The sequence below is a fragment of the Lichenostomus cassidix genome, chromosome 1, assembly GCF_008360975.1.
Source record: "Lichenostomus cassidix isolate B80296 chromosome 1, HeHo_3.0, whole genome shotgun sequence".
NCBI classification, from domain to species: domain Eukaryota; kingdom Metazoa; phylum Chordata; class Aves; order Passeriformes; family Meliphagidae; genus Lichenostomus; species Lichenostomus cassidix.
In genome coordinates, this window is record NC_139479.1 from 62,286,266 (window position 1) to 62,430,444 (window position 144,179).

The window sequence follows — 144,179 nt, forward strand, 5'->3', positions numbered from 1 at the left end:
TCAGCTCTTAAGATTCACATCTACTTATAGAAGTCCCTGGGAAAAATCCTGTGTACATTAGAATACGAGATCTACAAAAGCAACTGGATGGTCTGCTGCAAGCACAAGTCTGCAGCATGCTGAAAAAAAAGTCAGTGACCTTTAAGGGAAGTGGTAGAGTGGAAGAATATAATCTTTTTCTTTTGTAATTGCAAGATTTTTGGTCTTTCCAACCACTTCTAAGTTTTCAAATGGTTGAAATGTACGTGCAGGTCTTTAATATTAAGCAGTTACAAATAAGCAAGTACAACACAGTGCTACTTGAAGAAACTCAATGAATTTCTGATGCCTTAACCTGATGCCTTAACCAGGCTTACCAGAAACAGAGGCCAGACAGAGTTAGGAGAATAAAAAGCAGACAAATTTATTATGGCCTTAGGTACATTCTTCAGGGCAAATAAAGCCCCCTCGTGAGGCTACACCCAAAAATAGACACCGGGTCACAAACTCTTCAGATTTTATAAATTCTATTTTATTAGCATATTGGGCCTTAATTATCCAATCACACCCCTAGGCAATGATGTCAACCACCCCAAGCCTTCTCCCCCCAACTCACTGTTGTTTACATATGTTGGGGCTCTGAGGTAACAAATGTGTCCTTGGATTTCCATTCAGAGGAATTATTTTGGCTAAAGGTGCTGGGAACAGAGGTTTTAGCATTTTATATGAAGCCTAGAACTACACACCAAACCTACACATACATGAAGAACAGAAGCTAGAAATTCTTAAGGCATCAAGCCAGATAGGATTTTTTTTCTAAGTAGTCAACCTCATTTTGATCATGTATCTTATGAGACCTGTAGTAGGTAAATGTGCACACAGAAATGCGCTTTATGAAAAGCTGTAAGCTATCTAATTCTGCATAGCTTTGCTACTGAGAACTGCTCAGGTCTGAACTAAATTGGAAATTTCAGCCATCAGTAATTTTACCAGTTCAAATCCATAGCATTAGCGGACAAAGGGACTGTGATTTTTACCAGGCTGAAATTCTGAAATATGGTCAAATAATGCAAATGTATGAATTACAAAAACTTGGATTCATATTCGTCTCCATCATGTTTCTACCTGTGCAACTGCAACAGCAGAAGGCCTGTGAAGGCTAAAATCAAACCAATCTCCAGTGCAGAGCAGTTTTTTTTCCTCCTTTTAAAAAATCTATATGATATATTAAGTTGAATGGTAAAATACAACAGAGCTAATAAAATTAGATTAGCAAGTGATACTGAGTCATGATAGTGAAGAAAATAAAATCTTAAAAGGAAACACACTTTCAGATCTGTATCTAAAATTAGTGACATTTACATAACCATTAGTCTACATTTGACTCACCACACAGTTCTTGCATGCAGCTTTTAAAAGGAAAGGAGCCCAAGTAATTCCCATTCTCACTGCAGCAATTTCAATAATCTCAATGAAAGATTCTCCTGCAAGAGAAAAATCTTAGTGGAAGATGAGAAAAAAAATTAGTAAATTCACAGTCAGGTATTCAGTTTAAACTTCTAACCATAAAACTGCTACCTGTCTATAGCCCAGTGGTTTAAGGAATGAAGTATTTAGTAAGTTTTGCTAAAAAATTTAGAAGGCCCTTTCTCTTTATGAGTTCTCTTTGCTAAAAGAATGACCAAAAATTTCCCAATTCCACTAATTTAGAAAAGGCTGTAAAAAATGAACAGTTTTTAGAGTTTTAATGAAGAGATACTGACAATTAAAGCAATATAATTTTTGTAGTTCTTAAATATATAAACAAACACACTTACCAAAGCATTGTTAGACAGGTGTAGCTTGAGAGGACTCCTTTAAAAAGTTCAGTTTTCACGTAAACCAAAGTTATATATAGTCTATTCTATATTTACCATCAGATACTATGAAGTTCTAAATATAGTTTCTGAATAAATGAAAATACAAACAAAAACTAATAAAGTGTTCACAAACAAACAGTATACAAATTTATAGCAACAAAAAGGCATAGGAAATACATGCAATGTCCTGTTCCACGACTCGCGTGCAGAAGTGGCTAGCCTTACTTCAGCAGCACAGTTAATACTGGAGATATTTACAGTCTTAACACCAATATTTACGTGCTGCTAAAGTATGACAGACATCAGCATCACAAGATTGACTAATTCATAAGTGGTATGTCTCTTCAGGGTGATGAAATCCTTGTATTTTTGAGGCAGCACAATATGGCCTGCACCTTTTCAAAACCCACAAACCATTATGTGCTGCTACGTTATGCCAAGGTGTCTACCATGCTTCAAGGAAATAGAAACATACACTGAGAACTGAATGCAGAATTTTCTTATTGCACTTTAGCTTTCATGTAGTAACATCAGCTGTATTAATGAACTACAAAATGTTTATAAAACATCTGTCCATTGCCAAGCTGACTGTTTATCTAGAGTGAAGGTCTAGACTTTATTGTCAACTGTGCATAATACCTTAATGGGATGTGAACCATGAACTGGACAATTGTGTGACTGATTAGAGGAACTAAAGATTATGCAGATGTTTACTTCAAAAGAAAACAAAAAAGTTTGGGTTATTTTCTAATCTAACTTCTGGTCATCTGGAAACTCAGATGTGAAAAAAAAAACCCCAACAACTTTCATATGTAAGAGAATAAGAGCTCATTTCAAAATATGCTTCTGTCAACTACTGTATCAGTCCTCAAGCCATTAGTTAGCTCTGCAGCTTACCCTTACTGCAATTTTTGGGGAGACAGACTTAAAAGTGTCTTCCTAATTAATCTGAGGGGAAAAAATATATTAAAAAAACCCCACAACAGATTGTGAGCAAGAACAGTAACTTATCTGTTATGAGCAGGAGTTCATCTGCCCCCAGCCTAGAATGACCATGCTACTTCACTTGAAGTAGGCAAGAGATCTGGAGTTCACACTCCTGCTAGGCATCATTTGCTTAGACTAAAGTATGCCAGAGATTTAAGTGTGTGTAGTCCTTTTACTGATTCCCTAGATAACATGAATTATGCTGTCTTTAATGTTTTTATACTAAACTGTTAAGACAAAAGCTACTTACACAGTACAGACCCAAGCACTCCACTCCATTGCAATAAGCCTTCTAGTCAGGTCATGATAAACAGCTTCTGGAAATTAACAGGGCTATCTGGAAGCACAAAAAGATTTGGCAGGCCACAAGGGGAAAAGATTGGGGAGTTTTTCTTCTCTCCCTTCCCATTTTTGTTCCTACAGTAACACAGGAGGACAATATCTGCTAGAAGAGTCCATTGCACAAATGTGCCAATTAAAGTGAGATTGCCAGCATAAACTTACAGGCAGCTGCAGCAACACTTTTTATATAGTTTATCCAGGTAGGAATGCTGATTTTAAGAACTGCATCAAAGAGCCATTTCCAGTATATTTTATACATGCACAGCTATATTTACACTTACCCCTACTCCACCTCTTACTACCTGTATTTGTTTTTCAAAATCAGACAGCTAAAATAGGCAAACTAGATTAAATAGGCACAACTTACCCAACTTACCATGGTGAATTAAAGGAGGAGTGCAAAGTCAAAATAAACCTAAACTGTGAAGGTAGATCTGACAGTTGGTCTCCCCCTGAAGAAACTCTGCTAGGCATGAGCCAAGAGAGGAAAAAGTAAAGACGATATCTCCACCATAAATATATATATATATGTATATATAAAATGTGGAAGGCAAAGATGAAGATAGATGTGAGCAAAAATGCTGGCCAGCAGTAGGAGATTTACTCTAACAAGAGGAAGTACTGCTCTGTACTTGTAGATTTACCTTAAAAGATTGAAAGAAAATTATTTAAATTAGACAGCTGCATTGATTAGACATTTAATACCTTTGGAAGTACATTTCTCTTTTTTACATTCAATCCAAATTCTTTTGAAACTCCATGTATGTAACTGATACTATTCTTTCAACTGCCTGGTTGCTTTCAGGTTCTAGCTTAAGTATGGAGGGTTTTTTTCCGTTGCATAACTAAATCCCTCTAAAATTAAACTATACACACCATGAAATGAAGACTTGGCACAACTATTATGACTATTATGCTATTTTCTACAGTAAGTACATTAGTAGGAAAACTTGCAGGTAATTCCACCCACCCATACAAAACATGAACACAAAACCTTAAGTGAATTTTAGGATTCCAGGCTGTTTATTTGTACTTTTCTTTTTTTTTTTTTTTTTAATTATTTTGGAGGTTGTTTTGTTGCTTGGCTATTTTTCAAACTTTGCTACAGAATGCCCCAAAAGAAAACAACCACCCCAAAATGCAACACAATGTGACTACATTTTCCACACTGCTATTAAAATAGATTTCATCTGCAAGCAGAATAAGCAAATTTTCACATAAAATTAAAGGCAGTGTATGTGAGAGAAGGGGTTGCAGAACAGGAAAAGGATGAAAGGAGGAAGACTAAGATAAGAAGTATACTGATAGCTAAGCCAGGAATCTACTGAAATCCAGGAGTGTCTGCACATAGCTGTACCATTATGTTTTGGTCATAAAGTCAATATAGTTGTTACTGAGAGTGCTTCTCCTACCTCCATCCTTGTGTCTTAAGAGGGGGGCCTCTGGATGAGAGACAGTCAGACAAAGGAGACCTCAATAAAAGCTGGGTATCATGCATGCAAGCAGTTCCATTACATTTCCCAAGTCCCTAAAAGCAAGAGCTCTGCTGAGGAAGGATTCTGAAGATGAGAACTGAAATTCCACAGAAGCAGCCTCACATACACAAGTCAGGAATGCTCTTTGAAAAAAAACTACTGGAACTGTTAAAAAAAAGAGTGTGTGTATGTGTGTGTATTTGTGCTTGTTTTAGCAATTGGAGTGTTCCCAAGCAATGAAGGAACCTTTCCTTGATTGCAGTATTTCTTAGGTGATTTATCAAAGACCAAGCCAATATAAAATATCATTTTCGGGTTTTATTGTTTATAGTTAAGAGTTTATGACAACACCAAGCCAAACTCAATCTTTTCTGACCCTATGAAAATCAGCTACAAGTCAATTTCTGGCTACTATACACACTAATAAGCTCCTTAAATGCTACTATAACTACTAATAAGCTCCTTAAACTTCTATGTAAAATATTATATCCAGAAGGTACCACTAGGCCCGCAATCTGACAGGTCAGTGACTTGGAGTAAAACATATCAAGGCCTTTGTATTAAATACTGTATGTTCTCTCTAATACCCAAGAACATGATGTAAAATTAAACATTTACCTCGTGCCTTTTGCTCATACAATACAAGCACCCTCTTGATACTCCTTGGCCAAAACATCTACCTCATTGATAGTGTTATACAATAGCCCACAACCATATTCCACTGCTTTTGTTACTTACTCATTAATGCAAAGCAACACAGATCCATTATGAAAGCAAGGCTATTGCTTCACTGCTCATCATGACCCTTTCCCAACCTTATTTCAGTTTAAAATTAGAAAACTGAATGTGAACCTGAAAGACTTAAGTGTTCCACAGGCTAAAGCATTACATTTGTCCACCAGTGCTACTCTGCTCCATAGCTCTGACATTGGCAATTACATGTCCATACCTCAGTTTTCCTGGGTTAGCTTAGTTTAAACTAGAAATGAGACAGGGTTTGCACTGAGATGGCACAGCATGAAATGGGGCATCTTTGATAAGTGTGTCCTGCTCTGTGCACTCCATTAATAGAGTAAGTTACTTCTATGTTAGACAGGACATTTTGCAGTGAAGCTTTTTGGACAACGGCTGGTGAATTTGCCAAGCTCTCCTCTCACAGTTCAGTGCCACTAACACACCACTAAATATGAATAAACAAACTGACAATTCAACACTTGCTGAAAATACTTTTGGGGTTTTATGGAACTACTCTGGGAAGAAGACAGAATTAGAGATAATCTCACTGTTCACTATCAAGAAATCTGAACACTTCCATTCTCTAATATTGTAAGATCTAAAAGTGTATGTAGCTGTATCTCTCATACACTGTTTACACCCCTCCCTCCATGTTTAAACAATAGTTTCATTTTATTTTTGTCATTGCATACTCAACACTGCAAACATACTAGAATTTATAACTCTTGTTCATTCTTAAATCTTAGATTTAGAAGTATATTATTTTACTCCTGCCTTCTTGTTCCTCTGTTAAGAAACCATCCTTCCTTCTAATTCGTGGTCAGCAGCCTTTAAAGTGATATGCATGTATTTTTTAAAAGAAAAGATTCCACTGAAATATTTCAAAACATTAACTTTAAAGGTAACAATGTACTTTAGGCTACTACTGCCTTATTATTTGACTCAGGCATAACCTATGATACTCAGTTAATTCGCTCAACTTAATTGAGGTTACATTGTGGTCAGAGAAAGAAGGATTAAGAGAATAAACTATATACCTTGATTGTTCTTCTCCTGAAGTAACTGTGAGATTTTTAATTTGTGTTTAAGACTGCAGTTGTAAAAAGAAAAAATAAAATTAAATAATTAAAAAAACCCCTGTCTCTAACCTGGCATTTTCATGCTCTGGTTGCATGTACATGTTTGGTTTTTTTTTTTTTAAATTAAATGATTAATACAGCAATAAATTTGCCTCACTTCACCTCAAAAAGGTGCAGTAATTCAGGACCAAGTTTATACACACTCTCTGTGTAAAAAAGGTCCTCCTATTCCTTCTAGCAAGCGGCTGAATATTTCTAACAGTATTATAAAGCTGTTAAAAAAAAATCACAATGCTTTAAATAATTCTCTGCACATAAAAATGAGTAGTTTTGGTAGCACAAACTTCGACATTAAAAAACTTAAAAAAAAAAAAAAAAAAAAAGAGATTGCCTGTTAACTATTTCCTGATTATGTCAGCAATACTCCCCATATAACCATGGCAAAAGACTGGGAGAACTACATTTTTTGCAATGTAAAGTATTAATAACTAAAGTGAAGCAGATGACTGCTGATTACTGAAGTTTACTGCTACTAAATTTGGAGAATCTATATCATGTGTCCAGCCATCTCTCCAAGGATCATGAACAAACAGATTTAGACTAGCTGGAGAACTACTGCATAAGATAAACATGAAATAACAAAGCCAGCTAAAAATAAAAACCAGGAAGTAAAACCATTGAGAAATTCAGAAGTATAAAAATACCTGGAAATTTGGTAGTGCAGTTAAGGACTCTAAGCATCAAATTCTGTTTTACACCCTTTTTACTTAATCTAAGACTCCAGCTACTGCTTATACTAGCTTGACTCATATATTAATTTGTATGAGGTGCACCCCCCTGCCGATCGCATGCAGGAAGACAAATCAAAGTGAAGACAGTTACTTGGTTCTGCAATATTGATGCTTATATTGGAGTGATGAATAGAAAACAGGATGCAGTGGATTTCTGTGAAAGGCAAGAAACTAAAGGTAGTCAGGTCTGACTTGAACAAGTACAGTATGTCAATTTTTACAGCTTGCTAGCTAAAAAAACCATAATTATGGGAAGCTGACATAACACACAAAAATTATCAATGTATACTCGGGTATATTATCAGTGTATTTTAGAATCAACTGTAGCTTAAAAATAAAACCGAATAAGACTAACCCCTCCCACCTCTTTTCCCGGCTTCTAACAAGAGTTTTGTCAGAAATTGATGCATTAACTAGATTGCTATATGAAACACTTTACAGGGAACTTGTAAAGTGTAACAAGCTCCAAGTTCTAGCAGAGTTTGTAAAAACTGCATTTCAGAAAAGCTTTCCAGATCCCTCTTGACTGCACTGGTATAGCTAGCACACAACTTTTAAAAATCTGTCTTCCCTGCACCTTTGGCAAGCACACAGGAAGAAAACTGTGTGAACACTTTCAATCTGTACCAGCATTCTTTCTGCTTGAAAGGACACACACAAAATTAAGAAAAACGAAGAACCTATTTTCTATGTTCTACAAAGTAAGTTTTATATTTCATTACAGGAGTAATTAAAATGTTCCTTTCCAACCAATTCTATCACAAAAAAATTAAAACTAGATATAGCAGAGCTATCAAAAAGAAAGCCATATCTGTCTAAAAATATGATCTTCAGTTTCTGTATGAGTAATAAAAAATTTTTTCTAACACCTTTTTGGATCAAAAAAAATTTTAAAAAAAGAAATATTTTCAAGTTCACCAGCAAAGGTAGCATTAGATTATTACACTATTACATTCAGAAAAGATTATCCTATTATTATAGCTGGTGTACAAAACCTGAAGCATACAGAATCATTGCTGATAAAAGAAAATGTGACAATCCCTCTCCAAACAACAGTAACTGTACAATACAAACCAGCTATATAATGTAAAGTTATTAGGATAGGAAAAAGGTTCTCCTCTTAAACACCTTAATTTAAAAAACTTTTAATCTATCAACTATTAGTTTTCTATTAATTCATTAATTTCAGGTTTTCTTAAAAAATATAGTTTTATTAAGTTCTCAGAAGACTTGCTCATTTAACAGGCCTCACACAAAATTCTGTGCTCTACTAAGCTGGCACTGTCTTTTATGAAAGAAGGCCATGCAGGTATTACTGCTTAAATCTTCTAACTTTACAAAGTACAGCAAAGCATTTCTTGTCCTCAACAGAATATTCAAGTAGCTTTTGCAGAAAGCCTGGTGGTTGGTGCACAGGATAAATTTCCAAAGTACTTCTCGGAAAGTGAAAAATCTATTAGTCAGCATTAGCCAGACTGCCTTCCTAGTTGCTGTCTTATCTCAAATTGGTAAATAATTATAAATCATAGACCAGTAACAAGAGCAATTATTTTTTAATAAATTGCCTTATATATAAACAATAACTATTTATACTATGCCAAACCACAAATCTTAAATTGAGATTTTGATACATCTCAGTATTGTATGGGACTATAATGCCTAAAGATAAAAACCAGACCCTTAGCTCAGAACGAAACCCCACTTGTAAAGGGCTAAATTTGCTGCATGTCTGCTTTCAAAGATTTAAGGTCAGAGTGACAATGCTATAAAATAAGGGTCAAAGCACAAAAAGACCAAGGCCACAGAACAAAGAGCTTCTCGTGTCCAGAAAGAAGTTGCTTTTTGTAAGCCTGCCTTCTGGCTCAGGCCGTAAATTTGTCTTTTTCTTAACATCATCCCTACATGACTTCTATAAAATGCCAGACCACAGTATGACTTATGAAAGGTGAAACTGACCTGCTTGAAGAAATAATTAAACTGTTAAGGGAATCCACTAGTTAATAGCAGAGGAACACCTCCTAGGAACTGCTACTTTTCCAGTCGTTAGCTGTATTTCTTATTTCTACAACTTCATTATTTAATCAGTAACTTCAGCAGAAGTTTTAGGTGTCCATAACACCTTTGGAGTGCAGATTCCTAGTCATATCTTTTGTTCATTCAATGGTAGCTGGAGCAGCAATCTTTCCCCCACCACTCCGTGAAATACTAATAGAATACTACTAATATTAATAGATACCATCTAACACACAGATCTGTGTATTCCCTTTCAGAAATATTCTTGTTTGGTTCCCCACTTCCCATCAATGAAACCCACTACTCACAGAACTGAGCTAATACAAAATAAAATGGTGTTTTCTAAGGCTGATAGAGAGCGATAAATAGTGAATTTCATTCTTCCAGATAGAAAATAAACCTCATTTAGAATATGCTTTTCCAAAACGATGACAGTTTTGCCAAATGAAAGGAACTTAATCCACTGGGAAAAAAAAAAAAAAAAGATAAAATATATGGATGCTGGGTGCTTCTTATGGCTTTATATTAAGCAAGATTTTCAATATTTCACTAACAAGCTCAAAGCAAAACCATGCTGAACTAACCAGAAGTTAATATATTAAGAAAAAAATTTATAAACCAATACCTAAAGCACAGTAGTAGTTAAAAAAAAAGAAAACAAAACAAAACCAAAATTGTACCCTCAAACTAAAAAATACCCAGAAACTTAAAAGATGCTAAAACACTGAGAACTAGCATCTGACTTATTTTAAATAAAAAGTTACTTGACAGGATGCTCTTTGAGCAATATTAGTATTGCAAGAAGTGTCTCTCCACCATAATCCAAACCATATATGTAAGAACCAGAATTACCTACATTATCTTTTATAGCAGGTCTAAGGCAAAACATTTTGAAAACTCAGATCCTTCCTTACTTCAAATAATTATTTTCCCCTTCAAAACAGATGGCTTTTGCTTTCAAAGTTACTTTTTTTTTTTCAGTCCTACTAACTTACTTAAAAGCTGGAACTGGAGATTCAGATATGTGGAATTAGGTTAAAAAAATATACAAAAAAAAAAACCCCTTACCTTTTAACTCTGGAGATCTGTAACATCTGAGTTTCAGTGCCGACAAAATAGAAGTTTCATGAAACAAATTACTTTGCTTTTGATCTACATTAAGCTGTAATATCTGATTCCTATATTAATTATTAAATGTGGCATTTAATAAAATTATCTGGGTTTTTTTCCTAAAAATTTAATATAATTGAAAAATACCTTAATATAGGAAAAGCCTAATGTAACATATGAAAGGCCTACTCCAATCATCCTACACTTTTTGAGAAATGATTACTCGTCATCTCTCAAGAAGCACTGGTGCGAGTATACTGATTTTTCTTGTGGTGAATAGCAGCCCACAAGTTAAGGAACTGATGCAAACTGGCAGATTTCCCCTTCTAATTCTGAGTCATATGCGTCATCTTTTTGTCAAAAGCTGGGAAGAAAAAGAGTGTCTCTTCCAGCCTGCCACATGAAACCACCTGCATAAAGACAGAACAGACCAATATTACAATACTGGTCTGCACATTGCTGGTACTTACACATTTGTTCTTGCTTTGTTCAAATAAACAAAATTCTGAAGACAGCTTTAATGTTAATGACAGAACTTATCTCTTTGATTTAGGGCCAAAAATCAAGCTGGTAAAATGAAAAGAAAAAAAAAAGAAAAGAAAAAGAGAAGAGTCATATTGGCATGGAAATGCTTTTTCTTGAAACGATAGTGTCTTACCTGCAAAAGACTAAGGGTTCAGTTCCTTAAAAGATTAAATGTGTGCTTGGTGTAATCACCTAGAATCAGACAGATTTGGTAAAAATACATTCACAAAACCAAGAGTTCATGCGTGTGATTAAGACCTCTTTATCACTGGGTATGACTGCCAACTAATTCCTCAAACCCACTCCCCAGTGAAACCAAAAATCTCCCCTAAACCCCAGAGAACCTATCAAGTTCTGTAAGATTAAATTTCACAGGATCTTCCTGCCTGCCACCCCCCCCACCATGTATTTTGCAAATTAAGAACCAAGAAAACTATTTTCTTCTTGGACAGATTGATCAAGGTCAGTAATTGCCAGACCATATATACGGTGTTATGACACAATATCTCTCTTTCAAAGGCTCCAGCACCACTTAAGGTTGGGCACATCATTGCCAGCAGACTACACATTTTCAAATTGTACTACAGTTGCTGATAAGACCTGCAGAAAACAGGTGTAAATGCTTACTATAACAATGCAGTGTAGTATTCATATTCTTCTGTATCACTGCCAGAGTGATTGCAAGTAAATATTCTTTATTAAAAAAAAAAAAACACTTGAAAGCAGCTAAAGCAAATTTTAGACATTTATAGTAAGTCGTGCAAAAAGATGCAAAGAAAATACAACTTGACAAATTGATCCAGAGTGTAGAAACAAACGTGTCATTTTAATAATAGATTAGCTTTTTTATATACAAGCACACAAAATATATATTATATATATGCACACAGAGTTAGATAGAAAGACAGGTATAAACTCACACACACTTATATAAAGTGCCTTTTGTTTTGAAATTTGTACTGTGCCACAAGCATTTACACGGCTGGGTGCATACATTTCAATATAATGAGAAAATTTGCATTGCTAAAATAAGAATACTAGAGTGCTTTTCAAGAACCACGACACCATCATTTGCAATACAGGTTATTATTTACAAGTATTAAGATGTTCTGTGTATCTATAATGACACTGCAACAGTGAAAACTGTAATTTATTATGTAATGCACTGTTATATAAATTGTTTAAATTGTGTACAATATACACAGATTATCTCTTCTACTTGGTTAAATATTAAATACAGCACTTTATTGCTCATCTACAGCTAATTTTTTTTTTGCATATATTTTACTTGATAAAATTATAGACACAAAGGACCTATCTGATGCCTTATCCTGGTTGTCACATGTTTTTGGTGTGTGTGTAGTTTTTTAATATGAAATTAATTATTCATACTGTCTTCTTAATTTGACTAACTTTGCAGTATTTTGTAAGAAAATATTTTACTCACCATACATTCCATTTTCCTTGGTACTTAACAAAAGACATTTAAGCTTTCCTGTAATGTTACCTTACCCCTCAAATCCTAGTATCTTTCTAAGAGTTTGATGTTGCACATGACAGCAAATAAAAATCAAACAAAACCCACCACTGAGAAAGTTATGCCTTTTCGACAGTGGCAAAAGCAAACGAGGTAAGATACTGTGGAAGATGTTTCTAAACTTGTAATTCAGAAAAGCATAAGAAGTGGCTTAACTTCTTTTTCATTCAGTGGAGCACCCCAAGATATGAAAAGTGAGTCAAATAAACCATTTAGGAGGGTAATCACAAAGAACAGCTTTTGCCTGGGGGAGACCCTGGGAAAGTCTGCATCGGCTCCCTCTTTTTCATCTCAGGGCCACAGGCAACCGTAACTGTTCTGGGGTAAGCTGCTGCTTTGAATTGCCCTCTAGTGTTAGCCTTCATTAATTCCTACCTCAATGACAAATGCTGTTCAGGTTTTTAATAATGGAAAGTGGGTCAGCAACATAAGTTATATTAAGCTAAAAAAATAATAATAAAAAAAAAACTTGAACAGCGTTTCAAATTTGTTTTCAGGTCAGAAGATAGTGAGGTTGACAAATTAAGTATTACACACCAAAAATGTAAGAAGTCTATACACCTAAATGGCAAAAAAAAAAAAAAAAAAAAAAATCAAGGACAACAAATAAGAGATAACTTGTGAACATTCTTGTATTTTACACTTCTGTTCGTTTCTTATGCAGTTTCACAAAAATATCAATTTCTGAATCAAATACTCAATATTCACAGCCAAATTCACTGTCATTATGGTGGGATCAAAACCTCAACAAAAACAGGAGAGTTGCTGATGTCAACAGAAAACAGTTTAGCAGTACCAATACCCTGGAAGGAATTATTCTCTCACTGCTAATTCAAGAATCCCCTCATTACACCCTAAACCTGGATGCAAAACAGGCACCATGAAGACCCACATTTTAAACCTAGTAATACTAGGAAGAGAAGGCAAGCATTTTACTGTGATTTTATTTCAAACCATATTTTATCTGGTCTTGGATTGATTAGAGAGGTCATGAATTTGGGACTTAAGTATGGAGAATATATTAGTAACACTTGCATATCATACAGGCTGTGGATTTCCACATACATAGAATTAAATATGAGAGTATGACCCTTTGTTTTAAAAAATACTCTGGTCATACAGAACTACAGTCCCTCACTCTGACTGAGAGCTGAAAAAATATTTTTAGAATTAGGTGTTAACACAGATGAAGAAAAGTACAGATTCGAATGCTGCTTTTATAATTCCTGTGCTTGGCACTAAAAGCATCATTTTCCCTTCTCCTGAGAACCTGGAAAAAAATCTTATGGTTTTAGGGGGCATAGGGACAGGGTAACCAGTACATAACCGTTCTTTTTGATCAGGAGTTTTTTGCCTTTGCAAAATGCTGACAATAAGTGTTACAGTATCAAAAGAGAACTCTGCTCTGCAAAAAACTTTTCAATACATATTTTCACTTAGAGACTTTCTTATAAGAGCCATTGCAACGTTTCACAATAGATGGAGCATCTTCCTTGTCGAATTTTTGAGCTTGACTAAAATATGGACTATCTTGCAACAAGAGAAAGCAAAGGATTTTCAGAATTACTTAAGTGATAATATTCATAAGACAACAGTATCTACCCATTCTACCGAGAGAAAATTTTGCTCCAAAAAGAATACAGAAATTATAAAGCAAATGTTTTCATTTATCAGATCCATTGGAAGTCCTGTTTAAATCTAGAAGTGACTTTTTCTAACACTGTTTTGAGGTAGGAAATGATCAGTTAAAGCTGGTAGGATCATAATCATGTTCATAATTACAATATTTTTTAAATGTCTAAGTTAACTTTCATATGAATGCTAAAATTCATTTCCTCCCGGGGGGAGAAAGGGGGCAAAAAAAAAAAAAATTTAAATTGCTCTTCATGTCATCTAGGAAGTGGAAGCATAAAATCACAAAAATCTTTGGCCAAAGGCTTAAAAAACCCAAAAAAAAAACCCACACAAAACTCCCACAAAACAAAACAAAAAAAACCCCAAAAAACCCATAGGAAACTCACAGGAAGTAAAAAGTAAGCTCTTAAAATTTAGTGGGTTAAAGACAAGGTGTAAATAGTTCAGAGATATTTGCACATTACTAAGATTTTTAAGTACTTCACAAACTAGAAAACAGATATTGCTGGTATCTTGCTTTAATTAGATTATTTTGATAATATATTTTGATAAAAAGAAATAATTTCTTATAATACTGCTCTAAAAATTCAGAATAACAAAAAACCCCTTGCTTTCTGAAAGAAAAAAAAAAGTCCTGCCCCAAACAAATGTAGAAAAAAATTACCATGAATATCCATGTATTTGAAATAAATTAAAAATTAACAAAGCTAGAAACAGTGGTTTATTCAAACACACTACTCAATTCGCAATTGCATCTTCATACATGCCCTGTTTCTCGTGTGCAAACAGCAGTCTAAAGCAAGGTATATGAACATGCCATCAATACACTATATGAACATTTAACAACTTTGATTACATTTCTCATTTCCCCACCAAGAGCTTCACTGTATGGGCCTACAAAAATTCCCCCTTAGATTTTTGTTGAAATTAAACAAAAATAATAATAAAAAGGGGGCAATACCTTACTTATATATATTTGCATTTGAGTGAGAAGAATAAGAATTTAAATAACCCAGTTGGCACATTTTAACTATTTTTCCTAAAGAATTTGCATGTCATTTGCTTTTCTTTTCCTATTGCCTAGCAAGACCATTTTATCAACAAACGAGGAAAAATGATACATAAGTATGCCAGTGTTAAATACTTCCTATATATATGTTTCATTGAATGTCTGAAGTAATAATAAAAATTAATGTCTATTTAAATCTAATAGTACACAAAACTCCATTTTAAAATAATGTAGGGCTGGATTTAGTTTAAACTAACAAAATCCAGAAAGTTCAGTTGCTTCAAATTTAAAACTTAAAACAGTCATGCCTAAAGATATCATACAAGGGTTTCAAACAATGGTTGATTTTACATATGTTGTAATAACTAGGCATGGCTTGCATTTATAGCTACATACCTCTTTCAGGAAAATTATTTCACTTGCCTTTGAAAAGCAAGAGAAGCCCTTAAAGAAAGCATAAACGAATTGTCAAAGTAATCTGCAACAGTTCCTTTTGGATGAGCAATAAGCATGCATTGTCAGCTTTCAAATTATGATTTAGTCAACAAGACTTGTAGAGCCTCAAGTGTTTCACCTACACGAGGAACAGTAAAAGTGGCCATGGAAAGTTCCACATCTGAAGCACTTCAGCAAAGAAGACTGCACATTTTTATCTTTTCAACCTCATTACAATTAGATATTGCAAAACAGTTTATGAAGTCAAGCACATAGTTTGCAACAGCCATAACCAGCAATTTTTAAGGGGCAAGGACTGCAGGCCTTTAGCTCAGGGTGAACTTGCAACAAAATCAATGGTTGTTTTGCCAAATAAGAACTAGAATAGGAGAGGCTAAGAGTAGGAAAATAAAACAAACACATCCCACCACCTTTCTTGAAAGTTTCACCTACTCTTTGGGTCAAGAAACAGTCATGTTGACTACCAAGTACAAAACAGCTCTAGGAGAAAAAAAAATTCTAAAAATTAATATGGGCCAAAATTCAGCACAAAAATGTTCTAAAGCAAATCAACACCTTAAGTGGACTCTAATCATAACTGACAACTGCAGCACTCTTAAAAGATATTAGAGCTTGTAAATGAGTAAGACTCAATTACTACATTACTGCAAAACTTTTTGCACTTTCTATAAAGACATTTAGACTGGTCCTAAAGTTCAAAATACTTTAATATATACTAAATTTTTTAAAGGAAATAAAGTGTGCATCTAATGAGAGTATGATTGTGCAAATCCTTATTCATGGTAGTGAGTCATTTGAACTACTTGTGTATTTTAGTTTGCAGGATTAGGCCCTAAATGTAAAATCCCTTTGGTTTACAGTTGCAAACCAAAAACCACCTTTTCTGCTGAATAAGAATCTATGAGAAATACTCTGAACCTGTGTCAGACCAAGGAACACTCCATCAACCTTTCACCTTTTAAATATCTCACAAGGGAGCCTTAGATACCTTTGCCTTGCAATATAATCCTCAGTTTCATTATCAAGAATATAACTGCTTTTGTGCAGGGAAAAAAATGAACAAATTCAAACTGTTCAGTGAAATCCTGAAATCTTTATGTTCCTAAGAAAGTTAGGAGAAAAAAGGGAGGATGAAAAAAAAAAGAAAAAAAAAAAAAAACAACAGAAATGCAGTACACCCAAAGCAGTTTCTGGGCAGCCCGAGATATTTATTTATTTGGGAGCATATTAAGCATGTTACCCAAACACGGTTACAGCACTAATAGAAGTACTTTCACTGTGTCTTTAATCACATAAAGAAAGGATTAAAACTGAAAGAATTACCTACTCACTAATCACAAACTACAAAACTTATATAAAGTTAACTTTTACTTCCTATACTTTCTGTATTCAAAGTTGCCTTATTCAACTGATAGTTTTCTGTAGGAGGTCTTAACTATCCTAAAATCATAGCATTGTATAAAAAAAATATATTCAGAACATATCTACCTCAAATACTTCTATAACAGGAGGTGTATTACTGGTAAATTCCAGTAATTCTTCAGTTCTACTAGCCATTAGTTAAAACAATGAGGAAATATGAAATTTACACCTCACTGGGTTTGCTTGGTAGAAATTAGCAGTCACTGGGATAATCTGAAATTTTGGGTTTTTTAAAACTTCTGTGATTTTATGGTACAATTATTTCCTACAAAAAAATGTGCTCTTGAAGACAGACAGATTTGATTAAGGATAAAAACTGAATTCCAGCTGAAAGCTGGAATTGCTAAAGTCACAACATGTTCATAAAATTTGTTGTACTGTAATATACTCCGCTGAAGATAAAGTCTTACAGATTTTACTACTCCATTTAGTATTTAAACAAATTTACTCAATCCAAGACCAGTTACTATTTTAATTTCAATTGTCTGTGTAAATGGTTAGTTAAGACTATTTGTATATGAGTAGATAGGTTATGATTACTCTGAATGGATTTCTCAGTTTCAGCCAAATGAGTACTTTTAGTGCAAAGCAGGACTTGCAATATGAGTGTAGCATAGTCCGTATGAACTCCTTTTAAATATTCAGTGTTTTACAATATAGTACCTATTTACCAACAACTAAAGTAAAAAAATAAAATTTGACTACTCTGGTACAGGTGGAGGGCTCTGAGGGCCTTTTTTTTTTTTCTGTTTTCTGCTTCTTTGCTTATCAGGTAGCTAGTTTACTAATGCCTTTAAAACCAAATTTTACACACTACATGGAAAGGCACTCAGCTATCTCTCTTCTATTCTATAACACACCCTCCCAACAAAAAAAAAAAAAAGTTATTGAAAAATATTTTTTAAATATTATCCATACTTTTTTTTTGGATTAGCAACATTTCAGTTGGAGTAATTCCCAAGACAGGAATATGAGAACAATACTATACAGAGAATTTATATAGCTCAAATGGATCAAGGTTGCTGCAAACTCAGCTTTTTATACATATTTTTGGCCACCTCATTTTATTCTGAGCATAACTTGTGGCAATACCTTTACTAAGTCTTTTATAATTTTACAGGAGGAGTGTAAAGAAGAATTATTTTAACAAATAATAAATTTTTGAACAATCCCAGCAGAACTGGCCTATTTTGAATAATCTGAATAAGTTATACTACTGTGCACATTTTTTAAAATAAAGAACATATGTAATAAGAGAAATGTTAATATAATATATACCATGCTCATGCTCCATCAACCTTCCAGAGAGTCTTTCAATCACAGGAGTAAGCCGTTCTCCAAAATCAGCTCTCTATTGAAAGGTCAAAACCTGCAATAAAAATGTCATGTATTATAACATATTTCCAACACCCACAGTTTCATGGTTGATCCCCAAACATAGATGTAGGTCATCAGCTTGACCCTCACATTGTCTATGTTACAGGAAATCCTAATTTCAAAAATACTTTTTTTTAAAACCAAACTGACTTGATTAGGAACACCTGTGATATGCCTCTTTATTATCAGAAGCCTCCTGAAACAAATCAGATTAGCATGTTTCTGCTTTCATTCTTCCCACAGCATTTTAAGATGAAAGTAAGAGGGAGAAGGAGTAAAAAAAATTTAAAAAAAAGAAAAAAAAAAAAAAAAAAGAAAAGAAAATAAAGGAGTAAGGGGTGCTGTTCTCTCTCCCTTCCTAACCACTACCAACATCTCCCTCCACCCTCAAACGAGCAAGCAGGTAAGTTTTTTTAGTAAGTAAACTACTTAATAGATGTGTGATTACTACTGTCATATTTCATAAAACATGCTATTGACTGTTCAGTATTTAAATTCTAGTGTTTCACTTTAACGAGTTCTAATTTTTTTTGCTCTTCAAGGCAGTACCATTACTGCTTTTATTAAAACCTAGCCTACAAATATTAGCTACTTTAAAATATATAATGGAAAAATTACAATCATATAATACTGAGAGATTAAATAAAATTAAAGAAATTTAAAAAAAAAAGGGCAGCCATGATCAGGTAAAAACAAAGTGCAACTTGTCAGACGCAGTAACAATAGTCAAATAGCTACTGGAGGAAACATTGCATTCACACAGCCAACATCTTAAATCTATTTTGACTTTATTTGAACATTTTCACTGTAGACACCATAACAAGACACATCCTATGCCTAATAAAAGAGTAGCTGATGCCTAGGTCAGTCACCTGCTTACAAATACTTCCATAAATTTGTTCTTTATTCTTTAAGATTATTCAAAAAATACTACAATCCCCCCCCAGATATGGAATTATAATAAGAACCCTGCTTTAACAAGAAAAAAGGAGTTTGTCTGTATTTTCATGTATTCCACACACCACCTATTTCATCTTTTTAAAAAAGTTTCTGTTCTTAAACCAAACCCACAAAACTCGTGGTCCTCCTCTGTGCTTATATTGAGATTTAACATACTTGAAGATTATATTGAAACTGGCCTTACATAAAGCTATTTAAAATGAAAATACAAGCCTAAGCCCTATTCGATGTGTAATTATCTTTTTCTCAGACCAAATCTTCAAGTGAATTTCAGTTCATGCTAAATCAAATAATTAGTTGTTACCAGATTCAATGTTGAAAAGTTTATTAATAACCTATTTACTGCAGATACACTCACTGCAGTGGCTGAAAACAAGCTAAATAGTCACGGGGCGGGGGGGTCCTATTTCTAACAGTGGTTTCCTTTAGACATTAATAACGATCACTGAAAGTCACTCCTATCTTTCAGTTTTGAGCAATATAAAAATATTGCCTTCTGTTTTAGAAGGGAAATCTTTAACAAAAGAAAAGCTAAATGTACATGATTAGCATTTTCTACTATTGTGTGCATGTGGTAATAAATGTATGTGTGTGAGGTCATCCTTTTACACTAGCAACTGTTTATTATCGAGATATGGAAAAGTGTTTAGAATTAGATAATGTTCAAAAATTTAGTATTCTCTGTAAAGAGAGTATTTTTTGTTTTTAATGATACACAAAAAATATTATATGCAAGTATTAGAGTAAAAAATTTACCAACTTTAAGTGCTAGCTGGACTAAAGCTCAAGTTGTGCTACCCTCCTTTAACACTCACACAAACCTTCTGAAGTTCTCACACAGCATAAAAAGCTAAGATCAGAACTATTCCTCAATTGCCGTGATATCAACTGTCTAGTGAATAGGTGTATTCCAAAGTTTCATTATTAAAATGAGTGTTTTAAAAACTTACATTAAAGGGTTAAAAAAAAAATTAGTACAGACATTGCCTTACACCCTTATGGGCAGAAATTTTTATACCTAGCTTACTCTAAAAATTTTTGAAATTGTCCAGTATCCACAATGAATACATTTTTCAATAAAGAGATTCCTTTTGAAATCCACCTTATGTATTAATACATCAGTAACCTAAAAATTCGACATAACTCCTGCCAATAATGCACCAGGAAAAAAAAACTGCAAAGCAACATCTTCACTGACTAAAAGAGGTTACTCGAAATCTGTGGCTATACCTCTCTACTCTTTCTGATGTCCCCATTCTATTTCAGGGGCATATCAACTTTTTTTTCTACCTTTAAAATACATTAGTAGTTCTATTAAAAAAATAGATGGCTGTGAGAAGAGCCGCAGGGGATTGGGTACAAAAAGAATTTGGGCAGCCTGTTCAAAAAAATTTTCCAAGTATTACTGATAATAGAAAACATAATTTTTTTCAGACCAGGTTCCATTGTTGGATATTAAGTGTTTAGAACTTATAATAATAAATAAGTGGGAAAAAAATCCATGGAGAGCACTTATTGGCATACATAAAGTTATTTCTAGTTTTAAAAACTTTCTGATAAAAATATTTTTCTGTTTCAACACAAAAGCCTCCAATTTCATTCCCTGTTTCTTTCACAGGCAGTCAAAACTAGTCCAAGATGCGCTCTACCCTTGACAGTTTGCAATGAATGTGAATTACTCGAATAACTTGCAATGGGCCTTTGGGTGTGGGTGGATGACTGTATCTACAAAGCAGAATACCTGCAGCATATTCGTAGAATACAGTGATAAGCTTCTTGGTTCTCCCTTACATACTCAGTAGTTAATTGCTTCCCCATGCAAACAACAAAACCCAGTAAGGTCCTATAAAAGAAATACTAACTGATAGGTAGTTACTTTTCCTGTAAAGAAAGCTAATGTGCTTTTACTTGTGTAAAAGTGTATCAGGAAAGTGGTGATACACCTGTTAGGATGAGTTTTGACACTCAAGATGTTACTACAGTAAGCTTCCTATGAAGTACTAGCCTGACACATGGAAAAGTCACACAGTCTAACTTTCAAATTACTGATATTTCTGAAAATTAAAAATTCAAGAGTTACTTCAAGCTTCAGTAGATTTATATCTATAAAATGAGAGAGTACCTCGTGGAAACTTTCAGTACAATTTTGGAGGAGAAAAAGAAAAAAAACAAGCCCCAATCAACTGAAGCTTATTTGGATGTTTTTCCTAAGAATCAAGATAAAGGATTAGATTGAAAAGAAACAAAGAAAAAAAAATTAAAAAAAATACACACACTATGCTACATGTTATACCTAAGCAAGGCTTAATTAGCACAGAACTTTAGCTTTTACTTATTGATAAAATATAAATATATACATTTAGATATTTAAGTTCAACTGATATTTCCTCCAAATGCAACTTTTCCAGGGCCAAGTAATCCCAGTTAATGTTTGACATTTTAACTGAGGTAAAAAATGCAAGCAGCACTACAAGGGTCTATTTCAGCTTCATTATTTTTTTCCCCCTAAATATCTCAAAATAAAGAGTACATCAAATATAAGAAAGGAAAACTTACTTAAAATACACTATATATTCATATTAGATTGCTTACTGCTTTCATTTTAGCCACACCCACCTTTATGTAATTGTAAAATATGAGAACAGTGCAGCTGAGAAATAAAGCTTAAAAGAACAGTTGTTTCATGTAGTCGAATATGTACTAAGCATAGATTTTAATTAAAATGAAAAATAGGTACAAATGTCATGCTATTTAACATGACTATCGAATAGTGGGGGAAAATGCACACGCACCTGTACAATACTAAATTATAGGGGGGTTTTGTAAATTAGCTAGGAGTCAGGACAGTTATTTCATTGAAAGTGAAAGTCAGTATTTGTGAGTGAACTTCCACAGCTGAGTAGTATAAATCTCTTCAAATCCTGATATTTCAAAGCATACACAGCTATAGTGAAACAGTTTTGTGCACATTCCCATAGTGACTGTTAAAAACGTTTCTGAAAACACTCTGAAAGTAATGATGCAAATCTAAAGAAACGAGTGCTAAATCTCAATAGGGTCTTACTGGTATCTCAATTTCACAGATTAAGCTGAATTTTCTGTAAGGGCACAAAAGTATGACTTGCAGAGGCAAACTAAGCAGCTATTCCCAGGAAAAAAATAACTGAAGAAGTGTAATTTATGTACTAGATTAAAAGAATCCAAGGAAACTAGGGATTCGAGACAGAAAAATCTCCTTGAACTGTTGGATTTCTGCATTACACAGAAAATACCTTGAATCACAATCCAGTTGCCATGCTGGAAACGCTAAGTTTTGCATTTCACTTTAAGACTACACGCTCTCAGCCATGTACACAGAAATCTTTTGTACAGCACTTCTGCACCCCAACTCTTCTCTAGGTCCCTCCTACGTCCCCGGGTTAACTCGTTGTTTTCGGTGGCCGGGGTGCTGAGCGCAAGGCGGCCGCTCCTGGCTTTGAACGCTTTTGGCGGAGGGATGCGCGGGGGGGCGGCGGGGGGACGGGGGGGGCAGCGTGTGGGGAGGAGGAAGAGGAGCGGGGAAAGGCTGTGACCCGGTCCAACCTCCCAGCCCCGCGTCCCCGCAGGCAGCCAGGGGGGGCAGCAGGCGGTCCAGCCTCCGCGGAACGGGCGCCTTAACGGGGGGCCCGATGCTGCATTCGCTGCGCATCCTGCGCGCCCGCCAGCTCGACGGCAGCCCCGGGCGCCCGCCGCTCACACGGCATCGGGGAAAATATCCATACGCCTTCCTGCCCCCGGAAAAAAAATTAAAAATAATAATGATAAAAAAAATAAAAGGTCGGGCGGCCGAAAGTGAAGAGGGAAGTAGGAAGAGGAATAAAAAGTAACGCTTAGAAATTGTGGCTGGGAAGGAGCCCGCTGGCCTGGCAGCGCCCGAGCTCCCTCCCTGCCCCGCCGCACGGTGCTGTCCCCGCCGGCGCTCCCGCCACAAAAAGATGCCTTGTGAGCCTGTGTGCGCAACTCCGAAACGCGAGCGCCCACGCTAAAGCCGGCCCCGAGGGGGTTAAACGGCGTCGTGGAGAAAAAGGCACCGTGTCACATATTATGTGTGTGTGTATGTGTGTGTGTGTGTGTGTGTGTGTGTGCGCGGCGGGGGAATCGCCCAGCGCTCGGGCTGCGAGAGAGATCTCGGCGCCTATCACAATAAGCACGATCGCGTTCATACAGCTACGAGAGACCGAGAGCTGCTGGCCACCGAGAAATGACATAGAAACAACCACCAAAAAATAGCTAAGCCAATGACAAATAGCGACCCGGGTGACAGAGACAGAGAATTTTGTAGGCGGAGAAGAGGAGGTGAATGGCCAGCTCTGATCACAGTATTAGGCTGGGCTATCTATGGGGAGGGTATTTACTCGGTTTTGGGGTGTGTGGGAGGAGAGGAAAAACACCTACAAATAGCTGGCACGATTCAAATGGTCTCGGATTATGTTTCCCCCCCTCGAGTCCAGGAAGGAAACTCGCGTTTTAACGCTACGAGGGGGGAAAAATAGCCCTGTGCAATAGGGGATGAAGAGCACTTTGTTAATACCCAAAGGGACAGAGATGATAAATGTGACAGCATGTGGCAGCACGACCGTCACCCGGGTTCCTGCAAAAGGCGGCTCCATATCGCGACACGGGAAATCAAGTGGGAGGTGGAGAAAGCGCTTAAACGGAGAAGTTAATCTGCTAACATGGAGAGGAAACAAACGGAGGAAAAAAACCCCGAAGGTTGCCCTCTATTTTTTTTGGGGGGGGTGGGGGGTGCGGGGGGAGAAGGGAAGGGGAAGAGAAAGAGCGAAGGGGCATTAATCCAGCTTACGAAAACACGGGGAGAGAGGAAGGAGGAGGCGGGGGGTGGGGGGGATTGGGGGCGGCGGGCGAGAAAGGGAGATGTGCATGTAAGTGGGGAAGTCATCCTGGCTGCTGCTGCTGCTGCTGCAGAGCCGGGAAGCAGGAGCCTCCGTGTCCCGGGCGCTGCCCCGAAATTTCCACGGCGGAGAGGCGGGGGAGAAGGCGGGAGGGAGGGATCCGCTGGCGGGGGGGTGGGTAGGGAGCGGAGGGGAGATGAGAGGAAGACCGTCCTGTCATGTCCCGGGAGCGCGGGGCACCGGGACCCTCTGCAGCTCCGGCTGTCCCGCGGCTCCCGCCCGCCCCCCGCCCGCCTCCGCGCTGCTCTCCCCGGGCCGGGTGCAAGCGGGGCTCCCGGGATCCCCGCCCGGGCGCGGTGCCGCCCTGGGGGAGCGAGCGGGGTTACCTGCCGGAGGAGACGGCCGCTCCCGCCCGCTGAGGCTCAGGGAAGCGAGTGACAGATGCGCCCAGGACCTGCCGCCGCCTCCCGGAGCCTCCCGCCCGCTGCCCGCTGGGCTCCCGAGGTGACTTTTCCCGGCGGCGGGGTGCAGGTTGCCCCCGTTTTCCGAAGACGCGCTTCCCCCGCCCGCCCGCCCGCCCAGCTCCCTCTGCCCCAGCCGCGCCCGCTCCCTCCGGCTCTTACCGCCTGTGCCGGCGGCGGCAGCGGCGGCACCCGCTCCGAAGCGCGGCGGCGAGGGTGGAAGCGGGGTAGCGGAGGGGAAGGGAGGTGAGTTTCGCGGGGCGGGAGGGCGGGCGGCCCCCGCGCCTCCCCCGCGGCGGCGGCAGCAGCGATGCGATCGGGCATCACTCGAAAATGGCGCCGAAAGAGCGGAGGGCTCTTCATTCAAATTCGTTAGCGCCAGCCCCGCCGCCCCGGGGCATGCCGGGAACGGGGGGGGGCGCGCGGGGGCTGAGGCGGCAGCGCCGCACGGACACGGCGCTCGCTGTCAATGCCGCCCCTCCCCCCCGCTCCCGCCGCCCGCGCGCGCGCTCCACGCCCTCCCCGCTCAGCGCGCGCTCCCGACCCAACCGCCGCTAATGGGGAAAGGGGGGGTGGGGGGGGGAGAGGGAAGCAGGGAGGGAGGGAGAGAGAGAGAGAGAGGGAGAGAGAGAAATGTCACCCGGAGCCCGGGCCCGCGGGGGAGAGGTGGCGCGTTAGAGATGTGTGTGGGAGAGAGGGAGCGAGAGAGAGAAGGGGGGGGGGGGGGAGCGAGACCTCCGCTGGCCCCGCGAACTTGTCAAGGTAAAGGCGCCGGTGGAAGGGAGGGGGGTGGATGGGGGGTACGACAGCGGATTTTGGGAAGGTGGGGAAAGGAAGCCCGGCTGGGGGAGGGGGATGTGCGCCAAGAGGACCTGAGGAAAATATGAACAGCGCCTCCCCCCCGCGCCCCCCCGCGCCTGCAAGGACCCCCGCGGCTCCCGCTGCGCTCAGGTTGCAGCCTGACCCCCCCTGTCCCCCCACAGCCGCGCACTTCGCCGCAGCCGGAGCAGGGCTCGGAGCGCTCGGCGCTTGCCCGCAGCGCGCGGGCCCGATCCTGATCCCGATCCCGCCTGGCAGCCGCCGCTCCCCATCCCCCTCCTGCCGCCGCACCGGCTCCGGGCGGCAGCGCCCCGGGGGCGGCCCCCCTGCCGCCCCCCGCCTGGGCTTGCGAACAGCCCCCGAACGGCGGAGCGGGACCGTGCGGGCTCAGCTCGGGGCACAGCGGGCCCGGAGTGCGCTACACTGGGCATTGGGGGAAAAAAAAAAAAAGCAAAACCACCAAACCAACAGAAAAAAAAAACCCACACCAAAAAGAAAAAAGGCAAAAAGCCCTCTCGGAGGGACTTGATGGAGCGAGGTTCGACTCGGGCAGCGCTCCCGCCTCGGCTGCGCGCAGAGCGCTCGGGGAGAACGCGAACTTTCATTTTCACGCCGCATCCTCCCCTCCGCCCCAAGCTGTGACTGATCGTAAGGTACCTGATGGCCGGGTTAGTGCACCCGCGTTTCAGGGATGGGGAAGCCGAGATGGAGGTTAGCGAGCTGCCGAAAGCCGCGGGGGGAAGGCAGGCTACAGTGCCGCCCGAACCGCTCGCTGCCTGCACTTGACTTGTGCCTGCTGAAGGGTCCTTGCCTGGGCGCTCCGCGGACCCTGCCTCGTCTGGGAGACCCAGCGCATCCCTGCCAGCCGCTCCTCGGGCTTTCTGCCTTCAGCGTTTTGGGGCTTTTTCCTACTCTGATGCGCTTTCTAGAAAGGGAAAGGAAAGCAGAGGCCTCAGACCTGCAAACTGTTGTTCCCATGACTTTGGGGAATATTTTTCAAAAGTACATAATGAGAGTCTGGGAGCTCTGTTCCCACTGACTTTCAAAATCTTCACGTCTGTGAGCAAGTCCTCTTGAACTCGATTGGACTGCTGGCAGACGAACGCTAGCAGGCTCAGGGCCTAATGCTTTTCATGATTCCACTGCTCCCTGCTAGAGCTGCACTGAGAAAATGTTAGCAGAACAAGTTTTGAAAAGGAGAGGTAATTTCTCTCGCGCTCTCTCTCCCTTTTTTTTTTTTTTTTTTTTTTTAAACCAACTGCCACAGTACAAAACACCAAGCTTTTGGGCTCAAAAAGCTTAGACCATCATGGCTACAAAAACTACTGCTGCTCAGAAAGTATGTAATTCTGGAGCTCCTTAAGGAAAAAAGTAGTGCAAGACAACATGTAAGTAATCAAATAGCTAATATTATGCATTTTTGTTATTATGTTTTCCTCGGATTTGAAGTTTGGTACTGCTAAAGAAACTGATTCCTAATTTTTTTAAACCAGTTTCTCAGTAAAATAAGCCAGATGACAAAACTTCAGATCATAAAGGCATTCTATTAAAAAGGAGGAAATATAAAGGATTTGCAGTATATTTACTTTTTTGCTCTGTTTTTATTAAAATTACCTTGAGCAAAATTTTCAAAAAGTGTGCCTTTCAACTGAAAAGAATGATAGTACATATTTTCTAATTTTTTTTTTCCTGAAGTTTGAGCCTTTGAAAAGAAAACTTTGCGGTACAAATAGCAGTGAAAACAGTAAAGAGAAATATAAAATTATATTGCTGATAAAATTATGTTGCTGATACCACTTCTCTGTACTTAGATTATGTATAGTGTTGCCCTAAAATAATTCTAGTTGTTATTTTTCACCCATTTTTCCAACCCTAACATAAAAATAAGATGTAAATGATAGTATGTCAATATTCTGTGATACACTGTTTCTATGATACGTGGTGTTCTCTAGTATGAATAGGGCACTATTGTCCTTTCAGATGTAATTCCTATGATTTCATTACGATTTTTAATGAAAGTGAAATTTTTACATCCCCTAAAATCTGGTACTTGCTCTTAGGTTCCATTCCTAATGCCCATAGGCCCCAGTTTTGCACAGACTGAAATGTATATTATTATGTGTAAGTGCACTTAGTAGTTCTCTTCCTTATTATGCTTTTGTATTTCAGACTTAAGACGCTGATAGTGATATTACACAATCATTGTCAGACTGACTTAGGACTGCACAAAGCTTAAACCTAATGTAGTAGTCTTAGTTTACACCTTCTATGCATATCTGTTAAATAATGCACAATTATAATAATTTGAGGATCAGAATGGGTAAATATTTAACTGTGAATCAGAACAAGTGAGAAAGGCAATTGCTGTAGTGTAAAAATCCATGTAAGACGAGGTGGCTATTGCATTCTTTGGCTGTAGCATCTGGGAGATCATCAGCTTGTTTCCTCAGTGACTAGGGAAGCCAAAAAGTTACAGCAGGAACACAGCTGAGGACAGAAGGAAAAGAAAGGGATTTTTAGCCTCACCAAAGGTGATGTCAATTCTTTAGATCAAATTTCCACTCCAAACAACTTGGACTCATCAGAGTGGTGGACGTCTTATCTGCTTACCCGTGGTAGCAGATATGAGGTTAAGCTGCAGTTTCTATAATGGACTCCTTTCCTCATGCAGTTCTCTTTACAACACTATCTGAACACCTCCTCGTAGTGCCTGTCCTGCATTACAGGTTCTTCTCCTCAGAGAGTGCCATTAAATTGTCAGAGAATCTCCTCATACCGTAATAAGTGACACGACCAGCATTTGTCATATTATCTGTTCTCTTGTTGCCAAGGGAAGGAGCATGTGCAATTGAGTGTTTTCAGTTTATTGTATCTGTCTTTTCTTCCATACACATGATGTCTTTATGTTAGTGAGGTAAGGCTGAAGTAATGTGTTTTGTTCTTCAAGCAAGGTGCAGTTAGGTTTCTGATGGCCTTTAGCTCTTAGGCAATCTCATTTCTTAGACTTTCACCAGCCCTGAAAAATTTCTGTCTCTAGAAATTACAACTTTTTCTCCCACTTCTTGATAGGTGCATTTAAGTCAGACAAGGGAAACTGTTGACAACTAGCCTAGAAGGCACTTCTTTAGGAATCCTGGATTTATGCCCTGGAGGATCTTGAGACCCTGAATTTGTAAATTAAAAGTCTAGAGAAAATGAGTTTAAAGAGGGGCTTATAACAACCCACATTGCTGAGATGACATGCCCCCAGCTTCCTGTACTTGGAGTTTCCTATATGCAGCAGACTTCATGCTTGGACATACGGGATTGCTTACATCCAGTTGAGAGTTAGAAAAACCAAAGCGAGGTACTTGTCTGCTGAAATGACACAGAAGCCCATAGCTAAGGATGCTTAGAAAGCTGGAGGCTGTCTTCTGGCTCAGGCATGCATTACTTTACAAATTACCTTGCTATGTCTTTTAAAGATTTATTTTACAACTATGAGGATTAGAGGAATTTGTTGTAATGAAAACTGGCATTGTGTCATTACTGTGTAACTTTTTAGTTAGATTCTTTGGCTTGCCTGCGTTCTTGCATACTATTCTATTTCATCTGGATCAGTTCCTGGGTAAGTTAGACCAATTGGGGGGCACTAAGGTATACCCACATAATTGTAATAAATGCACACCTATGTATTGTTTTGGTATTCAGTGTTTGTATTTTATATGGACGTACAGCCAGTAGGAATTTGAATTTTTTTTCTACTTATTTTTCTAATTTGAGCCCTGCCTTGCCCCTGATGCTCATCCGGCCTTCTAGATCCCTGTTACAGGTTAATCTAAGCCTCCCTTCAGGCCTCCGCTGTAAATTTCATATCACTTGAAGTTTAAAGTTTTAGTTTAATAACCTAGTAATTGTAGTTGGACATCCTCCTTCATGTGTATTTTACTTTCTGCTGTAGCCATTCAGTCTCTAATTTACCCTGTCAAATACAGGATTTGGAATTCATTGCTTCTGCAATTTTAGTCCGCTAGCAATGATAGAGGTCATAATCTAGGAAGGACTAAAGTGGACAGCATTTACTATTGTACAATGAAAAGAGAGTTTTGAATATGCCAGAATAAACCTGATCTAGGGGTGCTTCTATAGACTGTAAGGACAGCAAGAAGTGTGTGCTGTCTTAGGACATGTATATACTTTTTTAGATTTCCTATGAACTTCCACATGAAAAATAAAATTAGCTTTTTTTTTTCTTTTACCTCCTGATTTTTCAATAGCAAACCTTCAATTTAGATTTGTTTTTGTGCCACTAAAATGCTCAGTGTAGTATAAAGACTCGTGGTGTAGCCATCAAAAGGTTGGATTTTTATATTTTGTTAACATCTCATAGTATTGACTCCAACATATCTATAGGCCTCACTCAAAATAATGAATATATCCCTGAGGATTTAAGAAAGGATTTGGTATTAAACTTAGGTTTTGTGGTAAAGTTTTGCTTAAATGGTCTAACTGCAACTTCTAAATATTTTAGTATTTTTTTGGATTTATGGTTGTGAAAAGTTCTGGCTTGGTGTCTGTGAAAACTGAAGCCCGTTCTTTATTCATTCATTGATTACAGCAGAACAGTTGCCAAGTGATCTTCTCCACAGCACCCATGAACTTCAACCTTGAGCTGAAGAAGACTTATCAAATGGTGAGAAAAAAGTGTGGTTATCATGACTATTAAGTTAGGGATGCTCTATTATTTTTCCCTGCCTAGCACCGATTCTGTTATTTTATGGGTATTGAAGTTAGATTTTTGTAGGGTAATTTCTGGGACCGTAACCTAGTTTCTCCTCCACACACCATATTTCAGCTATTAATGTTTCAAGCTTTGCTTTCTTCCTCACTATCCTCAACTTCAAAAACAATTGTTAGTGATACACTGAATTCATTGGCTAATTTCTTTGTTACACTCTTTAACCTTAGTCCTGTGTATGTGCTTAACTCTGTTCACATGAATAGTTTTATCAGTAGCACTAAGAAGAGTGAAGTTCAGGATATGTGAAACTGTTTGAAATACTGAAGCTTAAATTTTGAAGATATGTATGCCTGCAACTAATGAAATGCTACTGGAATGAATGCAGAAGTGGAGGATCTGGAAGTGTTTTTAGCTAGTATCAGTTTGTTTGCTCTTTTGCTGTACAATTTGTTTCTTTTAAGACTGATGCAAGTTGTTAATTTGCTTCTCTAGTTTCCCAGTTTCTGGGAAATTTTGAACTCTGAGCTTCACAACATTTATAAAATTTTAGTAGTGCTCATAATTCTCCTGAGAAGAACAAAATGTTATTTTGTTTAGCCATTTTGTGAAAAGGTGACTGAATATACAAAAAACTAATTCTCTCTTTAACTCACTGCCTTAACCAGGTCTTTAATCATACTAATAAGAATCATTAGGTAACGATTTTTATATGTATGGATTTATTAAGCATAAATCTTAAAAACAAGGAATTTCCTTTCTTTTACAGCTCTAAATAAAAGATGGAATATTAGTAGCAGGGGCTTGCATGTGTAAGAATATAGTTGTTAAGTGTTGATGTTGGCTTCCTGGTAATTTAGATAGGTGGCAGTTTAAAATATTGGTGCACAGAATGATCCATAGCTCAGGAGACGGATCACAGTGACCAGAAGTTCAGAGAATTCTGAGAGATGCCCCAGACTTTTTTTAGTATTTCAACAAATGACTCAGTTTCTGTTTTCCTTTAGTAACTGTATTGTGGACTAAGGAGTAAAAGGGACACAACCCTATTAGTGGCTTATGATTTTCACAGTTTATCCTCTTGGAATACGGGATATTAACCCTGTCCCAGCTGTTTACCAAACTGGGTTTGGAAGCACAAATGTGTTTTAAAGAGCCAAGAGAGATGCTGAGCCCTTTATGCCAATATCTGAACTATGCTGTGTGTTAAGAATTACTTTAGTACTGTTATCAACCAGGAAACTTATTTAACCTTTGCCAGGGTTCTTTACCATTTCATTTTTTAAAAACCGGGTTTAATACTGAAACCAGAAAGAAGCAGCAGTTTTCAGGCAGTGTGCATTGAGCTGTAGCCCAGAGGTCATTTATTTTTAATACGGATTCAACAATCTGTTTCTTTGTTCTTTCTCAGCCATTTTTTCTTTAGTGTTCTTTTACAGAGCTGATTCTTGAATTAACTTTGAGCACCTAACTATTTGCATTCTCTTTGTCAAAGAATTGATCTTGCACTTAAGTAAAAGTACTAGTGTGAGTATGGCTCTTGAGAGTAGAGTCTGAATCCACGTTAGTCCCCTGCATCTTGTATTTGACTTTGCCTATCTGGTAACCAAAGGGCTGAATCCCGACTAGCACCAAAGTATGAGTCTGAGTGTTATTAGGGTAAGGAGCTGGGGCTCAGTTTTGGATGAGTTTTTGATACTACAGACCTAGAGAAAGATAACAATAGGATGTAAATTGATTTTCAAATTTAGGCGCTTCTTTAGTTGTTTAGCTGAGCAGAGTTTAGATACTCCAAATGCTTAAAGTTAAATGGTTTTTAGGTTTTGTAAGCCATTTTTTGAATTGATGTAATTCTTTTACTTCAACAGAAGAAGAGATAGGTCAACGCCAAACAGTTTTGAAAAGCTTGTTTTCATTGCCCTGCTCAGAATGTAACTTCGTTTCTTTTGTTCCATCCCCTTTCGGTTGCATCACTTTCACTTCCCTGACTCTTCTTATACCAGTCCTGTCCTGCTAACATTCCCTCCAATGTCCAGTTTTCTATTAACTTTTCCACACTGATTATTCTTTGTCTCTCTTCCTTTTTATTGGAATTTTAGAGAGGTCATTATACTTTTTCAATTTCTTTCCTTCTTTCATCTGTTTCCAGAATCGAGCAGCAAAGAAAACCCTCTGATTTCAAGTATGTCTTTTTAGTGAGAAATACACAAGTTAAAAATTTAGTGATATATCAATAGAAATGGTAAACAGAGCATTGTGGATGCTATTTATAGAAAAGGAACTGGGTTTTACATATCATTAAAAACTATTCCCTAATTTAGGATATTGGGGTCAGCATCCAGGCAGTAAGATCAGGCTTTTAAAGTGATGGTTTAAAAATCGCTATGCTTTTAAAAAAAAATAAACCAAAAAAACAATGCAACTTAGAAATCCAAAAAAGTCCAGGTATACTGAATAGACTGATTAGACTTGATGCTGCTGTTTTATTAAATTGTGTATCACTGAACTTTTCTTAAGCCTTAGGAAAGACAGCATGGAGTTGGAAGAGAAGCAGGGGTCTCCGTGAAGGGCAGTCTATTATAGTCATGGTAAGTTTTAAAAAAAAAGTAATATTGTACTTCTGTTAATTTTTCACCTGTATGAAGTGACCTGTATTGAGAGCCCTGTTCACCCTGGCAAAATTAAGCCAGTTTTATTAAAACAGTCTCTACATTTTCTGGATTTGTTTATGCTATCACCACAGAACAATTGTGTTCTGCTGTATCTGACTTTGTGGTGTAACTCCTAAATGAAAACAATGAGTGACATAAAAATCATTATTTTTCACAGTGATTATGCTGCAGTGCTTTCATGCCTACTTTCTGGGCAAAACAAGATATATAGGACTGTGTTTATCTCCTAATAACTTTCAAATCTACTGCTTAATTTCAGCTGCATTTGATATAGAGGTAGAGGTCACAAAGTCAAGTTTCTGCAATTTGAATGAAATTTAGCAGCTGTTAGTAGAGAAGGGACTCAAATTAGTGCCCCCGGGGTAAAAAAAGCTGCAGCACAGACTCAGAAATTTTCTGTTCTCTTCAACCTGTTGCCTTGCAGGTCAGCATGCTCGGTTGGTCTGCCAGTCAACACGTGTAGCTCAGACCTAGCCACAATGTGAGCTGCTTCTTCTTCTCCTAAACATCAGAAGCTGGAACTTAACAGAGAAATCTGTTTAGAAGAGAATGGGAAAACAGCCAGGCTAGCTTTGGCACAAGTGTGTCAGTGGCACCTATAAGCATGCTGATAGGTAGCTAGACTTTATTACTTCTGCTAGTCATGAAAAAAACTTAATTTTGCCAGAGCCTTCTAGTCTCCCAAACCACTTGTGAATCATTCCATGTTATGGTATTTTCTATACCTGGATTAGAAACATGTTTTTCCTGTCCATGTCAGAGAAGGGAACTGTTGAGACAGCTTCAGTATTTAATTTCTTTGGTTGTTTGGATGTTAGCTCTGAGCTATTCCTTAGGCTGTCAAAACCATAAAACTGTGTTTTCAGCTCTCTCCAGAAACTGACTGTAATTTAGACTGCAGCTATGTGTCCCTGACCCATCCTACAACCTACACTCTTGGAACAGTGCAGAAAATATGCATTGTATTCCAATTAACATCCTTTGTGAACAAAGATGTGGAGCTAGATACAGGGACAGAAAACAATATTAGGATCAGGCTGCGTCAAGTTACAGGATCACACTGCATTACAACTTGGGAAATGCTAAATCTGTAGCTGCATGATTTTGTCACCAAAATTGTACTGAAGGGTCTTGTCTGTCCATTCATCTCAGTCAGTGAGAAATGGGCAGATTACACTTGCCAGAAGTGCTGTGTCACTCACTGTAACGGCTCAGGTAGTACAGGCACTAACTTGGTGTATGTCTGATATTTTTAAATTTTCTGTGTAATGTTAGACAGGGATCAAGACACAACACTCTTTAAACAGAATTTAGTGCTGTAACATGTTCTTTAGAAAAAGTTGAATTGCTCAGAATAGCAGATGCCTAAGAGTCATGCATATGAAATGTAAGATTTGAAAGAAGTAACATGAGAAGAAACACTTCCAGTTTAGTGTCATAAGGTAACTGTCTTGAAACGTCAACTTTTTTGTTTGTCCTCCTGCCCAGTTGAAAACCATCAACCTGGCAGCAAGGAACAAAAACCTGTGATACTCCTTTCCATTTTCTGCTAATTTTCATGGGGTTTTTTTTTCATAAAAACAAAGCCAAGAGAACAATTAGTCATTGCCAAAAAACCCCCAGATAAACTACATTCCATTTTATGAAACTTTTGGTTTGTCTGTTAGATTCTCAAATCCTTTCATTTGGTCCCAGCTATTTTGTTTATTTGTTTTTAAATATTGTTATTTCTGCAGTGCTATCTGTACTAAAGGAATGAAGAAATGTGTTTTTTTTAATGTTTCTAGGATCTATTTGTTCTTAAAACCTTTATCACCAGTAGTATTCTTAAAACCTTTATCACCAGTAGTATGGCCTAGTGTCACCAGTAAAATATTACTTAATGGAACCTATGGCCAACCTGCTTTTAAATGGTTATAATATGTTAAAATATTGTAATTTATAACATTTTCCTTTTAAAAATCAACATGTATGTGTTTCTAATAAGAAGAGTAAGGTCAAATAATGAATGCTAAGTTTTGTGTGAACAGCAAAGTGGTGGTGTATTCTTGTTTTACGCTGTGTTGTGTGCTTCCTTTGTTTTAAATGGTGTTCACAAAGTCCTTAAACTTAGCAAGGAATTCTCATAAGGATTTTTTGTTTTAAAAAGCTGCCACTTTTTAGTCTAAAAATGACTAATTCTAAACTGCTTTTTATTATGTATTTTTGAAGACCATGGTCTTGGATAGTACTATATATGGTCAGATACTTTCACAGTCATGAAGACCTCAATAAACTCACAGGCCTATGCTGTGTCCCTAAAATGGGTGTTGTGGGACACATTTTAACAAGGTTGAAGCACTAAAAAGTTACTTGCACAACAGACCAAAGAAACTAGGATAACTAATTTTTAGAAAATTATGATTAAAAAATTTTATTTCAAGTAATATCTGTAAAAGCTTCCATAATGTGCAGTCACTATATGTAAAATTCATAAGCAATTTTAAGCCAACATTCTTTAAAGTAGGAGCTAAAAATTCCTATAAATAGTATGCAACTGAAAGATGTATGGAACTCCTTTATTATGTGCTAAATGCTGTAATAAAACAGGCTATCAGTAGGTTTTGCTGCATGTTACTAATTTTTTTTTTATCTTGGTATTTTTGCAGGTGTGTGGAGGAACAGGTCCTGTTCTCACTGTTGTTACTCCCACATAGGCAGACTCTGTAATTGATTATGTGTGGGTAGGGCCCTATTGAAATTCAGGAGATTCTGCAGTAGTGTGGGGTTCTTTTTGTGAAAGTTCAGTTGCAAGATCAGGACCCTACTGTGACTCCTTACTGTGAATTCTGTCACTGTCTCATTGATTGTGCTGGAACCTGCCTATTGGGATAATGTAAGTCCTGCTTTTCCCCCACATGTGCTTTAGATGTGAACCAATCATAAAGCATTTCTAATTAGAAAATTAGTATAATTTACATGCATTCTTTTAATTATGTTTTTTTGGCAGTACCAAACACTATATTCCTCAAAACTTCTTAATGGCACTGAGGCTTTGTGGATAGTTGGTCACATGAGAAAATGAGAAAATTCAGCTGTAAGTACATCAAAATGATTGACTTTTTCAATAGTTAGTCTTTACTGATGTTGACAAAGCAATAGTGATAAAAATGTGAATCAAGAGGTTTGACTTATGTAAAATTACTTCAGTTCTTTTTAAAAAACATATGCAGTACACCCATCAAGGATTTTATTATTCTTAGGTAATTCACCATGAGACCCTGAAGTTCTTCCCTACTGCAGTTAGGTGGGGCATTCTAGGTTGTTCATTTTCTTTATTTTCAGAATAGTGTGTCTCTGACTTGCTCTGTGTTTTGACCAAAGAACTTTTTGAAATCTATGGAAAAACTGTTTATACCTCTAATACTTGTGTAGATGTTGCAAACTGATTTACTAACATAATTGTCTTGTTGGGCTGAACGTTGAAATGTTAATAAATATACTCTTATCCTTGTATCAGTGTAACTTGGTTAAATTAAACTGAGCTGGCATTAGGAGTGAATTTGATCATACATGCTGATTAGCTACAGTCTTAGGCAGGAACTACATATTACCTATATCATATGTCAGTGGATCCACCCAAAAATGACAATAAATATCTATGCTTGGGTTAAGGAGGAAGTTCTTTTCCTGTAACTATGGGTACAGCCATTGCTTTGACTCCTATTTTTATATACAAATGAGCAAAAACTACATGTAGGTGTTTTCCCTGTATAACAAAAGGGGTATTGTAAACTCTGTGCCCTTTTTTATGATGTTGTATTTCCTTTCTGGTATTTAAATTCAAGGATATTTTCAACTGTGTCTTAGTATCAAAAAAAAAATGGAAGAACTGGAAATGTTACTGAACTTGTGGATAATTATCAAGGGGCTGTAAAGATCTAGAGGAATTGTGTGTAAGGACAATCAGAGATTCTTTCTCATGAAGCAAGGACACAGATAATAATTGATGAGTAAAGGTTAAGGAGCACAGGATTATTTTTATTGCTTGGCAAAAGAGCAACATGAAATGAAAGTAATTTGAAGAAAGAGCAGGGCCAAAAAAGAAATCAGACTCAGATCAGAAGTAGACTAGAGAGTCCAGTTCAAAAAAACAAACAAAACCCTTCAAAACAAAACCAAAACTCATAATATGTGTTGGAAAAATATACCTGAAAGGAGAACTAAATGGATAGCTGCTGGTATTTTTCATTGCACTGAATAGATGATAGATTTAAGTTTAAAACTTTCAGTAAGTGCTTTTCTCCAAGTTTTTGGTTTTCTTCTGTTGGAGAGGAGCATAAGAACATTGAAGCATTGAAGAAGACTCAGTGACTACTTGTGAATTAATGTATGAATTGGGTATTCAAGATGACAGTTACAATTAAAAACAGAGGACAATGGGTTGCTAAATAAAATTAGTGCTAAGCAGAATTTCTTGTTCAAACACAAAACTTAATGATTTTGAAATGCATCACCTTTAACAGCACTCAAACTACAATTTTATTATATTCATTATGGGATGGGTATTTTCAGAGTTCTAGTTTAAAAACCTGAACAGTGGTTCTTCTGAGATTTTGCAATATAAAATGAAATTGAGATTTTTCAATATGAAATGAAACCATGATTTGAGAATATTGAATGTTTCATTTTGCATACAAAAGTCTCCACCAGTGTATTTTCTTTTTAAAATGTTTAGACCTATAGGTTTGTTGTTTTCACCTTTTAATCCTATTTGCCATATATATTTTTACTTGCAGTAAATTGGGTAAAAGAAAGAAAAGCAGAGGGAGATTAGGTGAGTGCAAAAGTAAAACAAAAACAAACCCTAAACACAGCCTTCTAGCTGTGCCTCTAGATCAGAAGTGCCTCAGAATAGATCTAGTTTCAGAGGAGAAAAGGAAGGAAAGTGACATGCCAGTGAGAGGGGTATGAGGAATCCTTTGCATGTTTCATCTGTATCTGATTTTTTCTCTCATCACCATTGAGAGGCAGATCACCTGGGTGTGACTGTTTCCCCTTCCCGTGATGGCAGCTTCCCAGTACTTTGAGGGAGAAAATGGTGGGGCATATCTCTGTTCTGCCTGCTGCAGTGCTGCTACAAATACTTGGAAGAGAAGGAACTCTGAATTGTCTCCTGCTGTAACCAGCTCTCCCAGTACTCACTGCTGCTTACCCCTGTTGTTGAGAACCTGATCTGATTGTGTCTTTGGTTTAACTCCTGCTGTGATGCTATAAATGACTGAAACGAGGACAAAAGCAAGAAAACAGATATCAAGAGAAGGAGATGATGTTTTGGAATGTAGGGAGCGGGCATTTGCTGCACAGCTACACATTGGGCTCGAGAATACCTCGAGAACTAAAATGCCAAACTACAGCAACAGAATGAGTTTCCTTCTGTGCATTGAGAAGGAAGAACCAAGGAATGTGCCAGGACACTCAGCATGTTAGTTGTTGTCTCTGAGATCTTTTCCTCTACTGCTGTTTGCACTCTGCTTGTATTGTGACTGCCCCGAATGTAGCATGTCCTTGTTTGTGTCGAATGTGGCACTCCTCACATTGGAGCATCACAAACATTGTTTTTCTTCAACCCTTGAAAGTCAAAACATGGTAGCATAGGCTGTAACAAGTTAGTTATAAATATGACACAAAAGAATTTTCTCATTTCACAGTATTTGTAGGAAAAACAATGTTTTATGCATTTCATATACCTTTTCTTTTCCAATCCTAAGCAGATTTAATGCATGAAAATTTTCTTCAGCAGTGCCCCCAGTTCTTTATTTCTAGTTACAACTATTGCTCGTTTGTTAGTAGGTTTTGTTGTATTTATGTTGATGCCCTCACAAAACCTCTCTGGATCCTTTATGAATGATACCATCATGCTGTTATTTGTTTTGCCATCAAATCTAGGGTAAACCTGCATTTTGGGAATCTTTTTCTAACCCTTAAAGGATGATCATTCTCTGTCAGATGATTATGTCTTTTCATCCAGGTTTTTCATGGATCAAGTCTTTATTAGAAAATCTTTTACTTTGCCTTCACAAAAGTAAAGTAAAGCACTTTGCTCATTAGCTAGTCAAAGTGCTGCTCTTCTGTAAATACCACTTTCCAAACCTACTCCTTTGGTATTTTCAATTTTCCGCTTCATTTTAAATCAATAAAGTATCTGTCTTTATTTTCAAGGCCCATCAAGACTACTTCTACCTGATACCTCTCCTTCAGTTTGAAGAGGTTGACTCTGGTTTTGATCAACATATGATGCCAACTTCCATCATTTGGTCATTAAATTTTCAGACCACACTGGATATTTTCTTCTCAGCTGCCTCTCACGTATTTGTTGACTTCTTCATAAATTGAAGTGTTCACTATCTTCCCTTCAATTTTTTCTTAAAAGTTTTATGTACTTTGAAGCTTTAAACAATCCAACTAGACAGCAGTTATATTGCAGGTATATTAATGCCAACACCTATCTTAGTAGTACTGTGTAATTTCATTTGGACTCTGCCATAATCCCTCTGTTGTCTCTCTATGTAGAATTTTAGCATATATAATTTTTTTTGCGTGTTTATTCATGGCCCAGCATACTGCAAAGTGGTTCAGAGTCAGGCCTTTCAAGATCTGTGGTAGTACAGATAAATAATAATGAATACACACTGGATGCTGCAGTGTAGCTGTTGGATTCTGTTGTGCCTGGTGCCACGTCATATTTAACACAGAAAGAAGGTGCTCCAACCAGAGGCCTCAGAAAAGGGAAAGAAGTGAGTTGCAGCCAACAGGAAAAATGCTAGCCCCAGAGGCCTTCTCAGCTGTCAAACTCAAGTCTGTAGCTACTAGCATTGTGTCCTAAAAGCATCCCTCTCTTCTCCACAGCAGTAAGAACAGATTCTTCCTTCTCATATAAGGCAGTAAATGCAAATATCATGAAGTTCTGCAGTGTATGCAGAAGAACTTTTTATACTTCCATAGCATCCTTCATATGTTCCCTTCCTGACACAGCATCTCCTGGTACAGAAATCTTGAATAACCACAACTGTGGCATTCATCAGTCCTTTCTTCAAATGCCATTTGATCTCTCTTGGGAAGGAACCTACACTAGCTTTTTATTTGGTAACTTGGCACATTGCTGTCTCGTAGTGCTCTGTTTCCATTGTGCCTTGAGAGTAAGGAGTCTTCAGAAAAGTGGTGAGGATTAGTTCAATTCATACCTGGAATTCCCCAGGTATGACACCCTCATTCTGTAAGTGGGTCTGCGTGTAACTATTTCCTTTCTTTCACAGGGACGCTGAAATGTCAGTGTGTAGATCATACAGAGATGATGGAATGTTGAGTGCTTGGCTGATTACAGAGATGGTAGCTTGGACTATGTAGATGAATGACGCAGTATGTACCAAAGAAAATATAGTCCAATAGTTTGATTTTATCAGAATAAATTACAAAATATAGTTCTATATGGTTCTATAGTTGAATAGGAGAATTTTAGTAAGAGCTCTGGGCTAGTTGATGGGATGGAGGCAGTTGCTGTGAAATACTGTGGGAGACTGGGGAGGCTGTACAGCACAAAAACTTGATCATAGCAACAGTTCTTGGTCATCCATGTATAGACTGGATAAACTTAATGGTAGGCCTAATTAGGCCATCATGAACAGGCTGTGTATTTAGATATCATTGAGCACTGAATTTTGAGCAAACAAGCTAGAGAATCCAGAAGGGGAGAGACAGTCCTTGATTTGGTCTAGATCAGCACACAACAAATTACTATGGAAGAACCATTCAGCAGTGAGATACCATACTCAAGTTTGTCAAACTTGTATGAGAGAAAAAGATTAAAGTAAATTTTTTAAAAGGCCAGTCTTGTTTAAAAGAAGAATTGCATGCTAATGAAGATAGAGTTTAAATAAATATTAAAAAATACATGGGGTCTTTGTTTTCTGATTCTATCCCAATTAAATAAGAATTATCCAACACAATTCAAAAGAAGCTGCTAGAAACAGATAGAGGTTTTTAAAAAGTAAAATCCAAGCAAGCAAAGCAGCAAAGAGCACAGTTCTGGCAAGTGTAGACCTAATGTGAGGCAGAACAACGAGATTTTGAAATACAATGGGCTAAAATTCTAAAAGCCAAATCCCATTTTTTTCAAGTGTGAATTTTACTAGTAAGGAGGTGAGTTGAATAGATAATTGTAGTTAAGGAGAAAGACAAAGCCATTACAGAAAGAAATAATTGAACTCATTGCATTGTCAAGGACTATGACAGGAAGACTGGGGATATCCCCAAATAGGAGGTTTTTTTAATCTGAAATAATTCAGATTTGATATATCAATAAAAAGTTTTTTAACTAATTGATTGAATAAACATTAATAAATTGTCCAATAGCATGCTGATCATTCAGTAGTCCTAGAAAAATTCAGAAATTAAATTGGTGAACAAACCATGAATTATGTTGCGTAATCTGGTACTTAAATTAGCCTTGGTAACAGAGGAACAGAAAGTAACAAATGTGACCATAATTTTAAAAAGGGTTTTAGATATGGTCATGGATTAATGGTTTAAAAAGTCAGGCTACCATGACAGACAAAATGCCAGTGATTGTGACAAAGCACACAATTAATAGAAACATGGGTAGGTATAATAGCAACTATTGTGGGTTTTGTACAAGTAGTTTTGTCTTAGAGCTTTTCTAGTTATTTGAAGGAGTAATTTCCAGACCCACAGGAAAAAGTGACCCAAAGTTTTTTAAAAATCTGGTAACTAAAGACTGTTAACGTAATGAAGTATGGAGTTACTTAAAATTCTTTGTGGATTAGTAAAGAGTTAGCAGATAAGGAACAATATAGTGACTAATGGGCAGTTTTAACACTGCCCCCTCACAGAGTTTTGTACTGGCACCTTTGCTGGTCCACCTGTTCCTAAACAGTCTGAACAAAAGTGCCGTTGTAAAGATTGCAGATGATAAAAGGAAAATATTCACGGTTGGGAGTCAGACCTAATGTTGACCCTGAGGAGCTGCAGAAGGATCTCACAGCAGGACCTGTGGTGATCCAGGAGCCATGGCTGTCACAGTGGCCAGATATCGCTGACCCCACTGTTCAGCCGTATCCATCATCAGAGAGAGACAGTGCCTTTTGGATTACAGCTGCCATCAGCCCGTAAACTGTGAGCTCAGCAGGCTGTGACCAGTCCTGCCACTCAGGAAGGCAGGGACTTGTAGCTGTTCTTTTTAACAGCGGGCGCTGCAAAATGAAGAGAAGATTCTCTTTCTCCCTGTTTCTCAGAATTTCATAACCCCAATGAGCTTAAAGTACATGTTTCGAACTTGGAGTTCCTGCCTGCTACAGGCAGGGTTGGAATATCACTGTTCAAGTGATAGGTAATGTCTTACTTCTGTGAGAAGCCAGGGCTCTCAAGCCACCTTTCTCGTGTTTGCATGGATTTTTAGCAGCTTCTGTTAATTTCTTAAAATCATTCTGAATCTGTAAATAAGGGTTTGTAGTCCTCATTGATTGACGATAAATTTTTAAACTAATCAAGTGTATAAGGCTCCAATTTTCTTAAATCTGCAGGGGTTTTTTTATTGTTCCTTTTTCTGATAGTAGCAATATTACAAATGGGCTTTTTTTCAATTTTACTTCTATTGTTCACAAACCTGTGGGCAATGGAAAATGCCAGTTTTCTGCTATTTCAAAAGCTAAAAACAGTAGGAGCCTCTAAAATTCATCTGGGGGGAAATCAGATAAAGAAACAGAAAGGTTTCACACTGCAACTGGAAGGTCTGGAGGGAGGGATGGAGTAGGAAATATCATTGTATCTCTGAAAGAGCTGGAATGGTTTCCAAACTGTTGTCTGCAAACCCATAGTGGACTCCAAGGCTGTGGTGAATTGAACACCTGTTTGGCTAAACCATAACAGTGCTTTAAGCAGTGCTTCCAATTAAAAGTTTGATCAGATGGGTGTGTGGTGGCTTTTGAAAATTGCTGAGGGCTGATAATGATCTGTTGCTCCAAAGAGAGTGGGAACTGATGTTCTGGAGTGTATGAAAAAGTAGAGAGCACTCCCTGTCTTGTCAGTTTTAGGTAAGTTGCATGCCTCTCCACAAGAAGGAACAGCAAGAAGTGCCCAGAAAGGAGCCAGGAAGAGCAGTCTGGCAGCATTAATCCTTCTGTCCCCATCACGCCTTCCCCAGTAACAGAAACATGAGGTTCTTATCGTTGTACTGTCCTTGAGATTCCCTAAAATTCTTCACTAGTCCTACTTTTCATATATATGCCTGAGTAGTAGATTTAATTATCTGAGAGGTATAATTTTTCAAGTCTTGTTTTCTCATCTGACAAAGATTAAACTTGTCAACTCCCCTAGATTATTATATATATCCTTCTTTGAATTAAAGCCTGATTTCTCATTGCCAGAAAGACAGATTTTAAAATTTTCCATTCTGTCATTATTAACGGGCATAAACTTTCCTTACAATTATTAACATGTCTTATTACCTGTTTATTACTTTTTAAAAAATTCCAGTTGTGTTTGACCAACTTCTTTTAATTTATTTCCCTGGATGGTAATTATGCATTGTAAAAAGCTTCTTTGTCCTCATATCATGTCTCTTATTACTTTTTTTTTATTATTGAAAATTTTCCAGCATCAGGAAATATTTATATTATCAGTGTTTTTAGTTGCCCTTCACATAGTTTACTTCCCACTGTCCTGAGTACCATACAAGCACATCCATAAGTAATTTGTAGACATGTTAGCTTTTCCAACTTTCTGTGCATATTTGTGTTAGGAATTGCAGTGGCGTCAAATTTGAGGTACGCTAAATTATAAGCCATATTGAAGTGGTATAAATATGTTTATCTTAAAGAAATATTTTTAAGAAATAACTCATCTGATCTAAAATCACTATAGTGTATTTTATGAAATTTAAGCAAAATACTGGAAACAAATACTGACAATAGTTTTTTTAAAGGATAAAGCAAGTTGGCAGGTGCCCTAATTAACCTTTTGGTGTTCCATTTTTCTTACCCATGTCTTTTGATACATGTGTGGAAAATGAGGGGGGTTGTGCTTGCTTTTGAATTATCTTGCTAAGTACCTGTTGCTAGCTTACATGATTCTGATGTTGTCTTTGCTCAGGCTTGAGCTACAGGCTGAATATGAGATTGAGGGGAATCTTTGCCTTGTATCAGAAAGCAACTTGTAAGGAAGGAGAGAGTGACTTCTGCTATAGTGTGGAAAAAGGTGATTTCCTGGCTTTACCTGTGAGTGACAGGAGAGAGGGATTTATGAGTGTAGGGCATATGGGTACTGAAGCAGTGATGGGGTGTATTGGTAGTTCTGTGGATAAGTGTAGGTGAATGAAGAGTTTGGTATAGGTATCAGAAGAGGGGTTTCAATAAGAAAGATCACAGTTGGATAAATGCACTGGGGTCAGTTGAAAGTCACTTTACTAGAGAACATGGCTACAGCTCTCTGTCTGACTCTAACTCACTCCACACTTGCCCTAGCCACTCCCTTACCTGTCTTCTGGAACCTCAGTTTCTCCTCCAGTTTCTGCACATGACCCTTTTAAGGGGGAAACCTACTATTCTTCTTACTCCAGGAAAAACTACATGCAAAGGTACAAAAGGACCTATAAACCTTGTGTATCTAAAGCTTGCTTTCTGTCCCACTATACTTTCTTCAGCCTCCTGCCTGTGGAGTTCTGCACTGCAGATGCAGACAGACAAATGAATCACAAAACAGAATCGTTTAGATTGAAAAAAAGCCCCCAAGATCATCAAGTTAACTGTAAACCTAACAGCAAAAGTCCACCACTAAACCATGTCCCTAAGTGTTGTGTCTACGTGTCTTTTAAATGCCCTGAACAGCCTGTTCTATTGCTTAACAACCTTGTCAGTGAAGAAATGTTTCCTAATATCCAATCTAAAGCTCCTCTGAAACAACTTGAAGCCATTTCCTCTTGTCCTGTCTCTGGTTGCCTAGGAGAAGAGCCTGACCCCCACCTGGCTACAGTCTTCTTTCTGGCAGTTGCAGTGATAAGGTCTCCCCTGAACCTCCTTTTCTCCAGGCTGAACAACCTCAGCTCCCTCAGCTGCTTCTCATAGGACTTGTGCTCCAGACCCTTCAGCAGCTCCATGGCCTTTCCCTGGTGCTCCAGCACTTCCATGTCCTTCTTGTAGCAAGGAGCCCCAGATGGAACACAGTATTGGCAGCATGGCCTCACCAGTGAATACAAAAGGATTCAAATGAGATGCTGTGGAAGTGCTGGGTGCAAATAGTAATGCTTCTCCTTGACAACAGTTTGCATCTTCTCCAAGCGGGACATATCCCATCATTTGAAATCTGCTGATCGTAGATGAAGTCATTTATTCCTTTCCCCCCTTCCTGTAGCACTCATAAGAATGTGATGGTGTTTTTTTCCATATGATGAGTTATGACTTTTAGAAAATGTTTGTCTTAGTAAACAGCTGATAAAAGTCTCAGATTTCTAAAGCCTGGCCCTTTAAATTTGTGTTTTTCTGTTATTGATGATCCTCCTAAATCAAATTAATTCAGGGGATTATTACGCCTTCTGGTGATAAATTGAAGCTTATGGACAGTGGGATTGCTTTTCTTAATTATTATTTTGCAGATCCCTAAAAAGTTGTTCATGAAGGCTAAAGAGTCTGCAGAAAGACTGAAAGCAATATTATAGGACATTCCCTTAAATGAAAGGTTTTCTTTAAATGCAGTGGGGTTTTTTGGCACAGATCTTTTCATAAGTCTTAAGCTTTTATTTAACAGTTTTCCTTCTTAGTATTGATTGTGATTGCATACTTATGTCTATGATTAAACTTAGCTAACAAAGTACATGATTTCTGCTCAAGTTTGGAACTCAGTAATTAATAATCCTGTCAACACATGACTATACAAATAGATTATGTACCAAGATCACCATAACAATAGTAAAAAAAAGCATACTTTGGGGGATGGCAGGGTTGGTTCTTTTGGGTTTTTTCCTAAGACGGTATGTTATTTCAATTTGATTGTAATAGAAAACTATTTTTGTGTTACTCTCTTGGTCAGTATCTATACTGGATATAGAGATCATTCTTTTGGTTAGTCAGTATTTGTCCCTAGAAATTGGCTTTACTTTTGTTGTTTGTCATATGTCATTTTATCTTGAAAGTCTGCAGAAGATCATGATTCCTGAGAAGTAACACCTTGAAGTTCTGGCACTATCTTCTACAAAGTAACTTACACTGAGCTGGCTTCCTGTTACTGTGTCAATGAAACATCAAATGTTGATACTATGTGTGAAACAACATTTGATATTATGGCTTTTAAGCTACTTGAAAAAATATTGCAAAGATGGATTTTGTGTTTACAAGACCTGGCATTTAAAAATTTATGTCATGGATGCAGGTAATAAATGTTGTTTTTAAATTGTTACAGGATAGAAAATACTTACAATTGTGTACAATATGCTAGTCTTAGCTCTAGATATTTTTATCTCCTAAGTATCTTACAATAAGGTGGTTATTAAGTATTTAAAGACATGAATAATTTGATTTGTTGAAGCATTGTGTGCATCATTTAGAATGGCTACTAAAGGAGAGAAGTGGACGTGCACTTCTCATAACAGCTAAACATGAAAATAAGCTATCAGAGATAATGATGTAGTTCAAATATGTAAAAATTGTGTTTTACTGTATGAGCATAGCTCTTTACTGAATGGTGATCTCATTCTAAGGTTACAGGGATCTAAATAGATTCATTGATGAACTTTATTCTAGTGTTTTTATATCTTTGATGGAAATAAGAGAACACAAACATGTAAAATTTAAGTTATTGGTCTTCAGCCATACTAAAAGCTAAAAGCTTTCAGAACTTGGTATTTAACTCCAGGATTGGATCCACAGCCCTTTTAAATTCTGGAATTTCAGAAATCATGAAGGTGAGTAGGAAAAAGCAAAGGAAGAAACTAAAACAGAGAGAAGGAAATTATTCTCCTTTACAGAGGGAAGGATGAAAAAAACTTAATGAGCATAGCAGAAATAAAAAGATGAAAGGGAGGAATCAGGTGAGTATTTACAGCAATATTTTGTATATAGTGCTCAGATGTGTCATGCTTTGTGCTTGCATGGAAAAGAGAGTGAGACTTCAGCTTTCTAACTGCTGTTCTGAGCTGTACTTTACTCACTGTGCATTTTTATTTTAGCACAGTCGCTTCTAAAGAAGGCTTTAAATTGGCTTTCAGGGCAATTTAATAAAAAAATTCATTATCCTGCTGAAATGATGACTGCCCCAATGTTTGTCTTCCCAAGTTAGCTCCTAAAAACCCCACTATTAGACGTGAAAAAATCAAAACCATTTAAAAATATATGTTTCTATTAATTCTAGTCACTAGTATTTGGGAAAAGGCACAAGCAGGCACCCAGTAACAGTTAAGAGTGTCAGAATTTGTGTGTAAGACATAATTATAATAGTGCTCAAACTGAAAATAAAAGTTGCTAATTAATTGTTACTCAGCAGGACTAGGCAAAAACAATCAATTCGTAACCAAAGATAGCTGTAGAACAATGGATTACTTACATTGGCATTCATTACAGGTTAGACATCAGTGTGGGTTTCATCCATAAGCTGTAATAAAATAAAATAAATTAAGAAATTAAAAAGAAAGTTTCATTCAGTAAATTTTTCATGGATGTGCTTAGTTTTTTCATGATTCCCATAAGTATGTATAGTATTAAAGCAAGAGTGTTTATTCAGGCAAATCACATATTTTTTAAACTGAGCAATTAACTAATATTCAGTGACTATAACTCGTCTTCATGAATTACTATGCAAAAAACCCATTTAACTACAGAGATAAGGATCTCCCATTTTCTTACATTGACTCTGTGGTACAGATAAAACATTTCAACTCTTCACCCAAGCAACACTCCAGTGAAACTGAGCCCTGAGCTAATGTATGGCAGAGTAACATCCTCTCTAAAACTGCCCCATTGCTGAAGGGGACAGAGTGAAAATGGGTGGAGCAGGGAGAGGTCTTATGGTGCCAGTTCACAATTAATTTTGGAATGGTAGCATCTACTTTTTGGAATGTAGTGTATTAATTTCTGCTGATAGAGATAGGTCAATGTAAAAACTATGCTATAAATTGCTGTGTGATAGGGTTCCCATTCCTGTGCCATGTGTGTGTCACTGGGCAACAGTTTTTAAGGGCACCCAGTAAAGATAGGAATACTGAAAAACTAACAGAGCTGTACTCTTAATATTCATTCTAAAAGTAAAGTGAAATTAAATGCAGATAAGACTTTCAGAAGTTCTAAATAAGAGACTTCTTGGTGTATTTTACAGTTAGCCCTTACTGTTATGTAGTTTTGCATTGATGTTACACAATTTCATATTGCATGTTAGATCATGTAAATTGTTCAGTGCAAAAATCACATTTCAATTATATTTAGATTTTAAAGATGTCTTTTTAATTCCATTGCAATTGACAACTCTGTGTTTTCCTCATGTAATAGGCAGTATTAAGATGACTGTATTCTAAAATAGTCATTAGTGGAAGACCACTACATGCATAGGTGTCCAAATGGGTATTAATTGTGCAGACCCAGGACTAGGTCTCTCAGAGTTCCTGTATTAACAAGGAAGTGCCAGTGGTGAACTGTCCCTTTGGTGTATTCCAGCCCCCAAATCACAGCCCAGGAGGAAATTTCACTTTCCCATCCTCTTGGATTATTTATGCTTTGATACTGCTGTTGTGTAAGCACACAGTCTTGATTTTGCGTCTGGGCTGGCAAGCTGGTGGAGGTGGGATGAAGAGGTTGTTTCCACAGGCCAGTTCCACACTGAAGGTTCCTGCACAGAGACTGGCCTGTATACCAATTTTAAAACCAGCCCTTCACCTATGACTCCTTTATTTAATTATAGTTCACTTAAAATAACCATTATAATATGTGTCCATGACCATGACACTGGATTTCAGCGTTTTTTCACAACAGTATTTACTGCATTTAGTAACAAATTACTGAAATATCAGCAGTGCCATTTTAAGTATCAAATAAGATATTTAATTAATTTGGTCTTAATGTTTGGAATAGAGAATCTCAGTGATATTAAGCTCAAATTTTTGTTTACAACAGATAAACTTGAAGCCCCAGTAGTACATAATTAGTTCTAATGGAAAAGGAAACTTCCTTTTATTTGTAGGTTTTGTGCTCAGTGTAGTGTGTACAAGTACTGTTCAGTAGTCAAAAATACTATGCAGCACAAACCTATTACATGTTCTGTGCAGATGAAAGTCATTAGTAAATTTTCTTTATTCAGATTAAAGGAAGCTGAAAATATGCTGAATCACTTATAAGTTTAATCCAGATGTTGTTATCTATAAATATTCAGCTTGAAGATAAGATGCTATGTTCATAAATACGTAGTGAATGTCACAAAATTAATTACATATTAAATATGTGATTCAGAGTCTAAGACTTAGACCTTAGGATGGGATGAATCGCCCTCTGGAGGTGCCCATTTTAGTTTGCTGACTTCACAGGAATCCTGCTCTGAACTGGCTAGTTCAAACTGAAAGTTAAGTGACTGGCCTGTCACCTTAATTGAGGAATAACGGAGCATTTCATACCATACTAGATCTCTTCTTTAGACCTCTGTAAGAATGGCTGCCTTGTTCCCCACCTTTTCTGTCAGTGTTCTTGTACTGTTTCTAATATGAATAAACACAATTGTTCCTGTTGCCATTTCCTGTATATTGTTTTTTCCTGTCCTTTTCAATCTTGTTATCTTATCTTTCCCTGTTATTTTTTTTTCTTTTTTTCTGACTCTTTATAGCTGCCATCCTTTCTGAAGCTTTTCACTTGCTACCTCTCTGACAATCCTACTTTCCATGTTGAAAGTATTGTCCTAACTTCTGATGTGGAAGATTGCTGACCCTTCCTTTGATGCTGATACCAGTATTTTCTTGACTGATAGTACTGTAATGAAGACATAGAAAAAGAAGAATATGGCACTCATGAATTTGTATATGGTTTGAATAGTCAAAATATATTGTTCTTCTGCCTTCATATAAAATGTGTTGGTTTCCCAATGTAATTGTGACTTAAAGATGTTTGTAGAAATGTAAAATCAAATGTGAAGAGTAAAAAATCCATATTAAAGATATATAAGTTTAATAAAATTCAGAATTGGTCTTTATTTTAACAACTGAGTCCTATATGGCTCACTTGCAAAAAGTGGGGTAGACTTGCAAAATTGTGTACTGGTAAAGTCTGACTTACTAAAAGGTGAAATTTCTTTTTCTGTACAGTAATTATTAAAAGGTCAAATTATTTTCTTTCTCACTCTGGTAGTATTTTCTTGATTTATACCTGTTAAAGATCTCTCCTTCTCTTGAGTTCTCTGTCTTCTCCCAGTTTTTTTTATTCCTTTTTTAAACCCAAATTTCTAGTTCCTTTCTACACTGGTCTCTTCCAACTCTTTTGGTCCAATACTGATCCCTTTTTTCTCAGATGTTTGCATCCATTTGCCTAGAATATTGCTTGAGCATTATCATATGTACTCAGAATATATTTCCTTCTAAATGCTGGATGGATCTGCTATTTTAGGACTTCAGTAAAGCAGAGAAGAAAAGTAACAATTCATGACAGCATTTAAAGATTTTTATGATACATGTGCCTTCAGAGGATCAAAGTACCTTGCTTCCTACATCAATGGAATAGAAACTATAGACAGAGATAAACATTCCTGTAAAAATAAAGACTTATGGTACTTGTTCAATATAGGAATGCTAACTTAAAAAGAGCATCTGAATGAAACCATGCTGTGTTCATAAATGGTATGGCAAAAGTTTCCAGTTTTGTTTGCATATAAAGAAATGTTATTGGAATGCTTTGTATTCATAGCAATATAAGGAGATAGAATTTTTTGAAAAAGACAAATAGAAGATATACATGCATAAAATCAGGAGAATTTTTGAAAATCATGCTCTGTTATCGCAATATTGAATAATAATTAAATGTTTTTTATGGGATAGATACCTACAGATTTTATTACTAAATGTTACTAAATGTTCATTAGATGAACATTTAATGAACTAAATTATACTAAATGGTATACTAAATGTTCATTAGATAATCTAAATTATTTGGATTGCAGTAAAAGAAATGCCATGGTAAAATATAAATAGTGATATTCAGAACTTTTGCTTTAGATGTGTAAAATATGATTCTGTAGCCTCTTCTGATACCTACAGTAATTTGCAAAAATCATAGCACTAATAATAGCAATATACTAGAAAATTATTGGAGGTGTGAGTGAGAATGTCATTTATGGTGCCCAGAAGTTTTTAACTAGTGTAGTTACATGCAGGACTTTGCATAATTTTGAGGCCATTAACAAAGCACCTTTGCCAGATTTGTGTACAGAGCATGAGGAGGACATTACAGACAATGATTAGAAAGCAGAAGAAAGTTGGAATTTCTAAAATGGTTACACCAATGAGGAATTTATTTCGAACATTAGAAGCAGCAAATTTTTTGCTAAAAGGAAGTTGTATCAACTGCAACTAATTTTGTAAAGACAAAGTATATGAAAATTATCCATAGAAAATGAAAGAATATTAAAAACTATGTAAAAACTGATGGTTTACTTTCTGGGCTATATCCTCAAATGATGGAAATTGAAAGCACACAGTTAAGTCACTGCTAGCTGCTGAAGATTTGTGCTTTCTATTAACAATATAATGCAATACAGATCCTGAAATAATCTGTGACTTAATATTCATATTCGTTTTACAGCAGAGTTGTTATGGAATAAGGCCTTGCTCATTATGAGAAATAATACAACTCTAACAGTGGCATATTATTGTTAGAAGGAAGTGTATCAAACTGACTTAGCACAGTTTTAGAAAATTAGTGTTGAGAGTATTGTATTGGTATAGCTTAAGTTATCAAACTATTGCTTTTTCAATAATATTACTAGTCTAAAATTTATACCTGCAGTTTGATGATAAAATTATTTTTACACTCAACTGTGCACTTTTGATTTGCAGTTTTTGCATGATAAAATCTCAGTTTACAAAATAATTTTAAATGTTTTTATTTTTAAATATGTTAGGAACAGTGAGGAAAACATAGCTGGAAGTGCTAACAAAGCAAGAAAGATTTTTCAGCAAATGAGTAAGTGTAACCATAGGGAAACATTTGCCCCAGAGGAGAATGAAGTTGAGTGAATTGCTACACTGAGATGTGAAAACATACTTAATCTATAAAGACCTGTATGAAATAATAATGAAAAAATAGGTCTTTCTGTTCATAAGCACAGTTTAGGTACAGGTAGTCTTGAGAGGTGCAGTACCACTACAAATTCCAAGAAATGTTCTTTGATTGCATTACAAACAAGACTGGCTAAGACATAAATAGAATATTACTATCTGTAGCTATATAAGTAATATAAGGTGAGGGAAACACCATTTATAAAACAACCACCCTGCTTGCAGATTCTGCAGATCACATGGCTGGCAGATGCAGAAATAATTTCACAAATGAAAATGGAAGATGCAAAATCCATTAAGATTGTTTTGAAGTTTTGATTTGTTTGACTTTCTCTAGGTTTATGAGGGTGTTTTTGTTTATCATACACACACACACACACACACACACACACACATATATTAAATTCATGTTATACATACATGTATTGCTATACATATGGAAATGTATGAAAATCTGTAAAAGGAATTTGAGTCACATGCAAGAAGTGCTTCAAAGTAGGTTACAGGAGGATATTTTTGTATAGTATTTAAAACAACTGGAAGAAGTAATGAGAGTTAATTCTCTACTGGATCTGATAGTGATCAGGAAAAAAAAGAGATACTAGATCTAAAATTAAGACCTTATGACCGTACAATACTTCTGGTTTAATAAAAAGTCCAGAAAAAGTGTAAACATCTTGTGAAAATTGTTGACAGAAAGGTAATGAGTTTGAAGAGTAATAGCAAAAAGGTGGTTCAGAGTAACATTGCAATGGAATAAGAGAAAGATTCCACTGTAAAAAAAAATGCTTAGTGAAGTATAAAGTTGGAGAAAAGGAAATGGAACTGGAAAGGGGAACGTTAAGCTTGCCATCATGCAGAGATAGAACAGAAAAAGAGCTCAGACCATGTGATGCTATCTAAGAAAGCCTAATTATCCACTTAATTAGTATAATTTTGCTAATATATTCTGAAAGTATGTGAAACTCTTAAACACAAGAAAGCAGATTTTTTCAAGTTTCTTGAGCAGCTTTTTTTTCTCTTTTTGCCAATAGAATAATACTGAATAAAAGGAAATCTAAGACCACTGTCTTCGAATCGGATCATTTATTTGAAAAGACAGTTGAAGAAACAGCTAACAAAAATGGTAATTGAAAATACAGAAAAGTATCTGAATATATGAAGGGGTCCAGATTCTGTACCCCTGTTCTGCTTGCTGGAGGTAGCACAAGGTAGCCAAGAATTTGCCTGCCCTGGGGAAGTCCCAGTCAGCCTAACGCTGCTCTGTTCTTCTCCCATGCCAACAGCTCACATCCTCTGTGCAGGTTTGGGAATGGCATCATATGAAGGTATCTCTCTACCAGCTTTTGACTGCATTTAATTTCTTAGGTCACATCTGTAGTAGAGAACAAAATGCACCACAACCCAGTCAAGAGCTGCTAGCAAATTACAGCTCACATTTGCCTGGCTAAGCCATCTGCCCTCCTGAGCCAGGGTAGCCTCATTTGAACTGCCTTTTAGAAGAATCCCTAACCCATGCTATTCCTCAAATGCTGCAGTATTTTACCTGAGTGCTTGTTGGCCTGGGCCAAAAGCATACCAAAGGGCAGGCTAACAGTTAAATGGCTTGGATTATCACATGGTAGAGCTCAAGTATGTGCCTGAGCCCTCTTTAGCTCAGTAACACAGATGTAACCTTAGGAACTACATCCAGTTGGCAGTAATTACAACTGTGCTAGCTTGCTCTAAATCAAAAATGCAATGGCATGAAAACCAGTAATCTTGCACACTACTATTTCTTGACCAATGTTAATTAATGTATTACATTTGGATATAATATATGACAATTAAAAGGGAAGGAACCATAGAAAATCTGAAAAACTGGCAAATTAAGAAAGTCAGAGGACAATAAAAGGGAAAACTACTATCTGATGTGGAAGTATTTTAAAATGGAAACTGGAAAGCCAGTTAGATGACTGAATATTCTTTTCAAGATAAGCAAGGTTACAATAAAGAAGTCAGTGTAGGACCATTTGGGTAAATAGACTTAGTTCATTATTAAAATGCAGTTAGGGTCCCTTCTATGTGGACTTCCTTGTAGGAAAAAAACCTGAAATGTAGTGCATTTACTTATAATGTTTTATTCTGAGACTTTTGAGAAGGCCCTGATGTTGAAGTGGGCATGCCTCAATATAAAATAGTCACCTCATCAGGCACATGATGGGATAAGGGCTCTACTGAATATTTATACAGTCAAAAAGAAAAAAAAAGGTATGCAATAATGTCTTGGAATTAGCAGAATATCTGTATTACTTGGACAGGTGTTCAGTATGTGATATAATTACTATTATGTTCCAGGTCACGTTTTGACTGTGAGGTCAGCAGTTATTTTCATGATAATTTCTAATTTTACAGGTTGTAGAAAACGATGTGAGGGAAAAAACTGCACAAAAAGGGAAAATAAAATTACTTTTGTAGACTACTTTGTGATCTGGTATTAACTGCTTAAGTCTGAAGACAGAAAATAAAAAGGCAAAGGAAAATGTGGCACATCAGACAATGCTAGAACATGCCCATTAACATTCAGTTGAGTATTTTCTTTTAAGTCACTTAAAGGTAAAGAGAGGAAATAAACTGCTCAAATAAAAGCAAATACAGATTCTGTATTTGTGGTCAGGTACCCTGGTGAGTGCTGAGGACATAAATGAAAGAAATTGGTCAAAATTTTAGTATGCTATAGATCAAAGGAAAATAGCCAGAGTTGGAGAAATAAGATTAGGAGTAGGGATTTGAAAACAGTTCTTAATAGGAAATTATTCTTAATGGAACACTGGTAAGAAAATAGACCATCATAACAGCTACTCAGAATAAATTTGCCTGTAGATTTAGTATTTGGAGAAGCAGTTCTGCAGAAATGCAGGCAGCTTTTCTGGAGGAACAAACTGGCTATTCTGGGTTTACCATATTGCATTTGACCAGATGTGCAACACAGTAGGGAACTGTGTTAGGAAAAATCCCTTTTGTAGTATGAATGTGTGATTCTGTACATTTGGCTTGCTTTACATCAGTAGGATTATGTTTTTGCCAAGAATGCAAACTACATTAAAAGAGGAAAGAGAATATAAATGAAGAATATAAGAAACTGGAATTAGATGCACATAGAGAATAACATAAAACAAATCTGTCACATATAGTACATACCTAGCTGGATTAAAAGAAGTTTTCTTTCTTATAATGACCTCGTATTTTGGAATTGCAAGTGAATTACATAAAATTACAATACTGTGATGCCCTTGAGTATAGTTATAGAAAATTACATGAAACAGCCAAACAAAATATTTGAAGTTATCCACTTCTCTCTGGAGTACATTATATATGCTAAACCTAATGTCTGAACTGCCAGAACTGGTAGTTCCTGTTTTCCTCAGGTAGTTCCTGAGGAAAAGAGTTGCTTCAAGACTTCTTTCAAAAGAGATTCTGAAAAATCTTACGGCAGGCAGTCTAGGTCTGCTAGGGAAGTCTTCATAGATTGCTTCTCTCTTAATTGTGGTTACATTCTGTGCCCATCTCTCTTGCTTAAATAATAACTTGTTGAGGGATTGTCTGTCTGTGTTTCCTGAGGAAGTGGGGGGACATAGTTTTTAAGAGCTGGTGGAAACTAAATTGAAGTATGGGAAGGAGGGCACGACTGCATTCAGGAATTTGTCTGAAAGGTAGAGGCTTTTCTGGAGATTGAGCTTGGGTGGCTCTGAGCAGGAGTGTAGTGCTGGGGGGAGTCCTTCAGCCAATTTACTCATTTAGCCTATTGAGAGCACACCTGGGTATCATGGATGTTTTGCATATGGATAGATTAACTAGATTACAAAGAACAACTGCTACATTTCAGAAATTCATTATGAAAGTACCCTATGAATAAACTGTATGAATAATAAAAAGCAAAACCAAACTGTAGAAACCACTTCTGAGAAGAACTTTCATATGTGATTATGGTATAGTTGCATAGTCTGCACAAGTGAAGTAGAGCAAAGAAATGGAAAATCTGGGCTAAATGTCATAAACTGCTCTGAAGTTTATCACTTCTTTCCCCCTCCCCCCACCCGCCCTGGCCACTTTCTTTCCAAGAAAATAATTTGAAGATCCCTGGAATAAACTGTCTGTGGTTAAAAAAAAGTAAAGAGATTGGATTCTCTAAAGGCAAGCATTTGGGAATAAATGTGAATAGAGATAGTTGCTGCAAAATTGATCTGTTATTATCTTACATGCTTTGTTTTACTTTTCTTGGTCCACAATATTTCTTCTTCATTCAGGATAAACTCATTGAAAAGAATACAAAACATGATCTATATTTACCACAAACTAGTAATTGGGCAATCATCAAAAAGAGATTCCTAGTGTACTTCAACCAGCAGCATCCTTCTAACTCTGTTTCAGCAGACATTACCTATTTTGAGACAATAGACATACAGGCTTTGAGTCAAATTTCCCTTCTATTATGCTTGATTCTCAAAGAAAAACTAGATTTGTGCCTGTTTGTCCATCCATCCATCTGCTTATTTATTAAGAATATTATAATTCTTGTTTTAGCTGTTACCTGTAAAACTAAGAAAATATACAAAATCCCTGGTTTATGCAGTTCTTTGAAGTAAAGGAAAGAAAAAGTTAATTACTCTGTATTCAAAGAAAAGAGTTGTTGCCAATTTCCAAAAAAAGTTACCGAAGAGATGTAGTGACATATTTTGTTTGAAGGGTCTGTGAGGCCTACTGCTCTGCAGTACCATAAAATTTCAAGTAACATTGATACTACCTAGTTTTACAGATGAAGTGAAATCAAAGAACACGCATGCAAAATAGCCAGAATAAAAATCAGTGAATAAAATTATTTGATATCATCTGTGTTAAAGTCTAAAAAAGGAAAATTATTTAAATTTTCAGGTGAAGGGGAGTCCATTGGAGAACACATGAGTGAAAAGGTTTTTGCAAAGTAAGGTTGATAAGGCATGTTTCAAAAAAGTTGTGTTTGTTTGGTCTAGAGAAGAGAAGATTGGGGAAAATAATAGGACATCTGAAGATTGTTGGAAGAAGATGGTCACTAATGGTCTTTTGTACTCCCTTGTGGAAGGACAAGAAAAAGTTACCTGAATTTACAGTAAAAAAGAACAGACTACATATTTGGAAAATCCTTTTGAGTACAAGGACAGTTAAAGACTTGGACCAAATTCTCTGGCGATGCTGCAGCATCTTCCTCACCAACAATTTAGGACAGATTAGACAAAATGTTTCTCTCATCATAATGCTCTTGCATCTATTTTCTTTCATAATTGTTGGCTCCACACAATAAATAACCCATAATATTAAGTTGTAACTTGAAAAATAAATTTTGAATGTGGAGATGAAATTGTGTAGTCTAAGTACATGATAAATCATCACAAATGCAGGTATCTTTTTTTTCCTGATAGATATATTCTTGAATCTTGTAAGCCTTTGTATGTTTTTTTTTAAAACTTATTTAATTTTAAAGTATATTTGTATATTTATGTATAATTTCTATTTACAGATCATCAATAAGGATAAAGCATATTACCTGTCATGCAAGCAGTGCTATTATTCTTTTTGTGCTGCTCGGTTCTGTGGTCAGAAAGCTGATTACAGCATTGCCAATGCCCTTTTTTCTTGTCTTCTAATTCTCTCTAGCACATGCTCTTCAGGTATGTATAGCTTTGTAGGTATTTCAGGGAAATATTCGGAATTCAAAACACATGTAGTTTCTTTTAAGTCACATATAGATAACTAGGTTTTACTATTTGACAGAATATCTGAACAAGTCTGATTCCTAAACAAAACCAGAACTTTGATAGTGAATTTTACTTTCTGTGGTTAACAGGCTAATTTTACAGTGATAAATAAAGTCTGTTAGTAATAAAAATGAAACCTAGTATCTATACTGTGATGATGGAACCCCAAAGTGAAATTAGTTAGTGATATTAGAAAGTATCTCTTGTATTTCTGCTCCAAACCTCAAGTTATTTTATTTTCCTGTACTAAAAAACAGTATTAAAGAAAATGTATGGTTCAGGTTACCAACATTCATGGCCTTGATTAAAATGAGAATAACCCATGTATATGCTTTTGTTAGAGCATAAGATATGTAACATAAGAGCAAGAACATTGAAGGAATGAAGATCATTTGACTATCCAGAATATTGACTGAATTCAATCTATTCAGAATACTGGCTAGCATGTCTGTTCTCTCTTAGAAATTCAACTTGAAGGATGATGAGAAAACTATTAATAATTATTACTGTTGTAATCTTTTAGATGCTTGAGGACTTATGTGTTCATATCAAACAGTAATAAAAGTCTTCAAATTAAAGTGTTCATCTTCCAATGGATTTTCTTGTACTGGGTCTGCAACAGGAAAGGCTGTGAACATTTGCAAACAGACATATTATTCTACCCTCTTCCCTCAAATCGTGTTAGAAAAGTTTCAGTTATTAGAAGCAGCTGTATTAAAAATGTGAATATTGTACAAAGAATCAAGCTTTCACTCAGTTAAGATCTCAGAGAGGAAGTAAGAAAAGTAGCACCCCTTCCCTTTTGTGGCTCATTGTATCTTGTTATCTTGATAAGGAACCAAGGGGTTCCAGTATGACTTTTTTGTTTAATACTGCACTTGAACTATTTAGATTTACCTGGCTTTGGTTTATAGTTTGTTGGTTGTTTTGTCGTTGTTGTTGTTTCTTTTTAAAGTAGGAGGCATCTGCTTATGCTATTTGAGAATTAACTTAGAAAGAGACCACCAAAGTCTTAATTAAAACCTTTGAAATACAAGCCAATCTGAAGAAAAATTGTTGTCAACTTGAATAGAATTATTCAAGAATATGACTGACATAACACTTCATCTTTATATTAATACAGTTTATATGGAAGAGAAACAGTATAGGTCAGAGAAGTTTTTAGAGGAGCATGCCTAGCAAATAACTTTAGAATGTTTAACTTACACTTTTTTACAACTACAAGAAAATGTAATTCCTAGATAGAAGTGAATACTGCTTTAAAAAGGCCTCTGAATGTTGTGTGACTTGACTTCTCATGTGAGTAATTTATGATCCAAGGTGTTTCATGAAGAGAGAACAATGGTTTTAAATTGCAAGATGTCTTAATCAATTGAACAAGTTGAGAAAAAGAAAAAAAAATACTAAAGCTCCCTTTACTTACATTTGAAACCTATGGTTGTCTGGTTTTACTTGTGAGAACTTGCTTCTCAACATGTATATTAATTTAATAATTTATGTAATGAAACATTCACTTCTACAGTTTGAATTTGCAAATGCAAATGATGTTCTTTAAGCTTTCCACTTAATATTTTATTGAACAGTTAAAACAAAATGCTGACTAAAGGAAGTATTTATTTAACCAGAGGGGATTTATTATGATGACAAATTTATTTTTCCTGCATATCTTCAGAGACCCAGCAAAGCTACTGTAGAAATCAATCCCCAGCAAGATGACTGTATCTATTTTGGATAGTACGGTACTCAGAAACATGCAGAGTTAATAGTATATAGATGGATCTAGCCCCCATTTTGAAAGGTGATAATGAAACTATCATTTAATAATTTTGAAAATATTACTTACAGATTAAATAAGGACATCCAAAACCAGAATAATTAAAGGGTGGTTAGGAAGAAAAAATATATGCAGTTTGATTAAGTGAGGTAAACAGGCACATACAAGGAAATTGGAATGATATAATATTTATTTAGTTTGGCAGAAGAATATATGATTTGAGGTAGTATTGGGAGAACATGGTGTGCAGTTATTCTGAGTTATTCTATTTTAGCAGACTTAATAATGTAATGTAATCCCCTTATTTAACATAACCATAGTTGGACTGAACAAAGCAGTACAAACTGTACATCAGAAAGATATAGGTTGGAGAGTGTTAATATTTAGAAGTGTGAATGCTTTTTGGCCAATTTGGAAAAATAAATAAGAAAATGTCAGAATTAAGAAAAATATTATATTTGGAGAACTAGAAATTGCAGTTCTATGCAGTTTTGGGGTCTCCAGACTAGTAGTGTGAGGTACAGCAACAACATGAAGAGATAGTTGCTTTATTAATGCAGTTTGTGTGTATGTTAGTTTGTATAGCCCAGTTTTCCATCTAAGTTGGCCAAAGCATAGAGAGCTACTTTAATTGCCCAGTTTTTATCAAGAACATGAATAACTTTTCTGGGATGCTCTTGGATGCTTCTTTGAGTGGTTGTGTAGATGTGTTTCATTGCTGGTGTTCATGTGCCCTGTGAGTTCAAAGACAAATTATTTTAACAAAAAGGTCCATTAAATGGTATCAGCAGATACTTGAAGCACCCTCATATCCCCTGACCTCAGGGCATTAAATAGCCCTGTGAATACAAACATGGATGATTTCATTATTTCCATCATATCACAGAGATGGAAATAATGCAGTACATGTACTGTGTGATTTACTTAACTTTAGTTGTAATAGTGTAATTAATTTCATACGATAAATTAAGTCCCCTTATGACCATTAGCAAAATACAGTGTGAGTTAACATACTAGATATACCTCTTTGTATGTGGATAAAGGAGTCAAAGATTACTGCTGTTTAAGGTTTTCCCTAGTGTGTGATTCTTCAGAGAGCAACATATCCCATAGTAGCATTTCCTCTTTCTAAGAGGAAATATACAGCAGGAAAGCAGGGGGAGAAGAGTTCCCTTAAACAGAGATCAGTTTATATTTAAATTCTACGAGTGAAGCTATAGTTATGATTTAAGACAGTGTCTCTTGTTCAGTGTCTGAAAAGCTGGGATTCTGATCTGGGAAATATCCATTAGCAGGGTCCACTTGTATTGGCAGGGAAGTCTGATGGAGGCAAGTGAAGTGATTCTCTGTACAAGTTCCTGCCCATGCATGTAGAAGGGATAAAAAATTCATCAGCAATATGACATGTCTTTGGTTCATGTATTTTAAAGTTCAGGTCCTGAAAGAACTAATTTTATTACTTGCATACTGTCTGCAGGGACCTTGATAGTGGCTGGCTTTGTTTTAAATGCCTTATGTATTTATAGCCCCAATAGTAGTGATTGTCTTTGTACTTCAATACCGTGTCATACATAGTGCTGAGTGACTTGTTGGCCTCATGGCTTTTCTCTCTCTTATTCTCTAACAAGCTGTCCATCTTATTAGAAACAATAAACACCAGAAATAGGGTGCCTTCTATGACTGACTGCAGAAGCAAATGTACCATTACAAATCGGTGACAGAGCCTTCTGTCTCTACAGGAAGGGTAAGAGGGCTAGCAGTTCAATGTCACTATCAGTGCCTCAGCAATTTCTTTTGCTATTTCAAATTCAGATTGGAGTAGTATCCATAATCTCCTAACCAATCACTAATCCTCAGGGATTTTGAACTGCCAGCCTGCAAGATGTCTATTTTTACATAGGGATCCATGTAGCAGAGAAAGGACATTAGATTCCTCATGGGAACTCTGGATTACATTACAGAGTGCTACCCTTGAGTCTTTGTCATGAACCAAGCAGGAATTTTCTGTTGACTTGGTGTCTGCCCTGCCTCCTACCAGAAAAATTAGCCATCACCACAGCCTGCTTCAGAAGATAAAAGCACTGAGGTGTAGTACCACCATAGATCGTTGATTCAGTTCACACAGGTCTAAAACTATATGATCAACAATTTTCAGACTTAGAAAAAAACCATCAATTTAAAACATTTTGTTATGGTTTTACTGTTATACATCATATTATCAAGAGCTTTTTACTTCCCAGAGGAGAGATTGTAGACAGCATCAGGTCAATTAAATCAGCCTTTAGGTCATCTTTCAAGATCAGTAAAAACATCTCAGCATTTATAGTCTGTCCCAAAACATTTTGTACGTTATCTACATTCTGCACTGAAAGCACAGCCTTGCAATGACCTGGTACTTGCTGCATCAGATGTCTGGGGTACAAAATAAATCCTCTCCTCATTAAACTTTGAACAAACAATACTCATTACAGTGTCGCCTTCATACCTTGATGTACCAAGGGTCTGAGTGACAGACAGATCTCTTCAGAGATAGGAATTTGCTCACATTCAAAATCTTTGTGATTTCAGGAGATGCTTTCTCTCCATATAAATATTTCAGAGTCAGTACTCTCTGCCTTGAACAATAAACAAATTTGAGCTTGTTTTTTTAGGGATTTCCCAAACAAGTACCAATAGTCAACATGATAATTAATTATATGTTTTTGTCAACAAGCCAGTGAGGGGCAAGACCATCCTCAGGAAATTTTATGTGACATACAGCTCTAAGTTAAGCCAGTCAGTACCAGGAAGCATTTGTGGTTAGAGCTGATAACGTTAGAGCCTTGAGCCTTTCTAACCTTCAGCATATCTAGCCATCATAGCAGGGAGTCATCAACACCAACCTGTCTTCCAGAGTCACATTTTTCAAATGGGGACATCTAAATGTGTGCTTGTTCATAACAGATACAAATAGGTGCCCTGTTCTAACTAGAGGGATGCTGAGAGCTCCTAACAAAATGCATTGTTTACCTGTTTATAACATGGAGTTTGTGTGCCTTTTTAAAAAATCTTTCTTTGGGTCTTGTGAAACTTTCAGTGCATTCTCTTTACCTGCTTAGCCAGACATACTCTTCCAAAATAATAATCAGATCCTGTAGCCAAACCCGGTATGATTATAGCTGATAGACAGGGCGTTGCCTAGGTGAAATCTGCTGACAGAAACTATTTTGCAACAGTACAGATCATCTTGTGTCAAATAGAGTCACTTTAACTAGAGTTACTCACAAACCTGAATGAAAAGACTTTCTGTTTGAGTATCCTGGCATGGTCAGTCTCCCTTAGCCTCTTCTACTTCAATAGTACAGGACTGTTTAATAACTTTGACACTAAGTGGAGTTTACGTCATTTCTCTAATTACATTTTTCTGCAATAGCTGCTTATCTTCTTCTGTACAGTAACACAATATACTTTAACTTGTAGTAAGATTCAGGAAAGATTTTTGTTTGTGTTTTTACCTAACAATGGAGACCTGTCGTAGCTGTCCGTATAATTTTTTGCTAATAGAAACTGTGCTTTCCTGTCTGCTTGAGAAATATTTCTGTGTCTTGTAAAACACATGGCAGGGAAAATGGGAGTATAGTGCATGGGTTATGAATCTCCTACTGAAATAATAGGAAACTCTCACAAGATTCTGCTGTTTTTATAATGATGTTAACTGTGCTCACTTTAGGTCTACTCTAGAAACAATGCCCCCCTGCTTTAGAGAAGGCTTGAACTACTTTAGCTTCAGTTTTCTGCTTCAAATTTTAGATAAAGTTGGCTTTTATTCCTTGAGCTTTAATTATTAGCAAGTAATTTTCTTGGAATGGGGCTGATTTCTGTGGATTGGCAAATTTTCTTCTCTTTATTTCCACTCCCTACTATTCTTTTAGATTCTGCTTGCAGGAAGACCAGCAGGGTTTTAGGAGCACAATATGCATGACTGCATCTTTTCCTCTAATGCATCTTCCCTAACAGTGGAAAAGAATGGCTCTCTCAGAATGTGCTCATCTAAGCTTCCAGTTCCCCAGGATCTTGGAAGGACTTCTTTGCAATAGCAGCTTCAGCATCTGCCACAGATAGCAGGCAGACTGGTGGTTGATTGGCAGAGCTAAGAAGAAATAGATTTCCAGCCCAGAGGCAATGCAGTCTTCTTTAGAGACTGGAACTACAGCACCCCTCTAACAAACAGCAGAATTTGCTTTTCAAAACAGCAATAAATGTTTTAAAATCACAAACAAAAAGGATGGACAGAGATCAACTTTTCACCTTCTCAATTAGTAAAAAAATAAGGGTGCATCAGAGGACACTAGCAGTAGGCAAGTTCAAAGCAAGTATTACAATGAATTATATTACTTTATATGTTCGTGAGTATTATACTTACAACATTCTTTGACTGAAGACAGTACGGAATAAAGAAGTTCACAACAATCTAAGGAGAGACTGCACAAGGGCCCCTGAAGAGATCTAGTGAAGGTCACTGACTGGACAAACCACATCAGGTTCAGGAAACTCCAAGCTAAAACAAAGTTGGATGGTGGAATCTAGGGGCATTATCAAATGTGCTTGTCCTGATCCTGCTGTTCACTGAGAGAATATTTGGATAAGAATTGGCTTATGTCAGCTGTTGAATATAGGTAAATGGGCTGAGTGTATGCCTGGCCTGAACCAGTCTGACCTCTCTAGTATGCTTAAAACAAAGTTTGTTTATGTATCATGACCTATTCACAGTCTTTGCAAAACTGAAACAAAATACTTTCAGGACCTTCCCCTCTTTATATTCAATCAACTAAAGTCAATCTCAGTCATTCTCATTACTGCACACTCAGCTTTGCTAACTTCACAGTCTGTAGTATTTCAAAGATTTTATAACATATGTTAATGAAATGCCTCTGCCTCTCCTCTTTCTTCTCACTTAGTCTTGTCCTTACTTGAATCAAACTTTATTAATCTTTTTCTCTCTAGAAACTTGTTGCTACCATTGTAATTCTGAGTAGTGACTTTCCTTGTTCCTCATAGGGGCTTTCAGATTCTCTTTATTACAGAGAGGAAATCTTTGAGCCTGCCAAAGAAAAGAGCAAGAAAAGTAGTAGAAAATCCATGGGATAGTGTTGTTTCCATCACAGTAATTTGGGAGGAGGAGGATTTTCATTCTGATCCTTCTTAAGAGAATAGATGAAATCCACAGATCTGTGATACCAAATCTGTAAGTCATATTCCAAAACACAGCAAGCCAGGTTCACAGCCTTAGGAAATTCTCAGAAATAATTTGCTTCTCTTCCTTTAAACTTGGGAAGTTGTTCTGACAGTAGGTTTACCCTTCTAAGTCACTTTGTAAGGACAAGGAAGTTTACTGGGAAGTCTCTATTTTTAGTAGAGATTAAGATGGTAATTTCTTGTGTTCAGGTCCCAGGTTAGCCCAAAGTCCGTCCAGTTTTCAGTAAATAGGCATAGGTGCAGCTATAGCTTGAAGAGGAGTAGGATGGATGGAGAAACAGGGAAGGATTTAGAGCTCTTCATAACATCCTTTCACCCTTTCCCTCCTGCTGCTGATAAATCTGTACCTGAACAGCCACTGCATTAAAGAAAAAGCCTATCCTCTTTGGCTTCTTACTTCTAACGCCTCAGGTATTGAGGAAAGCAAGGCAAACCTCTATGCCAGGGCTCTGTCTCTTTAACTTTGTATGTACACCAGCAGGCACAGTAGGGACCCATTCTGGTTTCAACATGCTATAGTCTAAATGGCTAAAAGAGAAAGGAGGGAATTCACATTTTCTGTTACTTGTGTGGCCTTCTGGAACGATTACTCTGTGTTTAATGAGTTCTCTATGTATGCTTTCTTTAAATTAAATGTTTCTTTTTTAACAAGACCATTTAAAGTTAATTATGAAAGTAGGGCAGCCAGTATTAAGGTTAAATTTACTATTGTATTTTAAAATAACACAATAAAAATACTGTGCCACACATTTTTTATGCCAAAGTTTTAGATAATGCCAAACCACTGAAGGGGTAGAAGTCACTGGCAGAGTATTTGGAATTTTAACATGCGGAATGTGGAAACTGCTTCTGATAGCTTTTCTTTTTCTCTTTTAATGTATTTATCTACTTTGTAGTAATGACTAGTGTTTTCAAAATTGAAAAACCCACTGGGAGATGATAAAGTAGGTAATTTCATTTTTTCTCATTAGGTCCATGAATGAAATCTGTAAGAGGATGCGATGTACTAGTTGTGAAGTCTTCAAGGTCATGCTAATCAGAAATCATCACTTAAGTTCACCAACTAGCAGTGATTCATCCTTGTTGAATAAATCAGTTTTCAATGCTGTATGTTCTATAACATTTTTTTCTTACATGTTATGTACATTTATAGCTGCTTAATTTAACTGAGAAAAAATGAAAGGCTCCATTGCTACATTTTAATGGAATTCCGTTTTCCATCTACATACACACTTTTATAAATTGTAACTGGAAGACAAAGTCATGGTAAAGAGAAGCCTTTAAATTTTACAGAAAATGTAAAAATTAAGAATAAGAAGTTTGTTATATAGATGATTAAATTAAAATTGTACAGGCATGGAATCACAATCTAGATAGCAAAAAGATTCATATTTTATAAAGAGAATATATTTAATTTAATGACCCTTGTCTTTAAAATGAAAGAAAAGAAAAAGGAAATGTAAGAACGGGACAAAATAGGCAATGTAAAACAAGGCTTTTCTCTTTTCTGCTTTAAAATGTAGCTAGAATTGATAATTGAACTCAGAGACACAAACTAATTCACCCAGTCTGCAGATAACATGCACTTGTAGTTCTGGGTCCTAAACAAACACAATATGGGCCTTGCAAGTGCTTTAGAAAGGCCTGGTTAATAATCAGTTGTCCAGGAGTCCCCTCTGACCCGCGCAGCCCTCCTTCCCTCCCAACAAAACCCCGGCAGCTGTTGCCTGGCTGAGCCATCACGGTGCAGAGCTGAGCCCTTGTCACCACTGCCTGCCTTGGCTCTGTGGCTGCGTGCAGTCAGGGCAACCTGCATCTGCAACTCGGCTTCAGAGCAAATTAAAGAAAGCTGGGTAGCTGAGTTACTGAGAACTGTCTCACAATAAGGTAGAAGGAGATGACCTAGGGTTAGATGACCCTGACTATCAAGTGTGTTGCCTTGACAAATAGTAATTGCTTGACAATTGCTCTAGGCTTGGAAAACATATGATATCATGTTCATGCTGTATCCACTGATAGAGATTGTTTTCATTACACATACTGGATATTTCTAGCTCCACTGAAGGTAGTGATGTGTGAAAACATAGATAAATTCAAACTAGAGGTCTAAAACTTGAAAGTCTGAAACTTGAAAGTCTCTCCTTTGTTCGAGTTACTCCTTTTGGCTAGTGGATGTCTGTCTTTAACTCAAGGATCAGTCTATGTCCAGCATCTACAGTGGTGTTTGGAATTTTTTTTTTTTTTAATGCTGTCTTTTTTAGAGCTGGAGGATTTTCAGTGAAAGAATAACTCAGTTTTGTCCTTGGTGAATGCTATCGTCATAATTATTTCCATGTATAGGTTTCAGCATTAAGGCTGTTGGATACGTAAAAGAGTAGTCCACACTCACGGCTCAGTATTTAAGACATATGCAGAAGTTCAGCATTAATTACATATTTTAGACTCTGAAAGAAGAAGTTAATTTTTTTGGTCTGTTCTGTAACAGAACTTCCTTTTGAACTACTGTCTACAGTTACTGTTTCCTCCCCTTTCAGCAGAAGTTTTAGTGATAATATAAACATGAGCCTCTTCCAGTTGAAAATAATCTTATTTTATTTGAAATACAGTATTTCTTTTTCTGAAGAGTTGCTCAGTCTCTCCCTGAATTAATCTTATCTTTTTATGTTTTTCCTTGTTCCTTAACATGTCTTCTTAAGTATTGAGAAACTTCTCAATACAAGAAAGACTGCAGAGAAACACACAAGATTACACGATATTTTTATGGTGTATAGCTTGCTAAAATAAAAGAAAGGAAGGGTAGAAAGCAGGCAATGTACAGCGCTCATAGAGGCTCAAGTGGTTAGGGAGGTGTAAAGGAAAGGCGGCAGGAGTCTGTCAGGGGTCAGTACATGGTCACTCATGACCTCAGGGGCATAGAGACGTAGAATCCTTGTGACATGAGTTGCAAGAGAATGTGTGGGCTTTGATTCACTCATTTACACAGCACCAGAAAGTAAATAGGAGACTGCTTTCTTATTTGATGAAGACTTCAGTCATCCAGATCAGCATCTTCAATTAAACTTCTTATCTTTCCTTCCATTTTCATGTGCCTCTTAAGTGTTTCCAACAGGTTCTCCCTCTAGAATGATGACTCAAATGTGTGAGAAAAGGACAGTTTTGCTATTACTTGTAAATTTGTTGTCATTATTTTCATTCTTGCTTTCAAATTAAATATCTCCCAGTCTTTATGTTGAAACTGTGTGTTATTGACAACTACAATTGTGGCACCTAGATGTAGTATACAGCTTTGTATCTATAGACCTCAAGCTTCTTTTAAGCCTGGAATGAGATTTTGTTCCTTTAAAACTCTCAGAGCTCAGGTAATAGTGGCTGAGGCAAGATTAAACAGGATTTATTCCTTCTCACTGTTAGGCCACTTGACAGATTGAAACAGCTCTTCTAGCCTCTGGGTGCCACTGGCTCAGCCCAGCGTTTATGCAGTGCTTCATGCAGACTCTTTCTCCCAGTGCGAAACTTGCCCTATTCCAACAGGAGGCAGCTTACGGCTTCCTTCCACAGTTCCTACAGGAGGATCCCTGGGTGAGATATGAGGCTTTTAGTGCCCTTGCCCAGTAGGGTCTTCATCCCTAATGTGAAGAGAGTGGAAGACTGGTGAGAATTTCAGTCACCATAATTTTGGGTTTCTTTTTTTATGCGGAGATATGATATGGCATGAGAACTCCTCTTAAGAGAGATTTTCATAGTTGGATTAGCCTTTTGACATTCATTAGACATTGCTGACTAGGCACCTTGTCTTGGGAACTCTGAGTTTTGTATTTTGAAAAAAACACACGTGCAGGTAAACAAAATGTTGCTAAACACTTATTTCAGATCTTAGGTAATTTTAGACCTTTTTAACCCTGATATGTGTAGCACTGGCACATCCTGTAAGCATTATTTTGTCTCTTAGATTCAGTGAGATGTAGAACAGTTTTAATTGTCCCTGTCTTAGAATGGAAAAGCTACTGGTGAAATTCTGAGTCAAGGACAGGATTGTGGCCATTGTTTAAACTCCCATTCCAAACTTTGGCCCAAAACACCATCCATCTTCCACCTTTATATAGATTTAACATCGGCAGTTTGATTTAACTTAAAGTGTCTGTAGGAAGAGTAGCTAGCAATCTTAGATGGTGGGATGAAAGAGAGAGCAATTATATTCTTTAATGTGTTAATCACTCATGTTTATTTAAGCATACTCAGGAAATTATGGTAAGTTGCTTAACTTCTCTTTTAATTTATTTACAGGTCTACTTTACCTGTAGTGCTGAGCTATTGTGATAGTTTGATTTTTATGGTTTGCATCAAGTGAAGCTTTCAAAGCCATGTGTCAAAGGTAAGTTATTTCCATAATACTGTTATTTGTCTACATTCCTAAAAATATTGTATGTTTATGGTAGAATTTTCATCACTTTATTGAAGACTTAGCTCTGTTGAGAGGTCACATCCCGAGTAAAGGATGTTATGAAGCAGTAGGAGCTCCTGCAGCGAGCTCTGAGAGAGATTTTCTCCCAGTGCTTGCCAATATACTGAGGAAGTGTGCATACTGCACCAGCTTTTAAAATAGTGCAACCTGATCCTTTCTTTACAGCTCAAAGGGCGGGGGTAGGGGGCAAATTTGGAAGAATAGTAGCCCAGGTCCTCCTTCTCATTTTGGGTCTGGTTTTCTCTGTTGAGCGAAGAGAGCATCAATTGTGCATGACTATTATGAGAAAGGACCCTTTGCTCTCACCCTTCACATTTCTTGTGACATAGGCTAGGTTTAATCTAGTCTGTATTAGGAGAAACTAAGTACACTTTGCAGTGTCATAATGAGATTCCCCCTCATTTTCATTTTTCCTCAATGGTATGTAAATCATTGCTTGTAAGGGATAAAAATCTGTAGGAGTTACGAAACCAAAGTGATTGCACTAATGTGGAACTCCTTCTAGTTAATCTGCAGTGTTTATTGCTCTCCTTAGTGTCATAAAACTAAGATGAAATACACTTCAAATCAAAAGAGACCATCTAATTTCTCCCTGTATAACTAATAAAAGTAAAATTGACAAACTAAGATTGACAAAGTAAGGTGAATTAATTGACAAAGTAATTGACAAAATACGGTAAATTACTAAACAAATCTTTAAAAACAAGGATGGACAATGTGTAAGTCAGGAAATGGTTTTTTTGAGAGTTGCACTTGTGTGTAGAGTTTTGAAAGTTTTCCAGATACAGGAGTTTATAGATTTAACTTAGAAAGACTACCAAAATTAATATTTAGTCAGTAGCTGAGACAGCCAATCAGTACACTGTCATACAGTGGAATTTTGTGGAATTTATTGTTTTATAAGAAAGGATGTTCATGCAAGTACCGCATTCAGCCAGAAATGAGGATACTAAGAGTCCTTAAAAAGTACCTTTAAAAGTACCTACAAAAGTATTTGTACCTGTAGTCCAAGCTAAGAACACTTTTTTAGTCTGTGCTAGGTATATCTTGTGTACACAATATGTACATATTTTGAAGTGATGCCCTGACTAGCTAATATCATCTATATCTCTGTTGTATTCAGAATGTTAATTGTACATGTAGAAAATACAAATGAAAACCACTATAGTGCTTTAAAATATTAATAAGAATATTACTTCTTATGAAGCCTTGATGCCAGACTTGAAAACTGTTCTATTAGACATCCATCAATATTGCTAGAGGGTAAGACCCAGACTTTAAAAGTAGGTTCAAGAGAAGAAACTGAGGAAAACAATACTGCTTGTTTCCAGATACTAGAAATGAAACCTGCATGTGGATTTATCCAAGAATGCTATCAGTCTTCAGTTAGCAGAATCATGCCATCACTGGCTAGCTGCTGGAAGGAAGAGAGAGTTTTCCTTTCTTAACCACTTTCCATAAAACACCAGTTACTATAAAAGGATAGCTGGAGCTGTTCTGCTTTCTTCCTGTGCCTCAGGCTCCATTTTTTAAAACTTCTTTTTCTCCCCCTGTATCTCATCCATTGTAAATAACTACTGCCCTTTCCTGCTGTTAATAGTATTGTCATATGGCTGCAACAACATAAAATGGACATTTTGGATAACATAAAAGCTGGATAGAGGCTTCTAAAAAGCAGTAACTGGACTTGCAATCTTGTTAGTTATGCATGGCTGCTGCTTGTTAAAGTGCTACTGTGCAAAAGCTGAAACACTGGAACTGCCTGCTTGCAGAACCAGGAAGACTATGCTGTCTGAATCAGTCAAATTTCCAAATGTAAGTTAGTAACACCCTTTACAGATCAAAAGATAGAAATGTGTCTAGAGATTTAAATCTGTAAAGCTGTAGAAATCCATAGCACAGGCCTTTATGGTGATCAGAGAGAACTGCTTGTTATCATTGGGAATTGTAGGGCTGCATTTTTCAAAAAATACCTGGGATCATATGTACAGAATTACACTACAGAAAAATTAAGAAGTATTGCGCACCAAATGGTACAGACAGGCTGGTCACATATTCAGTAATACAGCAGGAATTAAATGATAATCTTTTTCAAGTGTGAAGAAAGGAAAGGAATGGTCATTCAGGTAATCACGTTCTAAATTACTCATTTATGTACTTCAAGTATTAAAAGAAAATCAGAGTTAGATAAATCAATAATAAACAAGCCTTATTTTTATAAACAAAAATATGATCTTGATCTTGCAGACTTAAAAAGGCTTCATACTGTAACATAAAACTAAAAAAACCCTACATAATGTATATATTAAAATGCAGGTTTCAACCCCAGTGAGTTAATACAAATTCACTTTTCTTTGAAGTCTAGTAACCCAACTCTAATCTCCAATGGGTTTTGATAGTTAAACCAGAAAGGGCTCTCAGTGTGAGGAGGTGTGTATGTTCATAAGCATATACACACACATACATATATATATATATATATACAGCTTGTTCCTTAATTGATAAATTAAAGATATACATGTGTAATACAGAGAAAGTATATTGATATCTAATACCTTTATGTGTGGGATATATAATTGACATTTGTTTATTATCTCTGGGAGTGTGACAGATCTGTGGAACAACTAATACCAATCCAAGGCCAGAATTTAAGGACAAAGCAGGTTTGAGGTACACAGAAACTTAGCTCATGGTGATGGGAGTTGGCTCCAGTTTCTGTGCCTCACTCATTAAGCCATGTCCCTACCCAAGCTGCTTTTCCAATCCGCCTAATACATCTATCCACTTTTTGTTTTCAGAGAACAGGCAGTATTGGGGCTTGCTTTATACTGTTGCCACTTTAATTCTCTCTGTGACAAGCTGCAGAGCCACAGAAGCATCCTGGCAGCAGCACTCGAGCTCCAAGTGCAGCAGAAGTAGGGAGCCGTGGAGGAGCCAGTCACAGCTCTCGGTCACTGGCCAACCCATTGCTTGTAGAAGTTAGCATGCTCAAGCTGACATTGATCCCTCAAGGGACTAGCTACCAGCTAAACAAAACTGGAGCACAGGGCTAGCCAAGCATAGATTCTCTGTGACCCTGTGTCAGGACCTGTCATCCTGTTGTAAAAGCTAGCTATGTTACCTCCTTGCCCTCTGAGACTCCCAGGGAATCCCCAAGTAAATGAAGAGAGGCGTTATTTACATCTCTTTCATGTCTCCAGCCCAATTTTTTTTCTTTTCTTTTTTATTTTTTTTTTTTTAATAACACAAAAATAACGAAAAACCCAAGAGATGGTGGAGTACTTTAAAATGGCATATTTGTTCCCTTATGAAGGCTTGCTACAACAAAACAAGAATAATTTGCTCTATTAATTATAGATAATAGAAAATGTGAAAGTATCTCTGTGGTTAAAGAAGGGAACATACTCTCATTGATGGTATCAATACTGTTGTATACAGCTGGGAAAGGCAGACAGATTGGAATATTACTGGTAGTTTAGAATATTTAGAAGCCAGGAGTTCTATAAAGTCTATTAAATACGCTGAGGGTAGAAATGCTCATTTGCTTTTGCAGAGGAAATAGAGCAAAGATACACCAGAGCAGAGAAAGCTAGCAGGACAAAGGAGATACTATTGACTCATTCCAGACTGCCGACTTAGCAGCTCAACTTTGTTTCCTTTTAACTTTTGTAACAGTAGGAGCTCAAAGCTTTTCAGTCTATTTTCTGCACAAATAGAAACACCCAGACTTCAAAAAGTAATACGCTTTGAAGAAACCCAAACCATTAACACATTAAAAACTGTGTGTACTATTAAACAAGGCTTCATGAGTACTTGAATTTTGCAGCAAGTAAGTGCTGGTGTTTTGGTAATAATTTTACACTGCTGCATTCTGGCAGACAATTCTTGACAAATATCAGTTTGTAAAGTACTTTTTTGTTGGTTTTAGTGTGATACAGTTTTATTGACTTTGCAGTGGGTAAGTACTGCTTCAATATTTTCACAGGCTGAGTAAACCCCACAGACACTTTTTCCCAACGCAGTAGCATATTGCAACAAGTTTCTAACCCCATAACATTACACTTGTAACACTGGGGAAAGCATACGATGTGTGAAATTTAGATCTTATCCTCGGTACTTAAATCTATATCCCTTAAAAAAAAAAAAAAGAAGTAATGTTTTTGTTGGCCATTCTGGACAATGGAGTGTTCAGAGCCATCGATATGACGGCTTCTACACTGACGGCGTCCCTGTGCCAAAGTCCCACCAGGACCATATTCCCCGGCAGGAGAGCTATCCCCGCATCCCCGCTCGCTGCCGGAGGGAGCGGTGGAACATCACAGACACCCCACGCTTACAGACACACCTCGCCTCTCTCACGGGCAATCCCTTCTCGAGCGTACCGTGTGCGCTGAAAACGTCATAAAACGTCATAAACTCAAACCGATGGGCATCGCGTAAGCCACGGTTGAAGTTTGGAAGCACGTAGTGCTGGGCTCGGCGGGGCCCTGCCGCCCCCTGCCCCGAGCCGCTCAGGGCGCCGGTCCCGCGGGGCGCGGGGGGAGCGGGGCGGGCGGGGCGCCCGTGCTCTGCCGTGGCGTCGGGGGGCCGCGCCCCCCCCCCGTTGGCGCGGCGGGCTGTCACTCAGGCGACGTCACAATACGCCTGTGTGAGCGCTGTAAACACTCGGGCGGGCGTGTGTGTGTGTGAGTGACGCGGGGGCGCGCCTCCCCACCCCCCAGCTCCCCCCCGGGTGGCACCGAGCCGGCCGGGCAGGGGGGTGCGAGGCGCGCCCCCGGTCGTTTCCCCGCGCGCATGGTAGCGGCACGAAAGGTAGCATCACTGGAGCAGGGGATGATGTAATTCTCCCTCCGGCCAGTGACTGCCTGCGCTTGCACCGATCCGACTTGCAAACCGGAGGGGGGTGGTTGTTTTACGCGTGATCGTATCACCATCTCCTGACGGCGCACCCCCCCATCCCCCGCTTTAAACACCGCTCCGCTCATCCCTCCCCTCCCCGGGGCGCGGAGGAGGGATGGGGCTGGGGGGAGGAGGGGAGCCCCGCGCCGTGTGTGCAGGGTAAACACGCCAGCGAGCGCCGCGCCGAGCGGTAAACAAGTCTGAGGTGCCCTCCGCCGCACGGCAACTTGCTGCGGGCGGGGTGTCCCCCCCCCCACACACACACGCACGCACGCACACTCACTTCCCCCTAACAAAAGCCCGTTTAATATCAGCGTCAGCTTTTGTTCGGCGGGCGGCAGCAGCCGTCCCCTCTCCCGATCACCTTATATCACCGGTCGGCCCCCCCGGCCAAATCCACGGGGCCCCCACGCCCCGTCCCCCCTGCGCGCATCCCCGCTCGCTCCGTGGCGCTGTCCCCTCGCCGCCTCCAAAGCTCCCCCGGTTCCGCGGAGCTCCCGGTCCCCGCTGCCCGCTCTCTGGGGCAGCAGGCAGGTAGGCGAGCAGGCGGCCCCCCCAACCCCCCGAAAAGGCAGTAGCCAAATGGCACTTACTGTCAGAAGAGAGAGCGAGGGGGGAAGCTCTTCCCTCGGCGCAAAAGCAAAATAGCCACTCGCAGGACGTTGCCAGCATAGGAGGCAGCAAGGGAAAATAAAAAGATCTTCCAGTAGCGGGGGAGGGGGGGGGGAAGGGGGAGAGAGGGAGGAAGGGAGGAGAAGGATTCGCCTTTTAACCGGAGAAAAATAAAATCAAAAAAATAACCGCGTGTGTTCCCCCCCGGTTGCCTTTTTTGTGCAGTTTCAGCAAAGCTGCGAGGAAGTTGGTCCTTTTGTTCCACTATTTATAGATTGCGTCAACATTGCGAAAAGGAGAAGGCGGAGCGGTGCCACTTACTCCGCGCCGAGGGGTGGTGGGGGAAGATATCGGGGTGGAGGGGCGGGGCGGCAGGGGGGGCACATACAAGCCCGGCGAGTACAAGCGACTTCAGCTCTCTCCCCCACCCGCCGCCGCTGCAGCCGCCGCGACCACGGGGGGAACCGGGCGGTGCAGCGGCGGCGGCGGGGAGAACCGCGCCGCTTCCCCGCCCGGCTGCCGCCGCACAGCACCGCCCCGCGGGCGGCGAGGCGAGGCGCGCCGAGCCGAGCGCCGGGGCCACGGGGAGGGGGGGACCCGCCGCTCGGTTGGGAGCTGATCGGCCCGCCGGTACCCTCCATCTCCCGGCAGAACCTGTTGCGACCCTCTCGGCTGGGAGCTCTGAGGGCAGGTGCACGCACCACCCGGCTCCGTTTGCTTTGCGAGGTAGCGCCGAAGGGTTAATCTGGGGAGCCGAGGGGAAAGCATTTTAGAACCTGGGGGTCGTGAAACTTAAGTATTTCTCCGCCACCGGAGAAGAAGCGGGGGGGTGGTGGGGGGAGGGAGGGGAGAGAAGGGGAACCGTCGTTTTTCTGGCCGAAGGCCAGTGTTTCTAAACTGAATGTAAACAAAGAAAACGGCAAACACCAGAGGAGGGCCTTCCACCGCCGCCGAGACTGGGGGGACGTATTCCCAAAGGGGTGCCGAGGTTTGCCTGCTCCTCGTTTCACTCCCGGTCCTGAACGCCCACGGTCACCCCGGCCACCGCCCTCGGGTGCCGCGGGACTGGGGGGAACTTTCCGCCGGCGGGGTCGGCGCACGGTAGCAGTCCTGGAAAAAAAAACCCTAAAACAAGTGTGTTCTCTTTTTTTTTCTGTTTTGTTTTGTTTGTTTCCTTTCAACTTCTTTTTTTTTTGGGTGGGGGGGGAGAAGTGAGGTTTCTTTTGTCGTTTTTTTTTGTTTGTTTTTTGTTGGGTTTTAATTTTTTGGGTTTTTTTTTTTTTTTTTTTTTGAGAGCTAGGGCTAGTCCCTCCCGTCCCGGGAGGCACAGCCGCCGTGCCCCGGGCGGGCGGAGGCCGGGACCGAGCTTGCCCGAGCCTGCCGAGCGCTCCCGGCTCCGGCCTTGGGGCTCCGTGGAGCTGCCGGTGCTGCTACTTGTAACATGCTCGGGGAAACATCCACCGCACTCCTGCTCGGTTGGGAAATCTTTCTATGTTCAGACGGGAGAATCCTCCCTTGCCATCACACAGGCCGGTGGAGTGTCACCGCGGGGTTAGAGAGGAGCTGGAGGGAAGGAGGAAGGCTGGAGACGTGCGTGACCGTGACACCGCTGCTGTGATCGCCCTAAAAATACCCCTGAGGGACCTGCGGGCGATTCGTGCGCCCAGCAGAAACAGCCGTCGAACCGGGCCACGTTTGGGGCTTTTTTTTCCCGCTCCTTATTTTCGTGAGTTCTATGGGCGGATGAGTTCTCCTCCTAGTTGTGCTTCGGACAACAGATGCCTTCGCGATGATGATTTTTCTGGGGGAGAGTGCTATTCTCTCGGAACTCCCCCCTCCTGCCCCACCCAAGCCCACGCACGGCCCCTGCTTTTGGAGGAGCTCCCAGCGGAGCGGGGAGCGCAGGTAATGCCTGAGGAAAGCTCCAAGCGAATAAAATAAATTCCGTTAGTGTGTTTCTTTTCTTGAAGCGTCCCCTGATGCCGGGCTTTCCTCTCCTCTACAACTTCACCGCCAAATCTCCGTCCCACATCGCTGCTCTTGCGACAGAACACGACGCTTGCTCATCTTCCGTGGGCTCTCCGTGGGGACTGTGGCTACTCTTTGCCCGTTCTGCTGTGGTTGAAAAAAAAAAAAAGAGAGAGAAAAGTAATGAAAGGGGAGAAAAAAGAAAATAACGAAAATTACGTAGTTCGAAGACGGACGGTGTTGAGTGTTGGATTGTTTTTTGCATACAAAACCCATAGCACAAGTGAGTTCTTTTAACAGTCTTTTAACTGATGGTGTAAAAATTGGCTGGTGGTGGAAAGTAGTAGATAGTGGAAATAAAGCATAGATCCAAACTGTGAACCGTGAATAAGCCTTCCTGGAAAGAACTGAAGTGAGTAGAGACTAGAGAGTAGGTAGGCAATTCTCTCTCTTCTATTCTGTAAAAGGAGTGCGACGCGCTGGCATTTTTTTTTTGATCATTCTGAGAGAAAAGAGTAAAGAAAAAAAAAAAAAAAAAAAAGGTTGTGGTGGAAACGGGATGATAAAAGCCAAGTGTAAAAGGCATAAGAATCGAGGCGCGTATGCCCGCCCCGGGCGCTGCCCCGCCGCAGCCCGGGGGCTCGGAGCCGGCGGCTGGGCTTCAGCAGAAGCCACGGCGTTCAAAAATGTTGCAACAGCACTTTGGAAGTCTCTAAAGAAAAGCTGAATTGTTGGAACTTAGGTAACTTAAGGAAACTCGTTATGACCTACATTGCTGTTCTGAGTCAGCAGCTGCAGCCCCAGCCCCGGCGGGTCCCGCCGCCGCCGCGCACCCCGCACCCCTTGGGCGGAGCCGCCCCCCCGCCGCCGCCCGGGCTCGCTGCTTCCCGGGTTTACAAACAAACTCGCCTGCATCGAGACGGTTTCACTTCTGCTGGAAGGAATGTCTCCGCCGCTTCCCCCCCCGCCCTCCCCCCCAGGTTTGCGGACAGATCAGCTTGCGTACCTCAGTGCTGGTTTACCGGCTGGTTTGTGAGGGGGAAAGAGCTTAAGCAGAAGGCAAGGTCTTTCTCCCAAGTTTTTCAGAGCTGTACTTTATTTTCCGAAGGGATACTGGTTGTTTTCTGCACCGGGAAATAGATGCCTTATAGGGGAAAGTTACTACATGTTGCACACTGCTTTGCTCTTACGATACAGAAGGAAACTCCGAAGTTCCAATCAAAAACTTACCGAACAGCTTTCCGTATTTGTTCTGTAATGTAAAGTAAAAGTAGCAACGATTAAGCTCCAAATGTCCACACTGTCAAGATTCATAGTTGAATCCAATTTGCAGCGAACTCGGACAGTTACACCGAGCGTCTGTTAAACGCGCGGTCAGCGTCAGGGGAAGAACCCAGAATGTTTTAACGTCTTGATTAAAGTAATATGTGCGCGAAGGTGCCGCATCAGCCCCACCAGGCAAGGGACTGGGAAAATCATCCAGTCAGCTTTCTTTGATATTCAAAATGACGAAAGAGTCGAGATGAAATGACCTTAGAAAACTCCGCCTTTGGAAAGCCGCGCTTGCCGCTTCTCCCTCGCCCCCCGCCGTTCCCCCTCAATTCTCACTTTTTGTTTATCGACACATCGTTGCCACCAGCAGGAGAACTGAAACGACAAAACTTAACTCCAAACGCCTTGGTTTTCCGGTCAGGCGTTTACCGGGTTTGCACACCGCTTCGAGCGCTGCTTTCGGTAGTATTGTCATTATTGCAGAAACATTTTTACAAACTTTTAGGGTATTATTGGTCGACTACGGCAACTCACTGCATTTAATAATGGGACAAAAAAAAATCTAATTTCCTTTCCTTTATTTTTTTTAAAAGAAAATCTCACAGCGTTGGTAGAGTTGATTTAATGCTCTTTACTAACAACTTCTAGCAGCTGTGAGTTTCTTGCAAGAGTGGTAGTTCAGTGTCCCCTCTTAAGAAACCAGCGAAATTTGGAGACAGAGACTGAAAGCAGCCCCCCGTGCCCCTAAGCAGGGAGGGGAGCAGGAAAATGCCGCCTGTGATTTTGGGTATCGGGGAAGAATTGTTTCTCGGTGTGGTGGTGGCACCTCCCCAAGCCCCGTTTCCCAGCAGATGAGTTTGCAGCTGGACACGGGGGTACATCCCTGCTGTCTCACCGTGGGGATGAGCGCCTGTCGCTCAGCCACCTCCGGCACTGCGCTCGGCGGGTGCTGCCAACCACTACTAAATAAAGTCAACGCCTTCGCCTGCCTGATTTTTAATTTATCAAAGAACGCCTAAAATTCCCCCGTGGTGTCATGGAAAGAGAGAGACCTCTTCTTGCTCACAAGCCCCAAATGTCAAAGACGGGGGGGAGAAGACGTTCGCGCTTAGGGAGGAAAAAGTGAAAAAGAAAACCCAAACCAAAGAAACCAAAAATCCAAGCCCAACAATAAAAGTCCCAGATACAGCTGGGTAGGAGAGAGGTGCGAGGGAAGAGGGAGTGAGAAGTGTTTTAGCTGTGCCGGGGCTGACACGGTGCGTCTGCACTTCCAGCGAAGCGGGAGCGACTCCGGCATCCCGCTCTCTTCCTCGGCGGTTTTCTTGGGAGTTCTGCGGGAGCACTGCCGTTTCTCCTGGGCTGCACTCCCTGAGCTCTGCGAGGCAGCCCCAGGACCCGGTGACCTCCCCTTGCCCCTCGCTCAAACGCCTCCAGAGGGCTTGGGCAGCCCCGCAGCGGGACGAAGGCGGGCGGCGGAGTCCCCTCCGCTCCCCCAAATCTCTCTCCGTACGGTCAAGCCCACGGAATGGGCTGGAAAGGCGAGATTTTGGGAAACCTGTGGAGAGAATGGACGTGATCTGCGTGTCAAAGCGAAGATGAAGGATCAGTAAGCCGCAGTTAACACCAATCACTTCTACCGAGATTTTTGGGACGCTTTTTTTTTTGGACTGAGATGGTTGGTTTTGTTTGTTTTTTTTTTTTTTTTTTTTTTGGTGCGTCTAGAGCCGCGTAATTTCGTAATTTTTCAGATATCATTGTCGATATCCAGCGTGTGTGACCAGGTTGTTAGAGAGTGAGCGATTTTTGTTCATACAAACTGGATCTCTGCGAGGTTTAATTTAACCCCGTGCGCCTCATCATGTTTCTTTTACCGAAAAAGTACCTTTCTGGAGAGCCTGCCGTCAGCTCGGTACTGCTCTCTATTGCGGGACCGAAAAAGCACGATGCGATGTATGCAAAGTGACTGTAGCCTTTCAGGATGTTGCTGAGGTTAAATCAAAGTCCCGGGACGGTAAGAGCAAAAACCTGGTAGCCGTCCAAGAACAAAATCGTTATTTTCAATTGAGTCGAGGTTTGTTTTTTTTTTTTGTTTGGTTGGTTTTCCCCCTCCTTCTTCTTTTTCTTTCTTAGCGTAGCTGGAAAGTGTCTTTGTTCTCTGTAAATTAGTGGGGGCTCTAAAACGTTCTTGTCACGATTGACTGGTGAGACAATACATGCAGCAAAAAATTACAACGCTCAGCGAAAGAAATGCTGTAACCTGAGTTTGGATGAGCGGTGTCCCAGCGAGCACTTGCCTTTTCCTTTCCCCCCCCTTTTTTTTTTATTTTGTTTTTTTTTTTTGTTTTTTTTTTTTTCTTTTGAAACTTCCGTAATTTCAGAGCTGTGGCCAGGAGCAGGGGGTGTTATTTCATAAATGCCCCCCGATGGCTGCCGAGCTGTCTCTGGTCGGAGTGGGGCTGCGGGGCAGCGGGACCATGGGCATGGAGACATCACTTCTCCCTTCTGCAAACGTTAAGTTTCTCGTTCCATTTCGTTCCCCAGTCCAAAGATTTCCCTGATGATAACAAAATATCTGTGTATCGGCTCGCTTTCGCGCCAGGGTCAGCATTCTGCTCATCCCCTCAATGTCAGCTTGCTCAGCGTCCCATTGTCGAACACCCTTTTCTGCAGAGATGTCCCCAAGCTCATATTTCCATGTGTTCCCCTGCCCCTCTCCTGCACGAGTGGCATTGGGGCGGGGTTTCGTCTCTTGTCAAACTTTGCACAGACGTAGGTATAAATTCAGGTACTTTGAGCTCCACAGACGACTGTGTTATCTTGCTAATTGGCGTCACTAAATTATCCGATTTTAAATCTCGTCGTTAAGTATACCAAATACAAATACTCGTCACCTTGGGTGTCTGGTGGTACTTTTATTTCTCCCGGCGCATAAGGAGTTATTTAACATGTAGAGAGAAGCGAAGAATCACCTTTTTTTAGCAGAAGGTCAAACGGTGCAATTAAGCAAAGAAGTTCAGAGAGTCGAGAAAAGCTGGAATACCGCTATTTAAAAAAAAAAAAAAAAAAAAAAAAAAAAAAGCAAAAAAGCGCAGCAACAGCTGTCTAGGTTTTTTCCCCCACCTCCAAATGTAACCTTTTGGAGTTGAGTTAGCTGCTGCGTCTGGGTTATTCCCTCGTCCGGGGAAGATGCCGAGCTGCTGAGGGGCCCGATTCTGGTCGCGGGGCAGTTCCCAGTGCGGCGGTGGGGACAGGGGCCGGGGGGTCCTGGCACTGCAGCCGTCCCTACCCTCATCTCTTGGTCAGGCAAAGCGAGGCGAAGAGCAGCTGCCAGCCTGCTGCGGATCTGCTTCCCAGGCTGCTTTTGGCTTCCGCGGAAAGAGTGGTTACTGTAAAATGTTCAGATTACTCGGATGGAAACTTTCTGATGTGTTGGAAATATGTAAAGACAGAAACGACAATGACACCGCTTCGAAACGTAACTTCTGACTCCACAAAAAGCCAGAAAACCCTTCAGGACCTGGTAGTGAATGACAATTATTTCCACACCGCTCCGCTGAAACTCAAACGTTTGTGCTTGGGGGAATTTTGTACTTTCCTTTTCCATCACCTCCGGAGAATGGGGGAATCCTCCTTTATCACCGCCTGTCCTGCGGTCCATGCTACGGGGCGCCGTGTTCACTTCCCGCAGGTTTCCAGGCGGGACAGCGGAGTCTCCCTGCGGCCAGGATTAGTTTTCCCCGCTCCCCCCTTGCCCCTTTGGCTGGCCTGTGCAGGACAGAGCGACAGCATACGGCCGGTCGCTGCACCGCCACCGCTGCCCGCGGCCACCTGCCCTGCGCGCCCGGCCGGGGCCAGTGGTTCTGCAGCCACTTCCAAATGAGTAATGTTTGTTTGTTTTTTTTTTTCCCCTAAATATTTTTTTGTTTTTATTGTTATTGTTTCTGTGCACCAGCCTCTTATCTTTTCTCGCAGACACTCTCGCAGAGCCAGTGAAGGCAGTGGGCGTGCAAGCAGCTGCGGCAGCCCGGAGATGTCACCTTTCTCCCCGCTCTCCTCGGAACGCTGCCTTTAACACGCTGGCAGTGCTGGTGATCCGGCTCCAGCTGCTGCTGTTACTGGTCAGTATTTACCACCAGACAGTCGTTTATCTCCCGCGTTCAGCTTATTGTTTTTATTTCCGGGAAGAAAACACAAAAAATAAAAAAGAAAATTAAAAAAACCAAGAAAAAAAACCAAGACAGTATATTCGGCCATTTTCTGCAAACTTGACACCCCGAACTGCGGGTTTGTCCGTGCTCGGACTTTTCTAGGCGAGCTGAAGCGTTGCTGATCTTTCCCTGAGCACAGTAACTGCAAACATCACAGCCAGGCGTCAAAGCGACTTTTGGATCCCATCGGCAGAGTCCCCGGCTCCTTTCCCCGTGCTTGTCTCTGTAAGAGTGGCCATGAGCTATCCCGGGGCACGATTAACTCTTCCTGTGGCCCTGGAACTCTCATCGAGGGCTGCACTCGCGAAGTCCCTCCGTTTCGTGCCGCCTGGACGGTACAGGGGGGACGAGCCTCGCCCTAGGGCGCCCCGGGGCACAGGCGGGATGGGTACCCCCGGAGGAGCTGTGGCAGTGCCGGCACAGTGCTGGCACTGTGTTGGACAGTTCACAGCCGTTCACTGGTAAAGTCTGGGACAGCGCTGGGACACTCTGTGACTGTGGCCGGGCAGTGCTGGGACAGCTGGGGCGATGCTGGGACAGTCGGGTACTGTATTGGAACAGTTGCGATGGTGCTGGGACATCCTGGAACGGTGCTGGGGCAAAGCTGGGTCAGACTGGAACCGCCCCAGCACCGCTCGAGACAGTGCTAGAACATCTGGGACAGTGCTGGTACCGTCTGGAACTGCCTCGGGACAGTTAGGATGGTGCTGGGACTGTCTTGGCACAGACTGGGACAGGGCTGGAATAGTACTGGAACGGTTAGGACAGTGCTGGTACCTCCTGGGACGGTGCCGGGGCGGTGCCGGGACAGCTGGAGCAGTGCTGGGCAGGCTGCGAGAGGGCAGCGCCGGGAGGCGCCGGGTCGGGGGGAGGCCGAGCCGGCAGGAGCTGCGGGAAGGAGGGAGCTGCGTGTGGCACCACCGCCGTCACACCAGGGCCGTGCCGGGAGGGGCTGAGCCTCGGCCTCGTTTTGTGCTCTCCCAGCGGAGCCCGCCCCGGGACACTGGCGGCTCGGCCCGGCCCTGCCCGGCCTCTCTGCGGCCGCTGCCAAGGGTCAGCGCGGGGAAGGGCTGGCCGGCAGAGCCGCCCTCGGGCTCTCCGCGCAGCTCGCCCAGGGCTCCTTACAGCCGGCCGCCGCCTCCCCGCGGCTCTCCGCTGACACGGGGCTGCCGAGATGAGGCGTTCAAGAAGTGCCCGCATCCCGCATCTCTGCCGTGTAAAAATAGCCCAAAGCTCGAAAAGGCGGTTGAGAACATCAGTCCCTTCTGGCTTCTGTACAGCTGCACCAATACACCCTGTAGTTTGCCCCCCTCGTTCGAGTTTTCTTTTGCCCCACCTCCTGCAGACCCCGGGCCGCCGCCCGCCCCGCCCATGCGGGTCATTCCCGCTCCGGCTCGTGGAGCTGTTCCACCGATACTCCACTATTGAAATTGCAAACGATTCGCCCTCTCAAGAGCCAGTGGCTCTGGAAAGATGTCTTCTTCATTACTTTTGCTTAGAGGTGTAAGATGCAGTTTTTTATTTGCCGTAATAATTTAGTGGACCAAATTCATTAAAGAGGTTTGCGTTGTATGATCCCGTGGGACAATTTTAATCGATGATGAAATGTTATTTGACTTGGCAGTGTAATAGTGGCGATTTAGCTCATCAAGATGTAAATTAAGAGTAAACAGAAAAAAATGTTTCTCTGCATACATCTGAATGTATATCTCCTCCTTATAATACTACTTCTCAGTCATAAATTAATAAGTATTCTAGAGGGAATTGAAAAAAGAGTAACCAAAATGATTAGTGTATTAAATGATTAAAGTATGGAGAAGCTTTCAATATATGTAATGTACACCTGCATAGATAGATATGAAAGTATTTGGCTAATGAAATGTGTGTGCTTGTGGCTTTGCAGATTTGCAATGTGCAAGTGTAATAGTACTGCTCCTGCTGAGATGCTCACTCATACTAGCAATGCTCAGTGCTTCAGAACGATGCTAGGTGCTGGCCTAGAATTCAAACTAGTTTTGAATTGTTGCTTCAAGGTATGCAAACTTTAGAGAGAAATGAGATTTCAGCAGCTTCACATCTCTGGCCTGTTATATTACCTAACTCTACATGGTTTAATGTGCGGCTGTGTATTTGTCAGTCTTCTGAGAGTCCAGATTTTCTCATGTATTTCACTGCAAATTGAAGCACTTGATTTGGAACTGTGTATCCTACCTTAGAGGCCAGGTCCCTGATCTGATATGACAGTATCTAGCTAAAGATAAAAATAAAAAAATGTCATATGGAAAGGAAGTCTTGTCAGTGTAAAATGATATTCAGAAAGTATTTGCTAATCAAAAGCTAGTTTCATCATTTTAGTAAATACAGATTGTTTTTGTGTTTGTTTTTTTTTAATAGTTCAAATGAGTGGCTCAGCAATGTGTGACACTACAAAAACTGTAAGTTAACACAATCAATGCATGTTTTACACTTATAACAAACAACCATTTCTGGTACACATTGGCTATCTATAATACAGACCTCAAAAAACAGATAAACAACACCTAGTTCACTTTGCAAAAGTATATTTAGTTCAGAAAATTCAGTAAAATTTTCCACATGAAACGCTTATGCACCTGAGAGCATCTTGAATTGTTTGGTGCTCGGGTAGCTCAGATGGGACCATGGGCCTGGATCCCCAAATGTCATCTGGGGTCCTTGGGCATGGGACACCTGTTTAAGTACTTCTTGCTAGGCAATAGGAGGTAAGTATCTGGATAGCTTTAGCTTCTGAGCCTCATTTTTCTTCTTGGGTGTTACATCAAAGATCTCTCATTGCACCTGTAAATGTACACTTGCAAGAAAGTAACCCTGGACAAGAATATCGTGCTTCTAATGAACAGATTTCAGCTCTTCTGCTCTAGTGGCCTGCACTGCACTGTTAGAGAACTGAGCTCCATTTTGTAATTGGCAGGAGGGAAAAGTATTAGATCTTTGCTCTTGAGAACAGGAGAGAGGCATAAGTCTGTTGAAAAGGAACCTTCTAAGGTTAATTCCATACAGCTTAATTTGGAAGGAAAAAGAAGAAATCTCAGAAACAGTGGAAGAAAGTGTGAGGGGAAAGTGAAAAAAGATTTGGTGCAAGAGTGCAGCAAGTATGAGAAGAGGGAGGCATGTGTCTGAGATATCCAGGGGCATATATAAATCAATATAGAGCTAGACAACTTACATAATGTTCTCAAAACATGTGTTATAAATATGAGAATAGAGAGAATCACAGTTGAGGGAATAGAGAGAATTACAGTTGAGGGATATTCTCTTGAATATGGGTAGGTGGAAGTTTTTTGCTTGTCTTTAATAGAACCTAGTTTCAGCTGCATAGAACCATTCATAATGCAGTGCCACTCGGACTTATCTGAGAGTAGTTATTATGTCTCTATAATAATAATTTTGAGGAATAAATGACTTTTTTTTAAAATTAAAATAGTTGGGTTTATTACATTTTTTCATTTATTTCTAAATTTGGATAGCTACTGCCTGAACAGGTATGGTATGTAACATATGTCTGACTGATTGGCCTATCTCCACATCTCAGCTGCTTGCCCACCTCCTGCCAAGTCTGAGTGAAGTAACAGGTCTTATGTGGTCTCCCAAAGCTCAACAGATTGTGGGTCAGTCAAGGGATTCCTATCAGGCATGAAGCACTCTGCACAGGAGCCTTCCCACAACAACTAATGCCTTCCCAGAAACTCTCACCAAGGAACTGTAATTCATTGTACTCTGCCTGAATGTGTTTTATCATGCAGAAGGCAGTTACATGGAGATAGTTTAAAATATATGGGTTATTGATATCACATGGCTATGTATACTAATTGCATTGGCTGATTGAAGAAACAAGACAAGGCTAATTAGCAGAATTAATTTTTTTTAACACTAAGCCTGAATGTTCTCCTGCCAGGATCATTGCCCTCACAGAGCTCTCTAGAACACATACGTGCACTTTCCACCTTCCTATGAAAGTCGTCTACTGGGAAAGTTTGTGATTGTCTCTACTCCTTCCTTTTGGAGCCCTAGGTCTCTGAGGAAGGAAAATAAGCATGTCATATGAAAACCCCCTGAAGTTTGTGCTTGATATTTTAACTTCCCTTTGCAAGGCAGCTGCTGCCTTTGCACGTGTGGGAATCTGGTGAGCCATACAATCTTAGGCTGAGGATTTCTATTCACTAGGGATTAGCTGAACTGTTTTCCTAAATCAGTCACCAGATCTGGATTCCAAATTAACAAAGTGGTGCTGAGCAATAATGTAGACTGTAGGTAGCAGCTGTGCAAATTTATTCACTGAAAGCATTATAAAAGCAGGCTGTCTAACTGCCTTAGCTTTAGTGCAGTGAACTCTGAGCAGTAGCAGACTTACTGAATTTATAACAAGTAAAAAGCTCAGGTTCATTCAGCTGCAAGGATGCTGAATGAGAAATGCTGGTCTTTGCACAATTACTCCAAACACAACTGCTCACAACAAAAAGTTTCGAAGATGCAGAATTACTGTATCCTAGAAAATAGCAGTAGAAGGGACCCCAGAGATCACTGAACCTCTCCCTGTGCCGTGATAATCTGCCACCCTTTGTCTTTTCCATTTGTCTAGCCTGTTCCTAAAGACGTCCAGGGATGGAGATTTCACACACCCCTCATGCAATCTATGCCAGTGTTTAACCATCCCTCATGTTGGAAGTGTTTTCTTGGCGTGTCTTCTGTAGTCATCTGTAGATTAAACTGTGCCAGTCCTTTTGCATTTTTTCATTGGTGTATTATTTTTTTTACCTCTGACAATTCTTCTTTGTCTTTTCTGAACTCTGTCCAGTTTTTCTTTTGCCATATCTCAAATTAGACCTGGTATTTCATCTAGGACCTTGCCACAACTCAAGCTTCCCAAATGCTATCTTACTCTTTTTGGATCCTTGGCATTTACTTTTTTAATATTTTTTTTAATTGCAGCATCACTGTTGATTAAATCCTGGCTGAGCTCCCCTAGCTCCTTTCTATAGGGCTGCTGTCTTACCACTTCTTGCCTAGCCTGTATTTGTGTAGTGTGAAAGTGCAGGACTTAACATATGTCCTTACATAAGTTTGCCACCTATTTTTAAGATTATTTCTCCAACTTGTCAAGATAATCTGAATTTCAGTCCTATTTTCCAGTGAGCTGGCAGTCTCTATGGGATTATCTGCAGTAATGAATAAGCATATTTTATCTTCCTTTCTTCAGGTTGTTAATGGAAATACTGAAAAGCCCCAAATTTAGCATGGAATCCTGAGGAATTCCACTCTAAATATGCTTCCATTTCAATAACTAAGCATTGATAAATGCTTCTAGTGAATGACTTCCCAGCCAGTTTGTACTCATTCTAAATCAGGTTCCTCTAAACTCTGTTTCTCTGTCTGAGGTAGAGAATAAGACATGTCAGTGTCAAAAACATTCAAGATATGTCACCTTCTGCTTCTCCCATCTGTTATCCTACTGCAGAAGGAAACTAGATTCCACCTAGCCTTATCCAGAAAATGCCATATATGCTTAATTCAAGCCTTTATGAGGCCTGGAGCACCAGTTCCCAAACTGTGGCCTCAAGTGAAGGCTGGGTTATGAGGGGATGCAACAAACTGCCTAAAATCAGACAGGAGCAGTGGAACTCACAGGCTCAAGTACATCTTCCAGGGTTACTGTGGTGTCACAGTTTCAGCAGTGGGACTGCTAGAGCAATCTAATGTGAGACAATGCCCTTGAGCATTTTCCATCTGTCTTTTCTACAGGTGAGCATGGTGTCTTAAAACACCAGTGCTTGAGCCAAGTGGCATTCAGGTGCTATTTGGAGCAAAAGAAGAGCAGTGGAATCATTGGAACACACCAGAAGGAAACCAAAACTTTGAAATTCAACTTTCATTCAGATATACAATAAAAATGCACAGAAGAGGGACAGGGGAGGTACAACTTGCAGCCAAAGATCTGAAACCTGCAGTCATTAACTGGATCATCATTAGCAGGGCATGCCAAGATGAAACTAATATTAAGGAAACCTTGATACACATTAATGTAATTTGTCTTTAGAGGTATACAGTGTGTACCATGTCACATCACACTTCTTTATGGTCAGTAGAGAGAAGTAGGTACTTTGAGTATATAATTAATCTAGTCTATTTTAGAGAGGAGATGCACCATAAATACCCAATTGTGTAGAGCATGATCTGACAGGTAAGATGTAGCCATATGCATTTCATGTGTCTAATATTGTTATGCTTTTTTTCTTTTCTTTGTGTCAGTTGCATGACAAATCACTTCCATTCTCTCAATTCTTATGGAAAGAGGGGTAATATCTCCACATTTGGAAAGCACCATTAATTTGAATTTTAGGAAAGCTTGATATCAACAGGGCACTATTTAAATATAGAATATATAAATGCTCCAATTATAATACCAAATACCTGTAGTCTGCTTGATAGATCACTTCTCTCATAGCTGTCATCATTCCTCTTATTGCCTGACTAAGAATTGCAGGTTTAGATTGAATATCTCCTGGCTGGAAAAGTCTTAAAGAGGATGACTTTATGGCTCACATTAGGGAGTTCCTGCTAAGAAACTGCCAGTGTGTTATCTATGAGACATGGATGTTAATCTCAATACATTTCTAATGCAGATTTACTGAATAGTAATAAATACCTGTGCAGATACTTAGTCAGAGTGTAAATCCAATATATAGTTCACTTCATTTGGCTGATCCAGATTAGTTTTCTCAAAGTGCCTTGTCTAGACAAATCCTGAGCATGTCTTTGATCTGATAACAGAGACAAACTGCCAGTGCTACAGTATCTGGGGATCTGGGTGGCAAGTGTCACTGATGGAGTTCCAGAGGACAGTGCCTGTCCCAGAGCCACTGGCTTCTGCACTGATACTTGAGGAGTTACAGAAGCAAAATAAAGCATTGGAATTTTAGTGTATTCTGATAGATCTCATGATTATTTTGTATAGAGGGTCACAATATTAAAAGTTGGTAGCATGTTTCCTACTTTTTAAAGCTTGGCGTATAAATGGCCAACATGCTGAACAACAGTTTTTAAGGGGGTTTAGCCAAGGCACAGAGAAGAGACATTGCATGTATCCAATTACAGCAGTATGCAGAGCACGAGACCATTTATGCTTGACTTTCCCCCTGGAGTTCCGTGATGCAAATAAGAATGTCTGTCCTGAAACAGAACTGGGAAATCCAATTCAATTCTAAAATTTGGTAAAAACTCCTAAGAAACAGATAACAGTAACATTATAATTAATTTCAGGAATGAAGAAGCATAGGCAGATGAAGCCACAGATGTAAAAGAACACTTGGCCTTAAAATGCTTATTGCCATGTTCATACCTCCCCTCCCAAACATCACTTTGCTGGAAGGTAGTGTATTATTGCTGTAGGACCTCACAAAAGTGGTGAGCGTATGCTTGGATCATCCAGAACAAATTACAAAGTAATTTTTCAGCCCTGGGCACAAGGTCATTAAAATATAATGTCAGAGAATTGCTTAAGTGCAAATGGACAGTATGTTTCTGAGAAGGCATAGGGTTTTAACAGTTATGATAGAAGATTATGAACTTGTAGTTTTCATGGTGAACCCCCAACCCATCTGTTTTGAAAAGGTCAAAGAATGAGGTCATATTTCTGGGTCTGTGATAATATTATTCTGCAGGGAAGTTGCTGAAGAAAATGAAAGTGATGATTATATATGACAGTCTTCAGAGTTTTCTTTGGAGCCTTTGTTTCAGGGATTTTGCAGGCAACTTAAAAAGGTGCAAAAGTACTGCATGACATTGCATGCACGGTTTTGTATCTGCTATGTGACATATTTATTGTGCTGTGTAATTGATGTGGCTGTAAATGTGGATGTGATTTTTTAGACATAATAATGATGAAACTGCTCAGTTTGTATTTAAAGATTCAACAATAATGTAGTTATGCACTTCTTTAAATTTGCAAGCATTACACCACACTCCCTGCCCTGATAAATAGGAAGATTAGTGACAGAAGAGGTGACATGAGGTGGTAATATGTGCTTGCAGCCCAGAAGTCCAGTTGTATCCTGGGCTGCATCAACAGAAGCACGTACAAGTTGGAGGGAGGTGATTCTGTCCCTCTACTTCACCCTGGCGAGATTCCACCTGGAGTACTGCATTCAGTTCTGGATCCCCAATACAAGACAAGACCTGTTAGAGTGGGTCTGGAGGAGGGTCACAAAAAAGATCAGATAGGTGGAAAATCTCTGCTGTGAGGAAAGACTGAGAGAGTTGGGATTGTTCCGTCTGGAGAAGAGAAGGCTCTGGATAGATGTTATTGTGATCTTTCAGTATACACAGAGAACTTCTAAAAAACACAGAGGGACTGTAGTGACAAGGAAAAGGGTCAAGGGTTTTAAACTGACAGAGGACAGGTTTAGATTAGACACAGAGAAGGCATTTTTTCTATAAGATGGTGAGATATTGGCACAGGTTTCTCTGAGAAGCTGTGGATGCACCATCACTGAAAGTGTTCAAGGTCATGTTGCATGGGCCTTTGAGCAGCCTGATCTAGTAAAGGAAGTGCCAGCTCATGACAGGGAGATTGGACTAGATGGTCTTTGAAGATCCCTTCCAACCCAAACTATTTTATGATTTTATTACCTATTTATGTGGCTATTTAAAAAAGATTTTTTTCTTTTTTGTCTGAAGAACAGGTCAATATTACTGGCTGGTGTTATTTAAAAGAATGAGAAAAGACAGTGTGTTCTAGTCCTGGGTATGACAGTGTTGTAGTCAAAGACAAATCTCTAAAGTGCCTTGTTACCACAGAATTACAGAGCAGATATGAGGTCATCTACTCCTTCCTTCTGATCAAGGCACATTAAATATCCTATGTTCTCTTACAGATATTTGACTAACCTGCTTTCCAAGACCTCCAAGGATGGAGATTGCAGAACCTCTCAAGGTAGTTAAATCCAGTGTTTAATGATTCTAGAAAACTGTCCTTTTTGACATGCAAGTTACACACACAAGCCTGATCTGCAACCTGAATCTCTTTTGCTGCAAGTTAAACCCATTGCTACCTTTTCTGGATCTTGATTTAAAAAGATTTGAGAATAATTTAGTTTTCTTGACCTCTAGCCATTCTTGTAGCTTTACATTCATTTTCCATCTTTCCTCATGCATTTCTGGAGGCAGTGCAACCTGTGACAAACAGAATGAAGGATCCTTTCATATGTCTTGTCAAGTGTAAATCCCATCATATGACTGTTCTGGTTTTTTTATAACCAATTGACACCATTGATTAATCTTCAGTTTCTTTTTTTTTAAGAATTGTTCCTTAGCTTTTCTTCCTTCAAGTGCTGCCCAAGTGCAGAATTTTATTCTTATCTCAGTAGAATTTTCTCCTATTTTAAGACCATTTCTATTTTCTTTTTTTTTAGGGTAATTCATTCATCACTAAGCTAGACTGGAATATTCACCTATCTGTCAGTGAGAGTTGTGAAGCCCGGAAGAGACGTTAGATGCTTACCTTTGGGGTAACTGTAGATGTCCACGTGTGAGTCTAAATGCCCTTTGTAGTCATACAATCATAGATCATAATAAAGCTCTCTTAGAAAGACATTACAGCAATTTTATAGCTGGAGCAGTAGGAACTGGAAGTAGGAGCCCCAATTACGCCTTTCTTTCTCATCTCTTTGTTCACATGGAACAGCTCTGCCTCTCACCTGCCTACTCCTAGTTTTTAATTATGAAAATATTATGGAGGAATCTTGTTGCAGAGCAAGAAGAAAAGCTTATTTTTCTTTGAGTCTGTTAAATCACAGAATGTATACTTTCTCTGCAAGGACTCTATCCAAAGGTGAAAAGCAGCCCCAAACTCTACAAATCTCTACCTTTTAGCTCCTTGGCAAAGTAGCAGATCAGTCCTGGTGTTTGCTTGGATATATTAATTAGATATAGTTTGTTATTACTGTAATTCATAGTTACTATATTTTTTTGTCATAGGTGTTTTTCTGTGTTTGTTGGCAAATAATTAAAATAGTAGTTAATAAATGTCCAAATTCTATTAATGGTCAGCTTTATGAAATTCTGAGGTTTTAAGGCATATGTGAAAGGTATATAACATGGTGGATATAATCGATGTTTTCCTCTTGAGAAATAGGCCACATTCCTTCCAAATGTGCAGTTTGACATTCTTTGTGAATGCTCAGAGAAGACTTGGGAGTCAAAAGTTTAGTCTTTGTGATGTGTAAACCTTTGATGATAATATCACCTCTTAGGTGCATCTGTGCCATAAGGCACCAGTGTTTTCCTCTTCTAAAATGCAGATGTCTTAGGTGGGATTCTTCTAATCAAACTGTAGATGTCTGAAATATGGATGTTTGTATATAAGCATGTCACCTCCGGAGAGGAGTGGGTACTTCTGGGGAATTATTCACCTTGCCTGTTTTTGACATTTCCTTTTTGGTGAGAAGAACCATGTGTTAGAAGTGTCCATTTCTCTCTTGTGTCCTGTTAATGAGAGGGTTGAGGCCACCCATTGTCACCAGCTGCACCCAAGACCAGTGTTTTCAGAAGACCATCAGCTTTCACAAGCCTGCAGGGAAAGGGAGGACTGCTCTGAGCCAGCTTTTGCATCATCCTCATTGACACCTAACACTGAGGCTGATTACAGCTGGCACATTACAACTGGCTGTGGAGTTTGGTCTCTCAGAAGCAAAAAAATAACTAATTTTAGTTTCTAGATTTTCAGCATCTTTTCAGTCACTGATAAAACTCTCATCTTCAAAGAACATAATGTCCCAATATTTGGGACATTTTTGTATCTACATGTCCCCCCTTTGGCCCTGATGGTATTGATGTTCTTGGATGACATCCCTGGACTAGACTCACTCTAGATGTGCAAAAAACACCACATTTCCATGGAGAAAGTGCTCTCCTTGTCTTTTCATTTGGCTACAGGAAGTATTTTTCATCATAGGTTGTAGTGAAGAACTAGAATCCAGTCAATCCCTCTGGTGCCTTTGTTGTCAGGAAAAAATGATCTATCAAAGCCCATTTAGTAGGAACTTCAGCCAGACACTTATGAGTGCTGATTCTTTGTTATTTTCTCATTATGTGGTTCCTAAGTTTCCAAAGGTCTTGACATACATTCTCTACCAATAAGGAAAAAATCCCTCCTCATGAGATTTAAGTATGTTGCTTTTATCTTTAATGGAGCCATGTTTGACTGTCTGTCATCATGTTCACTAAATCATCTGTCAATGAAATCCACATTTTTAGTAGCCATTACCTCAGCTCAGGGATAAATGACGTTCTAGCTTTCATGTTTAATCCTCCATATTATTTTCAGGTGGATAGGGTAACACTGAGGCCACATCTTAAATTTATTCTAAAGGTGGTTTCAGATTTCTTATTAATCAGTATATCTACTTACCAATATTTTTTCCCATGACCCAGTTTACCAGCAGAAGGATCAAAATGTTCATCCTCTGTGAGCATACTGCCATAGCCAGACAAAGCTCTTCTACAAATCTGTGATGTTCTTTGGTCTCAAACCTCCTTTGTTGTTCAGGATCAAATCTAAGAAGATGCAGCATCAGCTTCAGACTCATTCAAAATGAGTTAGCAGACTTTATCAGAGACACATTTGATGCTATCAGATTCACCAACCCATCCCAAGGCATGTACAGCTAGAGCACAAAGCCCCGCCACAGCCTGTGCTGGCAGAGTTCGAGTTGCTGTGGGCTGTAGAGACACTGTGCAGTCATTGATACTCATATTTCTGAAGCATTACATGTGCTGGTAGCCCAAAGGCTTGAGGGACACCCATGTTTCAGTCTTTGTAACAATGAATGGCTTGCATTTCCTGGTGGGACTGCACTCCTAACGAAACACCCAGAAGGAGTTTCACAGGTGCCAGAACTTGAAGGAAGGAGAGGGGCTGCCTTTGTCACAGTACTTGTTCTTTGTATGTAGCTCCCACCACTGGCCCTTCCGTTCCAGGGAAGGAAAGTTTTCACGTGGACTGAGAGCTGCTGAAGAACACGGTGGTGATCTGTTCATGTGCTTGTGGGATGGAAAGCAGAGGTGAGCAGGTAATGCACACACCTCAGTGGGGTTAACAGCATTAATAACAACATTAGAAACACTAGAATGCTTATGCAGAAGAGACATACCCATTTAGAACAGGTCTTGCCTGCATAAAGTATCCTGAAGTATCATAGCTACTACAGAGTTAGTGATGCTCTGTATTATTCCTTGTAAAACACTTGATGTGAAACTCTCTGCTGTGTCTGCCTGGTGTTCTCATTGTTATTATTATAAACAGCAAGAATGTATGGTTGCTAACACTGTGACTTTTTTTCATAGGAATTAAACCTCATTAGAAATCAGAAGCAGGATTTGTTTTGTGTACTGATAAATTTTCTTTATTAAACCCAGTAATATATAGCAAGATTACATGCCAACCCACAGAAATCCTTCAGAGTTGTTATTTTAAACCTGTATCAATGAGTTTGTTCTGAAGCATTTAAAGTGTGTATGCATATGCACTATACACATATATGTGTGTGTATATATATATATATATATATACATATATATATACATATGTAGTGACAAAGCAAGTTTAATACATTTTATGGGTCCAGCCTGGAGTTCTGCATACATGAACCTGTGTGTGGTCAAGGAGGCTTGCATACTTTTGAACTCTAAGTTGGCCTAATAAAAGGTATCATACTACAGTGCTTGCTTTGTCAATCCTGTTTTGCTGGCTCAAAATGTCTTGCAAGATTAATTTTCAATTTTTAACATAAAACCCAAGGAAAAGAAGTGTTTACTTACTGCAAGGAGTCGATTCAATGTTAATGACCCTGAAGGAGGCTTGTACACAAGGTACAGATTGTTGCCAATTTGATGTATATTCATGTTTCAGAATTCATGAAAATGTGGAGTTATACCATCTTGAGCATTTTGTTTTTATAAGTTAAAAGAGCCTTTAAGTAATCATACTGTGTGTTTGATGGTGGAAATTAGTATGAATGTTTCTGGCTGTGGAATGATGTGATGTGGTTATGCATTTCTGTTTTCACTGCCTGCTCAATATTGGCCTTTTACAAATACAGATTACCATGTCGATGGAAGGAATTTACAGCTTTGGCCCCCTTGTCTCACTCTGTGTTACAAGCACCTTTTTTTGTACTTTATGTTACATATCCTCCCAACTCCATTTTTCTGACAGAAAAAGGAAATGTCTGTGGACTGAGGTCCTGAAAACATGTGAGCTTTACTATTTAATTGAATGAAATTAATATTATTTCCCACTTACCTTGATTTCCTGTGGGGTGAAATCTTGCTCCTCTGAAATCAGTAACAGACACTGCTGAGTATGACAGAATGGAGAGTCCATCAGTGATCCCTGACCAGCTAGTGATGTTCATACTGGAAGCTCAGAAAAAAAACAATCCTTAGTAATAATGATAGAAAGAATACCCTTTAAAAAGTCAGAATTTAGGACTGTCAAATAAAATCCAAGCTGAATACAAAAACTGTATGTATGGTGTGTTTAATATTGTTAGTTTTGGGGCCTCACAACCCAGATAGTTAGAACTGCAAGATCCATTTTTGTTCTGTAAGCTGTTACACTACATCCCTTACTTACCTCATCTTGTGGGCAAGGAGCTGCTTGCTCTGACTTCATGGAATTGCAGCTGTATTTGTGGAGTGCTCTCGTCCTTTGGCACTCCCTCCCCTGTACATTAATACAGTTTAAATGCACCAGCATTTTCTCTGGAAGCAAACTTCAAAATTTGTCTTTAATCCTAATGCAATGCATATTCAGAGTTTTTTATTTTCCTGGAGTTTAGTTCCAGAGGAAAACATACTTGACTGGTGTTCCCACCAGCCAGCTGTGGTTTATAACTACAGTAATTAACAGTAAGATACTGCAGCAGAAATAGGAGTAGAGAAGTGCAGTCCAGCAGCTTCAGAGATATGGTTTTCTTCACTTCTAAGGATTCCAAAGTGCTTAACAAACAAAATTGCAGGCAGGATGGGTAGCTCTGGCCATGATGAAGGCCTTCCAGTGCTTCCTGTTTTAATATTCTGCTTTAGGTTTGTTGTTCCTTTTTTTTTTTCCCAGAGCTCTGCCCAAATGAATATATTTAGGCGAAATTTATTTTTATCCAGTGTCAGTCTCCAGGTTTTTAAATTTTTGAATTGAAAAGTGGTTGAACTTTTTGGAAGAAGAAGGCTAGATTTTTGCTTATGTAATAAAAAAAAATTATCTGACCCCTGTATTTTTGAGCAAAGACAGGCCTTTCTCTGCCTTTGAATCAGGTATGTGCCTTTTGCCATCCTGACAAAGCCTTTCAAGTCTGGTCGACTGTTTCAAGACATGGAAAAAAACACAGTTACCAAATATCCCATAGAGGTTTACTAAAGCCTAACAGCAAATATTTCCAGAGATTTCATCTTCTCCGCCTTGCACAGCTCCTTCCCATGATCAGACTTTCCATACACCATCCTCACAGCATGACTGAACAGTCACTAGCTGGGTGCAGAGGCCAAAACTGAGGCAGCCCCTGTAGTGTTGTCCCTGGGCATTGCTTTGAGCAGCAGCAATGCTATGAAGTGGAACCAGGAGTAGGGAGCCAGTCCATCCTGAGCAGGAATGCATCTCAGGGCTCTCAAATTTTCGTTTGTGTGCTGTTGGCAAACCTCCAGCATAGTTTCTCTTTGCCACTAGCCTGGGTGCACACAGACAGCTGAACAACCTCAACCAGACCCTGAGCAACCACATCTAGTGGTGAAATGAGTCCTACTTTGAGCAGGAGGTGAGACCACACAACGTCCTGAGGATCCTTCCCAGCTTCAGTGAGTCCATGGTTCTGTGATTCTTTACTGACCATTTCTCTACTATTGTGTGTAGGCCTAAAGGCAACATCCAAGTTGATGGGTTTCTGGGGGTATGATGCACAGAGTGGAAATAGTATTCATTACTTTATTTCTAAAAACAAGTGTATTCAAAACACCTCATTAAGATAATATTCAAGCTGCATGGAAAGGTATCCTAAAATTAAGATTAACAGAATGATCTCTGCAACCTCAATATGCTTCCAACATATATTTGCATGGAAACACTGACTCTAGTTTTGTGATTCCACTGTGTTTTCTACTATGTGTGGTTCATGTGGCTTCACCTCTATGTCTAGCATAGATCTGCTGTGGAGATGAAGCAACACTGAGAAGGATTGGTGAATGCTAACTGCAGAACTCTAGCTCACTTGTTGAGAAGGCGCAAGTTATTTTCTGAATTAAACAGGGCATGGTAGAAAAAGGAGATAAGATCTCCAGGTTTATGTATTTGAAATCTGTTCTGGAGAGCTGGACAGTATGATTGCTTTCTCTACAGTCTTCCTGTGTAGTAATGGGCTGACATTTCCCCAGTGGTTATTAATTGCCAAAAGACCCTTTCTGCATGTTACAGTAGTATCTGGAACAAGATGGCTGTGTGAATATCATCCGGCAATCATAACTCTTTCTTTGGTAATATCATCCATGATGTTCCATCTAATAAAGACTTCATCAAGGCAGGCTAGGTAATTGTTACTTCCTTATATCTTTTTATCATCTACTGTTGACCTTCAATTTATATTTGTACTTACAAATATTTATAAATAATTATTTGTCAATGGATTAGGCAAACTATCCTGAAAATCTCTGAAATTCACAGAAGTGTTCAGGCATCACATGAGAGTGTTTTTCAGACCTCAAAGGCTTAATTAGATCCTGCAGTTCATTCATTTGCACTGAAGTCAACTGGAGTTTCACCTGCGGAAAGTCTGCGAGATCAAAAATTATGCCCAATGGGCACATAGCTCTATAGCAGAAAATGTCAGCTCTGGATGGTAGTATTTCTGACTTCTCATTGCTTAGACTCTCTACTCCCACACTTTTTGTCCCTTTCTCAATTACCTTTTTTTGCATTTTTATGTGAGTGGTGTTTTTGAATGGGTTCTTGGAAAAAACCAAACTTGCTGTGCATGCTGTATATATTTTCATTTACAGATCACTGAAATTTGTAGTCAGATAAATAGATAGGGTTTTCTGAGCTTTTAAAACATGTAGCATAATATAAACCCCTCTTCTACTTTGTCAAATGTATCAAATGATATTTTTAATATTTTATTTCTAGTGTATATTTTCAACATTTCTTATTGCTGTTCTTGATCAATGTTTGACAGTCCCTTAATCTGTCTGATATAAACTAAATGAATAGCAGCATTTAAAAATATGGCTTCAGGGACTCCTTAGGAGGTTTCTTTGTAAGTGTACATTTACTAGTTCATCTGTAAATTTATTTTACAAGGTGTTTAAACCTCAAGAAAACTGAAAAGCATAATATTAAAGTCTGGTTTACATCTACTAAAGTCAATGGGAACTTTGCAATTGACTTTAATGGTAGCCTATGTCCTCTAATTATGAAAGTGGCAAAGATGATATACACAAAACCACAAGAAGAATTTTCTGTTTCATCATATCCTATTCTGTTTGCAGATGCATTTGCAAAGTACAGTGGGGCTTGTTCTTGAATTAAACAATTCGGTGTTTGGATCTACTCCTGAACCACACTGATACTTTAGGTTGTGTTTTCCTCCTCAAAAGATCACAGACTGCTCATTTTCTCCAGGGCTCATGAAGGTGACAAGGTAAGAAATCCAGCCAAATGTTCAAATTTTCAAAAGCCTTTTGAAAATTACACTTTTCGTTTTGATCTTACATCTGCCCTATGGTATGAGTAATGGAAGAAGTTGATGAAGCAGTTTTCTTCCTAATTGTCTTGTTTTTTCATGTGATCCCTTTTGACAAGGTTCCTGGAAATGCACGTAATATCTGTAGCACTTATGTACATGTTTTCCCTTAAGGTTCACTGCATGCAGTAGAAAGTTTCCACCACGCTATTGTAATTCCAGGCATCACTTTTTTACTGTGTTAGTGAAAGTGAGTGACTGTACACCACAACAAAAAAAATACTCCCATAATTAATTTTTTTCCTGTTAGTGTAACAAGCACAGTAGTCTGAACTGGCTAGAAATGGTAAGTAATCTGTAGTAGTAAATAATGTTAGACAAAAATTCCCACAAGCTTCTTGTTGAGTCTGCTTTGGGTATTACTAATTTGGTGGCTTAAATACCAGACTTGCTTCACACTTTTGATACTTGTGAAAGATTTAGATATTTTGTTGGTAACTGTAGTCGGTAGAGATGCAGATAAGAGTTTGCCACACGTTTTTGGTTGGGGCCATGCTCAGTTGGAAAATGCCATCTGGGTGGGGTGGAAATGCTGTTCCCAGGGTGCATCAGCTCTACTGAAACCTCAGAGAGAGTTGAGCTGAGCTGAGGAGATGCTGCCTGGTCCCCACTGCTTCCACCAGCCAGCCCTTGCGTCTCTACTGGGCTGATCAGACTGATGGTGTGGTAGTAAATAATGAAATGGATAAAGTCACTTCTTCCCTCCAGCCCCTAGTCTCCCCTGCCCTAGCATAGCCAGCTCCCACCTTGTCCTTGCAGTGGGCTAGCAGCTCTCTGGCTTCTTCCCCTTGCCTCATGCCAGACTGGTGGCAGATCAGACCTTCGTGGTCTGCCTCTCCAAGCCTACTGAGTCCTTAGGCTGCTGCCCCTTCTGGTTATCCTTCTCCAAGGCTTCACTGGAGACTGCTTTTTTTGAGGTATCCCAGTGCTAGGGCAGCCAGGAGTCCAACAGCCCTGGGATTTTTGCTGCCCAGTGATGCAATTGCTTTGGGAGTGACCTGGAAACATTGTATACTGTCTTTCTCAAAAAACCCAGTGTGTCATAAATTCTTCCCCAGGAAAAAAATTATTAGTATTTATTGCTGGCCTAAGACAAAATTTGTATGTGTCAAAACTACTTTGGTAAAAGTTAGTAAAAGAGAACCTGTAGAAATCATTCCAGATGGCTGCTGTAGCCCTTAGTTCATCTTTATAGTCTAGACATGGACAGAAATCTCTGTAATATAATTAGAGAAATAAATGACAACTGGAAATTATGTGTCTATGTGAGACTTAGACTTGCTAGATGGATGTTGGAGGAAGGTGTGCAGAGGTAAGGCCCTATTTCTCAAGGAACCTGTAAACATGGTAGATTAAATACTTCAACGAATGACCTCTCAGTGAATCCTGTTTTGGCTTAGTTTTGGGGACCACCATGGCTTCTATGGAAGAATAAAAAGAAAAGAAATTTCAAGTGTACTGTGTTTACACTAAATATGAGACTAAATAGAAACAGGACTGTAATTAAGGCTCCTGAGTTTGAAGAGGAAAATTTTCATAAACCACGTGATTTAAATTACTCAAGTTATCCAGACTGAGGAACTTTGGTGTTGAAAAATGGAGAAGGTGCAAAGTTTATAAAGTTTGAGATGTGAAAGCTACCTAAAACTTATATCCCAAACAAAAGATAAAAGACAGTTGGGAAAAGCACCTTGTCTAATTTGATGGGTAGACATCACAAAAAAAGGTGCTGGTAGGTAATGCAAGGACAGAGGAAAAAGAGGGATCAGAATAGAAAGTTGTATCTCAGAGGCAGGATATACAGGAATAAAGTAAAAACAAGTGAGAGGAGCTTGAGAAAAATACCAAAAAAGTTCTTATCTGGAAGAAAGTAGGGGAAAGAGAAAGACTCTTGTGCTGTGAAGAGGAACTATAATATGTGTTGGATAATCTAAAGATGATCTAGCAACAGGGCAAAGTCTGGAGGCTTACTGAGGGTGTGGAAATGGCAGATAATGAGCCAAAGGGGGAACAAAGCTTAGGACAGTTCATGGGCTCCAATCAGGGTAGTGGGGTAACTGTTTTTCAAAATTCAGGCAGAAGAGGGGTATGAAACCATATCTGTGAATATCTCATGAAGAGGAAAGGGATCATGTGACAACACAGTTCCTCTGTGTATGAAGGGAGGAAAGATTGGTGTGAAGACTGGCCTATTATTGTCATCTCAGGGGTGCAAAGCTGTAAAAGAGATATTGAAGGAAAGAAATCTCTATATACTAAATGTGGGGGAGGAGGGGGAAAATTAATTAAAAAAAAGGCTCTCACCTTGTACATGCTATGCAAATCTGGCGCTTTGATTTACTAGAAAAATGATATCTTGTAAAAGCTAACCTTTCTGGATCTCAGTGAAGAGTTTCTGTGGTACAGCAACATATTTGATGTAGCCCCATAAAATATACCTCTGAGAAGGAGGAGACAAATATGGAAATAGGGAAAATGTAAGGTGAAGAAAAGCAGGAAATAGCAATTCTCTGATTGAGTTTCTCTGCTGGTTTGGGTCAGGTAATTATGCTTTTTTCCCCGTGGACTGACATCATATCCTGTGTGGTCCACAGTGTTTAGCCATCTTATGCAGATGCAGAAGATACTCACAGTGTGGACTGTCTCTTGCTTTGCTCTTACCAGACTTTAAAATAATGACATTTTGTTTGAACGTATTTGTCTTTAGATGGAGAACCATAAGTGTCATTCTGGTGTTCAGGGTAGGATTGCAAAATGGCAAAAAACTCTGAGAAAGGGAAATGGTGTGGAAAGGAAAAAAAGACAATGCAGAAAGCAGAAAGACAAACACATGCAACATTGAGGAACCTTTTAACTTCCACTGTGCAGGGAATTGTTGAGATTCTGGATCTGTATCACTTTTGGCATTAAAACTCCCATATAGCACTAAAAGTTCCCGAACAGAAGGTAATAGTAGTGTACACCTTCTCCGCTGCCCTGTGGTCTGGGCAGGGAGACTCTGCCCAGGAAAGAACACAGTGGGCTTTCTTCAAGGGTGGGGAGGGAAGCATGTTCTTGTGACCGTGATCAGACCTGGCCCACAAACAGAGGTGCAGAAGGATAGGTTGGCTCAGGTTTCCTGAAGCTCTGCTTTCCTACACAGTATTTTACTTCCCAGTGTTGCCCCTACATCCCCTTGCACACTGGAGACTCTCAGCACTCACTGGCCTTTAGTACTCTGAAGAAATAGCCTCACTTCCCCAGTTGTAAAGCTGGGTCTTCCAGACCTCTTCAGGCCAATATAGAATAAGTGACATTTCCAAAACTTATGTGTTACCTGGTATTCAACCTTGTGGGACAAATACCTGATCACTAAGAAGCAGCTGCGCAGTGACTGGGCAGCTCAAAGAAGTTACTACAGATAAACAGTTCCCTCTGACTTGATTGCAAAGGACTGTGGTTGGAAGAAGACAAAATTCTCTCAGTCAAATGAAAACATACATGCTGATAAAGACCCTTACAATTACAGAAATTATGTGGGTAAGACAAGTAAAGAAAGCTTGAGACAAAAGAAAGGAAGGTAAGGACATATTTTTTGAGGGGAAGAACGTACTCTTAGAAGTACAGAACCAACTAAAGATGGAGGAAGTTGGTTACAGGGGGAAGAAAAGCTTGTCCATTGGGCAGACGAAAAGCTACACATGCAAAACTAGTGAGAAAATTAGGCCATGGTATCATGTATGGGTATTTCTTGTTCTGTGTGTATCAGTTTAAAGTAATGTTTAACTTTGATGTTAGAGGTCACTTCTGCAGAGCCTGTGGCTGTCCCTGAGGAGGTCAGCTGGAGCCAGAATGCCTTTGAGGAAGAGCTTCTTGGTCATAGTGTGGTTTAGCAGCTAAGGGAGTTTGGATGAGCTGTGACTCATCAAGGGGCATTTGCTGCTCGGTGGGGGAAGGGATGGAAGGACTGCTATGGGAAATAATGCTGGAAACACATTGCCAGAAGTGATGAGTGCTTAAAAACATTGCAGCTGCAGTGCTCTGGTCCAAACCAGTTTCCCAATAGCTGCTGAATAAGAAGTTGGGTGGGTCTACAGCAATCACGCACATCACGCACCACCTCAGAGAGCAAGGCTTGAAGGGTTGTAGTTAGGAGTGTCCTAGGTGAAATAAAGAGATTGAGATATGAAAGTATTCTCAACTCTAAGTTTATTCCATGCAATGTGCGTTCAATAGGTAGAGTGTAGAGAGGAGAAAAATGTGGCCAAATTCAGAGCTCTTGTCCTTGTGCAGAGGTTTATTTGAATCCCAGGCTGTTTGTATGCTGTGTGTGCATTTCATTCCCCACGTGTAGCAATAAAACCTGGAATGACTGCTTAAGGGTGAGCAGTAACCTGAGCTCAAACTCAAGCTGACCTCTAATCTGACACGAAAAGCAGTGTTATCCCTTTGGGATTAGAATTGTCTTTTTGCTGGATTCTAGCAGAGAATGGAGACGGTCATGGTCAATTGTTGATAATGGTGTGCTCAAGGACACATTCCTTGAGCTAAGTGGAAGCAGCTAGAAAATGTGTTTCAGTAAAGCTCTTCAGGCTCCAGCACTAAAAAGTAGGAACATAGTTGCACTAGCATTTTTTTCTGTGATTGCCTCTTTTCTTTTCAGCTAGCTCAAACCTTATGGGGATGTCCAGGCTATCACAGACTCGGTGTTAGATCAGTCTCTCTGCTTCCAGACTGCTGCTGTTCACAGCAAAGTGCTTACCCTGGGCTGCTCTGAAGGCACTGAGATGCAGCTGGGCTCTTTGTGAAGCCATTGCTTCTTTAAGGAGGTTAAGGAAGATAAACTGCAGTTAATGATGCTTCCAGGTTTTGATAGTTATAATTATATGTGTGACAAGGACATTATATACAGAAGTATGTACAACCCTAGGTAGGACTGAAACTCAGATCAACTTTGCAAAAAATATGTCTGAAAAACTCTCCAGATCCAAACTACCTTTTGAAGTCTTGCGTGTCTTACATCTACAAGTGAGTTTGTAGAAAGGTACCCCCTTTTCATGTGTTTACATTTCCCAAAATAAAATCAGTTTTTGGAAATCAATCTTTTAACCACCAGAATAGTGCAATGTTACCTTCTTTTCACAGATGGGAGAATTGGAGGAACAGAGCTGTGAAGTTACCCATTCAAAACTGTAGAGGAGGCCAATGATAAAGCCAGGTGTAGAAGCCAAGTCTCCTAAATTCATTCTATTGACATCAACAAGCCAATGTAATCGACAAAAGAGTTTGCCTTCTGTGCCTTCTGATGTTACAGTGAGGTATGCCATAACAACACCTTTATATTAATAATTTATCCAAGGGGAACATATTTGAATGTATATATTTTTCTGTGGTCTTGTAAATACTTTGAAACCTTTCTTTGAATTCTAATTCTGAATTTAATATTTAATAGTTTTCTTTATAACTGATTATTTTTTCTACAACAATGTCTTCACAAGTCATGTTTAAAACATATGGTTTAGAGTCCAGCTTCAGAGTCTTCTTTGGGGTCCTGAGCACCTCACATTTCAGCTTGCCTTTACAGGAGACAGTAGATAGTAGATAGTTTGCATCTCAGAAAAAGTATAGTAGGTAGTTTGCATCTCAGAAAAAGTATATGGACTTGTCTATTTTTCTTAGCATTGGAAATCACTTTCAGAAATATTGCTGTAAATGTGCTGGAAAAGTCAAAAGCTCAGGTCTGACTCTGGTTTAGCTGTAGGGGAGGGTGTGGCAGTAGAACAAGCAGCAGAGGAGCTGAGAATATGGAAATCCATTAGAGCTTGACACTGCCTGGTGCATTGAGCAGCATCTGTCACAGTTTTGGCAAAGGTACATCTTGCTTTCTGTCTCTCATAGTTGTGTCCTCCTATACTGAGTCAGGCACATATGCACAGTACTTGTCTTTGAGATCTAATATTTTGGGATGGTAAGCACAAATAGCTGCTTTAGCAGATGGTTTTACTTGCAGTCGAGAGTTTGAAGCAGCCCAGCAGCTTTTTACATTGGATAGAGAGGGTTTCCTTCTGGCTGTTACCTCAATCTGACATAGTGATGCTTTGGGCTTCCCAAAATAGGGCTGTGTCCAACCCTGAAACACCATGGAAGCACTGTCCTAGTAGTAGGTAGCTTTGTGGTTTATTAAGAACAAATATTAAATCATATCAGAAAACTATATTACTTTTCTACAACATACTCCTTATAGCACTTTTACAGTATCCAAATCTTTATTTTCAACAGTTGGCCTGCACATGGGTGATGAGCATGCTCAGAGAATATGTGTCTGGTTAGCAACAATCAAACCTATAAAGTATCTGCAATTCATCCATGCTTCTCCCACCAGCAGGTGTCATTCTGGAAAAAGGAAAATATTGTAAATTCCTAAACTGGAGAATTTGGCTGTGACAAAGAAGAAGAAAAAAGTTTGCTTTAAATATAGCTTTTGAAAGATACTTTACTCTGAACCAAAACCAAGATAAAGCTGGCTGGTCTGCATTTTTCAATAATCTTTGTGCAGTATGTAATCTTGACCTATAAATAGCAGAGGGCAGACGATTGGTAAGGCAAACCAATGTCTACTTAAAACAGTCTTCTGCTTTTTACTGTTTTCTGTGGTGTGTTTACCACTGCTTACTCACCCCCCTCTCCCCCACCCATGACTATGAAATCAGCAATATTCATCAATCTTCCCACAAGAAACAAAGAATTACGGTGTTGAATTCAGATCTCATTTACTTCAAGGTAAACTTGAAGTAATCTCATTGAAGAAACTGAAAGCAGAAATGTTTAGAATTCAGTCTGAAGTAACCAAAAGTATTATTTAACTTTCTACTCCATAAATAAGCCTCAAGCAGAAAATAATCTCATAATAATTTTAATGTTTCTTATACTATTTATGTTTTCCTTTAAGTGTTCATCTGGGTATTAGCTGCAGCCTCCTTTAATATGCAGAGACTGTTTTTGATGATCACAGTGAGAAAGCTGTGGCAGAGTTGTAAAGAACCAAGACCCTGCTGGTTCCTTGCTGAGGGCTCCTGGTGTATCAAATCCAGTCTTTGGCTGTTAAAACCAAACTTAGTGTGAAATCCATGCAGGAGGTGGCTTGACCACCCTATATGCTACTGGAATTTTGTTCCAACCCATCACAGCTCTGATGATTATAAATATTTTTCTGTCTTTCTGTCTTTTACATTTATCCAGCTCCCTTGTATCTCTATTGTCCTTTTACCTTAAATAGTTTTCCCCCTGCCATTTGTATCAGCATGTAGCCAAGAGGTTTGGGCCTGAGCATCCTAGCCTGAATAAACAAAATTTGCATCATTTTATTCCAGCAGCTTAGGTTTCCAATCCCCTAGCATTACTTTAAGTTAAATTGATCTACTTTAAACAAAGGAAAGCAGAAGAGTGCACCCTAAGTTGTTGCCTTGCATGCAACATTAATGCAAACTTCCACACCCCTCTAGAAACACTTCACCTGCTACATCTTAGCTCTGTATCTAACTTCTTTCTTGTAGCTTCATCACAAGCATCTTCCATTTGACTAGTCCAGACAGCCTTACCTTCTCCTCAGCCATTTCTAGAAGGACCACAAAGGACTATGTGCTACTGTGATATGATGGTCCACCAAAACTCTTCCTGGAATCAAAGGGAAATTTGCTTGAGGGAAAATATGAACACAAGTTCCAAGGCTTGGCTTCAAGGAACACATTAAAGTGGGAACTAATTTTACATTTTTAGAATTTTTATTTGCAATGAAGTAATGAAAAATAGTTGTACTGTTGGCTACCATGTCTTTTCCAAGATGTTATTTAAGTACAAATGTAACAACACTTTTCTTGTGAACAAGGTCAAGTACTCAGTTGCTGAATGAGAAAAAATAGTATACAAATGGAGAATTATAAACTTCACTCAAAAAATAGCTAAAAGCTCTATACTTGGATTTGCCTGAAGCCTGTATTAATGTTTTTTTACCTTTCGAGTATTTAACTTTGAAAATGTAATGGTGTTCTAAAATTCGAAGTCAGAAAGTATAAAAGTATCGTTAATATGACTAGTTCATCACGGCCTTTATAGGATCTAGATAACAAGTAGTGATGATCTCCAGCAGGATTTTGTACAGTAAAGGATGAGATTTAGACAAAGTTATTTCTTTAAAGTTTTTACTATTTTTTCCCCATGTTTTTAATTAAGTGAAATAATATGAAACTATGTTTAGTCTCTTTTGGTTTTTAATTTTAGTGGTTTATTTTACTAGTTTTAGAAAAAACGCTTGTGCCTAAACATAGACCTGTGCATTTAGAACCCATAGGGATCCCATCTGGCCTCTCCCTGCCAGTTCAAAGGTGTGGTATTTTGTCAAAGGTCAAAAGTCTCCTGTAGGTCCCACATCATGCCAGCCCTGCACAAACATCCCGGATACTCCAGGGTATTCTAGCCAAGTGTTAGGTACCTTCTTTCAGGCACCTGAATTTCCCCTTTAGAAAACTGTTGTAAAAAGTAATATGCCTCTGCAAATGCTTAACAAAATTAAAGATACCACATCTGGGAAGGTAATTCCATCAAGGTATTTTATTTCAGGTTAACAAGGCATAGCGGCAGGAAAGTACTTCCATATCTGACAAAGAGAGAGTTTCTGTATTCAATGGGATGCTATTAAGGGTCTGTTTTGAATTACAGTGGCTGAACGGAGCCTGTGTGTGAGTTGGGAGTTGCTCTTGTTGAGCCAATGCACCATGGAAGGTCCTGGCCAGGAGCCTGGGGCTTCTCATCAGGACTGTAGTGGTTTGAGGTTCAAAACTCTTGGGAGTCTTGCTAAAGGAAGTTCAATTTCCAGTTTTGGGCATGATGCAGAAAACTAATTTTGCTGAAGAAGGTGGTGATTTCAGGTACCAAGACACTCAGATAGGAAAAAAAGAAATAGTATTTTAATTAAAGAAATTAAATTAAAGAATGCATTAATTGCATACACAATTAGAAACTTATGTTTATCAGGTCCAGGTTTGATGGTCTATTGAATAAGAGGGAAGTTAAAAACCTTGAATATACTAGTTAGTGTAGTTATATATAAATTGCACAATGTGGGGCTGAGCATTTCTGAATTGTTATTTTATAACAAGAGCAATTTGTTGTACATAATATATAAAAATTATATATTGTATATGTATAAAATATATGACTCTTCTTAAAATAAAACTAAGGCTAATAGAAAGTAGTGAATTCTGGATAAAATTCACCACAGGCATTAATTAGGATTGTGTAGACAGAGAACACTTTCCTGTGAGCTTTTTTAAATCACTTATTGGCATTATGATCGATAGGATTTTGGACTAGTTTTGTAGAAGCTAAAACATATGAAGCTGTTACAGAAAAAGTCATGATGGATGGTGACTTACAAAGCAATCATAAAATCTGATTTAGTAATGTACAATATTAATTTCATAGTTTGAGAGCAAAACAGAGAATTGTTTCCATGTACTTTTTTTTTTTTTTTTTAGTATTTATCAATCTCTTTCAGGATGGACTCCCAAGGCATGGCTGCAATGGTTGTTTGAAACATGAAACAGATACCCTCTTGGTGTCATTCATCTCTGATCACTGAGAATCTGAGCTTGAATGAAGGTGGAAGAAAACTCCTACAAAGAACCTGGAATGGCTTGTTTCTTAAGAAGGGTATTTTTAATGCTTTTAGCAAATATCAGGACATGTGATAAAAGTTTATGGATTGGGAATTAACTGAAAGATTGTGAAATAGGAAAGAATGAACATTACGGGAAGCCTTTGAGAGCTACAACCTAAGCAACCTGAAATCTGTGACCAAGCCCACAGAATATCTTAAGGTAACGGAACTATCTCAGATAATTGTTTTTTTTTTTTAATATAAATTCCCAGCACCTTTAGCCTTCCCCAGACAGACTGGAAAAATGTATTCCTTTTTCCAGTCCAGGGGATTGGAGGGTATTCTGGGCAGTGAAACATACAGTTTATGGGATTTGCTACAGAATTCAGATTTAAAAAAAGAAGCAGTGCTACTTTGTACCTGGGAGTTGGTTCCTATTTTAAAAAATGCTGTTCTAAAGATAATTTTTTTACATTTTTATATGTATTAAATAACACATCTATATGATGAAATATGAAATGTAGAATTAAAACAATGACTATGAGTATAGAACTGTGTAAATACCACCTAAATCATATGTGTAAACATTAAATAAACTGTTTCATTTCTAGAGGTTACAGAAAACACTTAAAAATTTTGTGCAGTCTTTTCACCTCCCCCCCCCCTAGTTTTTAATATACTTGCAGTTTTAGAGCTAATCCATGTATTAGTTTTTTAATATTTGCAGTTGTGTTAAATTTTTCTGAGGAACAATTTACTTTGGGGAAACCGCTGAATCTGTGGTTTGTGTTGTTTGAACAAGAAGTCCCTGAGTATTTGTCCCAAATAGCAATATTTTTCCTACACTAGCAGCTGTATATTTGTGGTCACCTGATGGCAATGCATGCAAAGACCATGTGCAGTGGCAGTGCCTCTCACAGGGAATACAAGGAGGGGAACTGGATGTGATCGATGCCCATGGAATTTGCTCTACTTGGTGGAGGTCTCATGTAGGCAGCGTTTAAATTTTATTTTAAACACTTTATGTTTAAAATTGTTTAATTGTTTAAATATGTTTAACACATTTTTTAAACACTTTATGTTTCTGGATAAAGTGAAGGTAAGAGATAGAGACCATTTGAAAGCCATTGCTTATGTTCCCTGAAATGGGCTGGAAAGAACAGCTCTTCTGAGACACTGCTTTACACTGAACATGTGCAGAGCTGTGTCATCAGTAATTCTGAAAGTGTGTTTACAAGGGTTGGGGAAAATATTTAGTCACCATTTAGATAAGTTACCTCATACACAAATTTTAGATGTCTACTGCACTTAATATTTCCAATAACTGGTTTCATTAAGATTTTTAGTGATACAAATTAATAACAAAAGGAAGTTAATACAGAGTGCATTTATGAGACCAAAATACATGTGGTTTAAATTTAAAGAGTTAAATGTTAGCATTTCCCTATAGAGAAAAGTTATTTGAGCAGTGGTGTACTGACATTATCACCACCCACAGAGAAGGGGACCTGTTGATCCTATTGGTTAAGCAGAAATTCTAAAAAGGAAAAATGTAGGTCTAGAGGGTTTGCTTGGTGTAAGTGAATCACATAGGAAAAATGCTGATACCCAGGGTTGTCGTAGAGACCTTTGATGGTTAGAAAGAGAAATAAGCACAGGATATTTTTGTCAAGTTAGAGGGTTTTGATTGCTTGCTAGGTAAAATGGGTCTTAGTTACTAATATAGTGGAAAGTTAGATGATGATCATGGAAATATGACAATAAGTGCTGTTGTAAATCAGACAGAAATTATTTTCTGTGGCCATTTAGAATATTCCAATGTGTTAACAATTGGGCTGAAGCGCTGCTAAGGATATTAATGTGGAAAATAAAGGAAAACTTCAATTGGGAAGATGTTTCTGGACACTGCCATACTGCTTCTGGCAAATCATATTTGATAAGGTACAGGTAAACAACCAGCATTCATTTAGCAGAAAATGCTGTCCATGTGTCTGGATTTCTGATTGAAAATGCCTTTACAATAATCCAATTGGACCTAGTTAGAAACAAATCTATTAATTAAAATGTTACTGATTTACCACTATTTAACATTAGTTTAATCTGACAGCTCTGTCTATAAGCTTCTTCTGTTATTCCTGGAAGACAACTCCATAAAATTGGAGGGTTTTGAGTAGTTTCATACAGACATGGGATTGCACAGAAAAGCCTGGTATCAGCATCACTGCATGGAGAGAGATCTTGTCTCTGACCCTCAGTCAGCCAGCTTGAACACAGGCTGAGCTACCCAGGCTACCAGTCCTCTGCACTTTGGCTTTTGAAACTTTCCATGTGAGATATAGTTTCGACATGAAAAGTCAAAATACAGTGGTTTACAATCAGTTTTACTTTGTTTGAAGCTAAAACTCAAAACAAAACTCCTGAAGTACAGAGCTGTATGAAGCAAAACATGAGAAAGTTAACACAAAAACTCTGCAAACTGAGCAAGCTAGTTTCACTCAGCTCTTGAAATAACCCCTTTCTGCAAGATCACTTTTCAATTGCACATGTGTGAGGTGTCAAGAATGAGTTGGTTTCACAACCCCATGGCACAGATAAATGCCACAGCTCTAAAGCTTCACGCTCTGTTCGAGAAAGGTCTCGCTCTGATTCCCTGTTTCAGCTTATACTTTTAACATCTGCCTAGAGATGAAATTTTCTCAGTTCTAGGTTAGTTACATTGAGCTTTTGTTCATCTGTAAAACAAAGAATTTATGGTAAGACCCAAATTCGAGTCTGTATGTTTTTGATAGTTGTATCCAGCACTGAGAACTCATTTCCCAAATCTTTATCAATATTCTAAATGGCTCCTAGTCCCAAAAAGAGAGTAGCCACTTCACCACTTGGAGGTCATTCAAGGATTCATGTGCTTTAAGTTCAAAACCTGGTATTTCAGAGATGCTGAACACTAGCTGCTCTTCCTAGATGGTATGGGAGCTGCAGGAGCTCATGCCCTTTTGAAGATCAGACTCCTCATCCCGAGGTGGTTTTATTCATACTGGGGCAGTGAGCAGTCCTCTGCTCTGTTTTCAGCTTTTGTAAAATTTTGGTGTAACTGGCTTGAAAAAAACTGATGAACTGCACAGATATTGTTCTGGTTTCAGCTGGCTGGTACAGTGCTGTGTTTTGGATTTAGTATGAGAATTATTTTGATAACACAGTAATGTTTTAGCTGTTGCTAAGTAATGCTTACTCTGAGTCAAGGACTTTTCTTTGTCTCATGCTCTGCCAGTGGGCATGTGCACAAGAATCTGGAGGGAGCATGGTCAGGACAGGTGTCCTGAACTGACCAAAGGGATATTCTGTATCATAAAACATCATGCCCAGTGTATAAACTGCTGGAGTTTGGCTGGGAGCTGCTGATTGCTGCTCAGGGATGGACTGGGCAGTGGTCAGTGTGTGATGAACAAATGTACTGAGCATCACTTGTTTCTGCTGGGTTTTATTTACACACCCCCTAGCTCCCCAGTATATTTTCATTACAATTATTATCTTAATATTTTCTTTTGTTTCAATCATTGCTCATCTCAACCCAAGAGGTTTGCTCTTTTTTCTAATTCAGCTCCCCATCAGTGCAAATGGGGAAGTGAGCAAGTGGCTGTGTGGTATTTGATTGCCATCTGGGGTTAAACTGTGACAGAGACAGAGACACTTCTAACAGAGCATTGCTGAGTACATATGAGTTCAGACAGGTCAGAACTCTTTTGTTTGCGGGGCAGCTGGTCCATTTTCTTTCCCGCAGAAAACTGAGGGACTGAACTCCTGAGCTTTCCAAATTATCACTGATGGAGAAGTAAGACCTCAGCAGCAGTGGGGCTAAGGGAGTCATCTTCATTATGTAGCTCTCACATTTTGGCAACTTAGTTGAGAAGAGCTAGAGCGATGTTCAGGAAAAAAAATAATATCAAATAATCAGTGATCCTGTGTGCATGTATTTTGGTTATTCCTGTGTCAAATCTTCCTGGTGAACTAGTATCTAGAAAAGTGCAAGGGAAATGACTGAGTACGAAGTTTTAATGGTACCTTGAAATATATCTCACAGACTTGAGTTACACAAGAGTTATTGTCAGTGAAATTTACAATATAATTGCAAAGGCTCACCTTTGCACAAGAGTGAATTTTATGTGGTATGATCTTATGTTACCAAAAAAGCCCCAAAACATTGGACTGTTGGTGGAACACAAATATTATGTGACTCTGAATCAATCTCACTTCGTATTTTAAACCATGAGAGTTTAGATCTGAGTCATCACAACTTGTGAGTAGGAGATATATATATATATACACATACACACATATATATATATGTATGCATATATAGCATGCAATCTATAAAGAAGTCTTGGGGTTATTTTCCCCTCAAATTGCAGATTTGGTTCTCTGTTACTGTAAATCGTTATAGCCTCAAGGAAAAGTCAGAAGTCAGCTTAGTTGCTTCCAAAATTTGAAAAGAAACCTGAGCTAGAAATCTTTACAGATGTACTAGTTTCTTCTCTGTTTCACCCCTTTGATTTTCAGACCATGTTACACTTCTCTTACACCCCTACTTCTCCACGGTGCTTCCTGCATGGAGCTTGTGTTAGAATTTGCCCAACCTCTAATTTGTCCTGTCAGAGCACCTTAATCTTGCACTAGAGGCAGAAACGTTGTTAGCACTGCTAAAAGAGCCTCTTTAACCCAAGATCTTTATTGGACAACTCCAGATGTTAGAGCAAGAGCTGGAGAAGATGGCACATGAGTGTCTGCTAGCAGCCCCAGAGGCTAGAAATGTAGGAAAACATGGGGGTAAAAGTTATTTTGCTTTCTTCTTTCCTTTTAATTTGTCACTTGTCTTAAAATGTGCATCTAGCCAAGCTATGCAGAGAGTGACTTGCTGAACAGAAGACTGTAAGGTAGGATTAGAAGTTCTGTTTAAGAGAAAATCTGCTTCAGTCTAGAGAACAATCCCACCACAAAATAAAATTAACTTTAAAAGTAATGAGATTTTCCACTGTTAACTTAATAGCAGCAAACCACATGTTCTAAACAATGTTCTAATTTTTTTTTTTTTGTATAAGGACTCATTTTTAGTAACAAACCCCAGACTATTAGCCCTGCCATTTTTCCACTGCTGGAGGAAAACGTGGACTCTTGCTGAGCTGTATGGTGAATACCTTGGATATATCTGAATCTAGCACCAGTAAAAAGGCGTCTAAAATACTAGCATGGAGGAGCCAGTTTAAGGTAGAAGAAATGGAAAAACTGGAAAAAAGAAGAAACATCTCTTTGGATCTTTAGTTCTGTTATTTTTTTAGGTTATATTTCTTCTGGGCTCCCAAAATCTTCAGTCACAAACAAGTTTTCTTTTAAAAAGTATTAAGTTATCAAAACATTTGCCAGGTCCTAATATTAAATCCTAGCAGTCAGCAATGTTTAAGTTCAGCCATATCATTTTGCTGAGTAAGTCATGCTAAAACTTAAAGTTTTCCCCTCAAAATGGTCTTTCCAAATGAGATTGATATTGTGAGAAAAAAAGAAAAAAGAGAAGAACGCCTTCATCATGAGGAATTATGGAATTAATTTTCTTTATATACTCTGTTTGCACAAGACATTTTTGTTAACTCTTAATAAAAATACCATTCAGCTGCTACTTTCATTGTTTTTATCCTGGGACCAATACAACATTGTCATTATTGGATATAAAGTGCTGTAAAAACAAATCTAATTTGTTAAGTTTATTTTGATAAGAAATAAATATAAAGGTAGTGCATAGTTTGTACAGTGCTGCTATCATAGGACTCCTGGGTATAATTTATATAAAGAAAATAAAAAAGCATACATAACTTTCTAGTTGATTTCCTTTAACAGGGCTAATTGAAAACAGTTTCTGTTATTTAAAAGTAATTTATTTTAAATATACTTTTTAAAACAAAGTTCTTATTGATATCCATTTTAAGTATATTATCTCAGTGTGGGATACAAGTAAAAGGTCAAATCTTGTAGGAGTATTTTCTGTATGACTCAGTTCTGATCATAGATAAACTTATCGGGGAAACCAAATTAGTTAACCTTTTCACTACCAAAATCTCATTTTAACAGGCTACAATGGTTTTCCCACAAATTCAGGACTTCAAAGCTCATACTTTTGTTCTGAAACATGAAAAAGAGAGTGCTAATTTCCCTTTTCTCTAAGGCAAATGTTCATGATTTTAACGTGAAATTAGACTTGTTGAGGTTCTGTAGGTAGGCACAGTAAGCTATATACTATTAATTTTTGTCAGGAGCTACTGTGCATAGTGTTGCAGAAACAGATGCATTTTTTTTAGTTTGATTATGTCTGTAATTTATGGACATTGTTGGATGATATATTTTTTCTTGCCCAGTAGCACAATCCATATGTATGGATCTGATTACTGGAGCACTGAAAGACAAACTGGCAGTAGGTGGCATATCTCAAGAAAGCAGCCTCTTTCCATGTGGCTTGATAGGTTGTCCAATTCCTGCCCGCTTAACTGGTTTGCGACGTTTCTCAGAAATCCCTTCAGCTCCGCTTCCTCCTTCGTTTCCATCGCAGCAGTTCAACGACTTGGGTTGTTTCAATACACTCAGTCTAAGTCAGCAACACCAGAAACTGCCCTTCTTTCTTAAAGCCAGATTAAAAGGCTTTAATGGACTTCAGACCCGGGACCAAACTCATGTCTGAGAAAAACTCCCTCAGATGCTAATGTGCCAAAGCCCTCTTCATGGCATTTGGCAATCTCACCTCTTATCAGCACAATTTAACGAGGTAGCTGGGGGACAGTTTGACTCATGGAGAGTTTTTCCCGTGAACTCATTCCTACCACCTTTGCTTATTTTGCATAATATCTACACTCACTGGCTTGTGTAAAAAAGTTGTGCTGAAAGGGATTGATTATGGTCTCTCTCCAAATGGCTCCCAGAGAGCTACATTTCAGGCAGAATTTGGGAGATCTCTTGAAACACAGATATTAATAATATTTCTAATATTCAGTGAACACGTTACAAATATCCAAGAGTGACGATATCTAGAAATCTGGTTTTGAAGGTCAAAGCAGTAGCCTGTTAGCTGAGCTGTAGGAGTATACTGGTTCTGCAGAGCAAGAAGTAAAAAAAAAAAAAAAAAGGTCTGTAAGGCTTGTCCCAAGTTGAACTCTAATGGGCTTGGGGTGGAAATTTTGTCAGCCCTGGTCATATGCAGTAAAACATTTGTCTCATGCTGGTAGCAGCAATGAACATTTTTTCTCTTCCATAATTTACAAAATATGAGCAAGTAGGTAGTTAAAGCATTTCAATTCTTCCATGAATGGAATAATTGTACATGGTATTTTCTAAGCAGAAAAATAACTGGCACTTGGGGAATTACTTTGTCACTCTCACAAAATGTAATTTCATCCAAATGGGAAAAATAATGCAATTATCTGGGCAGATAATGCAGCACACTTGGCATACATGGGCAGTGAAGATAGTCTTTTATTTCATGAACAAGAGATGAATGCTTTGGAAAACTTGTTGGATTGCTTTTAATTATTAAAATAGCAAATTCATGGTTTCTTTGTGGACTAGTCATTCTGTATAGTATTTTCTTTTTTGTTCTATTTAAATTTAGATTGGTTATTCATACTTCCTGGCAGTGGTTATAAGAGGAGGATGACTGAGAATTCAGTAGGTGAGTTAATCTCATTTTTACTGTGTCTCAAGAGCCACCCACTTTCCCTTCATATGACTCTATGAAAGTTTTTGCAAGATTTGCAGAGTGAGACCGAAGTTTCGACCTTCTTCTTTTCTGGTCTGTTTTTGTTACTCCCCTTTATTTTTCTGCACATTTCTCATTTTCCAGCCCCTCTCCCCAGCACAACACTGGGCTCACATCCACATATGCCTTCTCCCTGCAGATGCCGGGTGGGATTGCCCAGTTGGTGTTTGAGGTCAGGGAGTGAGTAGAGAGTGGTTAGCTGGCTGATGACTCAAAGGGTTGAAGCCCTGAGGACCCCAGCAAAACCACGTCTGTAGATTCATGCCTGGAAAATGAGCACACTCTTAATGTCCATGAGGAATCCCTCAAACATCAGGGCTGCTGATCCTGGGTGGATTTGTGTAACAGGTGAGCACAACAAGGTGTTGAAGCCATACACCCTGTTGAAGTTTTTCAGCTTCTTCCCCGTACAGTGGGTGTCAGGGGACATCATAACATGGAGGCTCATACCACAGCCCCACAAAAGCCTGAGGTCTTGCAGAGCTTCTGTAGGGGTCTCCTCTTTTCTATTTGGCAAATTATTTTCATGTGGCTTTTAGAAATGCTGGTAACTGATACCTTTATCTCATTTGGTTTCTTTGGCCATGGGGTTCAGCAGGTTTTCAAAGGGAGAAGACACAGATGTGCACATGCAGATGCAGACACTGCCTTCAAAACAGGGCTAAGTTATAGACAACAGAGGAATCTTTTTGTCATTCTTGCACTAGTGGTTACACTAGCCCTTGTGTGGACTTTCAGTGGGAAATTTGATCCAGGTGTGTTGTCTCTAGATGTTTCGCTTTCTGACTTTCACTGAAAGGCGATTGAAACAGGCCTGGAAATCGCTTCCCGTCTCATTATCTGAGATAATGAAAATATGGGAGATTGCAAATGGCTCAATGCATCTTTTAACAGGTATATTAAAACATTGTGCTGATGTCAGAGAAGTACACAAACCCTCTGTGATAAATCTTCCTGGTGCACCTCACAGCTTCTGAATTTTGCTGTATACTCTCCAACACTTCCACTCCTGAAAAAGCCCTCATTGTCCTGAGCCTTTTAAATAAAGCACTGCCTAAAGGTGACACCATTTAGCAATGGGGTGGTGAGACCTTTCCTCTCCCCATTGCCACTCTGAGTCATGGGTGTTTGACATGCCCAGGGCTCTGATCATGAAGCAACAGCACAACCCCATGCTGTGCTCAGCAGCTGAGCACACACTCCTTTTTCTGCTGTAAGCCCATGATGGGCATAGCAGCAAGATATTTGTGCTTGGTAAAGGAGCTAGCAGGGAAATATGCAGAACTTTATGGCCCTGAAGTGGCAGTTTTGAGCTAGAGGAAGGTTATCTTGTTTTTTCCTCAAGTATGTCTGTTGGTCTTGGGAAAGATATGGCCTCTTTCCAAACCTCACCACACTTACAGCTCTAGACTATCCTGGCTGCAGCAACAGTAAAAACTACCTTCAGCTTTATATTTTCTTTTCCATTTCAAGCCCTCTAAATTATATGTTGACATTCTCACTGCTAGCTGAAGAGCAGCACATCTCACAATATTGCTGTCTTCATGTGGGACATGTGGCATGATGCTGAGGAATATGCCCAGAGCAGTGTGTTGTGGATGTCACCTGCAGCCAGGTACAAAGAGCGAAAGTTTCAGCAGCTGCCAAAGGATTGGCTTCATAAAGGAGTTGAACACTTTGAATTGAAAAGGGGGAGCTGTGAGTGTTTTGAAGTATCAGGGTTTAAGGATTTCTCTTGGCTTCAGCTTCATGCAAAGCTGGAGCATCTCTCACTGACAGAGAAATCAGTCTTTTTGACTGAAGTGACAAATGATTGTTTCTGCTTCCCTGCTTTCCAGTGCCTCACATTCCTGAGTATGGATGCCTCTTATTAGTGATTTTGGACCTGAAACCATTCCACAATTAGTATGGTTGCAGTTCTGCAAATAGGAAACAATAGTGAGATACGATCACTAAGCATGGTCCTGTTGTGTCTGTGAGTTATGTGGGCTTCTCTAAAGGTTGAGTGAACACAGTGTCCCACCATGGCTAAGTTTTCCCTGCAATATATTATCTCTAAGAAAGCTGAAGTCATACAATTCACCCTTTGCCCTCCGAGTACATTTTTATGTTCCGAGAGGAAAAAGAAAAAAAAAAAGAAAAAAGAAAGAAAGAAAAAAAAGGCTTTTTTTTTTCAAGTGGGAGAGACAATATATAGGCTTCTAATGTGCTCTTCAATTCATTACCCAGCTGCAGAAAGTGCTCCAGTATGCAAGTACAGGAGATGTGTTTGTGTCTGGTCATCTCTGGAATGCGTAGCCGCCGAGTGAAAGGCTGGGAAACTCTTGCTGACGGCTGTGCCAGTGATGACCTGCCAGCACTGACAGCCTGGTCTCTGATGGTGGAGAGGGAACATGGGTGCTCTGAGGGTCTCCAGAATGCTGGGAGCGTGAAAGCTGGAAGGATGCCCCATACCAGGATCTCCTGGTGTTTGCTCAAGTCCCTTAGGGCCTTACAACTGGCACTCAGCAGGGTGGACGATTGGGCTTCTGCTGGCTGGAGAGAAAAAAAACTCATTTGTGCAGGATTTCTCTGTGTGCAAAAGGCCTGCTAGAAAACTGACAAAATTAAAATGATCACACATGTCCTTCAGCTTAGGAAAAGAGAGCTCTAAGTGAGAGCATGTGTGCTCTGACTGGGGCTGAGAAAATGTCAGTCTGATGTGCTTGGGAAGTTCATATTGATACAAACAGGGAGGCTCCCTGCTGCCCACAGATTTCCCACATAAAAGTCCTACTGGTAGCCGTGGGAACTTAGCAGCAGCCACGCTGTGGCTAAAGTCACCACTCTAAAAATGTAGTGAAATTAGTGTTCATAAAAGTGAAAAACACGCCACAAGAATGAAGATGTTCTGATTCACAGCCATGAAAATTACATGAGTTCTGGCATTAAAAAAAAAAAAAAAGCAGCTAAATTTCGCAGTTAGTCTGGCTTCAGGAGGGGATTGCTGGTGAATTTTTAACAAGTTCCTTTGAGAAAAAAATCCTGGCTATCCTCAAATCAATTTGTTGCACCAAAACATACCCGCCTCTCCCGAGTGGTGCCCACGATGTGATGCTGGTCCTCCTTGCCAGCCCTGTGGAAAGGGCCCATCCTGTGCTGCACAGTGGCCCCTAGTGAAACTGAGTAGTTTGTTCCAGAGTCTGTGAAATAATTTCCAGCAGCTGGTTTGTTACTAATTTCAGTTCTGCCTTACGACCTGACCCTCATCTCACTCAAACTATGCCACTTGCTATGTATATTTTTAAGACAAATAAAAAACCTCATGAGAGGGCAAGATGGAGCAACAGACTTGTCCCAGTCTAAACTGAGCATGAGCATGGGACCCAGAGGTAAAGGTAATACTAGGAATAATGCAGCTTAACAATATCATTTAGCACCATTTTCAGTTTGAATTTTCCTTTTTTGATTTTTCTCTGCCATGCCTGCTATAAGGGGACAGTTATGCCAGCTGCCACTCTTGGTAACCAGAATTTGAATTTTTGTGTTTCATCTCTGTTCCAATTGCAAAGACTCACCCTCAAACAAGTATTCTTGTCCCTTGCAGCTTTTATTTTGTTGCACCAAGAGGATCTGAAACATCAAATCTGCTTTCTCCCTGTGTCCTATCAAGCCTGTTTTCCCTGATTTTCCAGGAGAGATGCTCCAAAGTGACAAGCATCACTCTCTCTTTGCTCCTCACGGTGTTCCCTCTCCCACCATGCTGTCTTGCAGAGCAGCAACAGTAAAATCCACCTTGGGAAGGAGGTGACAGCTGGCGATTGTGCTCACTGGACAGACACCACCTTCCCATCCCCACCCCCATGCCAGCAACAGCTTATGACAGCAGCAATCTTAAAAATAAAACAGGAAATGATTTCAATAGGGGATGTGGTGGCTGACAGAGAAAAGTGGGGTAGGTCTGAAGTGCCGTTTTTCTTTCATGTGAGCGCCGAGGCCCTGCAGAAAGGTTGCAGAGGAACGAATGTTTGTGCAGCCTTTCATGTGGCAGAGGGACCTGTGCTTGTTTTTGTTGTTGCTGCTGCTGAGACCTATTGTGGTGCCTGTCCTTGTGACCTGGGTCCGAGCGCTGCCGGTCGCGGTGCTGCAGCATTTTGCTGGAGCTGTGTGGTCCTGAGGTGCTGTTGGCACACACTTGCCAAGTGTGTAGGCATTGCCCAATGGCCTGGCCGGAATTTGGGCCACTGTGATAACCCCTTGACTTCAGCTTCTGAGCTACTTCCTTGCATTAACTGCAGCTGGGATAGCTGTGCTCTGGCCAGTCAATAATTCACTTGCCCACCTCATTCCAGTATGAGATACTGTTTTGGTCTGATGCCTGAAGAAAACACCTACCTAACCTGCCATTTATTCTGAGAAGAACCTATAGCATTTGACTGAATTATTGAAGGGGAAGGCTTCAGATGCCTCAGCCCTACATGCTAAGGCTTCCTCATCCTCTCTGTTTTCTCCTGGAGGATCAGCTGGAAAAAAGAAGAGGTCTGGGTGAGCACTGTTTCAGGAAAACTGAACAGTCAGAGCCTCTCAGGCTAAAAGATACTTCTTGGCCTCAGAAAGCTGAGTGTTTTCTTGGAGATTACATCTTGAGCTTTGAAATGAACTTTTGGTCTGCTTCTACCAGCTTTGTATTTATAGTGAACTTTTATTTCTTTCACCAGCTGAGTCAAGTGTTTTTTCCTGAAGCATTCAAATGCTTGGAATAGAGGTTCAAATCCTTCTCTGCCTTCAAACACAAACATAGCATATCTGGGTCAGAAAGACCCTGACCTCCAAATCACTGGAGGTTGACAGAATATATCATGGTAGTTTCACTATAGGCTCGCCCTAGTCCTGTACTTTTCCCCATTGTCAGCTTTAGAGACAGGATATTGGGCTAGAAGGACCTTTGGTCTGACCTCCTATGGACATTTTTATGGTCTTTTGTCTTTATCTGGTGCCTCAGGGGGCTAATAAAGATTTTGTAAATATAAAGAAGTCACTGTGATCCAAGTAGAAGTTGTAAGCATAGGAGGGCTCTCCCAGCCTGGTGCTCCCTGGGAGCAAAGGTCTGATAAGAGAAGTGGGTGTCTGGCAAGCGCCAATGAAACAACTTCCAAAGTCTATCAGTTGCTAGATAGATGGTCCTCAGTGGATAATGAAAATAACTGTTTCTGGATACTTCTTAACACGCAGTTTAAGGTTTGATAATTCCATACAATTCACAATTTATCATTTGGTTTTCTTCTGGCATTGGCCCACAGGCCTCATAGAAACAACAGATCTACATCTCTCCTTTGACTTCTTAGTTGATTTCTTCAGGGGATAAAGAGATGCCCAAAATGGACCTGTGCCCCCTTTGCCAAGCCCTGGATGCTTTCTGAGAAGCGTGGGTACTGATGCTTGTTGTTCACTGTTATCCAAGTGAAGCAACTCCAGAGACACAAAGCTGTGCAGGGTGTCAGGCTCAGTGAGCCCCATGGTGTCTGTGCTGTCACTGCCAATGGGCTCTGGGACCAGGAAATACCAACAGGGCTTTGAGGCAGCACAAAAGCATCTGCTGAGACTCCTCTGAGCAGGACAGACATCCTTCATGTCACTCCATTTTCCTTTCCCATTTTCAGTGTGCTTTTAAAAGGTGTTTCTAGGTAAGGTAGGGCAGCCTCATGGCTGAGAAAGGACATCAGCCAGGCAATGAGAAAGGCTTGCCCAGCTGGCCCCAATACCTAACCTATGCTTGCCTCTCCTTGGGGACAGCACAGATGCTTTGCCAGAGAGAAGAAAGAAAAAATGAATATTTTGATGCGAAAAAAAAAGACAAGGATTTAAAAAAATCCTGTTCTTTTTTCCATCTTCCTTTGCTCTTGCAAGACTAGAAAAATCCCCCTCAGTGTGACATTAAGCCTGTAGGAAGTCCCATTCTCTTTTTAGTCAGTGGAAGGGTTTCGAACTATGGTTTTCCAGTCCTGCACTGAAGCTGCTTAACCTTCACTTGCATCGTTGTGATCCCTATGTTCTAAGCTGGAGCTTCAGTATTGACAGCTATAAAGAAGATGCTATTTTTAAAATCAGCCCCCACATTCATGTTTTGTGGACTCCCAAAATAGTCCTGGAGATTCAGATCTCCATGTGCCCAACCCTGCCACCCCCTGTTCCCCAAAGGGCCACAGCCCTGCCTCCATGGCCAGAGCACATCACCAGAATGGAAAATCCAGCCAAGCTCACCAGTTACCCTGTGAAGGAAAAATAAGGTTTCACTTGCACAATGGGTGCTTTCCTGCATATAGTACAGCTTAAAAAACTCCAATGTTTTAATCAGAATGAACAAAGTGTATGGTCCTGCTTAAAGACTTTCTCAGTGACAGATTACAACTTAAGAAGAGTCAACAGTTTGCTTAATGTTATTCAAGTATCAGTGCAAAATACAGCCTGAAAAAAACCCCAAAACTTCACAGTGAAGATGCTCACTACTCACAGGATCAATTAAAATGGCTGGTAGGGATTATGCTATGAAACTGGAAAACACCCCAGAAGCCAACCCGTGACGACTCATAGAGACTGTCAGACTTTTGTAGAAAGTTAAAAGTATCTAAATATAAGTAAGCACTTTTAAAGCTTCTATTGCTGTCTGTTCATGTCTCTCACTTGCCTAATCTGTGGTGATCCTTGTTACTCATTCAGGGAGGGAGGCGAAGATCACTGAAGTCAATAGAAAGATGAAGAATGATTTTGGGCGGTTTTAGGTGAGGTCATGCACTTTGCTCTCTCTGGCTGCCAGCATCCTTGGGGCTCGCTGCCATCCAAGCCTTTGGTGGCCTCTACAGCTGCTGCAGCAGTTTCTGAATTGCACTGAGAAGATGTAGTTCTGGAGGTTCATGTTTCTGAGGTTCCAGCCTGTCCCAGCCCCCTCTCACTGCAAGCCAGGGGCTTCTACAAACATGGCCAAGATCATCCCTCCACTCCAGGCAGATCAAGTAGACCTGGAAATGAAGGCTTTTGAACTTTGGGTTACAAAAACTAAGGGCTGCTTTTCTTATTCAATGGCATAGGGTAAGAAGGTTTATGGAGGGTTTGAGAGCAACCTTTACAAATGCTGAAGTCACAAACATGTGTATGACTTTAATGCAACCAGGGTCCACACATGGCATTTGCTGGAAGGCAGTAAATGTGCAGGCTCATCAAAATGCATGGATTTGACTGAACTTCAGGGCTGGGGAATAAAACCAGCAAAACTACAAAGCTGCAGTTTACTGCCTGGTATTGTTTAACATGAATATGTCCACAAAATAGTCTGTGTCTGCAGTCAATTTTTGCAAAGGTGGACACAGCAGCCGATTGAGTTACCCAGAGCTGAACCCTGCACCCTGGCTGACCAGGCTCTCCCCATGACTGAGGCAGCCACATCCCTCAACAGCCCAGCGAGGAGGACGGGTGTGAGCAGCAGCTCTGCTCTCCCGGGGTGCTGCGAAGCTGCTCTGTGGCTGAGCAGTGCAGGATGCTCTCCGGGGAGGCCGGGCGCTGGTCTGGCGTGGCGGCGGGGACAGCTGTTGAGCACGCAGACAGCCACCCACCCACAATGTCTGCAATGCACACAGCTGCTGCCTGGCTGCATTACAAAGGTGCCTCGCAGCAGCACAAGCTCTGGCTGCGATAGCAGAGGCTGTGAGCCGTGCTCGGCTATATTTTACAAGTTCGTTTGCTATGGCGCTGCAAGCACAGGCACGCTTTTGTGGCATCCCGAGCATTTCGCTGGATGATTTGGTAGTACGCTACTGACCAGACAGCACATTTCCAGATTTAGATTAGAAGAGGAAAACAGCAAGTGGTAGGTTCAAGTGCAGGTCAGTGGATATGTTATACCAGAGTTCCTCTGCTGAGCACGGGAGTACTTGTGCTCCCCCAGGACCAATACCTTAAGCTGTGCTTGGTAGAGATAGCCCAAGGTGTTTGCTTTTATGATTGCCAGTACCATTCACACTGAGAAAACACTGTTAGCACGTTGCAAACATAATTTTAATATTGCAGAATCTTTTTGCTTGGTATTTGGGCTTAAAACACAATTGTATGTTATTGATTTCCTCCTGTTCTCTAGGTGTATTGAGCAGCATTTTAGCAGGAGGTGTTCAGGAAGGAAAAGAAGGTACAGAGGGGAGAGGATGTTCTGAATCTGCTCATGGGCTTTTTTGTTAAATAACCAGTACCAATAAGCATAGTTTAGAGGAGGAAAGCAAAGGCAAACTGTAACCCAGGCCATGAAAACCACAATTGGTGCTGATGGCCACATCATGTATATATATGGAAAAACAAGTACTGAGGCACAATGTCATTGGCATTCAGCATGAGCAAGCAGCATTTAAATATCTTACCCATAATAAAACCTGAGTTTACAGACAATGTAAACCAACTTACTGACCTGACCCATGTCCACCACCTGAAAGTTAGTTGGGAGAATATGTCTTGATATCTTACAGATTAAATTTTGTTTAGCTAAACTTTAGATCACATTTAAGGTCAATATCCCCTTTAAATACAGACCCAGGGCTGCATGAGGCCCCTTTTCCTTCTGTCCCAGTGCAAATGCCAATTGGTGGAAGCAAGGCAGGTTTGATATCACCTGAGATAGCTGTGCACTGCTTTGTTGCCACGAGGAGTAAGGCACCCATTTTCACTCTAGCTGAGCTGAACTGCTTGTGGAAGTGCAGCCTGGGCTCCTACCCCATGTTTGCAGAGTAAGATGTGGCCCCTGTAGGAGTTAGTCATGAGTAACCTGCCCAGAGTTATGCTTCAGGTTGCTCATGGCTCTCTCACATCTTCTAACACAATAGTATTCTTTAATGTCAGTGTGCATCTTGTCCCTGGAGGTTGCAAGTAGTGGCTTTTGGGAAGGTGGCCCCTGTCCCTGGACAGAAAGCAGATGTGAGAGTTGGGGAGCAAAGGATGGGGAGCCTGCCCACACCAGCAGGGGAATTGCCTGCCCCCCAGCACAATGTGCTAACTTGTTTATTATTTCAAACAAGTTGAGAGGGAGACTTGAAGTGGTTAGAAAGCTAGGGTATCAGTTGCTTCACAGCTTGACGTGCTGATGCATCCTTTGGGAAAGCTGGGTTCAGTGGGGCAGCTAAAAACACAATAAAACACGCACACACAGTAACACTTTGAGGCTGATAAGGCTTATTTTTCAGGATGGTGTCTTTTTCCCCTCACAGCAGCCGGCTCGAATCCCAATTTCCTGCCTTAGCTCTTACTAAGGGAAACCTCCTACAGACCTACTATCTGTACCAGAACGGGTAAAAACCTTCAGATCTTGACCCAGAAGGTACAAAACAATGGTGAAATTAAGGTTCACAGAGCTACACCCCTTTCATTTAACCTAGTTTCTGTATGACACAGACACATCTGACTGTGTGAGTGTGGTGCAAGTAGGGCAGATGCTGTTCATTGAGAAGACATTTGTATCTTTGTATCATGTCTGTGCTTGCAGCATGTCCCACTGAATGGGATGATCCCTTCTCTCACCTTTGTTCTGAGGATGGGGCTCTGCTGAGGTTGGGGAGAAGGAGAATAGGTAACATTTAGAACTGTGTTTCTGAAATAAATCTGAAATAAATGTTGTTGGTTTTTTTTTTTTTTTGCTTTTGCCTCTGAATTTGACCTTTCTGCACAGGCAGAGTTTGTCAGATGATAGAACAGGTGCCATGAGGACAGTGGGCACTCCATATGCTTGCCTACTCCCTGCTGGCTGCCCTCCCTGGAGACTTCTGCAATCTTGCCCAGCCCTGGGGCAGGGTCTGTCTTCACAGAGGGGCTACAGCCCCACGCTGTGTGTGAGAGCAGTGCTTTGCACTGGGATCTTGGATGCTTCTGGCAGATGTGGAGACAACCTCAGGGTGTGCCACCAGACAGCTCCCTACTGACAGCACAACCTGTGTTCCCGGGCAGTACTAATTATTCAAAGCAAAGCTGGCAAAAGTTCAAACTTCCAAGCCTTTCCTGGGAAATACCCTTTCCCTTTTCCCTTCCAGATCGTACTCCTCTGGCCTGTCTGGTCAGACTTCATGCCTGAGCATGTCCTTGGTGGGGAGGTCCCAGCAGCAGCGTGCCATGGGACAGGGTGACCTGCTGGCACCTGTGGGCTGCAACCATAGGACACACAGGTGGTTTTGTGCCTGTGGCTGTTCAGGAATTCAAACAATCCCAAAAAGGAGAGAGCAAAGGCTAAGAACCAAGGCGATGGATGTTGCTGAACTGTTTTCCTTGCTGTAATCTCTCAGGTTTCAGAGCAAAACAGAAAGCTGTGCTTAGTAAACTGCTATCTTAATGTGCCCTACAGTTAGTAAATGGTGATAAATATAAACTGGGGCTGCACAGCTTTGCAGAAGGCCACCCGAAGGACAGGAGGCAAAGGGCTGGCGCTGCTGGGAGCAGGTGTCACGGTTACTGCAGATGCAGCTGCGATTGAAGCAGCCTTGTTTTGAATATGAAAACTTCAAGCTGGGAGGCACAAGGGCTGGCTAAAAGGGGGAAGGAAGAGGAGGAAGGCCCGTGCTAGGCGTGCTCAAAGAAGTGGAGCCGAGTTAATGTTTTTCTGTATGAGCATGGCTTGGTTATGTCAAGCAGCTAAACAGCCTCCCTGCCACCTTCCCTGCTCCAGTGCTTCAGATGGTGCATGTAAACCACTGCTATCCCTGTGAAAGACCAGAAGCATTACACTTCTGGGAGAGTCCAAGGAAAAGCAACATGAAAAACCTCCCACTATAAATGAATGCATTTGAACAAATGCCTTCTGTCCAAACCCAACAGGTATAGGTAGGGCTGGTTGTCCATATTTTAGGCATACTCTGTTCTTTCCATGCTCCCTGTTTGTTGCTCACAAATCAGTGACTCAAGAATTTTTTCCTGGTTTTTCTCAAGAACATGCTGTCTCATAAGTCCCCATATCTCAGCTTATCATGAGGAAACTATTATTCTGTAAAAACACTTGATAAATTCAATATTTTGGTCTGCCTGATAATTCTAAACTAATTGCTGAATTATTAAATAAGGATTGAATCCCAAACTGGCAAAATTCCCAATTCTTTACAGTTCTGAGAATAATGGGCTTCTTTCAATGAGGACTTTTTTCTTTTGTTTTTGTAAATTATTTTTTATCTTAGTGTTAGAAGATTTGCAGCCTTCCTCACAATATGCAGGACTTAGAGAAGTAGATCTCTTGTCATTAGGAAGGTGATATGTCTAAAAGTGGCAAAATCTGACCAAAAATATGTATCAGTGATAACTACTACTGCTGTTAGATGTGCAACTTAAAGAATGTATTTTAGCTCCATTAATTAAACTAAAAATATTTTCCATTAATACATAATAAGTGTATGCAACCAATAGTATGTCTGTTGTTTACTGCTGCTCCTTATTACTATGAGTTTTATGTCTGCTTCTGTTATTGGTACAAGGTCTGTTTTCGGTGAAAATTCTTCAACTGTCAAAACACGACTAAAATGCAGTAAACTGCAAGTAAAACAACCACATTCGAAAGAATGCAAAAAGCACTTTGGCAAATTTTTATCTTTGCAGTGGTATCTTTGCTCTATATATTTACACAAATACACAGAAAGATATTACATATTAATTACACAGGAAAATCTTACTCATCTCTGTAGAAAAACAGGATAAAGATTTCACATGTGGCTCAGCTCTAGGATGATGTGATATTAGTGTCTGGCTGTTTTCAAGATGCAATTTATCTAACACTGGGAAAGGGTATGGTTTGGCTGACTAAACTCTGGAGTGATGCTGAATGATAAAAGTGCTAAGGGGAATTTTTGGGGCGTCTAAAAGACAACATATAAGACTCTGTAGGTGTAAAAAAACCCCAAAAAGACTTTTTCTGGTGGTTGTATAAAAAGCTTGCTGACATTTTATGACACAGACTAACCTCCTCCCATACCTTTAACCCCCCCTTGTGAAACGCAACTGCCTGAAAACTGGGTGCGACTACACTCCCATAGAGTTGTTATTTTGGCACTTTGGCTCATCTCACCCCTCCGTGAGAGCTGTGTTGTACCTGCAGTGCTCCAAACCAGGGTGGGCCACAGTGTGCATGGGCATGAGCAGGGAGAAGGGCAAGCAGCCCAACATCTCCTCTGGGATATGCACCACCAGTCATCTGCAAAACACTGAGCACCACAGACCTTCGAAAGCTGAGGCAAACCCTACACTGGGTTCAAATGCTGGGGAGAGAGAGATTTGGACACCCCACCCTGCCATTGGGTCTGCTGCAGGTGAGGGGTGGCTCTGTGACTGCAGGAACAAGTCAAGCTAGGTGGCTTCTAGGAAAAGACCTGCCATGAGCTAAGGAAGATTTAATACTTAGAGGCATGGTGTGGAAATTAAGGTCAGTGGACTGCTGGGGATGCTCATGATAGCAATGTGCCCTGGGATGGATTTGCATGAGGAGAAGCATGTTTGCATAATAGTAGTGGATGGGTCTAGGTGGTGACAGATGGTCTTTACCAGAATTTGCTCTTCCAGACCAGCTGTCTCCTTTCCACAGTGAAATGGAGGTATGGTGACACTGCTGCTATTGCAGAGGTCTGAGCTAGATCTCAGTCATGGATTCCCAGAAACTCCCCACTCTGTCTCATCTGCATCGTGGTGTCTCCAAGAAGCCAAGAGGTGTCCAAACTTCCTCCTGGGCTACCCAGCCTGGCCCTTTCAGGGCCCTGCACCCTGAGGAAACTCTGGGCAGGATACATCCCAGCCAACCCATGGGACAGCTGGTAGGGAGGAGGACATGTCCTAGGAGGTAAATTTGGATCTTCAAGGGGCTATTGAAGTTATTCTTCAAAAGGGCCTTTTGATTTTGGTTCCAGAGGGAGTTTTATGTGAGCAGGGCCACCTTCCCAAAGCCACCCAGGTGGAAATTCCCACTTTGACCTATGCTGCCCTTTGCTGTAGGTGTGCAGAGAGATGATGGCCAAAGGTCTTGGTGGAGGTAAGGCATCCTAAATCTGCTCCTTCTCTTGAAGTGTAGTCCCAGGCTTTTGGACATCAACTTTTTCCCATTCCTACTGCACTGAGCACTGCCTCAGGGCCTTGCTTCTTGAGGGATGTGGATATCCAGGTCCCTTTTGAGTTATAGAGAAAACAGGGACCTTGATTTCTACAGTACAGGGTCTGGCCTTCCTTCTCTCTGATGCTGGACCTTCATTTCAGGCCACCAGAGCAAAGACATGAATTGCTGCTAATCTTGGTGTAGTCCCAGGTATATGCTGACAACTTTTCCAAGAAAGCTTTGCTGCTTTTTCTTGTAGTCCTAGACGCTGACTACACAGTAATCCTGGCTGTGAATATTTTTGGAAAAATAGCTTGGCTCCAGCAGCATAAATAAAAGCTTGAAAAGTCAGTGATCTTCTTTCCATCCCCCTGCAGGTTCATGGAAAGCACCAAAAAAAAGCACAATTATAGTTGAATCTTGGGATTTCTTTAGGAAGCAGATTTCAGGAGTTCAACAAACACCAACCTGCAGCTGGATGCAGTAGACTTACTGGCTTTTCTTGTTAACATTAAAATCTCATTGAGCTGGGAAGGTTGGCTGCCAGGTGTGGTTGGCAAAGCTCTCAGATATTGATTTTCAGTCTGTTAATATTAAAAGCGAAACGCTTCTTTCATGTCCCCAGACACTCTATCAGAGCTCACAGTGGCTTGCAGGATATTTCTGTGCATCGTGGCAGTGAAGACAATAGAACATCCTGTGAAGTAACAGACTTAGCAAAACACCAAAGAGAAAATTGTGAAAAACACACTTCTCTGTTCCTTTTTTTTAGTACAGACTTTTGGTTAGAAACACAAATATACTGGATCTGAAATAGCTTTCTCTTGTGATTTGGTTTCTTTTTAATCCTCAAACCATTTAAAGTTCCACTCCCCTCCCTCCAACCCTGTTGAAGCTTGATGTGGGAGAACATAGGCTTTTTTCCCTACTGCTTTCAGTCACTGTCTGACATATTCTGAGTGTGCCTTGATGTGTCCGCTGCTTTTAATATTGCTGGCTAACAAAAAGCACTAGATTTGTTTCCTTCTACTGACACACATATTTTGTATTTTTGTATTAAAATATTGCTGTGTTTTGCAGGGGGATTATACGGGAGAGAAATGTAAAAACCTCCATAAAATCACTGCTTGGTGCTGATTTAGTCAATCAGTTTTACTATGGCATTACATATTTACAGACTGGGGCATCTTGCATGCCAAGTATTGTGTTAGTAGGCCTTGATGCTTGCAAGCAAAAGGCTTGTTCTTGCAGTTGTGGCTTTGAAGTCAGTGGAAACTTTATTTCTTAAATTTATTAGTGCCTGTCTCCAGTGCTCTTTGGGACACAGCACTGCTGGAAGTGTAACCTCAGAAATGGAACTTGGTATTGAGGTGCTGCAGCCTGCGCAAACAAAATGGCATTTTTGGACTTTTTTTTGGGTGGGAGACATCATGCCTACACCAGGATGAGACATATCTTTCTACCAACATACACCTCCCCTGTGTTTTCAGGCACATGCAACTTCCTTTGCTACTGCCTGGCCTAGGTCCATGTCCAGTCTTGCTGTATTTATATATCTAAAGCTTAATGCACCTCCCTCAAAACTGGCTGAATGCTGTTGGTGGGGGACATGCCTCCTTGAATGTCTAAGTTTATGGCTGCAGCACCAGCATTTTAATAGCTTTGGAAATGGATGATTCCCTATGAAGAGAATGATCTGCCAGCAGTTTAGGGGAGGTATTGATCAGCCACTTTGCCCACTTGTGCAGACTTTTGCTAGGGTATCAGTATCAAAACAGGAAACGATGTGAGAAATGTTAATGAAACTTGACAACAACAGCTCAAAAGGTGTTTGATCCACCGTTTGAATGTACATAACTATTACAGGATGAGGAAACAGGAAATACGCTGAGGGGGAGGAGATAAGAACTGAGAACTGTAAAAAGAATAAAAATACTGAACTTGAAAAATTCCAAGTCACCTTTTCTAAGTCATCTGGCATGCACGAGGCATTTGTCACAGCACACAGCTCCAGATTTAGGTATTATGCGTGTAAAATCCGAGGAGCCAGAACTGAGATCCTTCAGCAACAATTTTTACCATGGCACTGATTGTGAGACCAAGTTAATACCAAAAAGAAAAACTCCAAATGAAAAAAAGCAAACAACCCAACCCCCACACTTATTTGCCAACAAAGGTTTTAAGATTTTCAAAACCAAATCAAGTCTCTGTGGTTCTTGTTTCTTCTGAAAATCTGCATTTGCCTACAGCTTCAATTAAATAAAATACTGCAGTGCTATTCCTGCTCAGAAGTAATGTCATTTCATGATGACTTCTTCTCTCCTCAGATCCCCTGCACACCACCCCACATTTTTCCATAAGTAACAGAGTCAGGAAAAAATAAAAAAGAAAAAGAGCACACACCCTCTTTTTTCCTGCTGCATTTCATCACAGTGGATTCTCTGCTTTCTTCTTGTTAAGGCTTGTATGATGACTTCCCTACTAACCCACTCCAAAGTGTTACTCAATGAAATCTAGAAAATGTGTTAATTTGAAAAAAATGTTCAGGGTGGGGGGGAAATTGATTTGGATGTAAGAACAGCAAATTCTTTCCTTGTGTCACCTTTTATTAACAGCACTCAAAGCATTTTGAATACTTAAAGTCATGAGTCACAGTTTCTAGAAAAAGAAATTGGACTCCAGAGTTGATGCTTGATAATTAGTAAACCAATTGTGAAGTTCAGGTCTGCTGATTCTTAGCCCCCTGGCCCAGGTCCATTGGATGATACAATTTCCTGTTTGAATTACACTGAAAGGAACCATTTTCTAATGTGCAGGACACCCACTAAGGTCCTAAAAATGCCTTTTGAATCTTTGAAAACAGGGAGCAGTAGATAAAGGTCACATACTTCCTTCCTTCTAGTCCTGCACAAACTGATGGGACTTGATGTCTTCAAGGGAGAGGGCAGAGAGGCGATGCCATCCTGTTATGAAGGCAAGGAAAGAAGGACTGACCTGTGGACCAAGAACAAGAGCTCCAAGGTGTGGAAACAAGGGTGCTAAGGGTCTTCTGGTTCTTGGGATCTTGTGTAGGGTTCATGTACCCAAACACTGGTGTTTCCTTCACTGCCAAAGTCATATCTAAGACAAGTCAGATACATCAGTACCAGGGCACCTGCTGCCAAGGACAGCAACCCATGGTTTCTCTGTTCAGCTTCCAAATTTTGAAGAGCAGACTCTTGCCCTTTGTCTCTCCCCTGAGGAGAAGCCTGCTCAGAGAGGAAAAGTATGGAGGTGTAAGGTCACTTTCCTGCAGGCAGAGCTGCCCTGTGACTTGATTATTCCTCATTGCTCTTGGTTTAAAAGGATGCTTTTTGCTTTCTGTTGACTCAGCAGGCACAGGGGGCTCTGGCAGGAGCTGGCTGCCTTTGAGCTTTAACACAGGCTGCACTTCCTTCAGGAAGCTGAGTAGATGGATGTGGAGTAACTACTTGGCAACTCAGACAAGATGTGTGACCACCACAGCTTGGATGCTTCTATGTGCTTGTTTCACCCCCTGTGACTTCCATCTTTTGGCTTTATGGGCAGTGGGTCAATACTGGCCTTGTATAAGCACCTGACCCACTCATTGTGTGAGCTCTGCTGTGGTGTTTTATGGAGACAATCCCTTTTGGTGGCAGCACATTGCTTGTAGATACAGCTGTGTCAGTCAGACACATCAGGATTTAATGAAGCCACTTATTAAACTGCTTCTACGAGACTTCCTAAGTGTCTTGATATGCTTGTTTGTTGTTTTTTGAATCTATTTTAGTGGAGATTGGGAGAAATGTGGCAGTACAGCTCTTGACAGCTACATTAAGCTGAGCACATGCTTGTTCTGTTGAGTCTGTATATGTATGCATTTACTTACACATCCACATATACACAAATTTTTACCTGTCCTTCATCCCGTGCTGATGGTTTGCCCCATGTAAAGTACAGAAGTCTATTGTTTTTAGTCTTAAAGATGCCCCTCCCTTGGGGCCAAAGTTTTTTCATGTCCTTTTATGTTAGACAGAAATATGAATTTTTTTCTGAAGTGGAGTGAAATACCACCTGTACATTGACCTGTCATGCTGGAGAGTGTGGCAGCTGATGAGTCCTCTTTCCATCATCTCCCAAGGGCAGGAAAAATAATATAGTCACCTATTATGAAACAGGCTTTTTATAGAAGATGATTTCTCTGTGACACAGTCTTCTCATGTGTGATTAACTCTTCTTTGAGTAGTGATAATGAAGACAAAGTAAACTTGGGGCTGATGTAATATCATGATGCTGTTCTTTAAGACTGACTGTAAGTGTTGAGAGCACTCCCACTAATCTCTTTTTTGAAAAGCAAAGAGAGCTATATCCAGTTTGACTAGTGAGTCATCTTTTACCCTCCTGGTCCAGTCCATGGGTTTCCAGCTTACTTCACAATTTCTACGCTCCTCTGACTGCTTGCTCACTGTGAACCTGGGCAGAAAGTGTTTGCAGTTGCCTTTGGAAGGCACTAGGAGCTCAAACATGTGCTTAACACTGTGTGTCCTCATGGACTCTTAGGGGGAAGCCTTGTTAGTTGATTTAGTAAAATATAAAAAGGTTGAGTGCAGGTGGGTTCCATGCCAGTGGAATGGCTGAGGCAGTCACTGGTGCTGGGAGCAAGAGGAAAAGGTTGGTGTGGAGATGGTAACAACAGGTGAGGTGTGGAGAGGGATGACACATGCAGGATGCAGGATGAGGTAATCCTTTCCAGTTGTCCTTGGTCCTCCTTTTTAATCTTGGTGCTTTCCCACTAGCAGCCTTTTCTTTGAAACTATTTTCTTCCTTTTTTTCAGATAAAAAACTGCAGTGGAGGGCAGCAGTCTCAGAAGGACAGTGTGCTGCTTTCCTTGTAGACAGAGGGACTTACTACCTTGGATTAATGGTTTATGAAACAAAGGAATCCAACCCCTGCCCCCAAAGCAAGATGTGAAAAATTCCCAATGTAAATTGGGTTTTTCTGAATGGGAGCAATAAAGAATATTTAGCTAGAGGGACCTTCTATGAACACTTTCCTCTTTCTGTTCATATATTCATTAGAAAACGAGAGTAGATGTAAATGAGCCCAGTGAGCACTGGTTGAGGTAAAGGCAGGACATAAATGAGCAATTGGCAGACAGGAGGAAAATGCTGGGGGACCTGAACAACCTGCAAGGCTTTGAGGGACACAGATCATGTTTGTGGAGGTGCAGAATGTAACTCATGGCCAGCATATTGCCAGGGTCAGCTAAAGAGCTGGCAGCAGAATATAACTTTCAACAGTGTGCAAGGCTTTAGGGGCAGTAAAAACCAACCCCATGGCACGATATGAAATATAAACAACTGACTGATGGAGAAATATAAACCACTGACCTTAACCATCTTCTTTCATGTCAAAAACTGCATAGCAATGAACCCTTGGCTGTGCTATTCTGGTGCAAACCATCAGAGATAACACATGGCTCTAGCAAGTTGACACAAGCAGAAGAGACCCCAGTATAAAGGCAATCCTCCCCTGCCTTGCTTGCTACTGCTCAGGTACAGAATGCAAAAAGAGTCAAGGCACAGGATAAGTCCAGGAAAAATCCTTTTCAAATGTGGCATTCCTCATGTCAGAGAACAAGACTGATGCAATCTTCTCAGAGGCTTCAGTCTTGCAGTTTGCCAGGTGCACCAGCCCCCTCCTGCCTGTGTCTCCTCAGTGCCAGTGCCCTCAATATACAGCAAGTGTACCTTTTCTCCTTCCTTTCAGAGCCAGCACTGCCTGGGCTGTGCTGTCTGGGCTCATGGCAGCGTGTCACCTTGCTGGGCTGGCGGGTGGCCTGGTGTGAGACAGCAGCTCTTTGTTCCTGTGCAGAAACAGGTCACTGTGGTTAACCATGCTGACTCCTGTAGGTGCAAACAGCTCTTCCTGAGCTTATATGTATTGATCTCCTCTGTGACATCAACAGGACAGTATGTAGGAGGAGAGATATGCTGACTTCAATAATTTAAACTTCTGACGAAGTCCTGCATGAGGAAGATCTGTGGGTACAGGAGTGAGATTTTGCAAGAGGCAAGCATAATAGACATATGGCAATAAATGGCCACTTGACAAAGAGCAAATGATGGGGCTCAAGAAGTACCCTGTTCTGTGTAGGTAATGGCTTGGGGTGGGGGCAAAATAAATGGGGGAAAAAGAAGGAAATATTTCTGAGCTGTTATTTCATTATCTGACCTTTTCAAGGGTTCCAGGAGAGCTCTTGCTGCCCCATACCATGCTGAACCATGTGTTTTAACCAGAAGAACCATAAGCAAACTGTGCAGTGGTCTTAGACCCTGTAGAGAAACCCAAGAGGTACAATACATTTCTGGTAACAGAGCTCCAGCAGCCTGTGTGCCTCAAGACCACAGAAAATACCTGGCAATCAGAAGAAGAGGAGGCCCTGGGATGTGCAACCATCCTGATGAAGATTCAGACAGCCAGGAGACCAGAGGAGAGGTGGCAGTGAAGCAGGGTGTGATCACTGCCATTACTGTGGTCAGGGAGCTCCAAGAGGCTCTGCAGTTAATGCTGCCAGAGGATATGGGGGGATAGGAAAGCACTGACAGCACACTGATGTTATACATCAGTGCAGAAATGACACCAAGATGAATACTGGGCCTTGTCACACTCAGCAAAAATGTAAAAACTGATTTAGTAGAATTCTTTTATGTAGTTCTTTCTCAGCAGTTATATTAACCTTGCAAGAAACCCCCACAGAGGTAAGCACTCCCACTATCTACTGCTAGGATAAAGGCACTAAAAATGTTTGCTTTCATACTTATAAAGTGCAAGTCTTATGCCAATAATTAAATTGTGAAATAGTCTGAAGATTTAGGAAAATTTAATAGGAACAATCACTGCACATTTTGTCCATTTTTAGAACAAAATAATTTTTCCTGGTTTTCCTGGAATAAAGCTCTGTTTTATACTGATACAGCCATTTGATTGCTTCTGTATTACGAATAACTTGCATCTCTGCATCAGGAGTGAAGATGTCTGGGTAAGTAAAATTACTGAATAGGTGTCGATGTCTGTGTGAAAACTCAGGGCTGGGAAAGCAAGCAATTGATTGACAAAATTTGTTGAACTAGTGTTGTGCCCATGACCCTGACGATATGTGGCATAAAATTCTGTTGAAGACTAATGTTTCCTGCAAGACAGCTGCATTTTGTAATGTTTCCTGGAGATTACCTGCTCAGCTTCCCTGACTGGGTCTGTGTCATGCCCTTCCCAGAAGCTGAATCTCCCAAATCAGGGACAAGACCTGGTCACTGAAGTTCAGTAATTTTCTGCTGAGCTGGGATATAAAAACCAATGATGCATTCTGTTCTGCTCTTGAACACTTTTTCTAAACCTGTTGTTTTCTCATGCTGTTTAATAAATAGGATGCTTTACATCCCTGTGCCAGTGCATCTTGCAAAGAAGCACATGGCTTCGTGCTGCCCAGGAGATGTAACTGGCTCACCTATTCAGTGTTCTTTCATTCAGCTCTACAGAGGAACTCTAGGGAGATTAGCCCCCTGACTCTGACATGCAAGTTATGTTTGAAAGGTGGGAACAAACCTTCTGCTTTGTTGTGATGGATAGAGGGCAGGAGAGCTCAGTGCATCCGGACCCACCGCAGCCTCCATCGGCCAGCCAGCACTCAGCTCTAGGGCTTGCAGGTGTCTGTCACAGGATATCTGTGAAATGTTAACTTCAGAGTTTATTATCTTGGGAATACATTGTTCACCCTGATAAATTCTGTATTATCTGTAGTTTTATTGTTTATGTCGGTGTATAACACCCTCCACAGCAATTCTGGAAGAAAAGCAGTTGTGAAATAGCAAATGAAAATGTGGGAAACTCACTTTTTTGATGTGTACAGGAAATGGGTGAAGTCAGCACTGTATAAATAATGAGTGGGTGAACTCTACTTACCTCCATCTATGCTGCACTACTGAGCAAGGTGTTACCATGTGGTCAGAAGTGATGAAGGGACTGGATCTCGATATGGAATGAAGCAAAACCAGCAGAAAACTGGGGGCTAGAGCCCTGCTTTCCTCTGCTCTAGCACCAGAACATCTTTTCATAGTTCAGGCAGCAGTGTGAACAGCATCTGTTGCAGAGTTTAATCTCACGCCCTCTGCCCAGGGGAGAAGTGTGTGCACTGGAGTGTGTTGTTTTGCTGGGGAGGAGGGTTGCTGTTGGTGGTAGATGTGCTAAGTGTGATCATATTAGAGAGGGAAAGAGCCAAAATATGGGATGTGTTCATGCAGATGGAGGTGGTGTGAACAGTGATGGTGCCCAGACCCTGGGAAAGCCCTGACATAGCTGTGGGGAATTTCAGGATCTGTCATTGACAAACTCCATCTTCTCCACTGCTGTGCCCTCTGAAGATGCTGAGGCCACTGCAGATGCTGAGACAGCTCTCCTGGCTGCAGCTTGGTGCTGCTCACATCACTGAACTGTCCTTGTGTGAAAGCACAACTCTCTCAGGCCAAGGAATATCCACTTAGGGTTCTTAAGAGGTCCAAGTCACAGGCTGTGGACATTCCAGACCTGCATGAAAAGTGGCAAATCCCACCAGAGCCTCCCTGCCTTATCTGCATGCAACCTCTCTCCTCACAAACCCTCAATATTTTACCTTTTTTTCCTCCCAAAAGGGTATAATAAAACAGTTCTGAGGACTCAGATGACTTAAAGTGCACTTATTTTTGAAGTTTTCTGCTTGTAATCAACAGAGAATTTTGCTGTGTAACCATCTACGAAAGAGTGGCTGGGCATTTGGTTGTCATATGGCTGGGTTGTATAATTATAGAACATGTTATGGTTTGATGGATGAAGTCATTAAGAGCACAGTAATTAGTACCAGCCTGCTACTTTGAACTGCTGTGTGGTGTCACATATTCCTTGCAGTGAATTACATCTGTGCACACTCACAGAATGCAGCTTTCTAACCATCTGATGCCTCAGGCTTACATATTGTTACTCTGTATTCATCCAGAACATTTTTCATTCAGATTTAAAAATACACACACAGAAAACCAGACAGCAGTCTGTAGCTTCCTACCTCCTAGAAATGGCACCTTTAAAAAAAAACAAGGAAAACTCCTAAAGGAGAGCTTAGAGGTTTGATGTGGCATCTGTCACAGGCTTGGCACAGGAAATGAAATCTTGCAGTGGAAAGGTGAAACTTTCTGCTGCCATGTGTAGGACCTCGAGCCAGAAGTAATCCTGGTGTTCTGCCTTTTGACTTGGCAGGGTGTGTGCTTGCAGTCTCTGAGGCACTGTGAGTGGCGTGCCACCTTTTACCCTTGAGCTGAGGGGCACACTGGGATTTCAGTGATGATCTATAGGGAAACCCCAAATGGATGACAAAGGTTCTCACTGGGAGAGCAGGATTCTTGCAGGAGTACAGACAGGATGGGAAGAGCAGCCCTGCAACAAGGAGAAGTCTTATTGCTAGTAATGGGAGTTGCTCGCTGGTGGCCACATCCTCATCGTGTGAGGCACTTTACTGCAGCCTTCCCAGTTAACATCCACTTCCTGAGCATTTTCCTCTCTAAGCCCCTGCAGCTGACCTGGGATGATCTCCACTGTGAGCAGATATGTTTCCCTCCTCTCCTCTGCCCCACCACCAATGACCTTAAATAAGGTCACTCTGGCAGGACCAACTCAAACATCTCACTGGATTACACAGGACAGACATGTGCTTGCATGGGACTGCATCATATTCCCCTCTAGAGGACCTCACTAGGTGTGAAAAATCAAAATGTGACTATTTTCAGCTGCAAATGATAGCTCTGGTTTGTGGCATAGCATGTTGGTGCCTCCTGGGAATTATGGTGTGGTTAAAGACATACTGCTGAAGCTATGATGTCTCACTTTTCCATTAGGGTCAGACAGCCCTGCCATGCCACAGATCCCAGGGTGCCTTGGTGTCTCCCTACATTAAAAGTCACCTTAGACTGGGGAAGAGGTGGCTTGAAATAGGTTAGCCTAACTCAGAGAGAAAGATATTCAAAGCATAGTGAATTTGAGCTGGATTTGGATCAAACCCACTAAAATGCTTTGGGCTTAAGGATTTTTTTTAAAGTGAAAAGTTGAAATTTAGTCTGGGAAACAATCGCTTTTAGAGGAAAAATAGAACTGAACAACCGCAACTAAAAATTCCATTTCCTGCTGAAAAACTATCTGACAAGTATTGCACTTAATCCTGCAAATAAGAAGTCTTCTTTGCTGACAAAAAAGAGGACATATGAAAGAAAAAAATGCTTGCACAAATACACTGGGGAGTATTGAGTATATAATGGTTGCATCAATCTCAGATTTCCCTTCTCTGACCCATCTTTGCAAGGGGCAGAGCTGCTGCCTGCTTTAGAAATCGTTACTATTGCTTGCATCAGTTTTGGAGCTCATTTGTGGGGGTGGCAGGAGAAGAAATGGCCTTTGCAAAGCGACATTCATTTTGTCTGCCACCCCTTTTCTCAGTTTGGTGAGCTATTTCTTCAGCTTTTTCATTCCTTCTGAATGTGGTATTGCTCTGTAGATTGCACTGAACTGTGCTGTGCACATAAGAGTGCCCTGGAGTCTGATCTGCCCCATGCTCATTTTGTTGTCATCTGCCAAACTCTCTGGTTGCTAGTTGCCACAGGAAGCTTGAGGAGGATAAATTACTTGCTTATACCCACTGTTCCCATGGATGCAAACAGGCACAGACAAAATCTTTCCTCTTTTTCATGCTTTTCACACTTTCTTGCCAAATGTGCTGGGATGTGAGATGAAGTCTGTCCACCTTGCTCTCACCTCTAGAACAGTTGCTGAGTTGGAGGAGACCCTCTGTAGAGGTACCTGTCCAAGATGAGTGGTAGGTAAATAAGGATTTTTGAAAAGGCCTTTTCAATTCTGATTCAGTTCAGTGAGTTGGGGGATAAGGCAGCATTAGGAGTCTATTTTGAGGCATGGCTTGAAATTATAAAGAAGTGTCTTTACATGAGAGACAGGCTCGTGCCAGTGGGACTCCATGCACAGTATGACTGCTTTGGGGCAGTTCTCTGCTGTGGAGATGTGGGGTTCACCTTGGTCCAATGTAAGGCCCAGATCTGAGGTTCCTTTGCAGTCAGTGGAGGGAAACTGGCCCTTCTGGGTCAGCATATCTCATCCTGCAGTAGCTTTCTAAGGTGGGATTTTAATAGTATCTCAGTGCCTTGTCTTGAGTAAAAAAGTACTTTTTTCTTTGAAGCTGCTGACCTTCCCACTGGCAAGTGACTGCTGTCATCCATCCCTGGAGTACCACTTGCCACCAGGCTGGAGGATTGGCATGCGAGAACTAATTAATTAAGGTGCCTGATTTAAAAGGGAGCTAATCCACATTGTTCCGTCTGGGTGCAGGTTAAGAAGTGATAACCAACTCCCATTTTCCAAAGCAATGGACCACATCACCCATTTCAAATGTTCCCTCTAGGGTCTGCTTTACTTCCTGCTTTGGTTTACATGAGTATTGCTGACCCCCCAATAGGCACTGGGTGCTGAACACCAGGTAGCTGATGGGGCTGTGTGGGCAGTGAGCTGGAACCCTTCCCACATCCGTGTCCCAGTGGTGTGCACCAGAACAGTGAGCTGCTTCGGAGCCCTTGAATTAAAGATTAATTGGAAGAGCAAAGATTTTAATTTGCGTCTTGCAATGCAGTTGTTGACCATTAAATTCTGTCCCAGCCTGTGCATTACATGATACTGAAGGAGAGAGGAGTTAAATGAAAGGTTTTCTCTTCATCTGCCTGGAAAGTTACTTTGGAGATCACTGCAGTGACCTTATGAAGACAGTGAATGAGTCAGGAGAATGTGCATGGTTTTCCTGATCCAGAACCAACACCTTGATCTACTCAACACCAGTCCTCAAAGTGGAGCAGTGCACAGGTTTGAGTGGTGTTTGCTCTCTTCTTCCATACTGTGGCCAGGGAATGAGTGCCATAGCAGGTGTGTCTGTGGATGGGTAAAGCAGGCCTGTGGCTGGCTGGGAAAAGGTAGAGCCACCTCTGGGCTCACTCTGGCTTCTTTTGTGCTTGTCAAAGGTCTCTGAGCCTGCATCTGTTTCCCACACCTGACCCTCCAAAGGGACCCTCTTTGCAGAGCTTCTGGCTGTACGCACCTCTCTGCTGAATCTGTTATCAGACACAACTTTATAGTTGTGACTTATACAGCTTGTGGCTTAAACCATATGGTCATTCTTTTATGTAGTATTTCTGCTTGCTTATTTTTCGTTTTCCCACACCCACTCCATTTATTGTTGGCTGCCTTCCCAGCACCTTTCCTCCAGAGAGGGAGTTACATAAATAGATCTCTGTAGGCTTTTGAAGGCAGATGCTGATGGATAGATCTTCCCAGATAGACTGCAGAGCAGTGTGAAATGCACATCACCTACATACCTACAAACCATGGAGTCACAAACCATGGTCCCCTGTGGCTGAGGAGCTTGATCAAGGCGACAGTGCCACCGTGTTGACAGTACCAGCACAGGGCCAGTGACAAACTCTGGGTTTCAGCTGCTGCATCTTATTAAATGGTGTCCTGCTTTGAGTGATTAGTCTGTCTGCAATCACTGGGAATGAATGTAGGGCTCAGGGGGAATTAGAAATAATTGAGGAAATTAAAATCAGCATAATGTTTGCATTTTCCTCTTCATATGCCTTTTATAATGATTTAATATTTATGTACCCACTATCTGGAAACATGTGGTTGATTTGTTTTCTTCACTTAATTTGCTACTGAAACATTTAATTACATTTAAGACTAAACACACAAATATATTTGCTTTGTATGGTTCATTAAAACTTAGTAGTAGCACTGCAGCAGTCCTGTCTTGATTCCTCACACACCCAGGACTCCCCTTGGTTTTAATACAGTCTGTGGTAGGAATGGTTACTGTGCCACCCCTGTAGGGTTAGCAGTTTGGTTTTAGTGAGGCTTCTTTATAATTAAATGTGTTTTAATCAGAACTAATAAAACTAAAATCAAGGTAAGGGTCCCTCTAGAGGAAAACTGGGAAAAGATTCATTTTCAATTCATCACTCTGCAGATGAATTCTTGGGGAAACAGGCATCTTATCTGGAAAGAGGGAGGGTAATGGTAATAATTTGAGGTTTGGAGTTAATTTATGTGGCTTGCTGGGGCAGGTAGCAGGAGGAAGTACCCTGAAGATAGGTCATTGCCCTAGCAAAGTTGGAGTGTTGAGCCATGGGTGCCATGCCTCTGCTCACAGAGGGCCAGATGACCCAGGGAGTGGGTTAAGGGACTTGCTGCCACCACGTTGTTCTGTATCAAGAAGGGAGGATCTCGTGCTGGGCAGTGTTAGAGGAAGGTGCAGCAGGAAAAGTATTTATTGGGCTTGGGATATGTGTAAATAGGCAAGATAAACTGATACAGCTGGCTTTGGATCTCACACCCTGAAGGTCCTTCAAGCAGCATCTGACGTCTCCAGCTATTCCATCCAGTCCTCAGTAGGACAACACTACATCAGCAGCCCCTGGGCTCGCACAGAAACCACCACTTGAGCTGCTCTGTTTCCCTGATGGGGACAGCCAAACCTGTATGGGCACAGCCACAGGCAGTTTATAGGAAGAAATGGCCCTTAATCAAATCCCAGTTGTGGACATTTCCAAATTGGAAGTGTTCTGTGTCTGGCTTGAACTTTCCAGCTCATGCTGCTTCCTGCAAAAACAGGGCAATGGCTTCCCCAGAGCTACTGAAAACACTACTTACACGGTGTGGGGGAAAGGGCCATGAGCAACTGGAGTCCCACCTATGGCCCAGAGCTCCCAAAACCCATGGGGAACTTGCACAAAAGGGCCAATGTCTCTGAAGAATGGAGCAAGCCACCCTGAGCTAGCTCGAAGCACCGTGCCCCCTGCCTGGTTCCCTTCCCTGAAGATGTAGGAACAAATTGTTGGTGTTCTTGTACTGCAGTCAATGGGTCGTTAACACCGCCCACAACGGAACGGTGTTAAGGGTCTGGTGACAGCAGTATGATGCTGATGAGGGAGAAATACTGGCTTTGGACTTCAGCCATGAAACGCCCCAGTGCACCTTGAAGACATGGGGAAAAGAAATGCCAAACTGTCTGCATAAGACCTCCATGCTGAGGGACTGGGATATTCCAACCATTTGGGAAGAGAGCTGCAGTGAAATGTCTTTCCATGCTTCCAAGTAGATGCCTAAGTGCACAAGAAGACTGCTTGGCTGTGTATCCTTCTTGCCTGTCTTCATGGCGCAGTCTGGAGATGTGCCACATTCATTAGCTTTTGGCGAAGGAAATGGCTCCATGTGCAAAGAGGAAAGTTCCCCAGGGAACCCACTGCATAAACCACTGTCTGGGAGATAAGGCTGGACCTCAAAGAAGAAATTGATCTCCTCAGACCATATTATGTCTACATGTCTGAGAGGAGACAAGCGTCGAGACCAGGAAAAGCTGTGCGCAGGAGGTTTTCATCAGGCAGAGAATTCCGTGGGCAGAT

The 144,179-nt window shown here is 40.1% G+C and overlaps 1 protein-coding gene and 1 long non-coding RNA gene across 18 annotated transcripts; one reads left to right on the forward strand and one right to left on the reverse strand.

The window, feature by feature from the left end:
- Window positions 1-380: 380 nt before the first annotated feature.
- Window positions 381-75,449, reverse strand: LOC146444755 (uncharacterized). Of its 3 annotated transcripts, none has more exons than XR_014852236.1 (6): window positions 74,872-75,449; window positions 47,439-47,486; window positions 26,121-27,950; window positions 18,233-18,323; window positions 3,076-3,162; window positions 381-1,463 (listed from the first exon to the last, which is right to left on the reverse strand). It is a non-coding gene; the product is annotated as an uncharacterized LOC146444755 (long non-coding RNA). The 3 variants fall into 3 exon arrangements; XR_014852235.1 differs by having other exon boundaries at window positions 381-1,478; XR_014852237.1 differs by lacking the exon at window positions 3,076-3,162 and having other exon boundaries at window positions 74,872-75,448.
- LOC146444756 (uncharacterized) lies at window positions 25,230-84,028 on the forward strand. Of its 15 annotated transcripts, XM_085060383.1 has the most exons (14): window positions 26,732-26,851; window positions 30,061-30,135; window positions 32,698-32,768; window positions 35,501-35,727; window positions 35,842-35,928; window positions 39,054-44,122; window positions 44,369-44,481; window positions 46,033-46,268; window positions 50,471-50,700; window positions 51,981-52,042; window positions 53,172-53,263; window positions 57,671-57,821; window positions 69,202-69,289; window positions 82,103-84,028. In XM_085060383.1, the coding sequence occupies exon 14, from the start codon at window positions 82,867-82,869 to the stop codon at window positions 83,764-83,766; it is 900 nt and encodes a 299-aa protein (XP_084916509.1). In that variant the 5' UTR covers window positions 26,732-26,851; window positions 30,061-30,135; window positions 32,698-32,768; window positions 35,501-35,727; window positions 35,842-35,928; window positions 39,054-44,122; window positions 44,369-44,481; window positions 46,033-46,268; window positions 50,471-50,700; window positions 51,981-52,042; window positions 53,172-53,263; window positions 57,671-57,821; window positions 69,202-69,289; window positions 82,103-82,866; the 3' UTR covers window positions 83,767-84,028. The 15 variants fall into 15 exon arrangements, 2 of the variants coding, with proteins under 2 accessions (XP_084916509.1, XP_084916519.1); XR_014852211.1 differs by lacking the exons at window positions 39,054-44,122; window positions 44,369-44,481; window positions 82,103-84,028 and adding exons at window positions 25,230-25,406; window positions 70,711-73,530 and having other exon boundaries at window positions 26,731-26,851; XR_014852213.1 differs by lacking the exons at window positions 39,054-44,122; window positions 44,369-44,481; window positions 82,103-84,028 and adding exons at window positions 25,230-25,406; window positions 72,178-73,530 and having other exon boundaries at window positions 26,731-26,851.
- The last annotated feature ends 60,151 nt before the right edge of the window (window positions 84,029-144,179 follow it).

Excerpts from the sequence above, each read along its gene's own strand:
- LOC146444756 (XM_085060383.1), top strand. The coding sequence starts at position 82,867 with ATGCTGGGACAGTCGGGTACTGTATTGGAACAGTTGCGATGGTGCTGG.